The sequence below is a fragment of the Dermacentor silvarum genome, chromosome 1 (genome assembly GCF_013339745.2).
Source record: "Dermacentor silvarum isolate Dsil-2018 chromosome 1, BIME_Dsil_1.4, whole genome shotgun sequence".
Classification (NCBI taxonomy): domain Eukaryota; kingdom Metazoa; phylum Arthropoda; class Arachnida; order Ixodida; family Ixodidae; genus Dermacentor; species Dermacentor silvarum.
Window position 1 is genome coordinate 309,347,769 of NC_051154.1, and position 144,179 is coordinate 309,491,947.

At 46.4% G+C, this 144,179-nt stretch overlaps 4 protein-coding genes and 1 long non-coding RNA gene across 5 annotated transcripts; 4 read left to right on the forward strand and 1 right to left on the reverse strand.

Annotated features, from left to right (window-relative positions):
• Positions 1 to 9,380: 9,380 nt before the first annotated feature.
• LOC125942245 (uncharacterized) lies at positions 9,381 to 9,808 on the forward strand. Its single transcript, XM_049660413.1, has 2 exons — positions 9,381 to 9,628; positions 9,688 to 9,808. Exons 1-2 carry the CDS (start codon positions 9,381 to 9,383, stop codon positions 9,806 to 9,808), a joined length of 369 nt encoding a protein of 122 aa, XP_049516370.1.
• An 801-nt stretch (positions 9,809 to 10,609) lies between these two features.
• On the reverse strand, positions 10,610 to 14,375 carry LOC125942243 (uncharacterized). Its single transcript, XM_049660411.1, has 3 exons — positions 13,487 to 14,375; positions 12,730 to 12,865; positions 10,610 to 10,773 (listed from the first exon to the last, which is right to left on the reverse strand). Exons 1-3 carry the CDS (start codon positions 13,754 to 13,756, stop codon positions 10,610 to 10,612), a joined length of 570 nt encoding a protein of 189 aa, XP_049516368.1. The 5' UTR covers positions 13,757 to 14,375.
• A 22,497-nt stretch (positions 14,376 to 36,872) lies between these two features.
• On the forward strand, positions 36,873 to 64,495 carry LOC119437293 (MOB kinase activator 1B). Its single transcript, XM_037704349.2, has 3 exons — positions 36,873 to 37,050; positions 45,975 to 46,369; positions 59,837 to 64,495. Exons 1-3 carry the CDS (start codon positions 37,037 to 37,039, stop codon positions 60,094 to 60,096), a joined length of 669 nt encoding a protein of 222 aa, XP_037560277.1. The 5' UTR covers positions 36,873 to 37,036; the 3' UTR covers positions 60,097 to 64,495.
• A 2,372-nt stretch (positions 64,496 to 66,867) lies between these two features.
• Positions 66,868 to 74,194, forward strand: LOC125942246 (uncharacterized). The gene is made up of 2 exons (XR_007464931.1): positions 66,868 to 69,868; positions 69,911 to 74,194. It is a non-coding gene; the product is annotated as an uncharacterized LOC125942246 (long non-coding RNA).
• Positions 74,195 to 77,084: 2,890 nt separating this feature from the next.
• LOC119437294 (tRNA methyltransferase 10 homolog A-like) lies at positions 77,085 to 119,040 on the forward strand. Its single transcript, XM_037704351.2, has 7 exons — positions 77,085 to 77,593; positions 81,959 to 82,121; positions 84,873 to 84,944; positions 88,598 to 88,669; positions 92,266 to 92,412; positions 94,317 to 94,422; positions 118,818 to 119,040. The coding sequence occupies exons 1-7, from the start codon at positions 77,310 to 77,312 to the stop codon at positions 118,973 to 118,975; spliced, it is 1,002 nt and encodes a 333-aa protein (XP_037560279.1). The 5' UTR covers positions 77,085 to 77,309; the 3' UTR covers positions 118,976 to 119,040.
• Positions 119,041 to 144,179: the final 25,139 nt, after the last annotated feature.

Below are 144,179 nucleotides of genomic sequence, written 5' to 3' on the forward strand. Positions count from 1 at the left end.
ACAGGTCGCTGCAATCCTACAACTATCTCCAGAGCGGTTGGGTCGGCAAGTTGTTGGTCCACCGCATTGACCAGGCGAATCATCGGCACGGGGTTTAGATCGGTGCGCTTGCCGTCAACAAAATGCGCAGAACATACACGTGATGAAGGCAACGGCACAAAATCTTTTCTGTTGACTGCGGTGACCCACTGTCTTTTCAAATCGGCGTCAGCTGGAAACCGATGCAGCAAATACACGTTGCATCCGCACACCTCTTGCAACACGTTGTGCGTGCCGCAGATCTCTTTTCTTGCAGCGTTCCTCTTCTGCTGGTTATAACTGCAGCCGTAAACAACGCAGTGATGCCCTGTTGATAGACTGTTCTTGAACGACATTTCAATGTTTCACAAAAACAGCAAAACAGCGCACGCATTGAAGAGCCACCACATAACGTGAACGGGGAACACGCTCCAGCAACAGCCCAGAGGAAGGAGGCGTTGCCCACAAGCTTGCTACTCTCGTCACCAGGCGGCAAAAATCGGCTTGCGGCTCGCTGGTTCGAGAGTGCCGCTGGAAAAGTGAATAGATGTCCTCTCTGAATATTTCTAGGGGCGCAAAAGCAGACACATAAATTTTTTTGAAAAGAGCTACCGTAATTTGTGCAGCAACTTGTGCATGGCATCGTAGAATTCCTAAAGACACGCCTGTCGTCTACCTTGTTGTGTGTCTCGCGCTGTTAGTATACTTTGAACCTCCAACAAGAAGGCTATATCAATACTTATTATGCATAATGCAAGAATGTAGGCCCATGGCATGCTGGCAGGCGCACTTGCCGTAGGGTTTTCCCCCTTCCTTCACACCTCTCACGGTTAGCCTGTATGGTGCAAAGAAATATCATTAGTATATTATTATCAATGTTATTAAATTTTATAGTTCCTTCACTGTAATTTTTAGCAATCACTCAGATTTCTTAAGCTAGTCATGTGTTTAACCAGTATCAGATCAACATTTCTGAAATATGCTAATGGGAGTCCTTCCAAACTAGATTACTCGGGCAAAGTAAGAAAGTACAAAGGAAAGCCTCAATGTACAGCATCTCAAGTACAGCATCTGCGATCTAAGATAATATCTGCTTGTCCACCCCCCATGACTTTGAGATTATTCTTTTCACCAGGTGTAGAATTTGGGTCCAGGCGTGGCATAATTGTTTCACCCACATGCTGGTTCTGCCATCTTGGTCTTATATTAGCTGAGGATTTGGAGATGTTGACTTGCGGGTATATTTGTCCAGCTATGTAAAGCACAATGTGCAACCTGGGGTAGTTTTTGATTCTAGTGATATTTCCAACGTCGATGTCAGCCAACTTATCAGAAATCAAGAAAGCAAGTCTGCAATGTTGTCGAGAGCTTGTTGCATCCTTCTCCATTTCTGTGTGAGATCACTTTCCCATAGACTGTAGTACTTCTTGTAGGATGCCCGTAAGGTTGGTGTTGGCGGGCCAAATATACCTCGAACTCTCATCTGAAATTTTCTGTCTTTCAAAAAGATTACGGTTGAACGTAAGTGCTCTACCACAAATTTTCTTGCTCAGCGTTCCTCCTATTAGAGTAGCATAAGGCACTGTATTAAAAGCCATCGTGATGTTGATATCAATGGTTTGCAACGTATTTGCACGTAGCGCAGGAGCACTAGCAAATTAATGTTCACTAGCAACGTGGGACTTGTCCGTTGGTCAGGGGTGTTGGCTGGTTTCGGGATTGGTACTACTATACCTGTGTTACTACACAGCCAGATCATTCTTACAAATATAAAGCTTTGCAAGATCATTCTTGCAAACTATAATGTTGGAATGTGTCCTTTCACTCGAGTGTAGCGAGTCACTTATCATTTAATGATCACTTATTTTTGAACCAGCCTGGCTTCCGGGAGAACTTGCGAAACGCAGTTAGTCAAATGCTATATGTTGATTGTGTTAAAGGCTATGGCAAGGCAAAGCAAAAATGCTTCATCTTCGAAATGAAAGCAATTGCCATTGATTCCTCTGTGATTCTACTGGACAGCAGCGTTTCTTTGAAGCCATGTTCATTACATTGTTCGCAGCCGCAGAACATTCTCTCATGTTCCAGTGCATTAAGGAGTTCGTTAAGCAATAATGCTTATTGTTTTGCCTATATATCAATGATATGCCTGATGGATTTTCATCTACTGTGCATAAGTTTATCGATGATTGTTTGATAAACAAAGTTCATGGTGCAATGACATATCATGTAATGCACATTGCTTTTTCGATTATTGTGTGATATATTGGTAAGTTGCCATTTCACGGTACTTTGCAGCACAACGTGGACAAACTAATAAATTCTTGGTGTACTATATGGCTTATAAGTATCAATACTTCGACGAGCAAGCGCACGACTTAGCTACTAGGAAAAGCTCTCCAGGGCTAGTGTATCAATACTGTTCCTTTGATAAATATTTGGGTGTTCTTCTCACTTGCTCATTAAGCGATACTTAACAGCCTGCCAGCTCTACATCTCTACATTGGGGTGCCTTTGCCATCCTTTGTGCGCCTCTTAAAAGTGTGAGTTGCCTTGAAATTTTTAATTAGGTCAGAGCTTGAATATGCATCCATAATAAAAATTCTCATTCAGAAACCCTGACAAATTGTTTAAAACCTTTACAAAACAAAGCAGCTCGTCTTATTCTTCAATCAAAATTAATTTAAATTCTGGGGTTCTACGTGCCATATTCACGATCTGATTATGAGGCACGCCATAGTGGGGGACTCGGGATTAATTTTGTCAACTTGGTGTTCTTTGCTGTGCACTCGATGCACAGCACACAGGTGGTTTTGCAGTTTGCACCAGTTAAAATGTGGCCGCAGCGGCCGGGATTACGTCCCGAGACTTCGTGCTTAGCAGCGCAATGCCATAACCACTAAGCCTAAACGACGGGTACAATTTTATTTTTGCCTTTTACATCAGGCAAGGCAGTGTTTGCTGTAAAGGAGGCTCTGTCTACAAAGGTTTGCTGATAGATACTCTCTTCATTCTTTCGTAAGCAGTATTACACAATGCCCTCTAATAATGTTTCTGCTGCTTTCTGCCCCCTCATATATGCCAGAAGGGACAACTCTTGAAGGTTTTCTTTCTGCTGTGTGCGTGATGAAGTAATTATGTCTTTTGACTTTTATACAGAGTTTGTCCGGACGGGGTTTGTCCGGAAAGTAGTGAATTTAAAAAAAAAAGCTTTATTCACAATTTTGACACATCAACTTGATAGTTTTCAAAATATACCGCTTGTGCATCAACACAGCGTTTCCATCGACTCTGCCGATCACTGAAGGCTCCCCGGAACGCAGGAACTGGAATGCTCTTCAGCTGCCTTGTTACGCCCTCTTGAATTCGATTGGAGACCCAGATTCGAGACCCTCGAGGGTCTCGAATCTGGCAGCCTTGATGTCATTAGGTAGCATGCGAGGGTTTATTAGCCACGTGCCTGCTCTCCCAAGATCACGTGTATCGTGACGCCATCGGGCTAAAAAGGATGTTCCACATCCGCCCACCATGGTTCTGAGTGGCGCTGGCTAACACTCCTAGGGCTAGATCTAGTAAACATAAATACCCAAGTTAGTGGACGAATGGATGGCCGTCGCCGTAGCCCAATTGGTAGTGCAACGCACGCGTACTGCGGAGGTTGCGGGTTCGGCTCCCGCCGGCGACAAGTTGTCTTTTCGTCCACTTCCATTTTCCTTTTCATTATTTTCTACATTCCAATTTCAACTACACTTAATTTCCCCGATGATTTCCTTGGCTTCGTTGTCTGTTGGCTTTACGTGGTTATGACTAATAAAATTGAGACCCTCGGTTCTCAAGCGAGCGCTTGGGCGTACAAAGAACGCGCGGACGACACAAGCAACCAGAGAACAGCGTCTGCAAGCGGCGTCGCGTCGCCGTTTTTTTTTTTTTTTTTTTTGCGATAGCTTGCCTTTTCTGGGGGAATTAAGTCCAACAGGTTTCGGTGGTGGGGTTCCGAGATCCAACTACCTGCATCCGGTGGCCGACCTGGGGGTGTTCCACATCGAAGCAAGTACTTCTGCCGGAGGGCGTGTAGAGAGGGGCAAGTCCCGAGGAGGTGCCCAATGTCCACCTCGCAGACATGAGCGGGACAGAAGGGGCAGGAGTCGGTGACATCGTACTGTGCCGGCCACGACCAGGTTACCTCAGGGGTAAAGGCGACACGGAGGCGTAACCTTCGTAGCAAGACCTCTTCCCAGAGTGCTAAGCCACCAGGGAGGTCGGTGCCACACGGCGGGAGAAGTGCTCGCGTGGCGCACCGAAGGGTTTCTTTTTCTGCGCGGAGCCTTGTCTCCGGAGAGGTGGGGGCCGATTGAAGGGGACGAGGAGTTTTGTTGCGACTTGCTTCATCTACCAAGGCTTGTGTGGGATGTGCATTTCGACGTATCCAATGTACACGTACTGTAACGGAGAAGTGGTCAAGTGTGTCCTGAATCTCCTATGCTAAAACGTCGGAATTCAGAACACAAGGCAGATTAAGGATGGCGGCCGAGAAATCAGTGATGATGTCAATGTGCCTAATAGACGGCAAAAGGAGCGGACAAAGGATGGATATTGCGTCTCGAACGGCCAAGAGCTCCGCCTGTGTCGACGGCCTGGCAGGGGAGCAAGCGTACGAGCAGATTGCTATTTCTGTCAATATTTCCGGACAAGCGATAGCCGAGGTGACGTGATCCTCGCTCACACTAGCGTCGACATACGCTACATGTCTGCGGAAAGGGTTTTACTGGCAGTTGATGCGCTATTTGCCGTCACACTGGACACCGAGGTGGCCAACGGATCGTGTGTGTATGCAAGTCATAGGCCGATTGTCCGTAACTTGCTGATATAGCCACGGTGGTCTAGGCGGGCAGGAATGGCGAGGTAACACCGAACCATCTGCCGTATACTTCTCCAGGGCTTCGGCTTCGGGGATATTATGGCACTTTATGGAACTAGCTTGGCGGCGCTGCAGTGGTGAACTAGTTCATCAAGCGTATTTAACTGCGCTTCGGCCTGAAGGGTGGGAATGAGAGTAAGTTGTGGAAGGCCCGTAATAGGGAGTTTTAGTATAGCGGAAAACGCTTACGTTAGCGTTAGCGTGCGACGCAACGCTAACGTAAAGAAAGGCTGCACTGCGCGGTACAAGGTAGTGTTTTAGAATAGCGGAACGGAGCAAAACGCTAACGCTAACGCAAATACACTTGGGCGCCATCTCGAGGCGGATACAGCAAACATGAGCAAACCCTCTCGTTAAGCCTACTCCGCCGCTAATCGAGAACGTATATCGAAAACAAGGCATATTTGTCACCTGCACGCTGCTGTCGAAGCATCATCACACAAATCTAAAGCAAATACGAGCATTAGTGGGGAACGAATGAGCCAAACAGTGCAGGCCGACGACTCGATAGATCCGAAGTGGACGGCTCTCGCTTCAACAGGCGCCGCCGTCTTGCCCTACGTACGGAATCCCTTGCGTGCGTTAGCGTTGAACGCTATAGTCCGGAAATAGCGTACGTACGTAAGAGTTCTGGCTACGTTTACGTTCTGCGCATGCGCAGTTTGCAGCACGAACGCTAACGCTAAATCCTTGCGTTTGCTGTTTTCCGCTATACTAAAACTCCTTAATAACACGCATGTCTGCTCGGTTGATAGATTCCAATCGGTCCCACTTTACCTGTGTCATGTAATGAAACTGGGCTTGGTATATCAATCTTGGCTGTAACACAGTAGGTATGAGGAGATGGTGGTTGTAGCACCACCTGACTTTTGAGAAATCCGGCGGATGAGATGGAGCATTTGGGACGCCTTCTGACGTGCTATGCGAATCCAGGGGCCGGCAGAGCCGTAATCATACAGGTCAAGGCCGAGGACTCGGAGTGAGCTGACGACTGGAATTCTGCTTCCGCGCAGAAAAAAGGCGATAGGGGTGGTACGTGTTATACGCACGGCGACCGCGCGCATTCGCGACGGGAAGTAGAGCCGTCTTTTGAGGCAACAACGTGAGTCCCACGAAAGAACACCATTTATCTCTAATTATCAGAGCGAACTGTAAACTTGTGGCTTGAATTTGGAGAGACGGGTGGACGGACCAGACTGCGATGTCATCCGCATTAATGAGTGCGTGCAGGTCAGCAATGTCATCCAAGTGCCATGCCAAGGGCAGGAGGCTAATGTTGAAAAGTGTGGGAGCTAGCACTGACTCTTGCGGTACACCGTATTTGCTTCGTCAAAGTGATGCCCTCTCCCTCACGCTCTCCCCTCACCTAGGTGACCTACTTTCGCGCGTCACTCAATCATTTCGGATTTCCCGTGATGCGTTGGTTGTTATACCAACAGGAGATTAAACCGATGAACACAATTTTCTGTCCTGAAGTATAGCGTCGTACCGCCGATAGGTATCCCCTGCTGTCACCGGGCCCATCGGCGCGCACCGTTGCTATACTTTATCTGGTCGATCGTGTCTAGCAAGCAAGCCGAGAAGTGTCCCCAAATATAGAGTATATATCTTACACCGTGATCTGTAACCACCGGCTTCAAAGGGAACAGCCACATATCATCATCAGCTGAGTTCAACGCCGGCAGCGCGCCGCGCGCGTTTTATCGCTAGTGTGCATGGAGCTTTCTATGGCGATGATCGCTCCGAGATAGCGCCAGAGTAGCGCGCGTCGTCTGTTCACCCATAACGCCATCGATAAGGCATGCGGCGAGCGCGTCAACACAAAGCTCTGCATGAACGGAGGTCTGTCTGCGACGGCTGCTCTGAATCGTAAGTGTCCGTGAATTTTTAACATGACGGCTTGCGCGAATTACTTCCTGCCACAGATGTAACGAATAGGGAGCCTACATGCCACGCCGTTTTAGGGTGGTGACAACACCAACATTTTGACCGCTATTTACCGCCAAATTTCGTGGGTAGCCATTTTGGTCCCTAGTCTTTCTGCTGTTTTTTGTCACGCTCTGATGTACTCATGTTGGCACGCGATCTATTAAATTTCTTTAATTTAGTTTTGCGCCAATGCGCACAGGAAACCTGCATACATATTTGATATACTAGTTGCCTTTTCATTTTATTTTAACTCATCAAACTTACTTTTCTAGTGCACGTCATACGGCACATATGAAGCAACAAGTTATAAGGCACGATGGCGGGCTCGTGGTAGGATTATCTCACGCCAAGAATGCGAACTGCATTGAGCATTGTCGTTGCCTTCCAGTTGTACATGATATATAAAGGGTACTTTTCCAAGTGTGCTGTAATAAAGACTGTCCTTACTAGTCTGTTTAACTAAAAAACGTAGACGTGCCGTGTACGGCGCTCAGACGCACCATTTGTCTCTGGCTGCTGAGGCCAAAGTTTATTAAAATAGGTTAATTAATTTCACGTCACCAAGGATGGCGGGAAATGTGAGCCACTATTCTGGACATTCCGCCATTTTCTTCGAGGCGTGACGTAGGCGCGACGCTTACAAAATGGCGCCGATAGCCCCGTTTCGCTTTCGTAACGTGACGCAAATTTGACGTTTCGCCTAAGAAACTGTAATGTAGGCATTGAACATAGCGTGGTTGATAAAGCAAAACAGTTTTCCTCCCCAGTGAAAATAAAGCAGCTAGCTCAAAGCGTACGATTATTCGATCAAAATCGTTTCTCGCTTCCGTCGTCTGCATGCGCGCAGGCTGTCGTCTGCTTCATTAGCTAGGATGCGTGTCCTCGGGAAACGGAATGAGTCATCGTATATTGGCGCGCACGCGCTTGCTTTCTACCTTGAGACAATATACGCGACCTGCCAGTGATGAACAGCGCCCGCTCTAAGCCGCGTTATCGCTATCTCGTGATCCGCAAGTGACTCAGCCCGACTCGTCTGGCTGAGAAGCGGCCGAATATCATCGATAGCGTTGCGCGCATCACAGGTATCCGCTTGAGCGACGCAAACGCCGGCACTGCCATCTCTTGTGCACTTCGCTGCTTACTCGCACCACGAGAGGAAACTTCAAGGCGCCGTCTTGCGTACATTTCTTTTTGTAAATTAAAAAGTCACCGTTGTCATAGCCTTTGATCACGCGAAAAGTCATTAATATTGATTACAATACAAACACAATAGTGAAAAGTGCGAAATGTCGCAGAAAGTTTGCTATTTTCAACCAATATTATTTCAAATAAACGTGTTTTTAATAGAAATGATGGTTCAAAACACAAATGCCAACACCACCCGAGAGCGATGCAAATGCTATGAGCACGCGTTGTGAACAAAAGATTTTCATGGCCCCAAATGACAGGGAAAATGCGGCGATACGCATGCCTCTCGACTGACACTGCATATGGCCGCTCATTACCATAATTCGCGTGGCTCGTCGCACCACAAATTATGGCGGAAAATCTGTGCAATGGCGGCCCAGCGCAACGTCACGCAACGTCAAATTGACGTTTACGAAATGGCCCTTCCTGTGACGCTCTTCACGGGATATTCTTTCAGCCAATCAACAACTGACATGCCGGCTATCTTGAAACGCCACCACATATTCGCGAAATTGCAGATGCATTCCACGGGCTTCTGCACGCTACCGTACACTTTCTTTTTAAAGCGCTAAAGTCGCAATATAGGTGCCAAGGACCACACAAAAGTATTAGTCGATAAAATTTGCAGCTCCACGTCACGTTTCGGCATTCTGACGAAAACGCAAAATAGCATTTTGCAAAACTTCCGTTTCCCGGCACAAATTTCAAAACACGTGACCTCTGGACAGCCAATGAGACAGCCAAGATGGCGGATAATGGCGGCCGTGCAGCCGCCATGCGTGTCCAGAATAGAGCCTGTGGTCTGTCGGCTCGTGTTTCGCCATTTGGGGCGCGATCTTGTACGCGTTCCAAAATGGAACGGAGGCGGTTCGTTCTTTACGTCACGAAATAGGCGGTCCGCCATGTTCGCGAGGACGAGAGGAAGCAAAGAGCCAATGAGCGAAGTGGACGCCTGCGTCACGCTTTTGACGTCTGCTTGGGGACCGTATAACATACTTAGAAGCGTTTCTAACATGTTGAGAAATATCTGGCTATTATGAATGAGTAGCAAAATGTGTTGGTGTTGCTTTTCAAAGATTCAGTTTGGAATGCGGAACGAGTTAAACAAATTATTGCGGTTAATGTCTTGAAATGGCGCTAGGTGGTGTCGCAATTTTGCGAAACGTTTAGTGGTGGCGCTATCCACTACCCCGTTTCAAGCAATGCTTGTATGCAAGTCTCCACCACTATTAAAATTCAAACGGCGCGAGTTTTGAAGCGGTTGGTTCGGTCGAGCCGTTACGTGCGGAGAGCCATGTAGGAAAACGTGTCGGCTTCTGCACCCGTTATGGGACCGCGCGTTTCCGAGGGCCAGCGGGAGACGGTGCTCGCTTTTATGGAGCCGCATCTCCAGCTGGCTTTAAGATCCAGCGAGCTGGGGCCGGGCTTCAGCCTTGTCGACCGACGACGGCTGTGGCAGCAGCTGGCCGACGTGCTGAACGCGGAAGGGCCCGTTGTGAAAACGGTCGACCAGTGGAGGAAGCAGCAGGTCTACGAGGCCCGCCGCGATGCTACCGCTATAGCCCAAGAGCAAATGTGAGTGACCGTCGAATGGTCCGGGCGATTTGTCCTTCGACATTGGTGTGTATTTTCAGAAGCACTGGAGGGGGTCGCGCACCCGGCTTCCGGGGCCGAGTGCTCCAGCTGACGGGCGCGGTCCGCTTCCGTGGCGTCACCGACCTACCCTACCAAGAGGTAAGCACACTGCCGGCGTAATATCATGTGTTCCTGAACGGTGCCGACTTAGAGTTTGCCATTATCTGTAAGTGGTACCTTTAGCAGAACGCGACACTGTTGGTGAACAGGAAAATAGCGTCGGAAGCTTTAGGTTGGTAGATCCTTCGGTGTCATTTTACGTGAAGGACATAAATATTATTTATGCTCTGTTATCATAAGTGAATCATGAATCTGGAAAACAAGCCAACTTTTGATGTAAATAAGAAATATGCGTTGTATTAAGGACTCGGTATCCTATCTTGCCAACGATCAACAGCCGGGCAAAAGGTTGGTTGGCCCTGAAAAGGGTTGTTTGGTGGTAAGAGATGAATTTGAGTAGATGACTGAAAAGTAGTTCCAACAGGTCCTTGTCTGCCCAAACGAAGAGGGCATAGCTTGTACATGACGCGTGACACTGCCAAAGGATGCCATCAGGCCAGTGGCTCTTCAACAGAGAGAGAGAGAGAGAAATCACTTTTTTTTATTCTGCGATAAAAAATGCATCAGTGCCCTGAGTCCAGGGCGTCGCTTGCGGCATGCTTCAGCGCTAGGCCGATGAAGTCCCCAAGGAATCGTTGGTCGTGAAGGGTGGTTGCGGCGGTCAGCCACTCGGAGGAAGGGGTAGATGGGAGGGATGAAGGTTTGGGTAAGGGGGGTAGTTTTGGATGGCATTGCCTTAGGATATGTGATGTGTTAGGAGGATAGACACTACAGTGGCTACAGCGAGGGAGGTGGGCAATTGTTGTGCACGTTGCAATTCTTGACAACAACAGCTTCCAGCGATGAGCTGGTTGCGAGTAATCAGCAACTCATATGAACAATTCCACCACAATTATTCATTTCAGGTGCTGCGAAGGATCGAACCATCCACCACCCGGCTCGCCATCGCGGCAGAGAGGACGGCAGCGGCTCAGGAGGGCATACTGGAGAAGGTGCGCTCCCTGGCACTAGTCGTAGCTGGCCACCTGCAACAAGAAAGGAGGAATTAATTTATTGTTTATTTTCACCTATTCAATTTCATTTTAGTCATTTATTGTTTTATGAGTTCAATTTATCTTGTTTATTTATTGTTCTTTGAGTTTTATATCTTCACTTTCATTTTATGCACTTATTGTTGCTTCATTTTGAGTTTTACTGTTTAAGTTTCATTGTTGCCTTGTATGAGTAATGCAGGAGGATTTTTTGGACGAAAGGTGTAATGCGTGCACCCATTTTTGTATCGTAGTATTTTCCTCTTTCTATTTATACTAATCCAGCTGCAACGCCAGCGTGCTTTCTTTTATTTACACATTTCGAAGACACTGGAATCATTACAAGTAGTTGTCGATTTCTGTGTATGGGTTTTGTACTGTGATATTTATATTGCTTCACTATGTTTTGTAGCTTACTGCACTCATTATGAAGCGTTACCGCATAGTGTTTGCACTGTGATATTTTCATTTCGGCACAGTGATGCTAAGGTACAACTACAATGTGGTCTTTTTTCAGAGCACCAAACTAGTCACTCTGCAAGTTGCATAGTTTCACAAATGAAAATGGCCATCATCATTGCACCACGCCGGTGATTGGTTTCCTCTAGTTTTCGTTCCAAGTGAGCAAGAATAAGTTTTAACTGTAACACGTTCTGGCTGCTGTGAGATTGCAGAGCTAATTATTCATGTTGTATGTAATTTATGTTTCATCACAGCTGGCAAGTGCACTCACCTTTCTACAATTATGATTCACCTGTTCTTTAGCATCACACTGCAATTGCTGTCGAAAAATGAATGCTTCTGGTCAGTGACTCATAACACTGAGAAGGGAATGGACATACCTGTCAAAGTCATACTTTCTTGCAAGGTCACTTAAATGTAACTGCAAGTTTTATTTGCCGTGGTGAATACGAATTGTGTGATGCTCATGTTGCAATGTTCTCACATGCTTTGCTACGTGTAGCATGCTGTATGTACAAGGTTCATGATGTACAGAGGTCAACACTCATGTCTAGAACACACTTGCGAGGGCCAAAGCAGCCACCTAAGCTTAAGCCGACCACCAGGTCGATAAAAATCAATGGGAACTGTACATTTAGTCACGCAAGCTCACATACAGCAGATTTTGTGCCACATGTCCTCATCAGATTCGCCAGCGCAGTCCTGCAAACATGATTTGCGCGTTCTAGAGATGTGTGTTGGCTTCTGTACTTGTCGTCATAGCATGTAATAAAGTTGACCTTTGTATTTTTTGTGCTTTCACGTTAATTTACGTCTACCCATTTAGACATGATGTGACGAGTATAATGTCACAACACTCAGTGCTAGATTTTTTCTTTTGTGGTTGAATCCGCATTCATTACGCTTTACTTGCTTGCCTCGTCTGCGTATTCATGCTTGCGTGGAAGTTTTCATACACCTAGCACAAGAGGTGGCTAGCAAGCATATTGCATCGTTCCTACTAATGTACACCGAGCGCCCGAATGCACAGGATGTGGCGGTTGCAATCATTCTGGTGTGTTTTATGAAAATTATGCAAACCTGTGCAAGAGTCTCCGAGGTTTATGCAAACCTTGGAGCCTCTTGCACAGTGAAGAGGGTACAATTGTTTCCGAGTCCACGGCTGTGGCATTCTTTTTGAAGAATTTTTGTATAACTTTACTTCATTTGTGTTTAAATTATCATAATCTGTCGGATGTTTCGATTTGGAAACATTGACCATCCGTATGGAGGGGTACTTGATGTGTATACAAGTTCTTTAATGTATTTTCCACTGTACAAACACAGCCTTGTGATAGCCTAGGGGCATTGCAATTTGTATAAATAAATTATGTATGTGTTATGAAAGCTCACCATTCCTGTGACATCAATATTCCTGTGACTATCAACAAAGTTGTTACCAACTAAAGTGCTCTGCCCTAGTTAGGGGTACACATTACGAATACTTACCAAGCAGAGACTCGCCAGGCTGCAGTTGTGCGGCGAGGCGCGTACACAGTGCATTATGCTGCCACATCCAAGAGTCGTGGCCCGAATCAGGGAGCCGGAGGTCCACAACAAGGATGCAAAGTTCCGAGTTGCACACCTGCAATGAGGAGCAATACAAAATAGCGCTGCAGATATGCTCAAAATCCCTTTTTGCCATTCATATGCAGAAAACAATACATACGTTTACGCTGGTATAAGCAGCTACACTGTTTCACTCATAGGCGTGCACAGGGTTTCGCATTTGGGGCCCTTTGTGCGCACGCCTATGGTTTGCACTAAGTGATCGCTAAATCAAAACTTGGGGCACGAAATTGCGCAAGAACACCCATACACGCCAAATCCAGCCCATGCAATGGTTGTAAGTACTTCCCTGTTCAAAATGCTTCCATCGTATCTTCCCTATAGTGTATCGATTTTTGCTACGACTGCTACCCATGTTCCTAAATACCTCCAAAATGCACAACTCCATTGTGTATGCACGCCAGAACGAAAACACAATTTTGGTACGGCAAACGGCTCATGCACAGAAACACATGGCACTCATCATTACCGCTGACATGTCAGACTTCAACGAGCTCGTACACAGTTCCCCGCATGTCCTCTTTTAATCGTTACATTACTAGTTATGCCAGCTTGGGCATTAAACTGAACAATTGCTACTATGGGCGAGTAAAAATGGCGACTACAGTTTGAAGTAAAACATTCCAACGGTACTTACGACTATGACGTTGAGGGCGTAATAACCCTTCCTCGACATGAAGCTCGCCGTGTCGGCCGGGCTGAGTCCCTCTGGCTTCATAACGGCGATCAACGTGTCGTCGACGCACGCTAGCACGCCTGGAATGGCACCGCGTCGCGCAAACGCCGCCTTTGCCTCATCCTTGGCAGCCGGTGTCAATGAAAAGTCCACCAACTTTCTCCGGGCAGACACGGAAATGATGGCCTCCGTCACCTCCTGGATGGTGTTGCTCGCGGCCGGCTGCGCCATGCCTATTTACTCCTCGCGACCAACGCTCCTCCGGAAGCTTCCAGTGCCGAAAAATCGCAGCGCGCACAACACCTTCCTTTCTGTGGAAAGGCCACTGGCTCGCTGGCATCCAATGATGGAGTCAAGCTCGTCGCACAAGCGACGCACTGTTCGTTTGGACAGACGAAAATATTGCCGGAACTCTTCCTCCGTCAACTCTTTAAATGCATCATCTACCTCGGGTCATCGTCTCTGCGCGGCTGCAGCAGCCGCACAGGCGACACGAAAAGACACGGCAGAGAAAGAAAACGCCATTTTCTCCAACTGTTGGGATTCCCGATTTGGATTGAACCGGATACGAAAGAGGCTAACTGTCCCAAGCGCTTACGTTTCAATCCAATCCAAGTCGTCTGGTAGCCGTTCTAATCCGTTCTATCGAAACGGACGGACTCGGCAACCGTTCCGTTGCGTTCGTCCGTTAGCAGACGACACGGAATGATTGACAGCAGCAAGACGTCACGGTTCACGTCACAATTGACGTCATGGCGTTCGTCATGGTTCAAATTGACCAATCGTGTGCGGCTCGATGGAACGGAACGCCTCCGTTCCATTTTGGAACGCTTACAAGATCGCGCCCTTGGTGCCCCAGATTTAACCCGTCAATTTAGCTGGCGGCGGCAAGTACCCTTACAAAGGCTGTCACCACCCTAAAACGGCGTTGCATGTTGGCTCCCTAGTAACGAATGTGACGTTCCGCCATCTAGGAGCGGTGAAGCGAAGTACTGGATTGTGACACTAACGAGCGCTGACAGGGAACGCTTCGGTATAGTAACAGAGCAGGGGAGTCTCCAACACTGTGCAGCCACAGAAGATTGAACCTCTGGCTAGAGTGACCTAGGTCACTCTACTCTGGCTTCGTGACTTTGTAAACTCGTCACTTTCAACGTAGTGCTGTGTAATAAACAATAGAATAAACATTATTAGAACTGTCCGACGGCAATAGTCGAACCCAGGACCTCTAAGTACAGAAGGCCGACATTGAAACCATTACGCCACGGACGAATGCACCGACACGCGGCTTATAACGCCCTTATCAATTTCTCGCGGGCAAGTCAGCGCGTTGACACGCCTCGCGCGTTTCAACGCCGCTCGCCAACGGGACGACGCGCGTGAAGCAAGCATGCAACACGGTCGCCGTCCCGCAAGTCGTGCGCCGTTCGCTGCAGAGGACCGTGAGTTCATAAAGAAAACATGCAACAGCTTCTGTGAAGACACGTTTCACTTTCGTGTTCTACCAATTCCTATGAAAGAAGGATAAACCGTAATGTTTTTACGAATCTTGTTTAAAACAAGGACGCAGTCATGATTAAGTAAAAAGAAACATGCGCAATATTAAACTGATTAGGAATGTTACTTAAACTTAACAATCGTGGCAAGCGCGAAAGAAATAGTTGATCGAAATAGAGAATATAACTTAGAGCAGGTGATGAGGTTCCTTGTTATGGCTTGCAAGTAGTGCTGCCCACCGCCAATCGGCTCCGAAGCAATACGCAAGGGATTACGTGCAGAAAACTGAATATTAGTGCCGGCGCACAAGAACACGATGGAGACGACACCACAATGCGCTAACTTCAAAAACATTTTTTTTCCGGGAGACACCCGCATATTTAACCCATGCACAGTGGTGCCACATCAACCCAGTTCAGCCACCCAGTGTTGGGACGCGGGTTACTTCTAGGTAGCGTGGCGTTGTCGGCAGTGTTGCGCCTCGGGGTTGGGATTCATCTCAGCGCTTGCGGGTCGGAGATTATTCAGCCGCTGCTGCCAGTTTGTTGAGACTCGGGTAGCGTTTAGGCCGGTGATCCTTCAGCCAAAGGGATGAGTAAGAGCGAGAGAAAAAAAGGGTTTATTCTACATATTTACAGTGACTCCAAATATGGAAGCCCACTCCATGGGAGAGCACTTTGAAAGTCTCAGCTCACTACATGTCTGAGCACATATCAGAACAGGTCAGGACACCCCACTGCACGCAAGGTGTCTCCTTATAAAACATCGGTCTTCCCTAGTTGACCCGACTAGGGAATCAGATGACCTTGATGCGGCCAATCAGACGGGCCGTCTTGTTCGCGGAACTCCGCCTCTAATATTGCACCTTCCAGGGGCGGATCCAGGTTTTTTCTGAGGGGGGGAGGGGGGGGGGGTCAGCTTATGTCAATGATGATGATGATGATGATAGTAGCCTTTCTTATTTACCGAAATTTACCGTTTTTGCTCAAGATAAACCCGCGTTTTATACGGCTAGAGCAACACCTGTAGCCCTCTGTGGTGGCTCAGTCAGCTCAGGCGTTGAGCAAGCGATCGCGGGATCAAATCCCGGCCGCGGCGGCCGCATTTCGATGGAGGCGAAATGCAAAAACGCCTGTGTTCTTGCGTTGTAGTGCAGGTTAAAGAACCCCAGGTGGTCAAAATTAATCCGGAGCCTTCCACTATGGCGTGCCTCATAATCAGAATTCGTTTTGGCATGTAAAACCCCAGAAAGAGGAAGAAGACCTGTAGCGAAGCCAGGTATCGGTTTCTCCGAGCTTATAGGAAAAGGACGTTACCCAATACAACCATGAGCTTGGTAGCTACGCCTGATAATACAAGGTGTTCAAAACTAAGCTTTGTGGTTTTCTTAAAATTAGGCACTGGGAAGCACGCGAAGACCACCTGTGCAAATAAGTTACGTGTCTAAGGGGGCACAAAGTGAGATGATAATTATCGCTGTGAGAAGCCCAATTAACTAAAATTGAACAATTATTTTTGGTTGACTGCAGTAAGTGGGTATGTTTGTATTGAAAACTTAGAGGCAGTCGTGTTTCTAAACAGTATCAGTCGGAAGAATTATTCTAGCGTGTCCGCGTGCTCCGAGATATCCGACTCCAAATTTCAATTGTCGTACTGCGCAGAGTTATCGAGTCGACGCGAGAGCGGTTTATGCCTTGCGTTGCTGTGGAAGGGAGGCATTTTGGACATTTTTAGGGCATTGACATCTTGATGGGTGGAATGTTGTCATGAGATTTGTGCATGACAACACCAAACTTAAAGCGGCAGTATGAAATATTCGTTAGCATAGCTAAAAAGGTTTCTGCTGTTGATGGTGCAGTTGTTGCTCTTGATTTCAATAAAACTTACAATACTTGGAAATCAGCAGTCTCTTTATTTGCGTAGGCCAGACAAGGACCATGCCCGGTCGTCTAGTCACCATTACGCACGCGTACTGCCCTCCGGCTTCTCCGCTCGCGCCATTAGACAGTTTTAGTTTAGCGTGGTTACCGGAATAGCGGGCGTACCGGAATAGCGGGATCGAAATGCGCATGCGCAGAACGCTAGCCGACCCATACCGTTTACCGTGCGCACGCTATTTCTCAGAGTTAGCGTTACCGTTAGCGTGGTGTACGTAGTGTACGTAAAACATGGCGGCGGTCCCAGTCGCCCACTTCGAACTGAATTTGGCGTTGTTTTTGGAGAATTCACTTCGTTCGTAGCAAATGACTGCGTAAACGGCTTTTGCTTAGTCTCATGCCGCTTCGCCGAGAGAGTGTTATAGCTAATCTTGAGGAATTTTCGAGATCGCTTCTCGTTTCGAACGCGCCTAAGCCTAACGAGAGAAATTTTTTGAGATGCGAGCGCCATCTGTCGCTAAAGTCGGGAGATAGGCGCGACGACGGCATATGGCCTCTGAGATGGGAGAATTTCGGAGGCTATGGTAGACAGCTTGTACTGCTTGTCTGTTTCGTTGCAGATCGACGGACATGTTACGGTGGCGCACCGTAGACATGTGAAGTAAAAATACAACGCGCTCCTGGGTCCCATTGCGCTGCCTATCGCACTTTCCGGACGCACACACACATAGAATTAGGTGCCCTGTGTATGCGAAATTCAAAGCGTAATGGAATAGCGTCCCGCACGTAAACTACGCTATCACGCTATACTAAAACTCTCTTTCTGCGTGCATGACAACACCAAACTTAAAGCGGCAGTATGAAATATTCGTTAGCATAGCTAAAAAGGTTTCTGCTGTTGATGGTGCAGTTGTTGCTCTTGATTTCAAAAATGTCACAGTTTCGCCCTAAGGGCGAAGCAATGAATGCGATAGCAACACAGCAATGTCATACGAAGTAAGGTGAGCGGCTTTGGTAGCAACAACACGCAGAACTGTTGTCGACGCCATCGGCGTTTTGCCCGCGTTAGCTCAAAATGCGTGCGGCGTTGGTGACTGTTGCTGGAGCCTCTGATATAAATAGGCACTTGGTGCCGCAGCTAAACGTCGCCTCCCTTCCCTCCCCCTCCCCCACGGCCTCTCGCACGTCTGAAGAAGGCGCGTTTGCTCTACATATATGGTGATTGTAAAGGAGAAAAGAGACGCCTACTTCTGCAGCCCTTAAGCGAGCACGGCGCAGAACGCGCGTTTGTTCTCCGCCGCGCGTTCACTCCCCGTGAAAGACGCGCCCCTCGCGCCCTTTCACTCGCACATACAGCGTTCGGCGCGCGGCGACGATTTCATCTCCAAATGACGTCATACGGAACCTCACGGCGACGGCGACGCCGACGGCGACGCCGACGGCAGAAATCTGCTTTTGAGTGTCCATATAATTGCTATCGCAATAATAAAACTTACAATACTTGGAAATCAGCAGTCTCTTTATTTGCGTAGGCCAGACAAGGACCATGCCCGGTCGTCTAGTCACCATTACGCACGCGTACTGCCCTCCGGCTTCTCCGCTCGCGCCATTTATCTCGGCATGGCAGCTGCCGCCATCTTTACCGGCTGCGCGGTCGCGTGTTACGACAGCGGTTACGGGTTCTTAGATTTTTTTTTTTTTCATTTCGCCAGCCGTGAGGGGAAGGTGGACAGTTATTATCTTTGCCAATGCCTCCGCCCCGTTGTCAGACTAAACGCCACACGCAACAGCCGCGTCACATCAGGGAGGAGCTTATTGCGCCGATCCTCACTCTCTTGCATGCGTAATCATGCGAACGACAATTAAAATTTGGAGTTGGATATCTCGGACCAAAGACACGCTAGAAGAATTCTTTCAAGTGAAACTGTGTAGAAACACTACTGCCGCTAACTTTTGAATACAAACATACACACTTACTGCAGTCAATAAAAAGTTAATTATTCAATTTTGGTTAATTGGGCTGCTGACAGCGATAATTATCATCTCACTTTGTGTCCGCCTGGCCACATACCCGATTTGCGCAGGTGGTCTCCATGTGCCTCCCAGTGCATAATTTCAAGAAAGCCATAAAGCCTAATTTTGAACACCCGCTATATCTAGCCTGTATTGTTTCTTAAAATAAAATTTGGGATGATCTTTTGCAGGTTCGTTATAAATGCGTAAGCACGGGTCCGTCTTTGGAGTTCTGTTGGGACACCTGGATTTCCTTAAGGAGATTCTTTGTGTTCGGCTGAGACACCTTCGTTTGCTTTGGAGGACTAACTCCCGTATTCTCAAACAGCCCTCGACTCAAAGCTCTTACTCCACTCTACCTTGTTGAGCACAGCGCCGCTTCTCGACTGATAAATACGCGACCAGTCTCAAGAATTCCCGTGAATGATCATGAAGCTCAGTGACCACTTCTGTGGAGGGATGGCGGTGCCATCTTCTCTCTTGAGTCGTGGTGGTGTGTTGACTAGAGGAACGTTCTCGAATACGGGCGTAACGCTCCGCTCCAACGCAGCAACCACTACGCTAGTTGTTTACGATATGCGAATCACCGCGTATGAAGACTCACGACGCCACCTACAAGAATAACGATGTGGCGTAGTAGCCGAGAGCGCGAGCCAGCGTCTTCATGTTTTGTTTCCCACGCGATGTCATCCTTTTACACAAGGCGCGCATCTGCTCCCGTTTCTCTAACCACGCGACGCCATCCTAGGCCCGCGCACTGGCGTTGGCCGCTGACGTCACGCTCCCCCACTTCGCAGCCGCGGCTCTAGGCTTCGCCCCGCTCCGCGAGAACGCCCACTCAGATAAATGGATCCAGCGGGCTTGAGCCTCCTATGCTTAATGTAGGACAATAAAACTGCGAAGTTACAATGAAAAACTTGTAGCGTACGAACTGCACTGTGCTCGTACTGGATATTGTCAACGTGTAACTGTGATCACAATGAGTGCTACAGTTGAAGAAAAGTTGCATATGCGTAGTTTTTAGTTTAGCTGTTAGTTATTATTTATATATGAACACTTCAGCGAGAGATCTCTTTCATTAGGCGGGTTGGTCGCGGAACCGATGAGAGCCAATGAGGCAACCGTTGACACCCCAAGGGGAAACTAAGTTAATCAGGTGCGAAGGCGCTCGAGCGGACCTCGGCGTGCTTGGCAGAAGGGACGTCCCCTTGTTCATTCGACGCCACCGACGGGACGAGTAAGGCACGGCAGGCGCCAGGAGGTCCAAGGTGTTCATTAGAAAAAATAACTACGGCAACTTCCCGACACCACATTCCTACGGAATACAACTAAGCTTTTGAGCGAGCTAGCTTTACTTCTACATGGCTGATACCACTGGTACTCGCGAAAAATACTTTTGAAGAATGCTGGTGGTCATATATTTTTTTTTTTGCGACAGTGCCATCTCCCTGTCAGTGAGGGGGCGATGCAGAAATCTGAGGGGGGGGGGGGGGGGTCAGGACATCCGGACATCCCCCCTGCATCCGCGCCTGCCTTCGAAGCAAGGACGAGGCAATCCGGAAACAGGGGGTTGACACTCCTTCCACGAAAGTCGGTGACCTGTTTCTTGCCCTCCGACGGTCATCTTGCCAGGGTCGGGAGAATAGCCATTGCACTAATCCCCGCGTCTGACGAAGGGTGGCGGCTGTGGTCGGTCGCTTCTAAGTGAGCGTCTGGACGACGCTGATGAAAGGGGTGGCATCGGGGGAAGCACCTAAAGAATGCGCACTGCCTAGTTGGGGCGCTTGTTTGCCCGTCTCGTCGGTGTCTGGCACTGTCGCCGTCTGGACGACGCTCATGAAAGGGCCTGCCTCGATGGGAAACAATCAAAGAATGCGCCCGGCCGATTCGGGACGCAACAGCAGGCTGCAGGCGTCCGGTAGACCATGGCGACCAGGCAGGGCGAGACGATTTTTAGTGCGAAACTTGCACTGTTTATTTCATGATTGGTGAAGGATAAAAAAAAGACGGGAATAATGAGAAAATACATGGCGAGGCCACTTAAATAGGCCCGCTAAAATCGTACGCGGGATTTTGCTCACGTCAACGTCACGTGACATGTACTGAGTCCAGTCGGGGAGCGGCTGCTCCCTCTCTCCTAGGCGACGTTGCACGTGCTTGCCTCCGGTAGCGGCGACTCGAGGCTCCTGAGTTCCACAGTTCGTGGAAGGCGGCCTTCCTCACCTCCTGGGGCACACGCACACAAAGGGGCCCGTAATCACTGCGGGATGCCCGCCAGATCGAGGACCACTCGAGACACCCATAGCAAATTAGGTATCCATCCTTCGTTTCGATTAAGCATGGTCTTCCGATAATCCTTTTTGCACGGGGTGTCACACGTCAATCGTAACACCAGAAAGGCTGTCACCTTATCTAACAAGTCGACCAAAGGTCACTAACACAGGTTTCACTATACCGACCGATAGCCTGAGCCTCAAAAATCTCTTGCACATCGTTATCTTTGTGCTTTGCAAGAACAAGGCAGGAATCATACACCACTGCGTAGCCGCATTCCTGACAATGCGCAGACAAATGAGCGTAATGCTTATTCCTCGCGTTTAAGCTATGTTCTCGTAGGCAGTCATTAAGTCACCTTCCTGTCTGTCTGATATATTTTCTCCCACAGGACAGCGGAAGTTCATACACCACAGCTTCTACGCAACCCACAGGAGCGTCACGATGATTCTTAGAACATCCGACCGCTGATTTACGGTATACGGGTCCGTCAGCGGGCATATTTTCCCGAGTTTTTCTGGCCCTAAAAAGACCACTTTTGTGTCCACATGGCTAGCCATTTTCTCGCGGGCAAGTCAGCGCGTTGACACGCCTCGCGCGTTTCAACGCCGCTCGCCAACAGGTCGCCGCGCGCGAAGAAAGCATGCAACACGGTCGCCGTCCCGGAAGTCGTGCGCCGTTAGCTGCAGCGTTCTATGCAGATATGGCACTACCGCTACCTTCCTCCTGTTTTCCGTGCGTTGGATTGCCACGTCCCGAGTTTTACTGTCTAAACGGCATCTTTTTAGCAGCGCCTCTACGACCGAAACCTGCACTGACTCCGGACACCCTGCTGCTGGTAACCTTCCCGACTCATCCTTGAGACTGGTATAGATCTTATGGTGGCAGGATTTCTTTAATGCATTTACAAAACCGAAGTTCCTCTTGACGAGCTTCGAGTGTGCGGACTGACACGAATACAGGGGCTTATCATTAGCCCTGGGTTTATACTCCCAGCACGTGTGCCGTTCCGTGAACTCGAGCTGGATATCTAGAAACGCAGCACGTTATCAATTGGCTCTTCCACCGTGAGAGTAAGTGGGCTAAGGCCTGCAGAAAAAATTTGAAGAGCTTATATGCTGTTCAATGTGCGTCTGGTTCGAAAATGACAATATAGTCATCAACGTACCTGACAACTTTAACCACCCTGTGCTTCGACAAGAAACGCGATTTATTTTTTATTTTTTTTTTTACTGGGCTATAAAAATGTCACTTAGTACAAGCGCCAAACATGAACTGATGCAGATACCCTGCTTTTGAATGAATATTTCGTCATTCCATTCTGCATAGGTCGAGTGAAGATAACAGTGAAGCATATCTAAAAAGCCCTGAACGAATAATGCGGCTGAGTTTTGAAAAGCAACACCGCTCCATACTCGTCGATGCACTCTTCTACGCATGCTATTAGTTTCTTTTGAGGCAAGGAGGAGTACAAGTCCTTTGTGTCAAAGGAGCAAGCAAATGAGCTTTTGTCAGCATTTTATTTCAGAAAAATCTACGATTTCTTCGGAGCTCCTAACCAAAAATGGGTCGTCAATTCTGAGAACACTGAGTTTTTCTTGCAAGAAAAGAGCGAACTTTTTCTGCCACGACCCGGTTTCTGAAACTATTACCCTCAACGGGCACTCGGACTTGTACGTGTGTCTTGGCACTAAACATGATTTTAAGGCAACCCGACTTCGCGTTGTCAATTTCATGAAGCATCTGACTAAGACCTGCCTTCTTGCAAAGATTTTTCGTTTCTAGCTTATTCTTTCTAATATTTACATCACGACACTGATTCAGAGAAAGAGAGAAGGCAGGGGTGTTAACCGGAAATGCGTCTGGTTGGCTACCCTACTCTGGGGGACAGGAAAGAGGAAATAGAAAGATGAGATAGATAGAGGAGGGGGGAAGGAAAGACGTGGTGAGCTCGCGCACGCACGGGGAGGGCCTGAGAAGGCACAGGCGTTCACATAAGTCAGTCGCACTCAAGAAAGACAAATGCCTTCACAGCTTTGTGGCCCGACGAGCGATGGGGAATTTGTAAGTTGCAATATGGACCATAAGGCAATTAGTTAAAAACTTAATCAGTCGATTATGCATTTCAATTTTTTGTGTGCAAGTAATGACCGCCTCTTCGAGTAGACCAGCTCATTAACTACAATTGTGCTATCTGCCACCGGCAACCTTTAAAATTTTTTGAAAGTGTTCGCTGAAACGCCCTGTATATGTCAGGCAAATATAGTTAACTGAGCTATTCATATATAAGAGGGGCATGGAGCCTGAGTTTTACGTGTCAGCTTCAAAACGTGCGCCAAGCGCCGCGTGGCTTCGGACGTGAAGCACTGCTGGTACCAGACACGACTGACGCGAGCACCAGTTATACCGCCGTGCCACGGAAAGCTGAATCCACGGAGTATTCGATGGATTAAAAGGGGGAGAATAGCATGCGAGATGGACCCTTTGTATTCCCGGATCAGTGACTGCAGAGGACAAGGCTTGTCGAATACGAAGAAGCGCAAGGTAAAGGACGATGGAAGGGCCACATGTCACGGCGCGTACTCAGCTTGCACATTCTACCGGTACTAATATATGGGGTAGAAACTGGGAGGTCAGCAAAGAAGCTCGAGAAGAAGGTTAGGACTGCGCAGCGAGCGATAGCAAGAAAAATGTTAGGCGGAACATTAAGAGGCAGGAAGGCAGCGGTGTTGGTTAGAGAGCAAACGGGGGTTGCAGATATTCTAGTTGACACTGAGAAGAAGAGATGGAGCTGGGCAGGCCACGTAAGGCGTAGTGCAGACACCGGTGTTTTATTTGAGTCACAGAATGGGCAGAATGGATGCCAAGGGAAGGGAATTAAGCGCAGTTGGGGACGGTAGACAACTACTATAGGTGTAACGGCCATGCGGGGATCCAGAGTCCGGATGTCCTGACACTCCCTCCTCCTCTCTTAAAATTTGTGTGCCGCACCAGCGTACGCCACGTGTAAAAATTATCGGGTCCTTCTTCCCAGCTTTTACTGTTATTTTGCTCTGGAGAGGCAATAAATGTTTAATTATTATTGAAGAGAACCCGGCCAGCACGTGAAAAGCTCATCATCATCATCAATCACCATCTCAATGTCAGACCCCACCCCCTTGAAAAAATACCGTATCAGCGCCTGTGTAACGACTTCGGTAATTTGCAGGCATAAGATGTGTAGTCAGCTGGTGCAAGACATGGGTGGGAGAGGCTTTCGTGTTGCAGTGAACATAAATGGGCTGATAATAATGACGACCCCGTTTAAGGGCGACACGGTCGTGGTGTGACCGTAGGATGAGAAACCAGCTCGCGTGACTTCTTACCACTGCACCGGTGTGCGCAAGGGCACTTTATAGACATTCCCACCATCCCGGGAGGACTGGGAGGCAGCCCTGCTCGGCTGCTCCGACCTGGCGAGTCAGAAGGCCCTGGTCGACCGAGCACAAGCCGCGGCGGTCGCCAATGGGCTCCCGCAATGAGGAGCCACCTAGTGAGTGTGAGAGGTGGCCCCCTCCGGGTCACCTCAAGTTTCCTCCGTGTATTTTAAATAAAGTTTTTCAGACACACAGACACCATACTATAATAGTCGAACGCCATTACAAAGAGCGCATTTATTGCGAAATGATCTAAAGAAGAAAGCAACTTCGCTTGTACTTAATAGCGCATAAAAAGGGACGAGGCACAGATGGTCCGCGTCGTCCATCTGTGCCTCGTCCCTTTTTATACGCTATTAAGTACAAGACATGGAATACCAATTAGCCCAATCTTACGCTCTTTCAACTTGGCTTGCCCAGCTTTCTACCTTATACGTGTATTGTGAGCGCCGCTGTGACAGAACATTTTACAGCGAATTTTCCTATTTAATTAAATATTCTGCGCGTCCCCGTCCCAAATTAGTACTTTAGAAAGACATTACGCCAAAGCGCCCGCGCGGACTCCTTCCTAGCTGTTATAGCTTCGCGTCCAGTCAGTGCCCGAATAACAGAACCAGGCAAAGGACGTCTCCGCAGTTTTTCCTTGCAGCATGAAACTGCTGCATTCGACTCCTTGCTGCTGTTCCATGCCTCACTGGCCGGCTCTTGCAACTCATTCGCTGAATTTTAATGCGTATAGCAGTCTTTGGCTAGCTCGGTGCTCGGGATCATTTTATTTATTTATTTATTTATTTATTTATTTATTTATTTATTTATTTATTTATTTATTTATTTATTTATTTATTTATTTATTTATTTATTTATTTATTTATTTATTTATTTATTTATTTATTCATTTATTTATTTATTTATTTATTTATTTGTACATACTGCAGCCCTACAACTGGGCTCTTGCAGGAGTGGGTTAATACAGTGGTGAACAAAAAATAAGTGAAACTGAACAAAGAATCTTACAACATTAGCAAATTCAAATATTAGTACAACAGGGTAAAGCACTGGAAGATCATTTTCTTCAATAAAGAAACAGCGAAACAGTGAAATACATACGCAAAGCATAAATCAAACGTAATTAAAGCATTTACACGTGCTGGTTTTCATAAAGAGCACTTTCGAATTCGCTTATCGCGAGTGAACGAAGACAGCCAGGTAGGGAATTCCATACCTCTATAGTGCGGGGAAAGAAGCTGTACTTGAAAGTATTTGTACGGGCATAGAAAGGGAAAAGATTCAGCTCGTGGAAGTTACGTGTAGAAGAAGGTTTGGCGAAGATAAGCAAACTGTGTTCGAAGTACGATAGAACGTGTTAATTATGTTGTGCAAAATTTTTAAAGATTCCACGTCACGACGCATGGAAAGTAATGTTAAGTTCAGAGAAGGGAGGGCAGATGATGGTGACAAATGGCGGTCATACCGATGAAAAATGAAGCGGACGGCTTTCTTTTGAACTGCTTCTAGTTTGATTATGTTGTTTTGGTTATGGGGTGACCACACTGTGGCGCCATAATCGATAATGGGGCGGATAAATAAGTGCTTTATACATTAAGAGTTTAGTATCCTTTGGAGCCTTCTGCATAGCACGACGTAGATATCCAAGTTGTTTTAATGCCTTAGAACATGTTTGATCAATGTGTGTAGACCATGAGAGATTGTGAGTAAATGTTACGCCAAGGTATTTATATTGTCGAACTCTGGTTAAAGATGATTCATTCAAGGAATATGTCGCAATTACTGACGCTGCTCTTTTTGTGAAGGTCAAAACAACTGTTTTTTTAATTAATGTTCATTTTCCATTTTTCGCATCAAGCACCGAAGGAGGCAATGGAATCGTTCAGTCGCTTATGATTAGTCGCAGAATCAATCACGTCGTATAAGACGCAGTCGTCAGCATAAAGACGAATGCTGGAAGAAACATTTTTTTTGGTAGGTCATTGACATAAATTAAAAACAATAAAGGACCCAGGACTGACCCTTGAGGAACCCCAGAACCTACCTCAAGAATTGATGACCTTGCGGAACTGATGTCGACATATTGGGACCGGCTAGAAAGGGAACTAGCAATCCAGTCGACCAGACGGAAATTCTTTAGTACGGCATTTAATTTTTGCAAGAGGTGAGAATGAAGTACTGAATCGAACGCTTTAGAAAAATCAATAAAGATAGCTCAATCTGTTTACCGAGATCTAATTGGTAAGCAATGTAATGGGTGATCGAATTCGGTTAATTGCGTGACAGTGCTGAAACCACGTCTAAAGCCATGCTGAACATTATTTAGAATATTATTCGACTCAAGGAAATCGATGATGTAATTGTAGATAATATGTTCCAGCATTTTACACGAGTGAGAAGTTAAAGAAATTGGTCTGTAATTCGTTAGGTCTGTCTTGTCGCCTGTTTTATATAAGGGTATTACTCTTGCAAGCTTCCAGGATGAAGGAACGATTCCTGTTTCAAGAGACTTATTGAATATAATTTCAAGATAGCGTGATGTCTATTGTGAATAACAAAGTAAAAAGAGTTGGGAATACCATCAGAGCCATCAGATTTTTTGTGTCTAACTTTAAAATCAAATTGAGGATGCCATTAACATTAGCTGAAATGTCGGGAATGGAATAAACTGAATGATCATCAAAAGCCGGGCAGATGGGAGAATCGTTTGCGTAGACAGAATGGACATATGCATTGAATGCATTGGAGATACGCACATGATCATTTACACTTTCATCATTAATAGTAAATGAAGATGAAGAATGTGTAACAGGCATGACGGAACGCCAGAATTTCCAAGGATTATTTCTTAGTAATCCAGGCAGCTCGACATGAAAGAAAAAATCTTTGGCAAGATTCATTTTCAGATTTAGTTCCTCTTTGGCAGATGTGAATCTAGTAATGGCATCGGGGTCGTTACTGCGCTTCGAACGTCTCAGCCGTGTAACGCGGCGTGATAATTGCAAAATTTCTCTCGTCACCCAAGGGATGGCACGATTATTTTTCTTACTTTTTAACGGAACAAATCGGTTAATGCAGAGCTTTGTAATGCTTTCAAATTCTCGAACTAGTCTATTCACGTCACAATCTTTACTGAGTGTACAAAATGATTCGAAGCCTTCTGATAAAACTTCTAGAATAGAAGTGTCGTCAGAGCGATTAAAGTCGAAAAACGTTTGAATTTCGGTACGCGGTTTACAGATTGTGCAACTGAGCGATATAACACGGCCTTGTGATCTGAAATTCCATCATCAATTTCACACTCGGACAATTTATCAACAAAGTCTGAAGTAACAAACACCAGGTCAAGGTGTGCGTTCTGTCTTGTTGCGCCATCAACTACTTGTGTGAGCCCAAATGATAAAGAAAAGTTAATCAGTTCGCTACCTAAAGAACTGCGGTGCGAAAGTGAGGGCCAGTGAATATCCGGTGTATTAAAGTATCTCATTAGAATTAAACTATTTGCATTAAAATTGTGCGTGTCGATATAATCAATGAGAAGAAAAAGGTTATCGAGGGAGGAAGCAGGTGGATGATAGAAAACGGAGGCTATGATTGTTTTTTTGCTCCGTTCTATAACTTCCATTCATCCGTTCATTTCGTGTACCAAAAAAAGTCACCGACGAGTACGATACTCCCTAATGCGGAATTTGAGCGCAGCTCTATACGTTTTTTTTTTTTTTCATTTCGTGATATATTGACAGGCGCGGGCAATCTGTCCCGTGTGGCACGTTGCAAACGGAGCGAAGTGTGGCGCGACTGCCCCACTAATCGGCAGATCGCGAGAGGCAGCGTACGGGTGACGCGCGGGCGCGATTCACAGCAGCCGCCGCAGACAGACCTCCGCTCATGCAGCGCTTTGTTTCCATATATGGTTATCGGTGGCGTCATCGGTGCACAGACGACGCACGTACGTTACTCTGGCGTCATCTCGTAGCCATCGTCGCCGCAGAGCCCGTCTTGCGCGGCACTACACTTTTCTTCTCACGCCTTTGCCACACCCTCCTCGTCCGGTTTCCGCCTCATGGTTCCCCTGCACCCACCTCCTCCTCGTTCCTCCTCGCGCTCTCTTCACTATCAGCGTCTTTTATCTCCCGCTGCGCTCCGCGTTCGCTCTTTCATCCTTCGCTGTGCTCGTTCGCTCGGTTACGAGGGACGCCGACGCTCGCCACAGCAACGGGCGCGTAAGAGCTGCGCTCTACTAGGGTGCCAGCGCCGCCGTTCAGGGTGGTGCCAACCTTTGACCGCCCCCGCGCCGCCGCTTTCTCGCTGCGACGCCATATTGTGTCACAGCGAGCCGTTGCGATTGCTTGGTGCCGGTGCTGAGTTCGAGGCACAGTGCGCGCGGATGCTTCGCGGACGCTTCTACTTGCTAGACAGTGTTCAGCCGCATGACTGACAAGCTATTAAGTGCATCGTGTCGACATGACGGGCTGTTGTGTTCCCAAGTGCGCCGGATCGACGCGTAAAGGACTGCGTTGTTTTCGCTTCCCCCGAGACCCAGAGCGACGGAAGAGATGGGAAGCCCAAGTAAAGCGCGATCACTGGAAGGCAACGGATAACTCCTGCATTTCCGAGGTAAGTGTCAAGAATGTTTAGACTACCGCACCGTGTTTTTCATTTAAATAAGAAAGTATTCTCTGATCCTCGCTCACGTACCTACGTTCGCTCACGAACTAAGTAAGCACTGCACCGATGCTGTCTGAGTAGCGTATGGTTTGCGAGCGCGCGTCGCATAGGCTTTTTTCGTTTTGATGGGCGCAGTCTGTACCCTTATTTTAAGGACTGACGAAGATGCTTAGCCGCGAAATAGTCTTACATTAGCTACGAATCGTCACGTAAGCCACCTATTTTCCTTTTTCACGGGAAGCACACATCGTGTGTGTCTCTTGTTTCTTGTTTTTTTTTTCGGTACTGGTTATTTGGGACTAAAGAACGCAGTGCGTCGTCTGGGGAGAGCGGCTGTTTTGTACGTGGTAAGCGAAACATTGTGATTTTCTCTGATTTCTCAGGAGATATCTTGCGGACCTCAGGGTGTTACGTTACATAGCTGATTTTTTAGACTTGTACATATTTGTAGCGTGGTGATCGTAAGCCGATGGTCATTCGTGCTCATTCCCGATCGTAGTGGGTACTGTGATGGTCTTCAAATGCCTGTGCACGGTATGCCCAGGTGTAGTAGAGTTAAGGGGCATCATGGGACCAAAATGTTTCGGCGCTTTCTGGCATGGTGTCTGTTGTAGCCTGTGCATTTCTTCGAAACGTGTGAAGCGAGGTAATACAGCATTACTTCTGCTAAAATTTATTTTTAAGCACTGTAATGGGTTCTCTGTATTTACAAGGCAACTTTTCATATCAACAATCACTTTTGTTGTTTTACCTGTACTTAGAAACACTTTGAAGAGGACCAGTACGAGGGAAATCGACAGGATGGGCGCCGTCTGTTAAAGTCAACAGCCTTACATCATCCTGGACTATATTTTCGAAGTGAAAAACATTGCTAATCTGTATTTGACTGTCTTAGTTTCATTTACGGTTTTTGTACGTGATATGTATGCAGTGTTGTTTATTTTTTCAATGTAGTTATCCGTGTTCTAATGGTTATTTATGAAATGTTCTGTACTCGCCATCGATGTGTTTGGCTGATGCGACGTATTCGATGGTAGCTGATGTATGTATTCTGGCTGGATATCTTGATTAAGATTACCTGCGGTTGCGTTTTCTTGTTTGCATTCTTGTTTTTGATTTATATTGTGTGTAATAAGGTTGATGTACTCACTTGACCCCCCCCCCCCCCCCATGTAATGAATAAATAACAAAAAAAAACTCTCTCTATCCCGAATTGTGTGTCGAGCCTACCTTGCGAATTTCTTTTTTTATCTTGTCTTTCAACATAACCTTCAGGCGCCACACAGTACATATAATTTTTCATGTACATATCTCTTTCATGATTGATTGTACTAGACATTATAAGTAAATGTATTTTGTGCATCGTTTGATTTCTTGTGTGTACTACGCAAGATTGACAGACAAGTTACGTTACATTTTTCTCTACAGCACTAACTAAACCTTATTTTCACATCGCAGTTATTTTTACACCAGCTTAATCCTGTCAGCACACAGTTTTGTGGGCAAAAAAAGCAAAAATTGCGCGTAGATATCGTCAAATAATTGCAACGAACGCGAAGAGCACGCGCAATGCAAGGGAAACTAACCGCCGAGCGCGAGTGGCTGGCTACGGTAAAGGAGGCGTGACGTGTAAACCAAAATACAACAGCGAAAAAGAAAAACTTCCACATACAGGGGGTCGCAAACCTTATATACCAAGCATCGAAGCGCAAAAAAAAAAGTGCGTATTTTAAGCATACACACGGCATATTAAATGTGATTGAATTAGGCAACTTGGGGCATGTTCCCGGCGCCATACATTTACGTCTTCGACCTTCGACGAGTTAACGGCTATTGGTTATAAAGATATGCAGATGGGACACCGATAAAAAAATCCTCATCAAGGCAAAGCGCTTGGAAGCGCGCCGCGAGTAACACTTTATGAACGCAAGCGGGGCTGAGTCTCAGCTCGTGTGACACAATATGGCGGCGCCAGCGGGGTTGTCTCCACCCTGGACGGCGGCGCTGGGCATCGAGGCACCCTAGCGCTCTACAAACCCGCACCGCCATCTAGGCTTGAGTTTCTGCGAATACGTGAACTTCTGTACGCTTACCACCACCATATACTTGTGGGCGCACGAACCTTCGACGCGATACTTTATCAGCCAGCATGGCAGTGCTGGTTAACCCCTATATTTGTCTAAAAGCACTGTTTAATAAATATTTAAATGAACATCATTCAATTTGTCTGACGGCAGGATTCCAACGCACGACGTCTAGTACAGAAGCCCCATGTTGAAACCGTTATGCAACGGACGCACGCATCAACAAGCGGCATAGAACACACTTATGAATTCCCCGCGGGTAAGCGAGAGCTTGCGCGGGCAAGGAACACGCGGACAAGACAAGCAACCGGAGAATTGCGTCTTCAACAACGAGGAGAAGCTTCTGAAGATGACGCGTTCGAACGAAGGCGAGCGTGTGAGCGAGCTAATTATGCGAGGAAAAAAAGCTCTACGGCAACATTTCTTTCATTTACCAAACACAAGATTGGCAGTAAAAATGAGTAAATGAGTTTACTGGGGGTGTGGTATTCTTTGCAATTGCTTGTCTCTTAAAATACGGCTGTCTGGGTTTCAGGGGTGCGTACCCTATAGGCTTTATAAGTAATAATGATTACAAAGAATGCCACGCACTATATGACCATTCCCCAGTGTGGAGTTTGTACCCTAATATTTTTTAAAGCAGTCATCTGAGCATAGTCAGAATAAAGTTTGGTTCGTTTCAGAACGCTTATTTTGGCTTACTTAGTGTTCTAAGTGGCGCGACATTTATAACGAGATGACCTGTAGAACGAAGTATATTATTGGCCCCCCTCACACTGTGTATGGTAACAGGTAACGCCGCCCTGACGCAGTCTTTCTAACCATATATACCGCACAAGGGCCTCGGAAATCTGCGCCAGCCGATATCTCAGGTTCTGAAGGTATTTCATCTGTTACGAATCTCTACGCCATCTCACAAGTCGTTTGTAGCACTGCGGAAGCTGCAGGACTCCTCAGCCAATCGGAGGGCCGAATTCCTCTCGAGATGTGTCTATCTGCGCCACAGGTTTTGCTTAGCGGCTGCTCAATTGGCGTTATATACGACGTGCGTGCGCAAAGGTCATAACATATCACGTATCCCTGTAATGTATCATGTACCAAGCAAAAATAAACAAGTTTTTAGCTCGCCATTAATCAGACAGTTACGCCCGGAACTATATTCCGCTGTGCAAGGATATTGCCTGTGTACGTCTCGTACCTTCGGCAGCGTTGCAAATGACTTGTGAGATGGAGTAAAGTCGTGTCTCTTTTTTTTTTTTTCGTAGAGAAATTATTTTTTAGATTAAATATTTTTTCAACTATATATATATATATATATATATATATATATATATATATATATATATTTACAGGGTGTCCCAGCTAAAAGTGACCAATGTTTTAAAAACGACGTAGTGTGCTAGGCGACTAAAACCAACTCAGCGGTGTTGAGAATCGCGGGCCCAGTCTGCGGTATTTTTTTTGTATAGTCAATTAATTATTATAAAGTAATTGTCTAACTTTTTTTAATATTGGCTTCACCAATAAAGTGGCCATACGAAAGTTGTAGATCACATTTAAAAATGGCCGAATGAAGTGTTTGCAACTAGTGCCATTGATGGAGCTTTTCGTAAGACAAGCGCGTGACAGCGCCACTATTTCAGCGCTGCCAGACGACCGATCAAGAAACGAAATCCGCTTATCTTTATACAGCGGTTCCGGGACGGGCTTGGCGTTTCCTGTGGCCGCAAGTAAACGCGCCAGCTACTCTCGCTAGTAAGATATGATCACGAACGAATAGAAGTATATGACAATCGCATTTTCCTTCCCGATTAAACAGTTCTGCAGCCAACATTTACTCAAGCCCGAGCTTATATGTTTTTTTTTCTTTCTTTCTTTGTGCGTTCGGGCTTCATTCCACAAGTGGAGGGAATGATATGCCACGCCCCGTCGAAGCGCGACACACCCAAGGTCACACACCTTCATCACCGCCGCTCGCTCTGTCCGCCCGATCGCGACAGGGCACGCGTGTGAGTCTCGAAAAAAGGCACGCAAGCAATGTCCTTTACTGATCGGTCGTCTGTGGGCGCTGAAATTGGGGCGATATCACGCGGTTGTTTTTGAATTTCCCGGGCTTTCTTTAAGGGCAAGTACAAGAAGATCCATCAATGGTGCTTACTTCAGTCGGCCATTTTTAAATGTGGACTACAACTTTCGTATTGGTATTTTCTTGGTGAAGCCAATATTTAAAAAGTTAGGCAATTCGTTTATACTAATTGACTTTGCAAAACGAAAAAAATACACGCGACTCTCAACACTACCGAGTTGGTTTAATTGAGCCTCCTAGCACACTCCATCGTTTTTAAAACCTTGGTTACCTTTACCTGGGACACCCTGTATATATGGAAATACATGCGACACCTGTAGCCACAGGCTAGTTGAAAATGCGATGGCCTTGCGCTGCGACAAGAGAGGGAGATATATAGCGAGCACTATATAAGCGCAAATATAATTAAGCAGGCAATAGGGAGCGATTACATAACGGATAAGAAACCATCACGATGGCAAAACATTCCACAATAGCAAGCAGTCTTATAAAAAGTATAGGCAATGTGCTGGAAAAAAAATGATCTGCTACTATGATGCCCAGTACAGTCATTTGAAGAATTCGTATCATTGATTATAATTGAGAAATCAGTAAGGGTATACCGAGTCATCGCACATACGAAATGATTATTATTAGTGGTATTAACACAGTACGTGCATAATATATATATAGCTACAATTCGCTAGAGCCCAAGAAATAGAACGGAATAATTATAAGTTGTCATGTGTAGAAAAAAAAAATGACGGCATGCTGGAAGTTCGAAGAGCTATATATTAACTTCCTCTGGAAGTTCATTCCAACTTTCGGTGTCTCTAAACCATGCTGCAGTTTGCTGTTCGAACACTTGTTCCATGTGGAACAGTGCTGAAACGTGCAATCCGCGCCTGATCTGCTCAGACATCGCATACAACGGCCAGCCCGCTCTAATGATTTCTTTTCTTGCCTGTGTAAAAGAATTGTTATTGGTTAAATATGTAGTTTAACTTATATCAGCAGTATTTCTCTCCCCTTTCCCCTCTCTTTCACTTTTTATCCCCCTAACCCTTCCCTCCGTACCGGATAGCCAACCGGAACTACCTCTGACGGTAGTTCCTTGCAAAGAAAATTGTCGAGCAACATGAGAAACTCCCGATACAGCTTTCTGTTGCTCAATACGTGCTACATAAAAGTGTTTTTCCGAGCATGAAAAATGCCCACGAATACACGCAAAGTGCCTCCAGCGGCCAGTCGCGCGACAATTTTTCTTGTATTAGTGGGCTTCTTTCACACTCGGTAAAACAATTTTATGTAGCCCGTATTGAGCAACAGAAAGCTGTACCGGGAGTTTCTCATGTTGCTCGACAATTAGCTCTTTTATACTTTTAATGAAATTATAATAATTGAGAAGTAGATTAATTAAGACTAATTCTTTAATTAGGCGGAATGCAAAAAAATAATCTGAGTATCTCCAAGCGATGGCAAACAGCATTACCTTGGTTCTGTACAGCTACGTAGCCATTTGCATATTTTTAAAGTTTGGCCCAAGTTAAGTGTAACACCCTGTATGGCTGGCTCTCACGATGGCATGAACATATTCTCTGAAGCTGTGCTCAACGTCAAATTTTTCTTGTGTTATAAGAAAGCGTGTGCCTGCTGATTATCAAAATAATAATTTTAATAATCGCGTACATGGTCGTAAGTTTGCGATATTCGTTAATCGTTCTGAAATCTATTTGATGTCAATATTCAGTATGCTTTGAATCGATCAGCGAAGTCACATCGATCCTCTTTGATGGTTCGCTGAAACGATGAAGTTCGATAACACGGTGGAAACTAAGCTTGAAAAGCCAGCGTGCAACATAAACTGCATTTCACGTTTACCTTTCTTTGAATTAAATATGGCCTCAAATTTATAGGCATTTCGGGTTAACGCTTCGTAAGCTCGAGGCGTTCGTTTCCGTGTTTTTGTGCTCGTACACGTCACCATTCCCGGCCAGGTGGTGCTCATTCTTGCCGAGCCACAATACTGAGACCGAAATTTAACGAACTCGGATGTTTCTGTACGCTTCAGCTCGTGCAGGTTATTCTGCTTCTGACCCGAAGTGCTACTGCAATGTTCCAGCCAAAACCAGAGCTAGGGATGCTTATATAGCAATATATACTTAGTTAGGACGCTTATATATAGTAATGTGTAGTTTATATTAGTGTGGTATTCTTTTATAACCATACTTTTATTGATTTGGTGGGAAAAAACTTCATTTTTACTGAAGGGAATGAAGACGAAACTTTTATATTTTGAATTTCGCGCCGAAACCTCAGTGCCTCACATTTCTCAGTGCGTCACATTTCTTTCTTCTTTTTTTTTTTCTTTTCTTTTTTTTTTTAATCGTATTGGCGTCGCTTCGGCGTAGCTATAGTGTACTAGAATACACTATAGGCGTAGCCAAAGTTAAAGTTCCTATATAAGAAAAGTACCGCCATCTACTCTTTCCTCCGCCGCCTCCTCTCCTAAAGCGCTTGCTTTTTTCTTTACTTTTTGCTTGCGAAAGTCAAGTCGACGGTGGAGCACCTATATAGAAAGTCCAGGTTGAAGCTTTCAGGCCGGGCGCGCGCCGCCGCCGCCGCCGGCGACTGCGGCTGCGCAGAGGACTTTCAACATGGCACTGAGGCGGAAAAAAAGAAAATATAAAGTGAAAAGCGCGCGCTATCATCGTCCAATCGGAGATACAGGAGAGAGAGAAGCGGCGTTTATCAAAGGATGGCGGTACTTTTCTTATATAGAGATTTTAGCCAAAGTGCCCAGAACTTGTTAGGTCGACTGTTTGGTTTCTTAAGAGCTGGTTTAATCACCACCCATATTTCGCTATTGCATCTTTTCTGACTTATGAAGCCTCCTGTCGCGCTAAGATTGACTGTTTTCATACTGCAAAAATGCGATTTACTAATTCGCATTGACTTAATAATTTTCTTTACTGTTCCATGGCCTCTGAGGTTTCGTCATGTCGTGTGTCAAAGAGGCGTCACAATCACGGAGGCCATGCGAAACTGTGCACTAGCAATGCGGCACCGGAGTGTTCGGAATGTTGCGAAGTTGGCAAGCGCTTGCTGAAAGTTGAATGCTTGGGCATCAATTCATAAGTAATGCACCATAGCTTTATGTACTGCATTTGTACTCCCATGAACTTAGAGCCGTATGCCATGCCTGCACTTATCATCATCCTATTCGATCATGGTTTGATGATGCGTGTCGCAAATTTAAATTACGTGAGAAAGCCTGAAGCTCATTTGCACTTTTTTAAATATTACGTCCCTAAAGTTTTGGTTGCATAAGCAAATAACTTTAACTAAAGTTACAAAATTCTATTGGCCTTTGGCGCCCTCTTTGCGGATGGAAACTGCTGCAGCGTTGCGTACGTCACGAACGCTCCCACCGCTTTTCCGGCCGGAACTGCCGGAAGCACCTTTCGGAAACTGCACGCAGCAGCCAGCTTCTGGTGGTGTTGGTCACGGTTTCGTGCGTAACATGGTCACTTCCGGATAACGCGGACTGCTGTGACTTGGTCTGCGGCTTGGTATCTGCAGCGAAACATCAATCGGCGCGCGGCGGCGAGATGAGCTTCCTTTTGTAAGTTATTCTGCGTTCGAGCGCGGTCTTCGTCGGGCTTGAACGGCACCTTTGCACGCCTTTGTTGTCTGGAGTTGGGAAGCGCCGTTTTGTCGCCTCTCGCGAGCTACTATTTTCAGTGCGGTGATTAAACGTCGGTTGATAGGCTTAGATCAGCTGAAGTTGAGCAGACAAGTCGCGGGAAAGCCCCTCTACTTTCTGCGCCTTACATTGTGTCGTGATTTGTAACGGAACTGCACATGTACTACGAACTGTACGTACGTAGACGTCGCGCGCTAAGTAGCCAATCCATTACCTGCTGTGCTCGTTTCGGAGCGCCTTCATGTTCCGAAACGAACTGAGCGGGCTTGTGATGCTTGGTTATGACAGAACGAACATGTTTTGCTGCACACTGAACCAAAATTTTGCGTGGCTCTACCTACATTTACAGCAGGGTTTCATACATCCTGTGTTTCAGATTGCGCGTGCCAAGGAGGTTACTCGTGTCGTACACAGTATGCGTAATTCATACTTTCAGCTAACGGGTACTTTTGCGGCAACGTCTGGCGATGTTCTGGCTTGTACAGGTAACCACCGAAACAATAAAGTGTGCAAGGGAACATACTGTTATGGCCACTTTTTAAACCGTGTTGATGCGTGTGAATACGTACTACAAAGTGCGTCCTACAACGAGATGGACAGGTCCTTTATTGAACTATGGTCGTTGTGTATTATTCACTTTCTTCACTTGCTTAGCACACTGCTTTTGCATTTGAGCACTTGCTGAACCCCTTGCGAACTACCTTGCATTCATTTTCATTCTGAAAGCTTGCCTTTTGTGTTAGACACGTCTGTTGCGATGCAGTCGACGTCCGTTCTGCAACGAACTGAAAAACGATGCTTTGGCGATTGTTGAACGTTTTCACTTTCACTTCGTCAGTGGTTCTTTAAAGAAATATGAAGTACATTTGATAGCGAGGGCTAGTGTCCTCGGCCAGGTGCGTCAGCTCCTTTCCGCGCTTTTTCGCGAAACACGTTCCGTATAAGGTAAAAGAGCATCTTTTCGGGGTCTGTTGCGCGCGGTGCATGTAATCGCACCCATTCGCATCGTTTTCTTGCGACCTCGCAAGAAGTGTCGGCAGACCGTGTCCGTGAGGAGTCATGCGAACGAAGTCGGTGTGCGCGAGGTGACGTTAAGCCGTCGTTAAGCTTCACACCGACGACGTTCGGTACACAACGCGTGACTTTTGGTGGTGAAGCCCTGGGCCCTTGACCCCGCGACCATTACCACCCCCACCAGTGTGTGCGAAGACGCGGCGCTTCTCTTGATAAACTTTGCTGACCTGTGCCCGGCTAGCGGAGGACAGCCAGTTTTGTTGCCAAAAATAAGCCGGCTGAGCGTCGACTCCCGCCCGTTGTCGAAAGTGGGTGGCGCCCGTCGTGAGGCGGCGACGCCGCAACATTGTTGTCGCGAGCCGTAGGTTTCTGGAGTGACACTTGGAAATAGGCCGAAGGCAGGATGCGGTGTGGTGCTGCATTTTGGATTTAAATGCATGCAAGCGCGGCCGACGACTGCCGAAAAAATGGAGCTTGCAGCGCGGCTGCTTCCCGTTGAGCTGATAACGCGAATAATTCGTCGCTTAAATATTTGGTAAATATCTGGTCTTTCAATAGCCTACTCGTGGCGAATTCATCTGGCCGTTTCAGAGCACCCCAGCAGTGATTGAAAGGTCGTTTAAGAGTGTTTTGAACCTTTACTGTGCCTTAAAGTGGTCTTGTACAACCTTGGTGGTGCCGCTAGAGTGCTGTGAAATGACCTGTCCAGTGCCATCAGTTAGGTCATGTAGTGAGGTGTGCACATAGGCCTCGCTTGTTGAGAGTTGATGCGACAGGAAGTGGGCAAGTGCAGCATTGCATTCTGCATGTGTTGCCTCTGTTCTAAGCAGCATAAACAAATGGAAAGGCTGCAGAAACGTTTATAGTGAGGAAAAATGTAACGTAAGCATAACTAATAATAGTAATCAGAATAAAATATAAGCTTGAACAGAGCATGTGAAAATGATTGAGAATGTGGACAATTTAGGATTCCACATAGGAACTTGGTTCAGTATTTCAGGGACACTTTAACTGTACAAAATGCAAGAACCTGTGCACTATGGAACTTACTATTAATAGGTTAAAATTCATTATAGTCGAAAGTCTGATACTTGGGCTTCATTCATGTGGCTTTCAGCAAGTTGTATAAGGGAATGCAGTGACAGGAGTCTGCAGTAAAAGTGAAAGCTTGGCTAGTGAAGGTTACAGTTGAATCTAAGCATTGTACTAGCCGATGAAGACCCTTTACGGACAAGTGCACTAGAGAGTCTAGTGCTTGTTTGTGCCTTTTTCCCCGGGTACAATGTTTAGCCTCGACAGGAGTCTTTTGGATCTATCGTTCCTTGCACTCTGGTTCAGACTGAATAGCCCCACTTTCACCGGGCCTGTTATGTCTCCTCCTTATCTGTGATCCATCACGCTGCTTGATACACGCTGCACTGTGAACATGAGCCATAGTCCTGATAAGCAGAGCTCCGAATCAATAAGGCCATCTGTCCTGCTATCGTAAGGGTTGTCTGGCCACAGCCTGGCAAGTTCAGTACAGAGCAGAGATCAGCATTACATTTGTAGTGTGGCTGTAGGCAGAGACACGAGATAATGTTTTGAATTTGTTTGAGCCCACTCCTTTTGCAATGGTATATTGTTTACTGTGCTGCTGACTGGGGAGCATACTGTATTAAAACTTGCAACTACTCTGTGTTGTTTAGATGTTAAAGGAATTATTGTGGTCCAAGTAGACGTTTCATCTGCGGAATATTTTGGAGACAGGACATCGCTTTAACGTAAAAACTCGCTTCATGTATCTTGAAATATTTTAAAGGTATTAGTTGAAAAAAAAATAGTTTTAATTTCATTCAAGTATTATTGGTTTAGTAGTGTAATTGTTGTTTGTGCCTAGTGGCTTTTCCTCAATATGCAGTTGGGCAAGTATCCTCATTTTATATTCAATGAAGTTCTGTTGGCTTCTGCCAGTTCAGCATCATTTAATTTGGCATTTTGCTTGATTTAGTCATTCAAGGGTTCTGATTGGTGCCCTTACATACCTGTGCAGGGTAAAGCTCGTTATTGTAATCTCGTAAGTGCAGAGCATTGTGTCTTTTAACGAAGAAAGGAGCCATGGCCAATTGCATACTTGCCTATCGGCCACACCAAATGTGTAAGTCAGTGTATTCTGAAATCTGAAAAGCAAACATGCAGTGGCAGACTGACTGAAAGGCAGGCGTGCAAACACCAACACAAGGGTTTTGTGTCTTCCTTCTTTTTCGTCATCATCCCTTTCAGTTGATAGTTCGGACCATTATTTAAGGTGGAGGGAAACGTTGAAAAGTGGTATGGAAGAATTGAGAAGTCATGAACATGGTTAGGCTGTCTATAGAGCTCAAAAATCTTTATAAAAAAAGAACATTTTATTTTAATGCATTCGCATTCATGCACTTTCCTAGTGCTAAATTTCTATGTATCTATGTCTCTAAACATTTTCCCACCTACCTGGGTCACTGCGTAGTCCATGGCCGAATTGATAGTGCATCGGGTGCTGTGGAACAGAGTTCGCAATGAACTGCTGGACCAATTTGGATCACCAAGTATGTGGCCATGTGTACATATGTGCCACTCTTAAACGAACCTCTTTCTGCTGCAGCTGCTTTTTGTCCAATGGCGAGGACCGTTCGGGCATCCCACGACATCACATATAAGTGTTATTCTCTGCTACCTGCAGTTTGCGCGAGGTTCGCGAGCCAGAAAAACTAGCACAGCATTATGCGATAACGGAACTACTGAAACACAAAAGCACAACCGGCGCAGAGCCGAGCGAAAATAAAACCTTTTGACCGACCGCGTCGCTCTGAACGGTGTAATGTTAATGAGTTAACTTTTCTAAAAATGACATAGAGCTGGGGAAGTAGCATTTTCTTTTGTCTGATAATACTATACAACCATGTTTTTATAACGAGTGGTTGAGTACTAGTGACAGAATTTAAATAAAGAGTGCCTTCGTCATCGGGCAAGTACTTGAACGACCTGGGGAAGTCTCTAATCGTGTCCTGCATTTAGCTCACTTTCTTGATTACTAAGGCTCAGTTCGCGATGATATTGACACCTTAGAGATCCTCGAACACTAATCCATCCCTTTAGCTTGACTTGGTATTCGCCTTTAGTGTCTCTTTCAACGACACTCTTTGACGCCGACTTGGAGAGCTGCGTATGTAGGCACTCTGTCTGTGTTGGTCTTCAATGAATCTCTTTGATGCCAACTTGGGTCACTGGATATGTGCCAGAAGGTGTGTGTAGTTCTTAAATGAACGTCTGAACCCATTGACCCAAGTTGGCGTCAATGAGGTTTATTGAAGACAAGCACAGACCGAGTGTTACATACCTAGTGCTCTAAGTCGATGTCCAAGAGTTTCATTCAGCAGCGGTACCTACCCAGTCCCGCATCTACAGTGCCGAAATTCGGTGTGAAAGAGGTTCGTTAAAGAGCGCCACATATGTACACATTGCCACATACTCAATGATGCAAGTTGGTCCGACGGTTGGTTTTGAACCCTGTTCCGTCAGCACAGCAGCCCGGTGCGCTACCCATTCGACCATGAACTACCCTGTGACCAAGGTCGGGGGAAAACAGTTAGCGCCCTACATAGCACTCGGAAAGTGTGTGAAGTACCCTAAGAATTCTAACGTCATTAAAGGATCCTTCAAATTTTTTGATGCTGGACAGAATCGAACCCGCGTCACACAGGTTCCTCAAGGACAACAACCCAATGCTTTATCAGGCTGTGGGTGTGTGCAGCATTTAAATGAACGTCTTTCACATCAACGCTTTAGCGAGCTGTGCCATGAATGCACTGGGTATGTGCCGCTCTTCAATAAACCTCTCGCCAAGTTGGCTTTCCATGAGACTGTGTGGTGTAGTGCAAAACAAGACGAGGGACACTGAGAACGGAGGACGAGCGCTTACTGCCAACCGAAATGCTTCTCTGATGAAAGGTTTTATATGGGAAAGAAAAGAATGAAAAACAACATACAAACAAGATACCATCCCCGCCCACTGTTCTCGCTGGCGTTGCCCAAGAATGCCACCTCCATTGGCGATAACGCCAGGGATGGCTTACTTATACATGGGCAATCTTCGCATGCCATGTTGGCCGATTCGACAATGATGCGCGTGCGCTCATCCATATGCTTAAAGAATACTTTTATTTTCTCAAACAACGGTTTTTTTAGCCCTCCATTGCAGCGCATGCTGCAATGGAGGGCTAAAAAACCTTCCTTTCTCTTCCTAACATTATTGGCATGTTCATGCAGATGATCATTCAAACACCTGCCAGTCTGTCCCCCATAGCAGAAACAAAAAGCCCAGTGTGAAGTTCAGCATAACAACCGATACGTGGATTGTGTGCAGGGGGTCATGTACAGAATTCCCTTGAAATGCAGTGCATGCTACGTGGGACAGACTGTCAGGTGTTTGAACGATCGTCTGCGTGAACGTGCCAATAATCTTAGGAGCAGAAAGGAAGGTATTTTAGCCCTCCATTGCAGCGCATGCAGATTTAAACCGTTTGAAAACAAAAGTAATCTTTAAGCAGATGGATGAGCGCACGCGCATCATTGTCGAATCGGCCAGCATGGCACGTGAAGATTGCCCATGTATTATTTTCTTTCCCATATAAAACCTTTCATCAGAGAAGCATTTCGGTTGGCAGTAAGCGCTCGTCCTCCGTTCTCGGCGTCCCTCGTCTTGTTTCGCGCTACACCACACAGTCTGATATGAAGGTTAGGAGAAATATTCTTTATCACTATGTCTTTGCCTAACTTGTCACATTAAGCATTTACTTCCTGTGAAGTTGACGATGTATCGAAATGATGTTGGTGCCTTTAAGCGTGGACTGAACTGTGCATATAATTTTTTAGTGCAGCATTCATTGGAGGTGACTAGTCAATTTGGGTGCCTTGAGAAAAGCAGGAACTAGGCAGATGAGTGCTTGCAAATCCTTTAGGAACTTGGCCGTTTTTCATATTACTAGCTAACGATAGGTGAAAGCAGTGTGCACTCCCTGTCTAATGTTAAAATTGAGAAATATTAGAAGCAAAAACTTGACAAATATGAAAGTAATGTCATGCATTTAACCACATGTGGAAGTGGGATGGCACCCAGGTGATGTGTGCATGACAAATCCTTGTGGCTTAGTTAGCAGAACAGTGAACAGTGTTTAGCGATTGTAACAATACTCGGAGTGCATGGCTGCCGGTGACTTTTTGCACCACCACTGAGCACTGGACACTGAGCTGATGCATTGTGGTACACGATGTAAGTGAGAGCCTTTGTACTTTGTGACTGCATTGGGCCCTCCAGTAATCATCCAACACTCTCCAGTGGCACAAAAAATGGCAGCTGCCATGCGGTCCGATTATCACGTTAGAATCTCCAACACTACACTTGGAGACAAAACTCTCGATTCGGTCGTGAAGGGGGGGGGGGGGGGGGGTAGCATAGCGCATGCTCCAAGCACGCTCCAAAGAAGCTGTCCAGATACCGTGCTGCTGGGTGATGAAAGAAGCCCTGCTTTATTATTATACATATATACACATGTATTACATCACAGTGGATCAGTTATGGCAGTTGCAGCTGCCGATAGCTGTTGACAGCCACGCGTCAGACATGAGCAGGCAATTCCAGCACAGATTCTGTGGGTGCTTCAGAAAAGCTACATTTATGCATGTCTAATGCATACACCCTGAATTTAACAGGCATGCTACAGTGTTTTGACATGAATGTTTAGGGTGCATGCTCAGCCTGCAAGGAATATGCAACACCTATAGCAATTGGATCAGGTATGGTCGACATAATGTCCCTTTAAATGCTTGGTTGGGGTCAATTCCTTTCTGTGCAGATAAACTGAACTTGGCAATTCAGTTTGGTTGAATTATGTGAGCTAGTGCAGCTCATTGAGGTATTTGCTGCTGTCTGTGCAGTTTGTGGCTCTAGGCTTGTTTAAATGTACAGGGTCTTCTAATTTATGGGGTGTATGGGCCTTATATGTTGCCTAATGTGGATATCTATTAATGAAGTATTACTCTGCTACATTTTATGCCAAAATGTCGACTGGTATGAGCGCTTGAATACTCATTAGGTGTTTCCCTTAAAAGTGTACTACCCTGTAGATTAGAAGGTGCAGCAAGGCTTATAGATCCTAAGATACACAAATCCTAAGAAGGTAGTAAGTCCTGGTTGTGAAAAAAGTCAAATTTGCAGATTTTGCACGATGTGTTGTGTATATAATCGCTTTGTCTTGTGACAAATATTACGTTGGACAAACAGGGCGCTGTCTTAATGAGAGGTTGCACGAGCATAGCAACAATGTTAAGAAATGAGATCGCAGTGGGTGGTTTTCTTGCTTCTCTCTGCAAGAGCTACATGCCTGACTTCAACAGGACCAGTATAACGTAAAACTATTCCAATCTGTTTTTATTCCAAAGTGGCCATTAGCCCTCCGTGATAGGTCAAAACAGCTGCAGCTCTGCCAACATGGGCGTGGTCGGTTTGGAATAAAAACAGATTGAAATAGCTTTACGTTATACCGGCCAGATGTGCAGTTATAGAACGTCATCATAATGAGCTGACACATGAAATAAAAAAAGCTGAGGCTATAGCAAGATTTAGACGGATGTGTATAATCCTGCAGTCTGTAGCTTTATCATCTAAAGAATTGATATTTCTTGGCTTGCCGGCATGTGTACAGTCTGTTTCACACTTGGGGGAAAACTCGGAAGGCGCTCCGAGATTTCCCTTGAGTTTGAAACAGACTGTACAATGAGTTGTGTGTGTTCGCTATGTATATAAGCTTTCACGAGCAGCGTTTACATGAATACGACAGAAGCGTATCGTATGAACTTTCAAGCGTATCGCATCTCATGCAAACGAGGTAATTCGCTAGGAAGGCGTATCGCACCCAATGCGCCAAACAAGGGCAGTTTGAGATGGAGAATGCGCATTTCAGCGGCGCATGTAAATAGAAGCGTATTGCATCAGGAATTATGGGAAAGCATTCGCTGTGGGATTACAACTGGCCAACCAACCAGCGGCGCGGCCGCTGCCGCACTGCGAGACATCAAAACAAACATGGCGGCTGAAAAAGTAGGTGCGTCGCACGGTCCTGTTGCTCGCAAGCATGGAGGAAGGATAAAATTTTTTCCTTCCTCCATGCTCGTGAGTGTCAACTCGCGTTTCCTTTACGCACTCGGCCCACTACCTGAAACCAGTTACGCCGGAAGTGGGCTGCACTTACCTCATACAATACCATGTGGCGCTACGTTCTCGCGAGAGTTTATGCGTTACATGTAAATGGCGTCGCATCGCCTTTCCCAAATGCGCTTGGAAATGCGATGCGCCACTGTCGCATTCATGTTAAACGCGGCTACAGGGTCAGGAAATGAATCGAAAGTTTAGCATGGCGCCCCTGTCTCCTGTTTCGACGTGCTCATCTTGTAACCTTCACTCTTTATGAGATGTGCTAATTCAGGAAAACATAGAGAGCATTTGAATTAATGATTATAGCTGTGGGAAGTGCTTTAATGTGGTAATTTTGTGTATAGATGGCCATTTAGAAGTCTATGAAAATATGTCATATCCAGAAAAATATGACGATATTCATAGATAAAAAATTCAGGTATTTTTGTGGAGCTTCTTTTATTTGTTTTTAGACTTTATAGATCAGCATTGAATGTAAAGAACAAGAGGGAGAGAAAAAATATCCTCTTTATGTCAATAGACATTTTTGCAATAATTTTTCAGTATTGTTGCCCACTCACCAGAGATTTAATGAGAGGCATGGAATTCCCTGTGCATGCAGCGGGGGTCGCTCCTCAAAGACCTTCAAGCCAAAGAAGAACATCCCGGAGGGCACGCATCAGTATGACCTGATGAAGCAGGCGGCGGCCACGCTAGGCTCAGGCAACTTGCGGCTTGCTGTCATGCTGCCCGAGGGGGAGGACCTCAATGAGTGGGTGGCTGTCAACACAGTGGACTTCTTCAACCAGATCAACATGCTGTATGGCACGGTGACCGAGTTCTGCACTGAAGGCAGCTGTGCAGTCATGTCGGCAGGCCCCAAGTACGAGTACCACTGGGCCGACGGACAGACAGTCAAGAAGCCCATCAAGTGCTCAGCCCCCAAGTACATCGACTACCTCATGACATGGGTGCAGGACCAGCTCGACGACGAGGCCCTGTTCCCTTCCAAAATAGGTGTGTTTACACTCTCGCCATGTTTTAATTTTTTTTGCATGTGCCCACAACACTAGGAACAGGAAGGATAAACACTGTTTTCTGCCCTGTCAAACGTGCTAACACTAGGGAAGTTATGACTGGTACTGTGGGGTTGCTACCTTCTTATACCAACGCACAATACCACGAATGGTTGGCAAAAGTAGAGCGAAACGTTGGCATGGACCTTCAAGTTGGAACTTGAGGCACCATATCACTATCAGGGAAAGCAGTAAGAATGCTAGCCTGCATAATGACAAGTGCAGCCCTAACCACACTTGTCAAATTATTCTTTTGTTTATCAAGCCAATACTCATGCGGTTCATGCTTCCTGAACTGTAGAATATAATTGCTATGTGCTTTCATGGATTCTTGTAAACTGCTTTGGTCGTACTATACAACTCAAGCCAAGTTCTCTTTAGCCATGTCAAACTGAGTTTCGAAAACAAAACTACATGCTATGCACAATTCAGCATGTTTCCATAGCCATGTACGCACTTTTGATTTCGAAAGAATGTCTCTAATGTTCTTCGACAAACGCACAATGTGCAGCGCAAATGTGAGCACTATGCAGCAGGGAGCAACCGACAGCCTATTCCCATTACCTTTTTGTGTTCGCCTCAACGGGTTGCAAGTTGGCAGTACATACCTGCCAACTCTCCCGAATTGTCCGGGAGCCTCCCAAATTCTTATCACATCTCTCTCTTGTACGGACGTGACCTCAAATCTCCCAGAAAGTGGCCGCCACAGCACAGCATCTGGATTTTTTTTTTACGCCCTATCGCTATAATTCTATTACGCTCTATAATATAACCATGCGGGAAAGCAGTGCAGGAGCAGTTAGTCACCACCATGCACCTTGAATCAAAGTAGCGGTCGCCGGCACCACCACGAATGAGAGCAACCGACGGGCGGTGCCATATTGGATTTTCCGGATTGGCTCGTCTCGGGGTGGTTCACGCATTTTTAGCAATCCAGTTGTTAGGTGACCGTGGGTGCCTAGGCTTCAGTTGGCTTTGTCAGATTGTCGAGTTAAGTGCGCAACGCCGAACTACTCCTTGTGTTTCCCCGAGTTTAGTTGGAATGATCGATGGCGCCAAGAAGTACTTGCAAGCATTTCTTAGATCCTACATGACTGAGTTTCCATGCTTTATCACTTTGTGGAATCATGACAAGTATGGATTCTTTACTACGTGCGCCTGTGATGTGAGCGTTTCGCATGGTGGCAAAAATATTTGGGGGGGGGGGGGTTAAATAATTTTAACCCCCTCCCCGCGCGGCGGTCTTCCGAATCTTCATGGTGCTAGGTTGGCAGGTATGGCAGTAGTGCTCTTATGGTAATGCTGGCACCAGTTTATGCTCAGTGACTCGGCGGCATTTTGTATCTCACAGAGACACCACGGAACTCGGGTTACTCACTCGCGAACTCGCGCACGCAAAAAAGCACTTATGTGCACCACCATGCAATGAGGGATACGTCAGTTCTGCCGTTCTACTTATTGCCGCGAAGACAGCGCCGCTTGTAAGCATGAACTTTTCTTACATCGTAACATGTGTAGAAAAAGGCTCGAACAGTAATCATATATATGAAATGTGATTTTAAACAATAATTATGGTTCACTTAACACCTCCTCACAAGCTGGCTTGCATGGGTCAATGTGTAGTCTCGTGGTGGGACCACAATTCTCAGTACAAAAGTTTCAGAGTAGAATGTTGCAACATACTTTTTTCGCAACTTTTTGTGCCTACTTGAAATGAGACTGCCTATTTAATCCGCAAACAGCATGTTCAATTCTATCACTATAAATTATGGTTGCATTTCCACCAAAATCTCATGACACGTTCTTTGCGGTTGTCAGAAAGGGTAGCAGAGTTCCTGGATGGGGCGAGTTTGTAGATACTTGTGAAGTAATAGGAAACCAGTCTCATAAATTTCTTCCCTCTTGTAAGCATCTGTTCACTGGTTTCCTGTTTGTTCACAAGTATAAAAGGGCACCTCCTCACAATTATTTTGTAGCCAAAAAATTTTAATGTGCCTTTTATCAATGAAGTAATCTGTAATCAACTGGCTGCTGCTTCCTCTTTTTCGGCATCCAGCAAACTGTTCAAGTCTGTGTCTATCTGCAATGACATTTGCCCCGCTCCACCTATCATCACATATGTCCATTGTAAAAGCACTATTTTGAAATTGTGTAGCACAGCAAGATTTGTACGTAACAAATTACATGCAATTAAGTACTAGTAATCAATTACATTATTTTGTAGTTTTGTAATTGACCGATTACTTCTCTGGCTTATTAACACTCACTATAATTTAATTACTTTTTTTCAGCAACCAGATTACATGTACTGAGTTAGGTACTTTATTGATGAGACTAGCGGGGACACAGCGTAACAGGTGACACAGCTTTGAGAACTCTAATAGGTGGGAACTACAGCAGAACGCCTGTGGTTGTGCCATGCAGCAGCCTCACGAAGGCTCAGGTTCGGACTTGTAAACCCAGGTGCTGAGTATTAGTTTCCTCATTTTAACTCGCCACCAGATTTTCGGCAACAAAAATAAACCAGTGCTGCTGGACGGCTCGAAATGATGGCCACTTCTGACGTTGACACCAGCAGGTCACCTACGGATTATTTTTCCAATTTTATATTGGCCCTACTAGGAGCGCCTTCTCAGAGTCCTAGCAACACTAAATAGCTGCACTTCATACACGTCCTAGACCCGAGCATCGCGGCATTGATTAACCACAGTCTCGTGCGCAAGGTGTTCGTATGTTACAACACGGCCCTTCTCTCCAGCGTGCACATCGAGCAAGTTTTTAGTGTCGCTGCAGATGTCTTCACATAAAAATGAGAAGATGAGTGAACAAAATTTTGGAATAGCTATTGTTAGTGAAGATAAACATTGTGTGAAGTGCTGCAGAGGTTGCATTGGAAGAGCCTGGCATAGCTCGTTCTATGTTTACTGAGTGTAATTGTGCAAGGTTAATAAAAGTTAGGAAGAAAGTACTGTAAAAGTAATCAATTATTTTTTAGTAACTGCCCAGTTACTTGCATGGTCCAGTAATTGCTAACTGTAATCAATTACATTTTTGAATGAAGCAATTGTAACTGTAGTCGGTTTCCTTTGCTGTAACATGTACAAGTCCGAGCGCAACCCTCCGTCCCATCACCTGATCTCGGAGAACTGAGTATTGGTGCATTGATGTAGTTCTCCACCACTGGATGCTGCCATTGCCCATTCGGTGATCATCTTAGCTTTTGGGAGAGGCACTGATTAGCTGTGACATCTAAAATAAATCTACCCTTTTAGTCAACATGTTTACTCCTGCATAAGAGCAAGGAAACAAAATAATAATGTGACGGAGTGATGTTCGCGGGCCCCTTTCTCCAGTCCTGACTGCTACTGAGAAAGCCGGCTCTTGTGTGTGTCGCGGATCAGAGGAGACTCAGACTGGAGTAAATGCGGTTGGTTTATTCACGATGCACACTCGGCGTGTTCCGAACTCGGTCTCCCCAGACCCCCCTCCCCTAAGGTCTGCCTAAAACTGCTGCTGCACGGGGTCCTCTCCAGTTCATCCATGGGTGACCCGAGCGAGGGTCGTGGTCCCACGGTTGAGGCACGGCACAGGAACGCCTCAAGCCGTCGTGATGCAGGACCACCGCAGTTGTCGGGCCATGGCGCTCAGCAGAGTCACAGTCCATGGTGCGCACTCGAGTCATAAATCGGCGCCCCGCCGCTCGTTGAGTAAACGATCGCTGCCGCCGCTGCCTGTGGCCCCCGCAGTGGGGACACAGGCATCCTGTGTCCCCCGGAACACCTCGCCGGAGCAAGCCGCGACCCGCGCTAACCAGGGCATTCCTCCTGCAGGCCACGGTTTCGGTTACTGAAGTCGCCAACATCGACGTCTGTGGCGCTGTCTTCGCATATTATCACAGGCGTCGCGTCGCTCAGCCCGACACCTCCGCTGCCACTGTGGCACATAAATGTCTCGTGATGCAACACACCAATGTCCAGAGCAAGAGTCCGTTGCTGCATGGGGAGGCCAAACGATACAGATAAATCACGGAAGGAGTACAAAGCAGTGATGCCCCACTCCGCCAAAAAGCCCACAGTGTTAAGACCAGTATATTTCCTATACATGCATTCATATCTTACCCCAGTGAGTGTAGGCTTGCCAGCCGGGACAATGCTTCATCATTTGCATTAAGTTTGCCCCTTTTGTGTACGATTGTAGCGTTAAACTTCTGTACTGCCAGAGCCCAATGCATCAGCCTAGCACTCTGAGGGAACGTCAAAGTAAGGAACTTTAGAGTACAGTCGAATCTCGTTAATTCGAACACGCAAAAGCACTTGCGACGTTTAATTCGAATATACCGCGGACCGACAATGCTCTCAGCAGCGCGCCAAATAACGCAGCGCCGCCTCCGACCAGCATTGCTCTGACACCGCCATAAAGCAAAAGCTTATGAGAGACCTCTGAATGCAGCGGCGGAGGCCCAGTCCGGCCAACGAAACTGCCCACGCCGGCAAACGCTCGCTTCCCGATAACGACAGACAACGAAACTTCAGGGAGCGGGCTAATCTGCGCCGGCCGGCTGTACCGGCGACAGGCGCGCATGGACAGTCGAAGGGGAGGGAGCTGAGAGAGGGCGAGGGGAGCCACCGAAGCGGCGCAGTTGCCGAGGCCAAATCCGCTTCCCTGCGGCCCTCTTCCTCACCTTCAACGGTCTCCGCGCACGCGCGCCCGTCGCTATCCGGCGCCGTCTGCTCCCTGAAGTTTCGTTTGCTGCCGTTATCGGGAACCGAGCGTTGGCCGACATGGGCGGTTGCGCGCCGCAATATTTCACGACTCGCACCGTTCATGCATCGTGCTATGGTGCTCGAATACCTCAAAAATGCGTCCTTTCTTTAATTCGAACTTCTTTTAATTCGAACAAATTTCCGGGCCCCTTCGAGTTCGAATTATCGAGATTCGACTGTATTATGGTCCGTGACCACCGTGACATTTGCACCAAAAAGCCACGTCTCAACCCGCTGTAAAGCCCATATAACAGCATAAGCCTGTCATTCAATTGTTGCCCAATGGGTTTGGGCTGGTGTTTGCTTCTTGCTGAGAAAAGCCACAGGCACTTCCCGGCCATTCTCATCGATCTTCTTAGCAAGGCATGCTCTTAAAGCTACATCAGATGCATCTGTGGAGTGTCGGCGCCCTTGATAGCTGTTCCTTAATGGCCTCAAATGCTTTCTCCGCGACGTCGCTCCATGGTATGTGCTGCGGAACACAGCGTCCTGTCAAATCGGTTAGAGGTAACACTAACGTAGTCACGGTAATAATTACATAGCCCAAGAAAGCTCCGCAGCTCACGTGTGTTCTGAGGCCGTGAAATGTTATGAACTGTAGCAACCCCTTCAGGGTCGAGCGCGTGTTTGCCCGACCCTATAACATGACCGAGGTACTTGACTTCTTGCTGTGCAAACCTGCATTTTTCAGCATTTGCAGTTAGTCCCGCCTGAGCTATCGTCCGTAGCACCTGCCTTAAATGGTCCATGTGGTCTTCCAATGTGTTTGAGTACACTGCCACATCATCTATGTATGAGCAAGCATATTCCCTATGTGGCTCCAGAATTTGATTCATGATGCGCCGAAAAGTGGCAGCTGAATTTCGCAGACCATAAGGCATCACCTGCCATGCGTACTGCCCCTCGTGTGTGACGAAGGCTGTGTACTTCTTCGCCTCCTCGTCTAGAGGTACCTGCCAATACCCACGTAGCATATCGATTACCGTGATGTAATTGGCTGCTGCTACCTCGTAAAGCAGCTCTGCTCTGCCCATGGGAAATGTGTCGGGCTCAGTGATTGCGTTCAGCTGTATGTAATCAACGCAGTCATATGCCTACATCCTTTTTTGCCACGCATACCACAGGGCGCACGAAGTTACTCCCTGTGTTGTTAGGCGCCTACACGGGTACTTGGTCCCCCCCCCCCTTGGAACTCATTCGTTTGGTGTACCTCATCGACGCATACGGCCTCAATTTGAGTGGTAACCTCTATCGGATCACCCTGCTCTTTTGTCTTTGGCAGTACCTCCTCCACGACAGGGAATTCATGAACAACGGTACTTTCTTCTAATAACTGCCTGTAGTCGTCTGGTGTTATGAGCGCGTCTACTCCATTTGCAAGTTTATCAGTGACAGTGCACATTATCCTAAGATTGCATTCTTCACACTGTGGGAACGCCGACATTATTAGCGGCATCAGAGCCAACTGTGGATGAAGAGGAGGGACATGCAAGGTGCGGCTGGGTGCCCTTGGGGCGCGGCCAGCGGAGACTGGAGTCTGTTGGCGGGGACAGCGGGATCGAGCCGTTTCCCACAACACCCAATATATCCGGGTTTTCCTAGTAATCTGAGCGGAACATAGGCTAACTCTGCCGCTGCCTGCTCACCAAATGCCCCAGCCAATTTTATGGTATTTCCTGTCAGTTCATATCCCAGAACTACTGACTTCCTGACGACACTAATCTCTGCCCCAGAATCAATGCTGCCTTGAAAGTGTGACTTGCCGCACATGAGGTTTATTGTCTCTACAGCGTGGAATATAGGAGTGTTTCTGAGCCACCATCCCCACACCAAGCACTTTCTTTGAGTTATCCGTCCGTACCAGATTTGCTCTACTTGCCAGCGCTGTTGGGCAGTCTCGCACAAAATGCACCATGGAATTACAGACGTAGCAACCCCTGCTTTTTTTTATTGGCTGTCTTGTTTGCCCCTAGTGAAGTCTTGCGTACATCAGGAATAGGCTTCGGCTTTTCACCTCCCGCTACCTCGCCTGGGTTGGACATCCCCCTCTTGCTTTCTTCGAAGCTCTCCGCCAGTTCAGTGATCACCACCGGAAGCATTAGTTTACTCGGTGTTTCGTTCTGGATGACAAATGAACGGGCTTCCGAACCCAGAGTGTCGCGAAGCCTGTCTTACCATCAAATTTCTAAATTGCTCAACGCTACAAACTTTGAAGCCATTAAGGTAATAAATCAGGCATTTCAAGTCTTACTGCACATTGTGACTATGTCTCACCGCTGCATCTCTTTGATTGAGTAAACAGGCGGCGATACTCAGCGGAAGATAATCGAAGTCCTTTAAACACTGTCTCTTTCACAATGTTATAATCCTTTCTTTCGTCTGCACTCAGACGGACGAGAAAGCCCCTGGCTCTCTCTCAATCGAGGCAAAACCAGCCCTGCCCTCCACTCGCGTGGCACTTCATAACAATCAAGAGTCACCTCAACATAATGTGGCGGCCCTGGCACTGTTCTCATTTCTAAGCCATTCCATGGCTAGTTCTATTTCTGTAATTCGGAGCTGCATTTGCAACATTGCCATTAGGTTAGAGCCTGACACTCCCGCGGACTCTTCTATGACCCTAGTCGTCTCGGCGTTCAAACCCACATCCACCTGCCCCCCACTCTAGTCGGGTTCCATTCCACTAACCCCGCCACTATGCAAGTTATACTCACTGGTCATAATACGCTACAAGCCAATAGCCGAATGAGACACCCATCTGCACTCCTCGTGGTTCCAGAAGTAGTGGCTTGGCCTCTTGGATTCACGCCCTAGATGAGTTCATCACCAGTCGGTCCTTGTCTACTCTTCTATCGGGATGGCTGTTTCCTCCTGCCTTCTCAACAGGACATCCTGTCGACTGCGCCAGTGATGTTCGCCGGCCCCTTTCTCTAGTCCTGACTGCTACTGAGAAAGCTGGCTCTTGTTTGTGTCGCTGATAAGAGGAGACTCGGACTGGAGTAAATGTGGTTGGTTTACTCACGATGCACACTCGCCGCGTTCCGAACTCGGTCTCCCCAGACCCACCCTTAATGTTTGCCTAAAACCCCTGCTGCACGGAGTCCTCTCCAGTTCACCATGGGTAACCCGAGCGACAGTCACGGTCCCACGCTCAAGGCACGGCACAGGAACGCCTCAAGCCGTAGCGATGCAGGACCATCGCAGTCGTCGGGCCATGGCACTCAGCAGAGTCGCAGTCCGTGGTGCGCACTCGAGTCAAAAATCGGTGCCCCACCGCTCGTTGGATAAACGATTGCTGCCGCCACTGCCCGTGTCCCCCACAGTGGTTTGCACCCGCCGCACGGATGTACGAGGCGCTGACTGAGACGTTCCGGCCGACACTGCTACGTGCGTTTGAAGGCGCGCTAACCAGGGCATTTCTCCCGCAGTCCGCTGTTTCGGTTACTGAAGTCGCCAACATAAATGTCTGTGCTGCTGTCTTCGCATATTATCACAGGCGTCGCGGCGCTCAGCCCGACAGACATGGTTTTAAAAGATGAAAGGGCAGGCAGCCTGTTGAGTGAAGTTGTGGGCTTCCAACTGCATCTGCAGAGATAACATTGTGCTGAAGTGTTCATGACTGTGCTATTGTCTAGTTACTAATCAAGTTCATCTATGATGTTCAAGAGTTGTTGCAGAGTTCCTTGCAAGGGCATGATTACTAGGTATCAAAGAGGAGATAATGTACAAGATACATTCAAGATGGGATGTGCATCTACAGTGGGAATTGTAGACCTTCCCAACGAGTGCTGTCTGGGCGTTGCCATTATGTATTGCCTTCTTTTACTGCGGTGAGCCCACATTAAGACACATAAGCTCAGAAACACTAGGGACAGTGGCAGCACGTGTGCTCATGTATCCATGCAACAGTTCAGAGAGGGCATGTTTTCACATCATGATGGCAAGTGCTGTAAATTGGTTCAGGGAACCTTATTTGTCTGCTGGATACTGCCTTCAACAAATTTCAATAGGCTCTTCTGTGCTTTGTCAACATCTAAACTAAGAACTTAACACTTGGCACCGTAGTCACACTAAAGTGGATATAGGTATAGTACTCATGGCTCCAGTGGCCACCATCCAGTCTACAAAGAAAGACAAGCATGCACATGGCATTTATTGCAGCTGTATGAAACTGATAGAAATACCTCCCTAAGCACATCACCGTGGCAATTAATCGGCTCCGTGACTCAAGAGGCTCCATGACTCAAGAACTGTGAACAGGGGCTTGATCACAACACACATATTTCGAGAATGCCAGTTTGGTTTTGCTGATATGAACAGGTTTCTTATTTAGGTCCCAATAACAGCTTGCCATAGCTGTTCTGTATGCTTATCAGGCAAGGCATCTGCAGGTTTGGTTAATGCAAGCAGCTTGTTATTGTAACTTTAATCACAATCTAAATGTTGAATGTATACAGTTGACTTCCAGTAATTCGACCGTGATGGTACCGACGAAATAAATTCAATTATCTGGCGGGTCAAATTAACCAAGATGCAGAAAAAAAACACCAGGAACACACCGCCGATTCATTTGGCAGTATTTGCCGGAGTCTAACGCGCCCCCAAATCAAACTAACGTAGAAGTGACACTAAAGCTGCTAAACAAAGTAGAAATGTAACACGCACTTGATTTTTTTTTTTTTTTTCGAGAAAAATGGGCAAGGGTCTAATGGCAGCTGGTTTCCTAAAATCAGGTTTGCCGCACGGTTTTTTAAAGTCTGCCTCGTTGCTGTGCATTCGTGTTATGCTGTACAGTGTACAGCATAAAAACGCTATGAAGGCAGTCTTAGTTTCATATGTGATTTCACCGCACAGGAAATTTTTGAGCAAATTGTCTTGAGAAAAAAAAAGGTGCACAATAGAATCGGCTGAATACCGTAATCAGACATTGTGAGCTACAGTTATTGTTTGAAAATCTACCTAGGGCAAGCCAAATTTAGGCATTTTTGATGGGATATTTGAAGTGTTTTCAACGCGTTCTCCCCTAAGCTCTGCTGAGACAGACGCTGCCACTAAAGGGGCCATTACTGGGGGTCGCCATAGGGGTGAAGTTCGAATTATCTAGGGAAGGCCAATTGTAGGATCAAAATAACAAAAGTTTGGGCCCATAGAAATGCATGGGCACCGACTAGGACCTTTGGTCGAGAATGAATTACTAACCGAAAAATTGAATTAGCCAGGGCCAAATTAATGTAAGTCCACAGTATTGATAAACTAATTATAAGTTATATACCTTGGACAATCATAAATGGGACAGCATGATGAAAAAGTTCTTCTCTGTTGCTGTTTGTAGGATCTGACTATGGAACTTTGTTCCTCTTGGGCCAAGGATGCAGTATTCTGCTGTTAAACATTATGTGCATTTTCCACTTACGCTGGTTTGGTGGTTGAAACTGGAAGTGATCTACTCTAGAGCATTTGCCCATTCTCTTTTTAGTTTGACCTATTCGATCAAGTTTGCTTGAGCAACTTGTCTAGAACAGGCCTTGTGTTTGCACTCGGCAAAAAGTTGTGGACTTGTCTAGTGAAACACTGTAACATATAATTCACTTGCAATGGCTCCTATTTTACTGCACTTTTGGCTCGTTCTATGTGCTGTGTAAATGAGCTAACAATTGAAAGCCTCAGCGCTCCTTCAAGATGTTTAAAGAGACTTCATTGTATTGCTTTCTGAAATTTTATGTTGCTGGAGTACGGCGTATTAGCATTACAAATGTTACACAAGCGACTTCTGCAATAGCTGTGATCCCAACCTTAGTCGAAATTTCGTGAAGTATTTTTTCATTTTACTATTGTATAAGCCAAACCCCGAATTTTAGAAGTGAAAAGAGCTGTTGTCCTTTGAAAAAAAGCGGCAAAACTATTTTTTTCGTCTGCAGACATAGTATTCCATTTTATATGGTAGTTTCACTTTGTGAAGGCTAACAGGCTACATTCTGCAAAAAAGAAAATATTTCAGTATAATTTTTTTTTTTTTTTGTCTATATAAAAACTATGGTAGGCTGCATAAGGAACACAGCCACAGAGGGGTACGTAAAACATCTTGTGCATGCTGCTGACGGCGTATGGGCACTACGGCACAGAAATGGCGTAACCAATTACACTGCTTACATTTATTCAGGCATTAAAAAATTTACATGATTAACTTATGTTACAGCTAGTGGAGGTCTTGCAGTCAAATTTTTGCAATCGTGCTCGCTCCCTGTTCGTAGTGGACCTGTTTGTTTTGCAGAGGGTGTTTGGGCACTACGGTAAAGTAATGATCCCCTCTACTAGAGGCACCTGCGACTGCCCTGCGCCGCTTGAGCCCATCGCACTCCTGCACTTGCTCCTGCGCTTGCCTCAATCTCCTCATGGAGATGAGCACGTGGTCAGAGGGGTTGGATATCTCTCGTGTGTTGCTGTGCGGGTCTCTTTACGCCGTTTATGGACCATATGTGTCAAATGCAGGGGGGCCATAGCTGAGCAAGCATGAAATTTCTGTAACAAATTGCACACTTGTAGGCCTTATAACCCCTGATGAAGATTAGTTGAGTTTGATAAATTATACCTTCTGTTGGCATAGTGAGCTCTCTCAAGTGCGATTGTTTCTTCATGCTTAGATGGACAAATGTACTGACGAGCTATGCCTTTGTGAACGCTGCACGTGAGGCTAAATTTAGCTGCGATTGCATCGTGCGTGATGTGACAACAGTGTCATATGCGCACACGACTTATGGATGATCGAGTAATGGCTTCTTTCCTCTACACAACTATACCAAAGCGAAGCGCATGACATCTGTTCATGCATTAGAAAGTTTACATACGCAACTTATGCAGCTAGTGGGCCCCGCCATGGTCATAAATCGTTTACACGAATTGGCATCCCTTTGTCTTGCTGCATGAGTCTCTCATTTCTGGACCTTGCATGTCAAACGTGGGGGTGCCATAACCATGCAAGCTTGAAATTCCGGCAAAAAACATTTCACACTTGTATATCCAACTCCTGACGAAAACAGGTTTGAGTTTGATGGATTATACCTACTATGGCTGAGCAAGCTCTCTCAAAGCAACCACCACTCCTGCTCAGATCGACAAATAAACTGCCAAGCTATGTCTCTCGGAACACCGAGCAAGAGGCTAAATTTAGCTGCGATTGCGTCATCTGCACACGCAACACATGCATGATTTAGTAATTACTTTTTTTCCTCTACAGAGTGATACCAAAGCGAGATGTGTGGGTATTACAGTTGCAAATACATAAGCGATAATGCTATAACATGTTCTCCTTACATGCGGTTTTAGCAAGTGAACCCCCTGTGACCGATTTTAGACTTGTGACATGAATAGCTGCATCACTACATTTGAAATACATATCAAAGAAAATGTTACAGATTTTAGCTGAGTAGTATGTATGATGATTTCACTTTTTTATTTAACTATGACGAGTACCCTCCTAATGTATAGAAAGACAGTACTTGTATGCTTATCACCTGAGCCATTTGAAAAGAACTGCATTCGGAGCAGTAATGCACTGCACTGTTATTCATATTCAAAGTGTGTTGCCAGAGCTTGAATTTTTCATAATTTTCTCCTAATGCATACTTTTGATAAAAAAAGAAAACCTTATAGCAATGTTTTTGTGGCTCTCAAAAACATGTATTGGGGGCTTTACTGTGATTCACAGAATTTTCTTGTTTTGTTTTGTATCATCATGTTGGCTAGTAGTATAGAGGTAACCTTGCCAAACCACTTGGGTACAGTGCAGTCTATTTGTGAACATTGCACTATAGATATGAATGGCCTCTCTCTACCACATCAGATGCACCTATTGTACATCTTCGATATTAAAGGTATCTAAAACTAGCCCAGGTGCAAATGTGTGTGCATGTGTGGTTATTAGAGCCACAGTTTTTTTTTTTTTTTTTTTTTTTGCTTGCCAACATTATTATCAATGGACTTCACTGTATGTAGAGTTCTGTCATCATTGGTAATGAATAGGGGTGTGCAAATAGTGATCTTTGAGACCAAATTGAATCGAATAGTGTCAGAATCGAATCGAATATCAAATACTTTTCTAGTAGTTTTCGAATAATGAATAGCCGTTATCACGAGTAATATAAAACAATGTTCACATCCCAGTATTCTTAAAGTTAGCAAGTTTCTGTCACTACATAGTACGTTAGGAAGTGTTTATTAAAAGCACAAATGGAGCATTAGGTGCAAACAATTAGTTACTTCGCATGCGCAGGGCTCTTCAGTGAGTGCGAATGATCGCTGTGCAGCCTGTAAAAGTATAGCTACCTAAGTGATGTAGCCTGCTCTACTCCGCAAGTTGTCATGTTTTATATCTATACTGTGCTCGTGGGGGTGAAAATTTACCGTACTCTTGCTCCAGTTTTATGTTCATTTGGGTGCAGTTGATGTTCGAAAAGTATTCACATTTACGAATAGTGACCATTCGATTCGACGACCGAATCAATTAGGACACTATTCGATATATTGTTCGAAAGTTTTGAATATTTGCACACCCCTAGCAATTAACCTTGAATTTGAGGTCTGTCGTTGAGGTCTGCCTTTGAGTCTGTCACTGGCTGTGTGCTAACTTGTGTCCTTGTGGCATGCAGGTGTGCCCTTCCCCAAGAATTTCTTCTCAATCGCCAAGACAATCCTGAAGCGACTGTTTCGGGTCTATGCTCACATCTACCACCAGCACTTCTCAGAGGTGGTGCAGTTGGGTGAGGAGGCGCACCTCAACACCAGCTTCAAGCACTTCATCTTCTTCGTCCAGGAGTTTGGGCTCATCGATCGGCGGGAGTTGGTGCCCTTGCAGGAGCTCATCGAGAAGCTTACCAGCAAGGACAGGGACAGCAACCCGTCGCGCTAGGACATATGCCGTCTCCCTACTGCTCTTCCTATCGGAAACACACGCCACCGCTACTTTTGCCCACCCCCGTGTTGTTATTCTGCATCTGCAAAGACTTTCTCTTAGGCTTGCTGCAAGCCAATGTTCTGCCTTGTGTTGTCCTTGAACACTGCTGGAACACCCAGGTGCTTGCCTGGAATGCTTGTCGTCGGGGAGAGGGAAAGCAAGGACCCTTGATGGCACCTAGATTCACTGTACCACTGTTGCCACGCTGACACTTTTCACCTTATCTTAATTTCCGAGCACTCTGCCCATGATGCATGTTTCCGCGAGGCTAGAAGCACGCTATGCGATTTTTAGGAACGTTGCTTTGAGACTCTGATTATGTCGAACGCGGTGCCATCAGCTGCTGGAGGTGCTGCAGGCCACCTTAGTTCAGGGAAGCCTTCATGTTCTTTCAGCAAATTTCCCCATGCCACAGTCGCGGCCACAGTTGCTTTGCTTCCATCTGCTGTGCGTTGGTCCACACTGCTCGTGCTTCTGTGCAAACGACCAGTTTCGTTGTCATGTGCTAGCCTGTTGCACCACTTTCAACTGTGATGCTAAATCGTCCTTTTATACTTGCTAGGCTGAATCTGCAAGGGTACAGATGCCTGTTATACCCTGCTCAGATGGGCAAATTTAAGGCGAGATGCTACTTGAAAAACTCGAGTTTTTTCAAAAATTATAGATTTCTTGTTTTCACTTGTTTTGTTAAGTTTAGTATTTCTACTGTTATGAAAATAAACACCAATGCCGAGACAACTGGAAATGGGTTAAAATTGCGTTTAAAGAACACAGGGTGGCTGTTAAAAGCCCAAAAGTCTGCAGTATTCTAGTGTCTCACAGCCGACAATGTGCAGCCACTCGCGATTGTGGAACGCATGTGGAGTTCGGCCAAGCCTCATCCTCCCTATAACCATGGTTGCCCGGCCTATGCCTCTGTTTACATAGGCATAGGCCTATGTTCTACATTTTGTCATGGTGCAGAACAAGAAGTATGCAACTTGCAAAAAGACTAATTTGAAATCAGCATAAAGAACTCCATAAACAGCCCAAGTTTCGTTGCTCTAAGGTGAATAGTTAAAAAAATGTCTTCGAGTAGCATCTCCCCTTAATGACTCTTTGAGTGAGTGCAAATTGCCGCAGGGTGTCACTTTGTCAATGCACTGGCAGATGTGAAAGGAAAGTGTAATTTGGAATTGATGGCAGTGTCTATCAGTAAATTAACTGGCAGGTTGGACCTTTGTTATTTTAGGCACTAATTGCAAAATAACATTCACGTGATCAGTCATGAGCAAAGAAAAGATGACAGTGCATTCAACACCCAAACGACGCGCTGCGCGTTTGGAAGATTTGAAAATGCCGAAGCAATAGGGCCTAAAAAAGACTCCTTTCGTTGGCGGAGGAAGAATGGCTCTTTCCAAAAGCAGCAACGTTTAGGTCATTTGAAATCGCAAAAAGGTGGTTTCAGAAACAGAGCCGACCCTGCATTGTTTCATTTTTGAAACACTGCTATGGAGGCTTCACACATGAACACAGCTAAGCAAGTTCAATAAACATACTAACCTCAGAGTGATTTCTTCAGCGAGCATCACTAAACCTTTCCACGTGACAGCCTTCAAGTGACGCTAACAACATAGTGCACTCCCTCAAAGGGACACTTACCCCCGTATTCTGAAACACTCCTTGACTCGAAGCTCTTCTTCCACTCCACCAATACGGTGGCTAGAAGGGGGAGGTGGGAGCAACGCAGCTGTCGGAGAGCGCGGCGCATGTTGCAGTGATTCATGATGCCGAGTGGTGGCGTGCGCGTCGACACTAAGATGCCTCCGCTGTAGTTTGGCTGCTGCCGGAGCTAGCGAGTGCGCTCGGTTTGCATGGTTCTGTTCGGTTCTTTTAGCTCCACGGCTCATTTCTGTTTGCATTCACGCTGTGCAGTTGTACCTCCTTGCGGTGACAATAGTTTTACACGTTGCCATGCCGTAAGAAGCCATGGCAAGTCGCATGAAACGACAGACGCACTGTTTTGCGCCGTGCTGCACAACAGGCTATATTTCTGCTAGAAAAGCAGAAGAAAAAAAAACATCCCTTTTCTCAGTGCCTGACGACGATGAGGCACTTAAAGCGTGGCAGCGGCCCGGGCCCCATGCTTATAAGGCCTTAAACAAGACTTGGAAGATCTTCGAGCTGCACTTCGAACCCCAGTTGAATCATCTACAGGGTGTCCCAACTCTCATGAAACAAGATTTAAAAATATCCTAATGCCCCGTAGCCGGACAGAACCAAGGCAATGTTGTTTGCCGTCGCTTGTAGATACTCCGATTATTTTTTGCACTCTGCCTAATTACATAATTAGTCTTAATTAATCATCTTCTCGAATATTACACTTAGATGGAAAGTGTCAATGTGAAAATTGTAGAACAACTTAATAAACTACCGATACAATTTTCTTTTGCTCAATACGTGCTACATAAGTGTTTTTCCGAGCGTGAGAGAAGCCAGCGAATACACGTTAAGTGCCTCGAGCTCGCGCAGCAATTTTGCGTGTATTCGCGGGCTTCTTTCATGCTTGGAAAAATACTTTTATGTAGCACGTATTGAGCTACAGAAAGCTGTATCGGTAGTTTTTCAAGTTGCTCTACAATTTTCACATTGACACTTTTCATCTAATTATAATATTTGAGAAGTTGATTAATTAATGAAGACTAATTATGTTATTAGGCGGAATGCAAAAATAATCTGAGTATCTACAAGCGACGGCAAACAACATTGCCTTGGTTCTGTACAGCTACGGGGCATTTGCATATTTTTAAATCTTGTTGCATCATAGTTGGGACACCCTGTATAATGGATCATATAATCAAGTGCTCTATGTCGTTCTTTTGAGTATTCTTCATGTCCCCGCCGTTCTAATTCATCAGCGACTAAAATAAGTTTATTTACTTAACTCCTATGTGGAATGATTTCTAAAGCATCATATATTGGTATTAACCAATTTGACGAGCAGGATGTAGTGCGTCGCAGTAATATGGCCTAAGGAGCTCTTCACTGCGAGCCTAGAAATCGGTGCAGCTTTTTTTACCCACACCACTTGCATAATCTTCTTCGCATTAGCTGAAATCATTCTTTTTTTCACTCCCGACGATTCGGAAAAGCACGTAGAACGCGTGCGACCGAGACGAGCGAAAAATACTTGTGCCGGCTGTGACGTGCCCGAATCTAATGCATTTTAACACTTAACCGCTCATCAGAGGATAGCGGCTATTCATTTATTGTCTCCTCTACTAACAAGGCACAATATGCATTAGCTTAACGCTAGTCATGTCAAATATGCGACCGCTAATTACGAACAGAAACGCCCGCTTCAAAACCCGCGGCACCAATCGCAGTGCTTCCGCGCCCGGGGAGCAATCTTGCTGTCAACTGCAGCACCGCCACTGCTGTCATGATTGCTTGCAACACTCCGCCGCCGCCGTAGCTCTCACCTCCCCCTTCTAGACACCGTACCACCAAGTTGAGCACCGCGCCGCCCCTCGGCTGAAAAACATGCTACGCTTCTTGATAATTGTGTTGGAGTGCCAATGAAGCGCAATGACAACTTTTGTTGTGAGTTGGCGCTGCCATCAGCCATCAACAGGCTAGGTGACGATTTGTCCCCGATCCATAACTCCTCCTCGTCATCATCATTGAGTCAAGGTGGAGTTTTGAGTGCAGGGACGTTTTAGAATACAAGAATACAGGGGTAAATGTGCCTGTATGACAGGGGTATAACACTGGGCTGCACACACTGACTCAAGGTTTTCTCCAACATGGCATTGCCACTTCAAAAACTATCTTAAATACAGCCACCTGCCCAAAGGTTTTTTGTTTGATTTACTATGGATGACCTTATCTTAACTCACAGAAAGCATAACCAGTCATGCTGACAGCAATCAAGGACTGCAGCACACAGTCCTCATCTGTGATGTAGTTGACTGGCCTTGATCTTGCACTGTTTTGCCTAAATGATTTGTTTCAGAGCAGAATTTCTAATGGGATAGCCTTTGTGCATTGTGTAGTTGGCACGTTTGAACCTGTGACTACTAAGTACTTCTTCATTGGTTTCTACTCGTGGTACTTGCAAGCATTTCATTCTATGCACCCTCTGCTCCCTACTGATGTTTATGGCAGTCTCATTGAGAATAAAGCCCCTCCATCAGCTCACCTGCAGTGTGGAGGGGCTTTAATTCAGAATATGCTCATGGAGTTTCCTGTGGATTGTTGCCATTATGATTGATCATACAGGAAGGTCTGCTCAATGATGGAACTGAATGAAACTTGTGCTTAGTGAATTGTGTTCCCTGCTGCACGAATAGCAGTTTAAAAATGTTTAATTTTTTAAGAATCCACACAGCAGACAAAAAAAAAAAAAAAAGCTCATGGTCCTGTCCAAGGAATCTGCAGGTCATCAACTGCAACACCAGAGCATATGTAGAGTGGAGGGCTTAACTGCTTGAGGAAGGCCTCTCTGCTGTCTGACAATTGAGCAGTGCCTCAGCATGATGCACACTCCTTTTGGCTTGCTTCCAATGTTTGGACTTGTCGCACTTCCGGGATCTCTGAACTTTCTTCCTCCAGCCTCCTTTGCAAGAGTTGCGCTCAATCTTTGTTGTGCACACTGAACCTTACTGTCTCTGTGCCACGATATTGTGCAATTTGAGCATCCTCACATGCCCTTGTGATGTCCTCACAGTGAGGTAGCTGCAGCAGGTAGCCTGCCTGTAATGTGACAGACATGGCCAAAACAATGGCCACATCTGTGCCTGACTGCTGTGTCATTGGCTTGCCACTTCAGCTTCCACAGGTTGCCAAGTTTATGGGAGTGCATTTGTTGAATGCTGCATGCCTGCTGCCTTGTTCACTCACCCTGGCAGGCCTGCCACTGTCTGACGCTGACACTGATGTTGGGCAGTACACGGTGTGTACATGCTATTAAGTTTTTCAACTCCACATACAGTCGAACATCATTATATCGAGCAGTCTGGTGATCACGAAATAGTTTGATATATAAAATTATAAGTGAAATGGGCGAATATGCATGGTGGTTTAAAAGCAAGCGTCTAAGCATTGCATAATGCTGGTTTGTTAAAGTCAGCTACACCGCAATATAGTTGTGTGTGTTGCAGTGAAGGATATCAAAAGTGGAAAGGGGCCACTACGTTGCAATGGTGATTTAAGCCTCTTCTTTTGGGGCCATGGCTCTGCCACTTTAGAGGTTGCGAACAGAGAGGAATCGTGGTCGGAGAGCATGGCATCAAACCTGCCAATGCGTCACTTGGGTGGCTTTAAAGGCCGTCTACCGCTCATTGGGTGCACGTTAAAGAACCCCAGGTGGTTGAAATAATTCTGGGGTCCCTCAACACAGCGTGCCTCAAATAAAATCGTGGTTTTGGGCACGTAAAACCCAGAGACTTTTTTAGCTTTAAGGAGGCCATTTCAAAAAACAATGAAATTGCAGTGGTGACTCCAAAATGATTGCCTTGATTTGGATATGAGCAAAGCAGTTGAACAGGACACCATGAAAGGTTGTAGCTGTTGTTATAGAAATAATTCAACACCAAGAAACATGAACTGCTAAAACATCGACTTGATAAACTAATTAAGAATTACTTACAGCTAGAGCTGCACTTGTTGCCCCAAAACAAGGGGCTTAAATTGCCACGGCAACATCAGAAACAGTTCTGAATGGCTGCCAGTACAGTTAACCATCTGTGTTTGACAGTGACCGGAAACTGCGTGGGCATACATGTATAAGGAATGCATATTAGATCCTGTTACGGTTTTGTATATGGGGCACACAAGGTGTGCGAAAGAAGGGCTGAAATTCGCATAGCCACATCGGAAATAGCTCTGAAGACTAGCTAGTACACTTATTGGGGCATCTCAGTGCACGTCCTGTGACAGGAGACAGTGGGTTCGCGCATTTATAATTAAGGAACACCTACTATGTCCTGTGATAGTGGTCCCTCTGCACTCGATGTGCTTCACTGCAACACATGTACATTTGACCGTGTAACAACTGTATTGAGGCGAAGCCGTCTTTGGGGAACCGGCTGCTGAATTATCTATTGTGTGTCCGAGCAAGTTCGATGTAAAAAGTTTAAAATATATGCAATTCTCCGGGTGATTCGCCACCTTTTCGATGTAAGCAATAATTCGATTTATCCGTGTTTGATATGGCGAGGTTCGACTCTATACTGCTGTTGCCGTCAGAAACCAGCGGTGAGGATGGAATGTTGGCATTTCTATCCTGCAAGCTCTCTTGTCTATCTTCGCAGCATTCGTTTGGTGGAATAAGTTTTATACACTTTTACATTGCTATGCCTTGAGATGCTTTCACCTGTTCTAGAAGCTGATAAGATTGAAGAGATGCGATTGAGTACTTGCCCATGTGAAAGTAGCATACGCATGTTACCATGATCTGTCATTACCAAACATAACACAGTATCCCATGTGAAGACATGATGGCGAGTGCAAAACAACCATGTAGAATGCAAGACATTGGGTACAGGCACTAGTGTGCTGTTTCCATGTTTGTGGATTGTCTATTTTGTACTTTTCATCATATCTCTTAGATAAGCTCGGACTCCAGCCAGCAAGTTAGTTTACGTTTTCCGACAGCTTAGTGTGTCACACCTAAATGCTGTCCTACTGTTACTCCATGTTGTACTTAGTTCTGGCTTAATCCCTAAACTTTGGGCCTGCTTGGGTGCTGAAAGCCTGTACAAGAATTCACATTATGCATTTCAAGCGTTCCAGTATAGCCTTATGCATTATGATTAAGTACCGCTACACTTCAGTAGCTTCATTGCACAGTTCTTGTACATATGTGCATAAGTGTGTGCACGTGTAGATGCTGAAAAAAGAAGTGTTCCAGAAATTTGCTTCTTGCTCTCCTTGAAGCCTTTGGTATGCGGAAAGTTGTTAAACGGTCTGTGTGCTTGACATGGCTTGGCCCATTGCCTTGCAGATTGGTCTCAAAGATGTGGTGCTTACAGTATTTTTTGTTGGTTGCTTTCATGTTTACCAGAGAGACCTTTGGCTTATCCTTCTTTGAGTTTTCTCTAAAGTATGCTGTATTTACGCAAACATGACGTGAGCTTTTTTTTTTTTTTTCTAGAATAATGCTTCAAAAAAGCATGGTTCTTCTCCCTCTAGTCCTCGATAAACTTCATTCCCTGACTTTTAACATATGGCAGGCTGAACCTCCAGGTGACTAATCTTAACGGAAAATCCAGCCTCACATTGGCAGGAGCACTTGCCTCAAAATCGCAGGAGTGTAAGTCTGCAGTGAAGAGTGTAATTGTGGCAATGTTTTAAAGGAGTCAAGTTTATTGCTTTTTTTTTATAGAATACGTGGTGCAAAATATCCAAGAAATGTGTGGACCCATAGCCAAAGGCTAGTAACGGGTCCAATGAAAGAAAAATATATCACTGAATACTACACAGGCACTTTCAGTAAATATCATGCAATTTTTTGTAAGCTCATGGTTTAGGTGTAGAAAAAGTACATTACAATTGAAGGGCTTAACTAAGTTTGAGGTTTCCACACAAATATTAAGTCAAGAGATATAAAAAAATGGTGTAAACAGCAAGTTTTTTCTCGATTAACAAAAAGAATAACTGATAAACCCGGCATCGTGCGAGCAATGTAACTTGGCACAATATGTCAATTGGGGACAAAGTAACAATTTTTACAGGTGTGCGAGACATATTTGGATGCAGTGCAAGTAATCATAGCATTGAAAGAAAAAACTTGAATTTGGCCAGTAGGTGCCCCTAATTGTTTTAATTCTAATGGTAAGCTATTCCATATTTTAACTCCTGTAAATTGTACCTGCCACTCTCCTTAAATATTATTTACCTAGGTTCGGTTGAAGTTACCTTGCGTAAGGTTTCTTGTGGGACGGCAAGACGTTAAAAAATGCACGAGTGAAATGGGCGATTATTATTCACTATGTTGCTGAAGAAAACTGTAATCAAAAATCAAATGTAATCAAATGGGAGGATTTGCAAGGCACGAAACAATGGCTTGGTTGTTTCGTAGTGTTTACTATGAGTAATAATTCGAAGTGCACGTTCTTGAAGTCGTCGGATTGGGTCAAGATAGCTATTGTACGTCCAGTACAGTATATTACATGAGTGGGAAAAGTACAAGATAACGCAAAATGTCACGGTCGAAATGCTCACGCGCCTGTAGTACACAACATCCAGATGCGAACAGCAGATAGTTGATATGGTAGCTCCAGTGTAAATTGTTGTCTAAAACAACACCGAGGTATTTAAATGAGCTTGTGTGTTCAAGCGCAATGTTGCTAGTGACAAGTGTGACATTATCATAGCTGATTCTTTTTTCTATGAATGGAATATAGTATATTTGGTCTTTTTCGTGTTAATAGCTAGTTTGTTAGCTGTAAACTAGGCATTAATCTTATCCAATTCAGAATTTGCTATATGTTCCATTTCTGAGATGCAGTCAGCAGTAAAAACAACTGCCGTGTTGTCAGCGTACATCACCGTTTCTGAGCTACTTAAATTCTGCGGCAAGTCGTTGACGTATAAAGAGAAAAGGAGTGGCCCAAGGACAGATCCCTGTGGTACTCGTGTGGTTGTAAATTGTAGTGAGGACACAGTATTGTTGATTGCTACCACTTGGTGACGGCCGTTAAGGTAACTTGATAACAGTTCATAGGTCTGGGCCCGGAATCCAGAATGCTGTAGTTTCTGGAGAAGGATACTGCGATCGACCGTGTCGAACACCTTTTTTAAATCTACGAACACAACTGTTACAATTTGGTTTCTATCTAAGGCTGAGTTTATTAATTATGTTAGTGACAGCATTGCCGATGTCGTCAAATGTTTAGGCCGAAATCCATGCTGTTGTGGACAAAGTATGTCATATTTATTAAGAAATTTATACATTCGACCTACTATAATTTTTTCAAATATGTTGTTGATGGCTGAGAGCACTGAAATTGGCCGATAGCTAGATGGATCTGAGCGATCACATCCTTTATACATGGGAACAGCTTTGGCGGTTTTCAAATGTGATGGGTACATTGTGACGCGCAAGAAGTCGTTGAAAATATTCCACAAAATAGGAGATAAGATATCTTAATTTACTTTTATCAGGCGCATTGTAATTTTATCCATACCAGTAGATTTATTAATTGAATAAGAATAGTTGATATAACTTCATATAATTCGATGTCATAAATTACAAAAGTGTTAGAAACCCGATTTGGGCCAATTAAAGTGGTCTCCATCTCCGGAATGTCGGCAGCCAACGAAGGACCAATAGCATTATAAAAGGAGTTAAAAGTTGCGGGTGTGTTCATGTTTAAGTTGTCAGGAAGGATGTCATACAGATGACCTTCCGATAACTTCCTTTTTGGTCACTTTGGTGTCGCCAGATGTCCGTTGAATGAGCCATGTATAATAGTTTTTTTTTTTTTTTCGTGTTCGCATCATTGAAACGGATTTGTTACGATAAAATTTAAATTGACCCCAATAATATGTTATTTTTGTTATGCTTCCATTTGCGGTAGTAATAATCCTTAGTTTTTAGTATGTCAAGAATTTCTTGCATCATCCACGGATAAACGGGGACTTCAAGTGTGTAAGAACGCATCTTGCGGGTTGACTCGGCTAGCATTTAAGTAAGTGCAGCAAAGAGGTTAGTAAATTTGGTATTAACGTCGTCATCGTACACGTCGTTAGGACTTAGTCAAGTCATCAAAAAGTAGGAGACCAGGTCCCCATTTCCCTTCGTCAGTGAGCCTGTTACACTCTGAGGTGTTTGCAAATGATAGCACTGGTGTCGCACACGGCGCAGCACCAAGGCAGGGACAGTCGGCATGCTAGCGTTTACACGTAGCAGCACTAGCATTGACACCGAATGGGGTGTTCTTCAACTCGCACACCCGTGCCTGGAGGTGGCAGTACAGTGGCGATGCTGTGAGGCGGAAGTTGGTGGGTTTCGATGAAACCAGAGTAGGTGTTTACATTGGCTTGCCCATGCTGAGAAAGCCAAGGAATGCCGTGTCGCTGCAGGGAAATGGCTGAGAGCGCATCGAAAGCATCACATGAACTTGCACACCATCAATGCATTGCCAGAGTGTTGGGTTGAATGATGCTTTGAGGTCTATGGGATGTAGGCAAGGTATGAATAGTTAGTCGAAAGGGTGTGATAGCTGAGCTACTACATAGTGCATGAAGGAGGGGAGATGGAGGTGGTCAAGTGGTCGTCCAAGGTGTGTGCTTGAGGTGTGGCATAGAAACGCAAGTTGCTTAACACTGAATTCTGGCTGCCTTGAGCCAGTGACCTTTTGTATTTCCAAGTTGTCTAAAGTGCCCCATGAGGTAGCATTCATAGCCGCATCATATTTGTGCAAATGTGGTAAACATGTGAAATGCTTTTATATTTAGTGATAACATGCATGGCACTAGATCAGGAGCACATGATCGTTCGGACGCATGCATCATTCTTAAGGTCGGTCTGAATTAGATTTTTTGGTGGTTCACGTTTTTCTTTTTTTCTCCATGTACAGTCCACTTCCAAATTCGACCCCGGCAGGACCTATAAAATTTATTGAATTATCCGGCGGGTCAAATTAAACAAGATGCATCAAAAATGCCAAAACACCTCTGGTTCATTAGGCAGTATTTTCCAGTCTAACACACACCTGCGAATCAAATGCGTGTCCACTTGAAAGAAAGGCACGCATTAGAATTGGGTAAATACCGTAATTGGACATTGTGAGCTACGGTTACTGCTTGAAAATGTTTCTAGTGCTGGCTGAAAATGGCTGTTTTCAACGGGTGATGACGTATGACGCGGTGACACCCTTACTGTCTCCTAAGCTCCGTTGAGACACCGCCACTAAAGGGGTTGCTATGGAAATCACATGGGGGTTGGGCACGTGCATGCTGACTGGCAAAGTTGGATTTATTCGACGAAGGCCAATTTTAGGATTGAAATAATGAAAGTTTGGGCCCATAGAAATGTATAGGTGCTGGCCAGGACCTTCGGTTGGGATCGAATTAACGGTAGTCTACTGTAGTGCTGTTCAATATTGATGATTGTGGCAGCAAAGTATTCTAATTAATCATGGTGCTCTTTGGTCAAACTTGGCCCTTGTGCCAGAAAGACCTACAAATCGGCAATATTTATGATGATGATTGCACACAGTGTATAAGTTTTTTAAATTGCTGTAAACTGCCACCATACAAAGGAAAATAACTTGCAATGAAGCTGTTCTGTCGTGCGATCATCGCGGTGTACGGAAATCAAGTCGGCTATGCAGCGATGTTACAACTCCTGTGTGTATTTCGCGAGGCTTATTTATGTGGTATGCACATATTTCCCTTCCCCACCCACTCACACTTTTTTACGCTTCAAAAAGTTTATCTAGGAAACAGCATTTTATCAACGTCACTGCACTCAAAAAGTGATTAAAATTGTGGTTAACTGAGATAGGGCCAGTGCTAAGAGTGCTTGAAAAGCAGTGTGCCAAAGTTGGCACATAATCTATGCTAGTTCTGTGCATATCTGTGCACAAAACTCTTTGGAAGATAGAAGTTGCCCAGATACTTAAATTTTCTTGTGAAGTGATTGCACGCCCCTGAATTGGGAGTGTAATGCCTGGGTTGGGGACAGAAGTATAGAGTACACACCTCAGAATTCTTGCTGCTTGCATGGGCCATGAGGAAAGCTAAATTTTTGACAGCTTCCACGTTCCAAAACCTTTTGTTTAGCAACTGTACAAGCATGTGTACAAAGCTGTGCATTTCTTTTGGTGCTTTCATTTTTCAAGCTATTTTCGTGTGGAACGGTGCTTGTTTTGTACCCATAGCAACAGGTTGGATCGCTATATTTCTTCTAATGCAGTTACTGCGCTTTTTTTTTTTTTCACATCTTTAGCTTCGGATTTCTGCTGCTTGAAAGCGATGTTTGCTTTTTTGCCTTTTTGTTCTCATTTTATTGGGAGGCAATTGGGGTAGTGAATGTGGGCAGCCGTTGTGTGAATCTGGCTATCCGATAAAAGAAATTTTGCTGTTTGCAGCTGTTGACTCTACAAGGAGCTGTTGCATGCATGTTTCTTTGTGGGAAGGCCATAGCGGAAACTGGCGGTTGTGTTTAAGGATCTTTGTAATGGTTCTCAGTGAGTGGCCCAGGAACTTGTGTAGCATTCTTGCCAATCCTTTGCTCTCGCTATCCACCATTGTGGCTGTGATTTGGTTGGGCGGAATCCCAGTTTTCTTACTTTGTGATGACCCTGGTGTCCCCAATTCTCACACTGTGCATAACGCTTCTCATCTTGAGGGCCTTATGAAAGCTTTAAGCATGGGTTTCTCTGTTCCTCAGTGAATAGTCGGTGGCCACCTGGAGCATACATTGAACGAAAAGATGACTGCTTTTCTTGCCACGTTCAGAGGTTGGCATACTGTGCAACATTCTTAATTATGCAGTGTTGTGCTGTGTAAAGTCCAAGATTTTTTTTTTTTTTTTTGATGACACCATGATAATGTGATGTCTTTTTCGTTGTTCTTTTTCTGGTGGATACTTGCAGACCACCATTGTCATGTGGTCATTGTGTTTTGACTCATTGTTGTGTATTGTCATTGCAAAGTCTGTATTCTACATTGTTTTTGTTTGTTGCGTATCTTGTTTTAGAAAGTTGTTCCTTGCGTGGTTTTTAATCAATGCAATTCTGTTTGGGCATGGCAGTGGCTGATGACTGGGACGCTGAGGAGCTTGTGCCCTTTATGTGCATAGACTGCTTGCTGTCATAGTTAAGCACAAAATGTTTGTTGTTCTTCCTGGTGTAGTACTCTGTGCTACTCATGTGCACGCAAGTGTATTGATCTACTGGCTGCTGTTGCAGTTAGGGGTGCACGTGTAGCTGCAATTTTGGAGCTGTTTCGATCAGTCGTGACTGTTCCTCAGAGAGCCCTGTTCTTTATTGTAGTCAGCTTTCGCAAGTAATGCATGTTTTGAATTTAAATTGCAGTGGTTGTATATGTGCACCAATTATACTAATTGCTTGTTTTCATGTTCTCAGGTCCACACACACCCCTTCCCTCCAGCCCCCTTTCCCACACACACACATTGAGGCTTTTTCATGAAAACTGAGGAACATTAATGGTAACTTGACTTTTACCAATGTACAGGAAGAACCTACGTAAAAATAAGCAACTTTCCCCACAGGTTGCACCCATCTAGCTGGCTTCAACACTTTCCAACATTAATGCCGATGTGTGCCTGACGGAAAATTGCATGTCAGGTGCATCAGATTAGTGGAGTTTCTCTTAATTTACTGCCCCACTATTGTTGGTGCTTGCTGTGAAAGCTAGAAACCATTGTTTACTTGTGGTGTATGGTGTAAAATGCACGAAATTGTGTGAAGAAAAAAAGAAACGGGAATGGAAGAGCTGTTTCCAGTTCTGTCATTTTTTTTTCTTCACTTAGTTTCACATTTTAGACCACAAGAAAGTATGAACCAAATAGCTCAGCAACAAGTAGTAGTAGCAAGTCTATTGTATGACTGCAGCTACATAGGACTCTTCCTTGGATTTGGGCTCAAGTACAGTGAACTAGGGTAAAGTGCAGAAGCAGTGTATAGTAAAGTACCGAATGTGATGACAATTCTATGTAGACTTGCGACTGTATTAGCTCCCATGCCTCACATTTTTGGGGGTTTTACCACATACTGCACGAAGTGACCTTACGTGACATGTCTGCCGTCGGAAACGGTCAGCCCTGTGAACCGATATTTCTTCCATGATCTGCCAGCAACCTTCAAACCCTGAATGAACAGTGTATTTTCCTTTTTTGTAAGTCTGTAACACAGAGGCAAAGATTTTTTTACAGAACTCAATTTTGTATGAGGCAACGATGCAGCTGCCTTTGTGGCCAGTGTTGAGCTGTGCACCTTGACAGTGCATGCTTTCCTTTTGTATGCTGCACAGTATGGGACGTCACATTCGCATGTGTTTGATAAGCACCTAGGATGTAAATAAATTATTTGATATATGACTACATTGTCCAGCTTGTTTGACTGTTTCCGAACTGCAATTCAGCCTTGGCTGTGGAAGATCACCAAAGTGCCATGGAGAGACAGAAAACAGCACAAAGCAGTGAGGACAAACTAAGGAATATGAATACTGAATACACAGTGCAGATGGTGCAGTTTTGTATTTTTGGCCTTATGCAGTTTCACTTGCATGAGCTCGGGTTTTTCAGTAATGGGAACCTGGTGAATCCATCCTTGGAAGGTTGCTGCCATGTGTACAAATAGCCGCAGGTTTGGCTCCAAAACAAAGACGTCTGTCCAATATTTTTGCACACATCAAAGAACTACATGGAGTCAATACACAGCATGCCACCTTGGTGTGCCTTGCAAACCCGGGTTGTAAACTCATTTATGGAGAGTTGACTGTAAGCCCCAGCAACTGATTAATGAACCAGTGTTTGTACGCCTATTGCCACTGAGAAGCTGGAGTTCAGCAGCTTTTAATGGTGCATACGGCTGAAAATTTGCAATGTTGATCGTCATTTCGTGCACTTGTAAATTTATTATTCTTGCACCAATGAGACTAATTTCGCAAGTCTATAAAGTCAAAACCTTTATGGGGGCTTGTGTAACAGAATAAGGTGGAGAAACAGGTGTACGGGCCCGGGCAAGCAGGGCTTTCAACTTAATTGGACATTTTTTTATTGCTTGTGCATTGTTATCCCAATAAAGTCATGAAGGTTGAGAGAGTTCAAGCTGGTTACTCCCATTAGCATGCCTCCAAGCGCGACGTTTTGGTTGCATATACCTCTTAGTGTACGTATATCCCCTCCTATAAACAAGCAAATCCCTGGACTGACCGTGGTATGATGCGAATTCTAGAACCAGTATTGAATTTGGCGCTCGATCGTCAGCCTACAAAGCAGCCGTGATTAGCAGCGCTGGTTGGTTGGTTGGTTGATTTATATATGCGGTTTAACGTCCCAAGGCAACACTGCTATGAGAGTCCGTAGTGGAGGGCTCCGGACTAATCTTGACATTTTGTAGTTCTTTAATGTGCACCCAAAGTACGGTACACGAACGTTTTTGCATTTCGCCCCGTTGAAATACGGCCAGGAATCGAACCCGCGACCTAGCGGCGGGTGCAGCGTTATTTGCGTTTGTGTATTAACATGCACTGCTTATTGAATTTAAATGACTGAAAAAAAAGAAAAGTTATTACAATGACAACCGCAAGATATGCGTAACTCTATATCGTGCTGAAATCGGCAAAAAAATCGTGCTGCAAGCCAAGGCAGGGCGGAGATTGATGCAATGTACTTCTTTCGGTTTCGGAACTAATTTATTTAGTTTTCCCTGAGCTACCGTCTGTTTGCCATACAGCAACCTCGCTTGAAACGAAATGTATCGTGTGCAGCAGCACCGATAAAATGTTTGCCAATCTGGCTGGTTCTGGTGTAATCGAAACTAGGCATATCCCTTATTATTTGTCTAGGCACTTGGCGACAAGGCTGTCATTAGCTTGCTAAGCTTCACCTGCTTTTTTACTGGCGCTTTGACATGCGACCTGAGATAAATTCATAGCCAAAGAAGAAGAAAACCGCCGCCGGAGTTTACACTCACTTTCAAATAACCCGCTATAATGAGCTGGTGGCGCTCTCAAGCGCAACTCTCGCTCCTTCGCGAGGAAAACGAGAGTGCACGAAGTTTTTTGTACTACAGTGTTTTGTGCTTTTCGCAACCGCGCTTCGCGGCAGCGTTGCCGGCCGAGTTCTCCTTAAAATCCCTACTCAAGCCAAAAAGTACCTACGAATCCCTACTGCTTTTATGATTGTCCCTATTGCTTGAATCAGATGTGTGGAGCATGTCACTGTTCTTTTTTTAAAGAAAAAAATGTACCTGAGAGCATTTTATGCTTAAAACACATGTCTGTAGCATTGGCAGCATTCGACGTCACAAGATAACTATTGACCTAGCAACGAACACGCGATTCTTAACTACTCAGAAACTTTATTACCACGTATGGACAAACGCTCGATGTGAAATTTTATTCATGACACTGAAGGGGCTAAAGTTTGTGTGCAAAAGCGGTGTAAACTTTGTGGGCTAAAGGCGTTTTGGTTTCGTTGTTTTCTAAACGCGCGTGGGCTCTTGTCTCGTTTTGTTTATCTCTCTTTTGCAGCCTTCCAAGAAAGAAAGAAAAACTAGATGGACGCCGTCATGCTCGCTACTGAACTGAGACTTTGGCGAGCAGCTGCAGTAAATAATCTATGGAAAACAGGGTGAAGAGGCTAGCGCGCCCGGCTACCACAGTACAAAAACAGGGTGTTTCTGTTGCCGCATGTCGGTGGCAGTGAATGAAAAGTGCCGTGCAATGTCTTCGTAGCCTGTTTCAGCCGATCGTTCAGAGCGCTGTACCTTCAGTATTATTCTAGCAGGGCGTGTCGTGCGTCTTTCCGGTCTTTCCTCCTGTTCGAGCCTTGTTTGTTTGCCTCCTCGGTTACCTCGGTGCGCTACCGGCGCTAGGACGAGGCGAGGAAGCGTAGCGGACACCGCCTTTTTTCTTTTTGAAATCTCCTTGGCGGACACCCTATCTAGGGACCATACGACCATACTCGGATGCCAACCACTACCCGCCCTAACCGTACAGTACGCGATTTCCCTATGTGAAACGCTGGCGCTGACCCAGCTCGGTGTTGCAGTAAAAACTCCACGATTTCAACAATACGGTACATTTGGCATGACATCCTGCGCTGTGGCACATAGACGTGACTACAAAAAACGCAGAAATGTTAGGCTGCCAATCCGTTTATTCCATGGAGAAGGAGAAAAAAGTATTTTTCCTTTCTCCATAGTTTGCTCTGTTTCACTTATTTTTCTTGCAAACAAAAATGATAAAGTGCTACAAGCTTAGAAACAAACAGCAATAAAAAGTAGCGCTTGTGATGGCGCTAGTTAAACACCCACTGCTGTGGAACGGGTACTTGTGTGCATCTGCCAGGCTGCCTGCAAACGAAAAACGAAACTGCGGATTGTGTACGAGCAACTGATGGTTAGGGAACCCACGTGTTGAATGTCTGCCTCATTTACTTCACTCTGTGGGTTATCTGTGAATGTCTTCGCGCGTTAAACGCTGACATGATCGGGACAAATCCGCTGCATGTGCACAGCAGCAGTAAAGCGATGGAGACTGAATGTGGCCAACCGGACACAACTTTCGAAAACAACTCCGACAGCTGTGAAGTCGAGCAGGCTGTCGTTGCGAATGGTGCAAGCGACGAACCGGTGAAAAAGGAGTTCAACTCGATGAGCATCTCCGAACTCGAGGCTGTGTTGAGTGACCCAAACTCCACGGTGTCGAAACGCTACCGGAAAAGGGTCTTGCGAAGAATAGAGTGGCTCAAGCGGAGACCGGAGCGAAGGTATACATACGACGTGACGCGAACACAATAATTAAGCAGTTTTTTTGGGGGTTCAGTACCTTCTTACAGAATCGGCTTACCTGTCTCGTATCATTCAGCGTGGGGTAAGGTTAAGCGGATTCGAGGTATGCGTTGTGCTTATTCACGTTTGGCCGCCTGCGGGAGCGTCTCCCTCTTTTCACGAACCACGACCTCCTGTTATAAACACGGCCTCCCCTGTTCCACTAGAGAATGCACCGCGTGTTTCAGCGCAATGTGACGGAATTTTGTACTGTAATACAGTAAAATGTGTTGAGGCGGAGAACTTGAGGTAGTACATATGGTGCGCTCAAATTAATAGAGTAGGATGCACAAGTCAGGACTGCGAAATTGGGGCGAGTCATTTCGAAGTACGATCAAATATTTGTTAGGAATCTTCCATTTGGCACATGCTATCAGTCACCAAAAGGCACTATTTTAGGCTTCCTATAATGGATCCTAATCACTCTAATAATGACTAGCTCTGTTTGTGCAGTTCATGTGTTCAAAAGTCGCGCATTCAAAGTGAAACGGTGCATTCCATATAAATGCTGTGCATCATTCAGTATCTGACACCTGCCATGTTTTGCGGGGAAAAAAAACGAATTTTTTACCTGACTGCACTAGCGAAAGGAATTTGTCAGTGTATTTTCACTGTAAATATCCACAGCATGTACCGCGTAAATTGGCCATGGTTTTAAGAATTGGCGGTGCATCCACCCTGTAGATTGGTGGTTATAATGCTATTAGCAATCGATCTGATGGGTAGTGCATAGTTATGTTTTATATAATGATTATTATGTACCCAGTGGCTCATGCCTACTGAGCAAAGTTGACATCAAAGAAGTTCATTGAAGAGTGGCACATACCCAGTGTAGAAAAAGAAAAATAATAAATGTGGCCAGCCAGTGTATGCAAAGAAAAGAAAGGACATTGGAATACATGGGTGCTACGTCATGGCTCCTGTCCGAGTTTATCTAACCTGTTGCCATCTAAGCATCTATATGTGGTGCTGAAAACCCATGTGCGCACCCCTTACTGACTTAATGTAAAAAAAAAAAATTATGGGGTTTTACGTGCCAAAACCAGTTCTAATTATGAGGCACGCCGTAGTGGGGGACTCCGGAAATTTGGACCACCTGGGGTTCTTTAACGTGCACCTAAATCTAAGTACACGGGTGTTTTCGCATTTCGCCCCCATCGAAATGCGGCCGCCGTGGCTGGGATTCAATCCCGCGACCTCGTGCTCAGCAGCCCAACACCATAGCCACTGAGCAACCACGGCGGGTTACTGACTTAATGTCACTTCGCATTGCAGGCAGCGAGGAATCGACCGATGGTGGACTTTGGTGATCTTCGAAGGTTATATGATGCCACAAGAGGCTAAACGTCTGATGTCTGGGTGCACTCAGCGTGCCATCTCTAACATTCTCAGCAATGCTTATCCACATCCTTCAGTGGGCTCTACCTCACGACGTCGTTGTCAGTTTTACATGAGAAAAACGAAGCCATGCTTTGGTGGACATGATCATCTGACAGTTCCTCTGCACAAGCCTCCTTGAGTCAGTTTCACCAGCAGCTATGTCAGACGCTGAACTCAACAATCTGCTACAGCTTATGCGAGTGGAACTGGAAAGCAGAGAGCAATGCGTGTCACCATCTCAACAACCCACAGTAGATGAGTACTGACAGGCAACTTAGCGGTACACCTATGGCATCCGTTTTGCAATATACATCTGTCGCAAGGTTGGAATGTTTCTTCCGTTGCACTCAGCAACATGGAACACAGCTGCAATGCTGATATACCTATTGCTATCAAGAAAGAGCAGTTGACAATGCAAAAAAGGTAAGGCGTGCAGACACGGACACACGAGAAGTGGACAACACAAACGCCGACTATCAAGAGTCGGCGTTCATGTTGTGCACTTCTCTTGTGTCCGTGTCTGCATGCCTTACCCTTTTGCATTATGAATCCTTACCAACTAGCTCAGCTTTCTGTCATTCTAAGCAGTTGACAAGATGCTTCCACTACATGCAAAAGACGATCAAGCGAAAGATTGCCAAGTCAAGCTCACCTGCTGTTCTTGCCACAGAAGACACGCATCAAGTATGTGTGACCCCAATTACAAGAGGACAATGATGACGACAACAGGACCATCAGGAAGCAGTACGGTGTGTGTTTCTTCTTGCGCTCTTTCCTCCTGTGAAGTTGCATCACCCACCAACCAATGCACTACAGACAACACGGTGTATCTCCAGACATTCTGCACATAGATCGTCAACAACTACAAAAGCAGACACGTCCGTGGGATTCTGGATGGAAGTAGCCAAAGGACTGTTATACAAGAAGACGTGGCCCTGAAGCTCAAACTCAAGGTGGTTAGAGAGACACTACTAGCACTGAACACTTTTGGAAGCACTTGCGTATCAGTAACAGAAAAGCACAAGGAGGTAGAAGTACTGCTTCGCAATCGGTACAGCAAAGCTATTTTCAGCATAGAAGCTGTGGTCATCCCTGCCATCTGCCATGATGTAGATGTGCTGACGGTGGACAACACATTTGTGCAAGCATTGAGAACTCAAGGCAAGCTACTGGCAAACAATTACTTAGCTTTTGAAGATACCCCGGTCTCTGGATTATCTTGGTAATAGGTTCTGACTACCTATGGCAAGTCGTCACAGGTGAAGTCATCCACTGCGCAGACATTCGAGGCTTTGTCGTGATTGACACCATATTTGGTTGGACAATCCAAGGACCGGTCTGTCAAAAGGCTCTTTTGGATTATGGCACTCATCTGATCAGCGTCTTACGAGTGGATACTACAGAAGAAGAATCCACAGCAGGAATCCTGCAGTCTTTCTGGAAAATAGAGTCTGTGGGCATCGCTGACTTTGCGAATTTCCCTCTGATAAGAAACTCCTACAGCTCAAGAAGAAGGTTTACCTAACCTGCTGCCGTCTAAGCGTCTATACCCACTGTTGCATAACCAGTAACCCACATTTTTTCAACTCGGTTCCCTCAGCACAGCAATCTGACGCTCTACCCATTTGACCATAGACTACCCATTGAACCAAGTAGGCAGATAAGAGATTATGCGCAACACACACACGCACCGCAAGCAGTGGGGAAGTTCTCAAAGAATGCTAATAGCATTAAAAACCCAGGATTTGTGCTAGTTGTACATTGCATACGAGTATGTTTTAAATTAAATTGGCCTTTCAATAGCCTGGTACGCAGAAATGTTTTCAGTCACAAGGATGGGATGTTGCTCGTAATTTGATTTCCTTACTGGTGGAGTATGTGAAGCCATGAGACTGCAGTAGGAGGACATAGCTGCTCGGACACAGTAAACCAAAGGAAGTTGCATTAGCAGCTAGGTAAACATCAATGATACTGAGACCTTGGACTGTTTTACAGTCCGTTACAAAGCACACTGCATTGCAGGTCATCTAAACGTGCTCCATCTCTCTTCTTTATTGGTGAAAAAAAGAAAGTTGTTTCTTGTCGAACTGACAGCCTTGTGCACAGCCACAGAATGCCATAGCCACTAAATCACCTTGGTGGGTATGCCAGGGTCTGTTTCACTTCTTGCTAGAAATATGGTATGTGGCATAACTTGTGACAGCAGTAAGTAGTATGTGAGAGCCTAGCTTAGGGAGGACAACAAGTGGTGTATGAGACAATGGACATCAAGGGACGAGAAACGCAGTTGTGGGAGTGATGAGGTTAGGTAATTTGCAGATGTAAGGTGGAGTAGGCTGATGCAAGGCAGGGAGAGACCTTTGTTCTGCAGTGGTCATAAATAGGCTGATGATGATGATTACAAAAGCCAAGCTATCAGAGCTGTGGCATGCCCCCTGAATTTTCTGCATAAGCTGATGCCAGAGCATATACTCTTCCACTGTGTGCCAGAGGCTGGCACAGATGTCGAGCTTACCTCAAAGAGAACACGATGTGTCACATTTGTGGCAGGTTTTCTTCTGAATGTGGCGACTTGTCAGACTGGCTTTCTATGAAATTGTACCAGCGCATTATACTACTTAGTAATACAGAGCCAGTGCCATCGTCGGTTCGAAGTACTTGGTGTAACAACTATTAGTGCAGCACTCAATTGTACACGGTACGCAAACCAAGGGCCTACTTGAGACATGGCTCATTTCACTCTACATAGATGCTTAATTTTAATCCCTGCAACAGATTTGAAAGGAAATAAATGGGCTGTTTGACAAAACTCACTGACCAGTACCCATTTTAGTAAATGGCACAAAGCTACCTTTGCATGCACAAGTGCAGTGTTTTTCCATTGCATTGTTATGCAATTCCACTGCTTTCTGGTTTTGATGCAGGGCTTTGGAGAAAGAGAAGAAGAAACGCAAGCGTGAGGAGTCTAAGGCTGCAAATGGGGATGTAGTAGTGCACAAGAAGCCCAAGTTCACCAAGATGGACGAATCCTCGTGCAAGATTCGGGTGGCCATCGACCTCTCTTTGGATAGCCACATGACCGACAAGGTACAGTAAGATCATCATAGGTATGCAAACTATAAGGGTGTGCAGAAAGAGATTTATTGGGGGAACTTGTAAATTGGGCAGCTCACTAATTTGTGCAGAATAGTTTCCTTGACAGATGTTCTTAGGAGGTACTTTAATCCTTTCAGACGTTATGTACACAATTGTGTACACCAAGATGGTGCGTCAACAGCAAAAGCATTGGTTCAAGTGAGGATATGTAAAATGTGTCCCGTACATCCTGAAACGCTTCTGATTGAAATAGTGCTGCAAGTTTGAATTACACAGGCAAATTTGTTTTAGTAAAGCGAGTATGAAGGTAGATGGTTGGGTATTTTGCTTGGTGTATGTCATTACGTATATGTATGTCACTTCTTTCATTGTTTTTCACAGTGTGTTGCACCAGTCATAATTTTCGAGTGACTGGATAGGTGCCTTTCAAGCCTGGTAGACATGAAATAGTTGATGTTCGTGTATCTGGTGTTCCTGCAGTGAGTTATTGCATGGAGTCCACATTCTGTAAACTTGACAGAACTCACTAAAGAATGGAAAACTCTTAATCTATTCTGCAACTGTAAGCTTTTTATGATTCTGAAGATGTAAGAAATGTGGTGAAAGTAATATTTCAATCAACACAACTAATTGGCATCTGAAAGGGTTAAGGCTACGTATAACACATGACACACACACCACTACACAACACAGCACATTAACGTAATGTTTCTGAACTGCTGGCTGCCAATGAACAGAGCAGTTGATTGTGCCATGAAATGGTGAATGCTTTAGAACTGCTGTGTAGAATTTTACACATATGCTCATAGTGGAATGCTTGGTTTTTTGGTTAGCGTTAATGTCATTTCTTTTTCGTTACCCTCTCCTCTAGTCTATTACATGCATCAATGTGCTAAATTCTACACCAGGAGTGTTATATCGCCAGTAGCAAACCTTCATTAGAATACTGTTTGTTAGGAGCTACAGTAACAGCAACTTGTGATTTTGACTGCAGACCTAACGGCAGTGCATTTAAAACTGAGAAAGATAAGGATGCTGGTACAAGCAAGTTGCACAGTCTGTCCACATGTGTACCCTGTAAAGCTGCATGTGGACCACATGACCTGGTTACTTGCTGGGGTGGCTCAGTGGCTATGGTGTTCTGCTGCTAAGCATGAGGTTGCAGTTCGGTTACCAGCCATGATGGCCATATTGCAGTGGCGGTGAAATGCAAAAGTGCTCGTCATTTCAGGAAACTACAGACTTATTTAAGAATAAGCACATGCTCTTACTAGATTCATAATTGAGGCTTATATTATCAAAGAAGGTGATTAGTGCGTAAGCCAGGTTTCGATCATGTTGTCAAAGGAGCTGGCTTTGCTGTATAAGACATGGTTTATTGTCTTCTGCTTGTTTGTGTTTTTTTTTGTGATAATGGGGATGTCCTGCCTATGTATTTGTGCATGTGCCAACAAATTTTCATTGAAAGTCAATGCCTTGTCGTGTCCCTTCTTCCCAATGATCGTGTTTCCTTGCGCTCTTTAGCCACAATGAATTCATACTAACTCATCTTTCGTTGCGTGTATTTAGGTGCATGTTAAAGAACCTCGGCTAATAGAAATTAATCCAGAGTACCCGACTACGGGTGTCCCTCATAACCCACTGTGTGGTTTCTAGATATTGAAACGCGCAATTTGATTGGACTTTTTAAGGCATGATCTGGTAACTAAGAGAAGTGGGCCATCTTCTTCAGCCAGCACCAGGCTGAGAAGCGCTTAAGTGCAAAAAAGGCGTTTGAATTACCTTTAAGCATGTGGCGCAAACCAGATTTCAGCCATGCTATTGCAGGGTGCTGTTGATCCCACAGCCTTTCCCATCTTGTCAAAAACTATCACTGGTTGTCGGAAACCAGAGAAAATATTTCATGCACTGGTTGTGCTGCGGTTGAACCTCAACCAGTCATCAATCAGGTGGTCAGAAAAGGAAAGCGAGAACTGCACCACCAGTTGAGCTAGGAGTTTAACCTTTAAGCTCTCTGAAACTGGCAGTCTACTGGCTAACAAATTGTTTCATGATTTCATGAGCACTAGTATGCGCCTGGAGGGGTCGCTGCTGCTTGTGAAGCATGTGGCACATGTATGAAGGCAGTCAACACCAAAACAGGACGCATAGTAGGCGATTTAGTAATCGATGAATTCACTACTGATACGACAATTGCGATGATGACAAAATGAGCAGAAAGGTGATCCACTAGATGTAACAAAAAGGCTATGAGAGCAGTTTAGTGCATGCATTGCTATAAAGAGAGGCATTTCATGCTTGACTCTTCGCCCGGTATGGGTAGGACGCCCTTACTCTCTCTCTCTCTCATTTTTTTTTTTTCCATGTGACCTACCATGCTTGGTTGCGAGGCAGCTGTGCTACCAACATAAATTCAAATACAAACAATTGCGAAGCTGCTCTAATGCGTTGTTTTGTTTCCAGGTTCAGCTGCATTTGTAACAATGGCTTGATTCATGCTTCAATACGTACAGTTTGGTCTACTCTATGCTTGGAAACGGGCTACAGAGTGATTACACATGCTTCCGTGTAATGATCGATGTGTAACAGGCATCCTGATCAGTTATTTCTTGCTCACGTTTCAATACCTTCTGATGGTACAACACTAACTCTATAATTTCGTGGTGTGCAAGTTTTTCGTGTTGGAGAGAGACTGAATTTCATTGAGGAAAACTGAACAGCAGCTCTGTACATTGATTTCAGGAGAAGGTGAAGTGTCGCAAACAGATTCAGCGTTGCTATTCACTCAACCGCAGGTCTCCAGCCCCTGTCCAGGTGAGGTGGACGGCTTGTTAGGATGCTCATTTAAGTTTTACATTTTCTTGAGAAAGATGACAGTTGCACTGTTGCCACAGAGGCTTTAGGTTAGGTTGGCGTGATACTGTGCCGCAACTTGCTCAAGAAAACGCCACATATGTACTATATATTGTGTAGCCACAAAATAAGAATGTTGTGATAAACATCTGAATAAATATATGTGGGCTCTTTGTAAAAGCTGATGAACTAACAATGTTCTATTGTCTTTTGGCTTTTTGAACTGTTACTGTTTCAAATTTTGTGCATGAATTAATGAGATCCAAAGTGTTATTAATAGAACAACTCACTGACCAATGTCAAAAAACAAAACTTGATGTTTGTTTGTATAAACAAGATCAAAGTATAAACCAATTTTATTTAGTATATTTTTTTATCTTGAAGTTCGTGTATTTTTTATTCTGCATTTTTTGCCATGAAGAATAAAGTAACTTGCAACCTTCATTTTATTTATGGCTGCACTTCATTATGATCTAAGATGCAGTTTGATGTAGCATTAATCTTGTTCTGGCCTGTACAGAGTGTCCCAACATACGCCAAGTATATAGCACTAAGAAATCTATTTTAATGAAAGCTGCATAATGAATGATCTCCTGTGGTAGATATTGCAGTTCTGTTACATCAGCTAGATTACTTGAAAAGTTACACACTACTTGCTAGACAAATTGCGGAGTGGTGTTAGCTAGTTAATGCATTTTCACTAATTAACTTTGTAATGAATCATTTTAGAGCACATGTCCATTGCATCCCAATTCCTGTGCTAAGTACAGGAGTTTTGGAGGCAATGAAATTGTGTGCTAAGCACAGCACTTTCTGCTATAAATGCTTCAATACTGCTCAACTTTAAATCTCCAGTTTGAATGTGTGCTCTGAAGTGATTGATTACAAAGGAAATAAGTGAAACTGTGTTGGCTGACATCACTCCGCAGTTTGTCTTGCAAGTAGTGTATGTCTCTTCAAATAATTCAGCTTATGTGACAAAATTGTGATATCTACCACAGGAGATCTTTAATAAGGCTGTTTCTATTAAAATGGATAAATTCGTATAGAAGTAAAAGATCTCTCTGCTGTGTGGTGGAAACAACCTGTGTGTGCTATTAGCAGATATATTGTGAAAGCTCAGCTTCTTTTAATGTTCTGCTCCATTATAAACTTAGTCATTTCTAAAAATAATTTATCTGCCCACATTTCAGTGCAAGAAATTAAAATTGCTGTTAAAAACAGCTTATTCCAGAGCACCATATTTTTCTCGCAGTTCTTTTTTATTCACCTCACGTTGAAGAGAAAGCCTTTGATGTTTTAAAAACACCTACAGCTTTCCTGCGTGTTTCAGCAGATCTGCACCCAAACTGGGCACAAATTAGCTAAATCTGGGCTCTGATAAGGCAACAGTACCAAAGCTATTCCTTTGAGCATTTTGTCAGTGGTCCAAGTGGTGCTCCACACACATTCTTACTGGGATTGGCCAGTCCTCAACAATGGGATGATAAGAACGGAATAATATTGAGCGAAACGAATCCTTACATTATGCCGACATTGCCTCGTGCTTGAACTGGCATCTGTATACATATGACAGACATTTCGCTAGCGTGGGCACAGCTGTTAAATCTGTGCATGTGACCAGCTTCATGTGACACTGCGAATTTATTGCGCACTACAGTTTGTGTCAGCGATGTGGCACTACGTAGAAAAATGAGTTGCCACAGAATGCAATGTAGGCTCTCTTAATTTGCCACGCCGTGTGAAACTAATCTCTAGCATGGATGCATGAGCCACACCGATGCAAACATCTTGTCCCATCTGTGCAGTCACTGGTTCAAGTTCAAAGCAGATTCAGTTCACTTCAAGCCCCTTTGAGAGCAGCACTGCTGAGGCACGCAGGTGAGCTGTCACACAGGCTTTTACAGTGAAGCTCTTAATGCAATGGACGTAGCAAAAGGGCCCTGTCCTGCCCCACCCAACAGCAAACTGTCCCACGAGAAAGCATGGCCACCGAGTGTCCGCACTGATTGCCGGAGAACTTAAAAGTTGTGGCAGGCTGATAGTTTGGGAGAAATGTTGGGCACAGTGTGGGTGATGTGGAGGTAATGTTGCCCGTAATGTGGGTTGTGTGAATTGTGGAAATTATCAAAGCTTCATCAATTGCTTGTGAGAGCCACTTCTAAGTTTCAAAGAAGTACCATGAAAGAAATACTGAGTGGATCGGGTTGAAACGTTGCACGTCACATCTTGTGGGTATATTGTGGGCATATTGTATACACATGTATAAAAAATTGAAATATAATGTAAAAAACATGCTGGTAAAGTTTTGAAGCTGTAGAGTTATTGGATGAGTTGCAAGAATCTCATTTGCATTAATTGAAGCGTGTCAGAGGTTATTGGGAGACTAAAAGGGGCGCTGTCACAGAACTTTTGGGTGGATAAGGTTGAAAATTTGTAAGAATAGAGTATGTAGGCTGAGAAACATGCTGGTGCAGTTTCAAAGTCATTGAAGCAATCAGGGAAGTCACAAGAAATGAACATATTGCCACGGTAGCTGCGAGAATGCCTTCTTGGAATTGAAATAAATTTAGAAATTGTCGCTGTAAGCAAAGTAATAGGCCGAAACTTTGTGCACATATAAGAGGGACTTTCTGCACACTGATGCATGCGATAAAAGTGCGTTTGGGAGCTCAAACATTAACTTGAGCACGTTAATTAGAATGGGTGCACTCTTTGGAACCTCTGAAATCAGATAAATGCCTCCACCACACTGAAAAGTTACCGTGATCCACCTACAGCCAGTAGTAGCAAAGGTGATGGAGGGAGTCGTCTGAGCAGTCAAAGGCATTGCAGCAATGGGAGGAGGTCTGGTGTGACAGCTTAGCTGGAAATTAGGTTGTTGTAATTATGCAAGGTCGCACAAGTCCTCCAGGTTTTCCTTCTTTCTCTCTTTTTTTTTAATATATATTATAGGCTTGGCCGTCTTAGCACCCCAAACATCCCGTGGCTGTGCCACTTCACATTACCTAAGTTTCAAACATCCACCTCCCTGCAATCCCAACCACTGAATGGCTGACCATGGAAAAAGAAAGTCTGAAAAAAAAAAAGTAATAATTGTTTGCAGTTTCCATTCCTTGACCAGTAACTTATTCCTTGCAGTTTTCATTGACTGAGCATTCAAACATGCTGCAAGCAGCACCCTGGACTGAGGGCACTGACTTATGATGACACCCCTTGCGCATGAGTATGAGTAAAGCATTTTTTTTCTCTCCCTCTCTTCAGCGTGAAAAAAAACAGGCATGTAAAAGATACTATGCCGCAGACAGCGGAGTGAATTTGAATCTTCAGGACAGTGAAAGGTGGCCATGTAAAACATGCATCCATTAGCTTATGGGGCAGAACACAAAAGATACTGGTGCTTTCTCAGCACTGCTGCTAACAGTGCACATTCATTCCATTCAACATACATTCAGCTCCATACATTTGCTGGCTGTTATATAGTATCACTTAAAAACTGAGGTGCATGCTAGCTGAGACAGCCTGTAAATTGTTAATTTCTGTGCCACCACCAAATCGTATGGAAGCACCACAAGGCCTAAATGTGTTTCCTCATTTTTTTCCTCCCCTTCAAGTTCTACCTGACTGGCATGGCCGGATCATTCAAGGACAGTTCCTCCAATATGCATGGTTTTGAGAGGTGGGATGTAAGTCACTGTAGGTTTTTTGTTTCTTCTATATTCGGCCCAGCCATGTTTAATTGAACTTGGATATCTGAAATTATTCATAAAATCGAACAATTTTTGCAATTTGACTATGCTGTGAGCGCGAAAAAGGGAGAGCACAGTACTTCTTGCTAACAGTGGCATATTCATGCTCAAGGCAGCATGACCGATGGACAATCTTAAACTTGAAATGCTCAAGTTGTTTGTTTCCTCTGTATATGCACGAACATCCTAATGGCAGGTGTTGCCTGGAACATACTTGCAATAAGTTTGAGTTGAGAAATTGTGCCAGTGACTTTAAAAGGCTCCACACCACGCCCCATTGAAAGTTTTGGTTGTACATTGGAAGCTTTAAAGCACTGTTTAAGAAGCATTGCGCTGAAAGAATTTTTGAAATCGGTTCATTATTGGTGGAGATAGAAGAAATTAACTGGTCCTGTCATCATGCCGCCAGGAGGCAAGCGTCACTTCCAACACTCTCTCCCTCTACCTCTGGTTGCGTTCCCAAGAGGTGTTCCTTCCCTGTCTTCTCCCATACCGGTCCAGAAGGACGTACCATGGCATAAGCCCCGTCTCCTTTCTGCATTGGTTGATTAGTCTTGGTCAGTGACGAAACACGCACAGTGAAGAGGAATGTGTGCGTGTGACCCCCGGCTCTCTGGCCAGGAATGCGCTGTATCGAGAGTGAAGGAGCGTAGTGTTTTCTTTGAAATTTCGGCTGTTTTCGCAGCGCGCAGTGCAGTAATACTTGCAGACACGATTGCCAGCACGTCATGTATACGCTACGCTTGTTTGCTAAAAAATGGCCAAACCTGGTGAGGGACCCTTTAACACTGCCGTGACTTGCAACATAAACGTTAACAGGACATGCTTGAGGCTCAGCAAACCTCTGCGATGTTAGTGAGCACTGCTGACATCATCAACAGGGATACTTGAGGTCATCTTGCCTTGATTGTTCTCTACCCCTCTGCTTGCTTGTTACTCCCTGCTAGCTGTGTGATAGTCCTTGCGGATGACTGTCATATTGTGTGCACTGCGAGTTAGTATCAAGAGAAAGCATAGCTCATGGAGTTATAAAGGTGTACAGCATGTGAAGACTAAGCATCACAAGACTAAGGGCCAGAAGTATTTTAGTATAGTGTACATATATAGTATTGAAAGACATATTAGGTCAAGAAGGGTCACTGGTTTCATCTTGTGTTACTGATCACCAGTTACAGTGTAGACTGCTTATAATGTAAGTCGCCAGAGTCACGAATATCCGCACTATAAGCGGTACTGCACTATAACCAAAACAACTATTTTATTGCGATAATACACACTCCAGGCGCATTTCTGCCACCGCTCTCACCGTGCTGTAGGTTCCGTGTTCGCTTACTAAATAAATTAACAAGCACGGTGTCACACGCGCACAAGCAAATATGAGCACATCTTGCTCGTTGACCGCGGAAACGAACAGTCAAAACGCTCGAGCGACGAAGCGCGGCGAGCGAATTGACCTTCGTGCTATCATGCATCTCGCTTCAACGCGACCTATAAGCGGGGAAAACACGGCGCGCGGCGGACTTTCCCCGTCGCAGATTGCTTTCAAGATAGGGCCAAGGCGATCGTATCACCGAAGTGGATCGTTGCAGATTACGTCCTGCTTCGGTCCACTGAAACCGTTCTGCATTGCTTTGCTGGCGAAAATCCTCTCCTTCTGTTTGCGCCAGCCTGAACGCAAGTTTCGGATTCTTCGAATGCCCGTGATGTGGCCCGATTTCCGTCTGTCTGCGCAGACATGATCACTTTCCTTTTGAATGCGGCATCATGATGAACTCAGTACTTCATGCTGATAGAGCAGACGCAGAGAACGTGAAGACAGACGGTAGACTATTGCCTAAGCATGTGTACTGCAGCACATGGAGGAAGCTACGGTAGCTAGGCTCGAGAGCAGCTAGGCTCGACGCGCATGCGAGGCGGCCATTCGGAAATGCCGACGGTAATATGTGGTAACACAGATTTAGGGCCGTACTCGATTCTAACGCGCACTTAATTTTTGGACCTGTTTTATCGGAAAAAAAGTGCGCGTTAGATTCGAGTAAATACGGTATTTGTGGCTTGAGGGGAGCGCTTGCCGTCTAGGTTGACTGCCGAACTTCCAGGCAGCCGCACTGTAACCGGTATTTCGTGTCCCGCAACTGCATTATAAGTGATACACGTATACATAGAGTGCTATGGGAAAATTATCGGGAGTCTGAAAAGACCGTATTATATCCGGTCCTGCACTATAAGTGGTTACGTTATAAGTGGTCTATACTGTATACATTAAAAGTGTTCTTGCACTCTATTATTGTGCTCTTTTTTATTTAAAAAAGTTACAAAAATACCTTGTTAATGATTGTTGCTGCCAACATGTTTATCCAGATGGCTCGCTTCATTCCTGCAATTGACGCAGCTGCCACATGTGAGCACCGCCAGAAGAAACACTGGCAACACTCTTGTTTGCCTTTTTATGAGCAACCTTATCATACCTAGCCAGATTGCTTCACGTCAGCAAATTTAGCTCTGTGTCATGACGTCATAATGTTGGATGACATTGGCGGGGTATTCTGTAAGTGTTCACTAACTGGACATGTCCATTTTGCCTGCTGCTGAAGTGCTGATTGGCTGGGGGCGCCTGTCTCTTTCTCATGCGTACCCCAGCCCAGCCAATCAGAACTTCAGTAGCAGGTGAAATGGACATGTCCACTAGGTGGAATCTTACAGAATACCTCACAGGTCTGGCATTTCGAAACCAACTTTAGTATTAAATTAATATATCTTATAAGTGTTTCCCAACTTTCATATATGCTAGGTGTCGTCCTTGTATGTGTGAGGGGTATGTAGTAGAGTTTCTGTAAAACATACGTTTCAGTATTCCATTAACAAATTAAGAGTACCAATAAAAGAAAGCATGGCAGAACAAGTGCTGTTGCCTGTGATGTCTCTATTTTATTTGCAGTCTTTTAATTTCTTTCAAGTACAACATGTTTATGCTAGCAGACAAGTGGAACACAGTCGGGGCATTGCTGTAAAAGTATTTTGTGCTTTGTTTGAACGTGTCATCACAGGACGTCAATACCAGTGCTGGTGCTTGAGTCTAAGTCTTTCAATACTATAGTTTAGTCTGATGGATGAAAAATGACGAAAAAAACACCCAATAGTTGAATGTTCTCGGTGTGAGATATTTCGTACGATTCACTTATATGCCCTTTGGAGTGTGCGGATCTTCTCCATTGCAGTTTCACACAACATAAAGTAAGAATTGTACAAGTTATACAAAAAAAAAAAACACATTTTGGCCATCCTTCAGGCACTGGCATCCCCAGGGTCAGTGTATGTGTTCGACAGTGCGTGGGGCCATGTAGCTGTCATGGCCATGTAGGCCTTGACTTTGACCATAGTTTACAGGCTGGACTTCGCACATCATGGGACATGTTTGCCAACAATGGGTGACGCTAGCACCAAACTTACAGCCCAAACATATTCTATGTAGTTGTTGCTTAACTTGTAAGGCTGCATGCTTCATTATGATTGGGCATTTTCATTTTTTACAGGTGCACGCATCGGACGACGACCACATAAGTTGCTTTGGCAAAGAGAATGTTGTCTACCTGTCCAGTGAGTCTGAGAACGAGCTGCACGAGCTGGAAGAGGGCAAGGCGTACATCATCGGGGGTCTTGTTGACCACAACCGCAGCAAGGTTTGTGAGTTGCTGATAATGCTTTGCCTACATCATTGTGCCTGTTGTTATCTTGTTCCTCTTGAAAATCTAAAATCACAGGTGTCCTGCTGTTTCACATACTTTACAGAGAACATGTTAGTGCATATTCCTGTTTTGTGCGACTGTTTTGCTGGGTTCCCATCCTGAAATTTGCAGAATTAAAGGTTTTCTCAGTCCGGGTTTTTTTTTTTTTTCTTGCGAGCTCCTAAATCTGTGCACCACCTTCCAGACATCTTTTTTTTTTTTTCACCATTGGAAGATTACAGTGCCCTTTGTACTGCTGTGTGTTATTTCTATTTTTTTTTTCTTTTTTTCATTTGTATGTAACAAACTTCTGTGTAAGCGTTCACTTCATTAATAATGGAGCTCAATTGAGAGCCATGCATCTACAGATGTTATTGCTTACATGTCATGTGGGGTAAATCCACAATGGTTTCTCAACACTTCTTGAAATCTGGTGGGGTTCCTTGGAACCAAAATATTAGGGAAGACCTGTACAGTGGCAATGATGCGTGTTGTACACGCAACGGATACTTGTGAGAAAAGAGAGATAACATCTATAGTATTGACCCTTTTTCCGGCGCTCCCATGGGCGCTGCCATGCTTGATCACGTGGTGACGCGTCCATTGCTTGCCTCCGCTGCCACTGTTGCCTCCTTGTTTACAATGCAAGCGCGTGACGCCTGTGCGGCGCAGCAAACCTCAGTTTCCACGCATATCGTAGATTGTGACTGTGTGGACGACACGAAGCTTTGCCCACAGCTTTAGAGGACATGTAAGTGCTTTCAGAGCTCATGACGCCTTGTCCAAACGGCGCGAGCAGCGTATGCGTGCTTGCACTAAAAGCAGGGCTAGAAATGTATTCCAAGCTTTCCCAACTTTCCGCTTATGAATTATATCAGGATCACTGTGCTTGTTCTTTATTTTTCAAACATTTTGAGGCAACGGATTGTCATGTTTGTGACTCATTAAAGTTCCTCGGTGCGGCCACTATTTGATTTTTTTTTTAAGCTTAATCGCTCGCATGTGTGTTCTGCTGCGATAGATTTGTTCTTGCGGCGCCTGAAGCTTGGAATGTAAATATTCCGTACTTTGTGGTAGCTTGTAACAAAGACGTGTTGTCGCTAGTCCCTCGCTTACTCTGTGGACCGTCACGAAACGTTCAGCTTCCAACATTCGTGTCTTGTCGGTGTAGTCGCCGTCACTCATGCTTCGGCACATTGATTCATGTGTGCGCCCATTTACTTATTATTGATATGTTGGCGATAGGGTGTGTGTAAGTTTGCGTGCAAGTAGGGGTAGATATTTGTAGATAACGTGCGAGAAGCTTACTATGCCAGTAAGTGCCGTTACTTCATTTTGTAACGAGCGGTACTCACTCTTAAGTGCCGACGTTGTGGAGAAGTCCTTTCGTTCGAGGTTAGCTATACAGCGCTGGCGGATGAATTATCTTTTTTTATCCTCGAGGAAAGCCGTGCATCGCGAAGGGCCGGCAACACAGGCAGTCCTTATGTAGCAGCATAGGTTGATCAATTCCTTAATATGCAAATCACTATTTTTGCGTCTAACTACTGCACACGTCTTCCCCTTTATCGTTACACATCTTGCAGCATGCATTGGGCACAGTGCATTAGCGACCACCCACTTGCATTTCCGACAGCTGATTGAACAGTAACAGGCCAGAAGCCGTAGTCGTTTCGTATTCAGGCCCATTCGCTGAGGCAACGTATGGCGCACCGCCGAAAGCGCCATCTCGTTCCTCTAGCTCAAACTGCTCCCCGAAAAGGGTCAATACCTGTGACAAGTTGAGCTTGAAATCGCCATTGCATAGGATTTTTGTTCCAAAATACTAAAAGTTAATGATTTAATTCTTGGTTGTTCAGGGCTTGTGCCACAGGCTGGCTGAGGAACAGGGTGTGGAACATGCTCGGCTGCCCATAGGCAACTGTCTCATCATGAAGACACGCCAAGTGCTCACAATTGACCAGGGTGAGTTGAACACGTACAAATCATGTCTGTCTTCTGAACCCCAGAAGAACAGTGCTTATGCTGGCCCTTGTATTGCAAAGCCTACTTAGTGATTCTTCCTGTGTGTACGTAAAGCTACTTGTGTTCATTAGGCTACTGTTGCAATGGAGCAACACGTATGACATTGTGCTACTGCAACTCGATGTGTGTGTTCTGATGCTGTCCTTCCTCATTAGGCATAAGCACAGTGCACTTTAGATGCAGATTAATGAACAGGTGGACACCGCAATGCGATGGCTTCAACTGATCTTTTCATGAAAAATATAATAGGAACATTATGCAGGTACAAAGCACGAAAACAAACATGTAGATTACACAAGCTCTGTGGATTCCGTATGTCATATTCTGCTTGCCTTGTCAGAAAAGGAAACAGAGGGCTGCTACTTAATTTCTATTGACCCTTCTGGCGGAGCAGTTTGTTCTAGAGAAACGAGGGTGGCGCTTTCGGCGGCACGCCGCACATGGCCTCAGCGACAGCACATACATATATACACACATACATATTTTATTCCAAGAAAATACAAAGTACAGTGTAGACCGCTTATAACGTAAGTCGACGGAGTCGCGAATGTCCGCACTATAAGCGGTACCGCACTATAACCAAAGCAACAATTTTCAAGGCCCCTACATATGCAAAACGTGTGCACCGAGCAGCCACGCGTATGCGACAGTCGAGGAATGCGGCTAGAACGTTTGCATTCAATTTACAGTTTAATCTCGTTAATTCGAAATAATTCACGCCGCGGCGCCTCCGACCGGCATTGCTCCGGCACCGCCACTGGGTAAAAGCTTAGGAAAGACCCCTCAATGTCACACGCGAACAAAACAAAAAAAAAAAACAAAGAAAATAAAACGCGGCGGAAATTTCACCCTCTCTCAAATGGCAAGGTCGCCGATTCTGCGTTGCGCCGGAAGATGCGTGTACGTGCCGACGTCTCAGCCACGCTACCGTAGCCACGCGTAGAAAATGGCAGTGAACCCTTCTTTCTCCTTTATGCTTTCTCTACTTTCTAGTCACGTGTTGACCTTGCACGTGACGGAGAAGGGCACCACGTGCCCTTCTCCTCCACTTCGTCTCTCTTTCTTGCTCGCACTCCTTGGCGCGCCCGTTTGAGGGGCGCGTTCGCCGTCTCCGCTGACTTCCGTACTCCCAGGCAGCCGCACTGTAACCGGTATTTCGTTTCCCGCAACTGCACTATAAGCGATACGTGTATACATGGAGTGCTATGGGAAAATTAACGGGAGTCTGAAAAGACCGCACTATATCCGGTCCTGCACTATAAGCGGTTACGTTATAAGTGGTCTATACTGTAGTATTCGTGCCCACGGAAGCGTAATCGCTTGTGGGCGGGACACGGCAGTTGCTATAGTGTCTACTCAGCACATACACATACCCGAAAAAAGAAAGTAAAAGAGTATGGTACAGCATATGAACAGCACACGTGACTCCAATAACACAAGGATGATGTCAGAAATTATCAAAGATAACCTAAATTAAATGAATAAATCAAATAAAACACAAGAAGCAATAATACTCAAGAAGCGGAGTTACGGGACAAAGTAGTAGAGCACAAATATTATACACTGATAGGCAACCAAGATTTCAGAGCAGATTTCAATTGTTTTACCCAATGAAAGCACAACATTTCCTGAGGCAACTGATTAAAGTGAAATGGGACGTAAAAATCCCGGCATCTTTTTCCATAATGTGTATATATTTTAGGAAGTTTATAACGGTACACACTCTTTAAGAGTCGTGGTTTGCTTTCTAATTGTTTGAATTTACAGGAGAAGTAATTTCTGATGACCAGTACTTGCATAAATAAATTATGTAAAGAAGTAACTTCAGCCGCCCTCATTTTTGAAATGGTGTCTAAGTCATGACAGTTTGTGCCATACAATATGTTTGCTGGCAGCCGATGTAAAACTTTGTCAATTTGTTTAGCTTGTGAGTGCGAACAAGAACCATACACCGTAATACCGTACCGCAGGATCAATTCGCCCATCGCTTTGAATACAGTTTTACGCAACTGAACAGAACTACTGTGTTTAATTCGATATAATTGGAGAGAAAGCAGTCGAAGGCACTTAACTATGTGTTCTACATGATCACACCAGGACATTTTTTCGTCTAAGTACATTTCTAAATATTTAACACACAAATACGAAACCTTTACCGATTCTACCTTGCTTCTGTGTGATCAGCTTTCGGAAATGCAACTTAGTTTTCGCTAACGCACTGTGCTCCAATCATGCTGGATTGAATCATGTGGGTTGAAGGTGTGTGCAGTGGTTGACTGCAAAAATAGTAACTGGCATATGTGGGTACTTGGTGTCTCACAGGAGACCAACCACCGCGGGTTCGAGCTTAGCGAGCCACAGGGCCGCGTCAGCCGTCGCTTCCAGCACCGCTCGCGCGCAAGCTCAGAGGCCGCAAGGGGCTACCAAGCGACGCACGCAAAAACACAGTAAAACCCTGAGTTGACGGAAACCGTTTACTGAAACCGTCGGCACCAGCACTGCACAAACGCCTGCGCGGCAGGGAGCCAAAGGGTTCCCGCACCAGGGCGAAAATACAATAACAGGCGCCTATAGCACGTCGCGGCAAGAGCACAGGCTCAAGCTGGGACACGCCGCTAGGAAAAGTCCCGGCGGCTATGCCACTTGCTCTGGCGATAACCAATGGGTCAACTTGCGAGAGCACGGGCAATATCCTTTGGCTTAGGCTTTTGGCAAGTGCGGCTCGACAGGGTACGACCTCGCGTGAGTACTAATGGCACCGCTCGTCGGCTTAGCATCGGGAAAAGGATTAGCACAAAGTACGCGCTCCCTGCACGGGTAAAGGCACCGTGCGCGAGCCCTAGTCCTAGTCACAAAGGTGTCGGCGGACGAGAGGAAAGCATGAACGTACCGTGCGCTGGTTCCGGAGAGAAGAGAGACCCACACTCCGCCGCTAGCAGCCGAAACGCGGCCGCCTCGTGACGTCAGCGCCCCGCCCTCATTGCAACCCACCGCGTGCGCAGCGCCACCGCGGGAACCGGGTACGCGGAGGACAGGGAAAAACCGGGGGACGGCAGAACAGGTGAAGCCCTCCGCGTGCAATGGCGCCGGCGCAACCCTCAATCCCCACATCCTCCTCTCCTTAAATGCCCCCCTACCAGCCTGGCGAAACAGCTAGTAGGGGCTTATGCACCAAAGACAATTGAGTCTTTCATGCACAAGCTAAATGCTAACCTCAGCCCAGCAAGTACTCTTAACACACTGCGTTCTGACATATAAAACACTTTCATGCACTATAATAAAAAAAGAATTAACTACGTTCTATAATATAAAAAAATAATAAACGCCGCGAGAGGGGGAAGAAATATTAACAAAAATAGTCGGCCGCTGGCGTGGGACAGTGTCCAAGGTGCGAAGGGGAAACGGCGCGTAAAGTTCTGTGGCTAGGGGCGGTGGCCGAAGACGTAGGAGTCTCGAGGGCAGTCTTGATTGCAGGAACGGGCTCACCGTTGGTAGATCGGAGTCGTTGCTTTCGTGGTGGTGGCAGTCCCGAACTCCAGCCGGATGGGGCAGGACACTGCCAGGTCAGCTGGCCACGCCGCCATAGCCAAGATGAAAGGGGCAGCCACAACCGTGGCTGCAAGGCGTTTGCACGGCGGCAGCGACTGCAGAGAGCCGCGCTCTCGATCTGTCGTCAGAGGGTCAGTGACCCTGTCCACGGTGATCCGATGCAGCTGTTGGTGCGACTTCTGGTTGCTTCGAAGAGCAACAGGCACCACACACGCACGCGCACACACACACTTCTTGCGTTTTTTTTCAAGCTGCGCAACACTCCCAAACACCGCCATGCTCATCGCCGTACGCAACGCGCCGCGCCATAGAAGGCGCAAAGCGTTGGCCCCCCTCACACCGACGACTCAATGGGACCATTGTCCCCCCCCCGCGCCTGACGACCGCGCAAATCAACAACCCCCTTCTTGGCAAAGAAAAAAGGAAAAAGAAAAGAACAAGAAAAACAAAAATCTTCTATGTCTACGTACAAGAAAAAAAAAAACACGTAATGAATTAAACTATAAGGCTGCACACGCGAAAATTAAACATACTTTCAAATAAAAAAAACATAACTACACTCAGCATGCGTACTTGAAAAAAAAATGCACACTGTTAAAACACTACATAAACAACACTTGCAATAAGCTGGGCTGGGACCAGCTTCTTTTCATGCACTGGCCATAAAGAAGCTAGCCCACTGAGGCTACGCATTTTACTGAGGGCCTTCGGTTGCGGAAAAGTCCGTCGTCCAGCGCGAAATCACACAGGTGACCGCTTCCTCAGATTGTACCGGTGCGTGGTCCGAATGCAGTCAGTTGCCCCGGGTGTGCCCCGTTGCTTGCGCGCAATGCCACTGGGCACTGGCGCGAGCTCGTCGGACCGTGATGCAAAGGCCTTCAGGTCAGCGATATGGGCACGGCTGAGTTTTCCCGAAGGGGGATCCTTCAGCAAGTACGCGAGCGGAGACCACACTTTCTCTACTCGGTACGGACCAAGCGAGCGAGGCTGAGAACCCCTTGGTCGCATCGCTAAGAGCGTGGTTGCGCTTCAGGACAAGGTCACCTACCTTAAATGAAAGATGGTGATGCTTCTGGTCGTATTGAGCCTTCTGCTGGGCCCTGGCCGACGCCAAACTCTGCCTTGCTCTACAAAGAGCCCGATAAAGCCTGTCCCGAAGTGCTGAAGCGTAAGCAGAACAGTCTGCCGGCGCTTCCTCGTCCCCGAGCTGGCATTGCATGACACTGGTCACCAGATTAGCCAACTCCCTTCCAAAATTGAGGAATGCGGGAGAGAAACCAGTTGAGCGGTTCTCGGAGGTTCGGACTGCGAACGCGAGCTCACTCAAGTGGTCTGCCCAATCCTTTTGACGATCGGCAAAGGCCGCTAACATTGGTTTGAGAGTTCTATTGAGTCTCTCCGTCAAATTGGCATGGCGATGGTAGGGCGAAGTGGTGCAGTGATTAATTCCCAGGGCACGGCCCATAGCACCAAACACCCGAGCGGTGAAATAGGACGCATTGTCCGTAATCAGTCTTTTTGGAAAGCCGAACCGACAAAACACTTCCTGTAGCCTTTCCAGCACCGCTCGCGCTGTCACTTTACAAAGCGGAAACAGTTCCACCCATTTAGAAAAATTATCAACGGCTACCATCAGGTGTGTGAACCCCTGCTTACTCCTGGGGAAAGGCCCCTTAAGATCGCAGGTGGCCACTTGCCACGGACGCTCACTGTCGATTGGTTTCATGAGCCCGGGCAGCTTGCCACCCCTTGATTTCACCATTTGACAGACGTGGCAGGAACATCAATAGCGAAAAATGTCACGCTTTATGCCAGGCCTGCTGAAATACATAGCCACCGATGATGACACTGTGGACCCGTTTAAGGTGGTTATCCCCAAAAGTCTGAGCAGCGCACTGTTGCGATGTACTCATGACGAACCCTTAGCCAGGTCACAGTTTGGCTTAGTTTCGTAAGAACTTTAGAGCCACTCAAATGACCGGCCAAGGGTTCGTCATGAGAACATCGCAACAGTGCGCTTCTCAGACTTTTGGGGATAACCACCTTAAACGGGTCCACAGTGTCATCATCGGTGGCTAATGTATTTCAGCAGGAGCCCATCATGGTCCAGCAAATATAAATCCGCGGGGGACTCAGCGACACGCTGTTTCCGGCCCCCCTGCGCCTGCCACACTACCAGCAGCGTCTCGGCGCTTCATTTCCCTGAGACCGTCGCTCACTCCGCGACAAAACAGATCAATTTGCTGGGCCTTCAGTAGCTCTTGCCTCCTGAAAGCGATTCCAGCTCTCCCAAAGGGGAGGCTGGTCTCGTCCCCACTCAGGACTACAGCCATCGGCGTCATGGGTTCGCTTTCGAGAAGCGCCCCCGCTCGCACACTTTGCAGCGCGCTGCTTGCCTGGAGAGCAGAATAACAGGTTTGCCCGCTTGCGGACTCGCCTCTCTCTCCGCTCGTTTCACCCCCGGCGCAAACTGGCGCAAAGGCACCGGCAGCGGCTGTCGCACCTGGAGAAAAGCTCTGGGTGGGCAATGGGGCACGAGATAGCACATCAGCTACCACCTTGGCACTCAGATGTAGTGCCTCTTCGTGCCGTGTCGCTCTATCCCAATGGGGATTTTGAGTCGACAAGCACATAGCGCAGGGGCATGCCCCCGAATTCTGCGCGCGACACGGTTCGTGCCGTGCCTCTCGATCCCAAAGGGGACCATGAGCGGGCGAGCGCGGAGCTCGGGGGCTTGCCCCCGAACTCGGCGCGCGACACGATTCCGACGCCTCATCTGCACAGGCAAAATCGGATGCCGGCGGGCTGATGAACCGCTTTAGCAACGAGAACTGACCGTCGCGATAGCCGCCATTCGCAATGTCCACAACAATACCAGTTTTAAGGACAAAGTCTCTGCCGAGAATCACAGGAACACTGTGCCCTGGGAGATGAACGAAACTCATGCGTCTCATTCGCTCTCCCCACCTGACCGTCAACCTTGCGGCGCCAGCCGAATGGGCCACGCCTTTCGCAAGATTGAATGTCGTTCGGCAGTCCCGCAAGCGCACTGCGTGCTTTCGCAAGTGGGACAAAACCTGTTCGCCGAACAACGAAGCGTTTGCGTCCGTGTCCAGCAGCGGAGAAAATTCGCGGCCGGCAATGGTCACTGGAATAAACGGCGCGTGCACACCAGCAACACAACCTGCTCGGTACGCCGAGGGAACAAGCAAAGGTTCGGTCACTCGTGCCTTCACGAGCGACCTGCTATCCCGTTTCCAGGCCTCACAGGAGACCTGGGCACGGTGCGATTCCTTGCGATGTGCCCTCGTTGTTGGCAGCGAAAACAGCATACTGCGCCGCGGTATCTTTCCCGAGGCGGAGCAGCTTCAGCTCCCTGCCGGGGTCGGTTCGCCGCTTGGCCAATAAGCCAATAACGAGCGACTCCCTCCGCGATGCACTGGGTCGAAAAGCGTCCCTGCGCATGCGTTTCAGGCGGTGGCGCAGCACAGGCTGTGCCCGCCTCCCGTGCGTGTAGGGATCGAGAGCGCGCGCGCTCAGCTCCCAAACACACCCGCTTGCAGCCGCAAAGGCAGCTTGGCCGGGTTGTTGCCGTTAGGGAAAGAGCTCAGGCCCTCTCCACGCGCAGCTCGGCTCAAGGGCCTCGCTGGCGGGCGGCGGTGGGCGATAGGCGCGTGCGGCGATAATGTCACCTTGAATGCGCTTTGCCTCGGCGGCCAATTCCTCCAGATTTCGGAAGCGGCCGCCACGCAGGTACGCCGAAAAGGTCGGATGTGCCTGCCTGATCACCCATTCGACGCGTTCCTCGTTCGACGCATTGGGCTCGGCGACTAAGAAAAGGTCTTCCATCGCCCATACGTACTCTTGAAGCAACTCATCAGGAGCCTGTGTACGTAGCCCAAGCTCTCGCCGCATCCTACTCTCGTAGTCAGCGGGTAGGAATTCACGCAGAAATGCCGTGCGGAACTCCTCGAGGGTTGTTACATGGTGTCCGGAAAGCCGATACCACCTAGCCACCGTATCAGTGAGTGCAACAGGGACGACGCGTCCGAGTACATCCTGATCATTCAAACCCAGAGCTCTCTGGTAGCGTGCGAGGGAGTAACAGTAGTCCCTGGCACTGAGCAGGTCATCATATCCGCTGTAGGTCGGGACTGCCAACCGTACAGCGGGGTGAGCGCATTTCGGAACAGCCGACAGCGTTTTAACTGCCCCAGAGAGCGCCTGGATCATTTCGGCGGCGTTATGCAACAGCGTCTGTGCGCCTGCTCCAAAGGGAGCCGTTGGCACGTTAGTGGCGCGATCGAGCAAGGACGAACTGACGTCCAGCTCGATCAGTGGCGCGGTTTCCACAGGGATACCGGCCGGCGCGCCGCCATCCCCAGAGCAAAAAGGGCTCCTAGCGGGGTGCGCCTGCTGTCGTTCACAGCCGCCACTTGAGGCAGCTATACGTGAATTGCTTAGGCCGCTTGCAGCCAGCATTGACAAAATAGGCGCGTGCTCGATCGGTGTGCCACTGGGCGCCACCGAATGTACTCCAAAGGGAGACGGATGAGCGGTATTCGTGGTCGCCGTGATGTAATCCCCACAGGGGGCCGCGGCATTCCACTGGTTTTGGCTGTTCAATTGAGAAGCAGCCAACGGGCAAAAGTCAGAGAGGGCTAAGCCCCGTTTCCGCGCTGCGCTCCGTGTACTCCCGAAGGAGTCAATGATCGGGAGCGCTGCGACATCGCACTGCTTGGCATTCCAAAGGGAGCCGTGGCAGACGAATGTGCCCGTGTGCACTGTTCGGAGAGGGCTCTGGCCCCGTTTTCAAACAACGCTACTGCTCCAAAGGGAGCTGGTACGTAGCGCCTCGCGTTGCCGTCCCCACAGGGGGTCGTTACAAGCGAGGATGTAGGAGTGCGCTGATCAGAGGAGGGCCTGGCCCCGTTCTCGAGCAACGCGGCGTCTGCTAGCACTAACAAAGGACAAAGGTCACTACGCCTAGCAGACATAACACGGCGAGTCCAATTTGCTAAGGCGTATTGACTCGGCTAAGCACAGACAAAGGCTTAATGAGCCTTTGAATCCGCGTTGGGCGCCAGTGTTGGTTCTTGGTATCTCACAGAAGACCAACCACCGCGGGTTCGAGCTTAGCGAGCCACAGGGCCGCGTCAGCCGTCGCCTCCAGCACCGCTCGCGCGTGAGCTCAGAGGCCGCAAGGGGCTACCGAGCGAGGCACGCAAAAACACAGTAAAGCCCTGAGTTGACGGAAACCGTTTACTGAAACCGTCGGCACCAGCACTGCACAAACGCCCGCCCGGCGGGGAGCCAAAGGGTTCCCGCACCAGGGCGAAAATACAATAACAGGCGCCTATAGCACGTCGCGGCAAGAGCACAGGCTCAAGCTGGGACACGCCGCTAGGAAAAGTCCCGGCAGCTATGCTACTTGCTCTGGCGATAACCAATGGGTCAACTCGCGAGAGCAAGGGCAATATCCTTCGGCTTAGGCTTTCGGCAAGTGCGGCTCGACAGGGTACGACCTCGCGCGATTACTAATGTCACCGCTCGTCGGCTTAGCGTCGGGAAAAGGATCAGCACAAAGTACGTGCTCCCCGCACGGGCAAAGGCACCGTGCGCGAGCCCCAGTCCTAGTCACAAAGTGTCGGCGGACGAGAGGAAAGCATGAACGTACCGTGCGCTGGTCCCGGAGAGAAGAGAGACCCACGCTCCGCCGCTAGCAGCCGAAACGCGGCCGCCTCGTGACGTCAGCGCCCCGCCCTCATTGCAACCCACCGCGTGCGCAGGGGGGACCCCTTCACGCTAGCGTAGCTCTCCGGCATGAACGGAGGAACGGAGCGAGACGCAGCTGGCATCGGCAGTGCGCATAGCTAGCGTGAGCTGCACACCAACATAGCCCATCGTCATTAACAGCTCTTGCCACCTACCATATCAGCAGCATCACCGCATCATCCATCCAAGAAAGCACCGAAACCTCCACCATTGCCTGCCAACGACTACAGTATCGTTTTCAGGATCCGGGGCTGTCTCGCCTGCACCAAAATTCACTCCTGCGTTCTACGCCAGATCATCCTCAAGGCCTACCAATCAACGAGCACACTGCTCAAGACCAACTTTGCATCAACGACATCAGCCATACCATCCTGGTGAGCACTCCAAATATGGACCGTGCCGACTTCTACAACACCATCCGCACACTCAACTTCAACGGAACCACCTACGAGGTGGCTGCCCACGTAGCTGACCCCTCGGACAACTGTCGCGACGTCATCCTCCTACCTATCGACTTACCTGAGCAAGGCATCCTCCTCACCCTCATCAGCAACAATCCTGACCTCACAGTAGGATCTGCCAGGCGACTGGGCAACACCGAGTCCATCCTCATCACCTTCCAAGGGAAGCGTATCCCCTACTACACCAACTACGAGGGTTGCGCCCTCCACTGTATCCCTTACCGGCAGACGATCAAGGCTTGCACTCGCTGCCACAAAGTCAGCCGTCACCAGGACATGTGCCCGTTCTCCACAGACACACGCTGCCCGAATTGTAGAACCTTCGACCCCCTCCATGGACCACGACTGCAAACCGGTGTGCATCGTCTGTAACGATGCACACCCTACGGGCTCCTAGCTGTGCAAGCAGTGCTAAAAGTCCCAACCGACTCCCTTCAAGGCAAGGAGCCAACAAGTACCCTCATTCCCGGCCCTAGATCCTGCCCAAGCCTGCACCAGGAGCAGCAGCAAGACCCCAGGGTGACACTCCACCTCCCAGGGCGAAGCCTGGCCCCATAGAGTTAATATACTGACACTGAAGGACAAGCTGCCCATAGGGCCCATGCATTGAAATCGGTCACCGCAAGCGCGCCGCCATTATGATACGCTGATGTTGCCAGCTCCTGAAACGCTTGCTAGACTTGGCGATAGTGATTAATCTGGCAACTTATAGCTTGTAGCGTGTGTGCAGCTTTGTGCGCGTGGGTGTGGGAGGTGTTGGCTGTGCAGCTGGCATTTACACAACCCAAGGATAACCCTGTTAAAATTTCCGGCGGTATGTGGTTTTCAACGGTCATGCACTAGTGAAAATACCGTGTAGCTGTTAAGGCTTCCCTGTTTGCTGTCGCAAGTGTCACTTGATGAGCAATACGTGAAAAAAAATGCTGTACTGTGACGCTTCTCGAACGATTGCGATGAATCACGAAAGCTGTCTACTCGCGTGATGTTCTGAACAAGTCAGGCATGTTTACTTACGTGTGAAGGGAAATGCCAGAGCCCTTTGGAGCTTTAGTCTTGCACAAAAGGCACGAAGGTGCCATCGCGTCAACCAATGTCGTCGTGCAATCACATGTCAGAGCTAAACTATTCCAAACGAAACTACCATGCATCCGAATGCACAAAAAATATCCGAAACCGAAACTTGCGTTATGCATTATTGAATGAATGAGTACATCGTGAATTGCATAAATTATGTTAGCAAGCGCTTCCTGTAAGCTTAGTATTCACACATAACCTTCATAAAGCCATCAGGTATTCATTTTTTATGACACAGCATAAGGCGACCTATACTTGTTTTCATCTCTCAAAAATAATTGCGCAGGCCACATTGACCGCCCTCTCCCATGGATGTTGCTCCTGAATCTCCGCCACCTACGCTACCCTCTCCCCCCAACAAACGCAAAACCCCCGATACGCCGCTCACGGAAGATCGCCTAGACGATACCCTCCTTGGATTTAACGATAGAATTACCACTCTTGAAACTAAAGCCCACCAACTACAACAAGACTTGATGACCTTCCAACAAAGCTGCACCGCGCAATTCGTTGCCCTTAATGACAAACTCGTCCACGTTCTTGAGTCCATCATGGCGCAACTAGCCCAAGACCCTTGCCATCACTCCACCCACAACTAACTCCCCACCCACCCTCCTGAGCGTAGGCGAGTAGTCCTGCCCGCTCCGAACTCGTAGTCTGGCAATGGCAGGGGGTTTGGCCATAAGAAAGCCAGCATTCAGCAGTACATTGCCAGCTGCAACAATCCGCCTGCCATCATCGTCTTACAGGAAAGCCACGGAACCGTGCGATTCCCTAGTTACAATATCATGCAAGCCAAATACAACACCAAACCTAATACACAATATCATGCAAGCCAAATGCAACACAAAACCTAATACAGCCGTACTCATACTTAAACACTAGCCACCACCCACTCTAAATTCGAGGACATTGACATAGAGCACAACTTTGTCGAAATTCTTCCTCACAAAATTTGCACTCCGGCGTTATACATTCTGAATGTTTACAGTTGCCCTAAAGACAAATATCATAAATTAGACAAACTATTCGCTCATGCCCTCTTCACTGCCGGTAAACACCCCCTCCTAATTCTAGGAGACTTTAATGCCCCTAACCAATTATGGGGTCACTCCAGCAGTACACCCGAGGGCAGAGCCCTCGTGGCACACATACAAAACCACCGCCTTACACTCCATAACGGCACTGACATACCCACACGACTTGGTAACAGCATTTCCAGGATACCTCCCCCAACCTAACACTCACACACAGAATCCAGCACACCAACTGGACTAACTTACAAATCAACCTCGGCAGCGATCATTACATCATCCAAACAACCTTACGCTTCCGCCACAAACCCCTTACATCAAAGCCCCTCAATCTCACTAAATGGGACCATTTCCGCGCTGCAAGGCAAGTGTCTGCCCCTGCCGACATTGCCGACATCATGGAATGGGTCCAACAACTCCAAGTCGATACACTGGCACACACCACAACCCTCCCTCTTGACACACCGCTCCCCACAGTCGATGCCCGGCTCCTACACATGTGGGAAGCCAAGGCACTTCTCTTGAAACGCTGGAACAAGCGCCGCCACAATCAAAGGCAGAGACTTAGAATTGCTCAGCTCGATCTCCAAATTGAAACATATGCCACCCATCTGACTAACCAACAGTGCGGCTAAATATGCAACAGCATGCATGGTCAGCTTGGCAGTAAGCGGACGTGGCGACTATTACGACACCTCATAGATCCCACCGCCTCACGCACACATCACAACCATCACATAAGCAAACTCTTACACGCTCACAAAGACAACTTAAAGGGACTCTTTGCTGAGATTCGAGAAAAACACCTTCCCCTAGCATGCTGTTTCTCCACTCCCCACTACATCGGCATACCTAATCGGGACCTTACTACACCGATCACAGAAGCTGAGGTGCGCCACGTGTGGCTAACCTCCGCACGACCTCCGCTCCTGGCCCCAACCAGATTAATAACAAAATTCTCCGCAACCTGGACAACAATTCTATCAGGCACTCACAACATACTTCAACCACTGTCTCGACACTGGCACCCTTCCATCCTCGTGGATGAGATGCCAAAGTTATCTTTATTCCCAAACCCCACAAACTTGTCAGCACATCAAACTTCAGACCAGTCTCACTCGCCTCATGCATTGGAAAAACTTTCGAACACATTATCCTCAACCGCCTCAATAAATATATTGAGGACAACAACCTCTTTCCACTAGAGATGGTGGGATTCCGCCGCTCCCTATCGTGCCAGGACGTTATGCTTAGCTTGAAGCACGACATCTTGACACACAACCCTACTCACAACACACAAGCAATTCTGGGTCTCGACCATCACGGCACTAATGACGTGGATCATTGCATCATATTTCGGGAGTTAAACTTTCTGGGGGTAGGCAAAAGGATCCACAATTACATTGCTGCATTCCTCTCCAACCGCACCGCGACAATATTTATTGGTGCGGAGCAATCCCCTACATATCATCTTAGGAGCTTTGGCACGCCCCAGGGGTCCGTGCTATCTCCCCTGCTCTTCAATCTTGCCATGCTCCACCTTGCACGCTCCCTTAAGACCATCCCAGGGCTGAATTTCTCCCTATACGTGGACAACATCTCCCTCTGGGTCACAGGTGGCTGAGACGGTGAGATTCAAGACATCCTGCAGACCGCCGCCGATAAAGTGGAGGCCATTGCGGGACGCGTGAGTCTCGTCTGTTCCCCCGAGAAATTGGAAATTCTTCTCCTTCCCGCCCACACCGGCAACCATAGACACACTCCCGGCATCCACATCCTCGTCAGCAACAAGCATGTCCCCAGGATAGACAAGCTCAGCGTTCTCGGTCTGCTTATTCAGAGCAATCGACACAACACGCACACACTTCAGACACTCCAATCCACAGTCGATAACACTCTCGAACTGCTCGGCCGCGTGTCCAACCGACACGACAGTCTGCGGGAAAATGATCTTCTCAGACTAATACACGCCTTTGTCATCACGAAGGTAACTTACCCACTCCCATACTTACACCTTCTCAGAAAGGAGACTGACCAGGTCAACACCCTCCTTCGTAAAATCTGTAAATTCACCCTAGGCCTCCCACTACGCACGTCCACAGAACGGCTCATGCAGACCGGCACCTTCAACACCCTCGACAAGCTCGTGAAAGCCCATCTCACCTCCCAACACCTCGCCTTCCAAATCAAAAACCGGACGACACATTTTTAACTCCTTAGGCCGCCGTCTCTCACTCACCCCAAACACACCATTCCACACCACATACACGCGAATTTACGCATACCACCACTCCGTAAAAACATGCACCCTATACATCAGATCCCACGCAGGAGGCAAAGGGCCAAGGCCCTGCAAATAAAATTCTCCAATTCAAGCGACCTGCTCTATGTCGACGCCGCCAAATATAGCACTGGTTCCAAATATGCCCTCTCAGTAATAAATTCACAGGGCCAGTTAGCTACGGCCGTCTCTGTCCATGCTTCTTCTCCGAAGGAGGCAGCCATAGCCCTGGCTATCGCTATTCCAAATTCCTCCGTCATTGTCAGTGACTCAAAAACAGCCATCAGCAATTTCGGAGCGGGCAGGGTGTCAAGGCAAACCCTTTCCCTAACCCTCTCTCACCCTCCCACATAAGACATAGGCCTGATTTGGACCTCAGCACACGTGGGTCTCGCCGGCAACGAGGTGGCTCATGCCAGCGCCTGAGGATTAACAGACCGGGCGCAGGCATTAAGTGAGTCGCAAATCGTTGCTTTCGAGAGGCCATTTTCTGCGCGAGATCGCCTTCTCACATTCCATGACATCTGTGCACATTATATACACTTAATCGTCTAACATGAGCGTTGGCGCATAATTCTCCACGCAAATGCGAGATCCTGTGGCGGCAGCTACAGATTGCACCTTTCCCTCCCCTCACTTTCTACACGTCATTCACCCTTCTCTCTACCCTTCCCCGGCCTGCTGCTTCTGCTCAGTGGCCAAGGCCAGTCTCGACCACATAATGTGGGGATGCCCTCAACACTCATTACCCCCTCCCCTTAATAATTTAATTACTAGTGAGGCGCAGTGGGGGGCTGCCTTGCGCAGCTACAGGCCCTACGTTCAGGAGGCCATCCTGGGGTGGGCTGAGAGGGTGACGGAGGACTACCTCGAATAGACCCCTTCCCCCCTCCAGCCCGCTGCCCCTTTCCTTGTAAAAAGGATAAATAAAGTTGTTACTACTATACAGCTAGGATCCAGACAACCACTGAGCTGTTGTACAAATTTTGCTCTGTGCACATATCTTGGAGGCCACAGCAGAGACTATGGTCATGCAACATAGCTGGTGCACGGTGCAGCCATTTACAGTTCAGCTTCTAACGCAGAAGTCGTTTTCAGTGTTCCTCTTGCAAAGATGGCTCATAACAGTCTTGGATGTGAGTCAATGAAGTGCCATAATCATCCCATCGCTCTTGTCATGCTTCCATCACCAGTGCCGTCATTGTGGAATGGGGGCTTCGCACAGGATTGCAGGAGATTTGCGCAAAGTTGGGGTGTTTTAGGAAGTTGGGAGAGTACCTGCTGTCATAAGTGAGCTCAAAGTTGGAGGAATCACCGAAGTCTGCTGACTTTTTTGTTAAGTAGTAGTAGTAATAATTTTGTTCAATAATGTATTTTTTAAGGCACGAGCCAATTTTTTAGTATATACAGTCGACTTCCGTTAATTCGGCCCTGATGGTGTGGACGAAATTGATAGAATTATACGGCGGGTTGAATTAAACATGATGCTAAAGAACATCATGACACACCACTCACTCATTTGGCAGTACTTGCCAGATTCTAACATGCCCACGAATCAAACCTGCGTGCGCTCTCTGTGTGTCTGAAGTAGAACACTAACGTAGAAATGACATCAAAGCTCCTAAACAAAGTATAAATTAAACACACACTTGATTTTTCAGTAAGAAAAATGGGCAAGGGTCCAATACGCGTTACACAATAATGGCCAGTTACCTAAAGTCAGCTTCGCCGCAATACAGCCGTGTTACGCGGCAAAGCTATGAACGTCGCTAATGTTGTTTTTGGCTCGACTTTTGTGGGGGGAAAAATTATGCAGATCCAACGCACGTGTTGGAATGTATGTGAAACGAAGCTTTCGTTAAGCGGTTATTGAAATGCTATAAATTTGCCCATGTCATTCCTGCGTTTTTGGCATAAAGGGAACTGGAGCGCGCATATTCTCGCACACCCGTGCTGTGCGATGTGACAAATCTTATATTGGCTTGTATGTCTTCATTTCTTTTTATTTGAAATGTACTGGCCACTTCTTGGCCGATCACGCATTGTGGGTATGTGCCATAGTAGGTAAATTATAATCATCAGCACGAGGCGCTCATATCGAAGAGCTAGTTCGCGACGGCACGATATGTACCGCCCATTGTGGGTATGTGCCATTGTACCACCCGCTTCTTGGGTATGCGCCATTGTATGAATATGATGATTGTCGTCGTCATTATCAACACATGGACACGCTTCTTGGCCAATCCCCCGTTGTGGATAATTGCCATAGTGTGGGAATCATAATCATCAGCACACAGCGCTCATATCCAAGAACTAGTTGGCAATAGTACGATATGTGCCACCCGTTTTGTAGTAACCGGCTGCGACAGGCAGCAGCCCAACAAGATGCTAGCTGGTGGTGGAACAACATTTATTGAAGGCACCGCTGCAATATATATATTGCAGTGGTGAAAGGGTTTAGGAAAGGGAACGCAGACGATATCTCGGCACAGGAGCCAGGGGGTGGAAAGGGATACACAAACGACAGGGTGCAAAAAACGTGCGTGCGCACAGCTGGCTTGGCTGGTCCGCAGCAACGTCAACACAGACAATATAACATGCCTTCCCACTTAATTTAGAACCGCTGTATCGGCTTTCAAGTTCTTGTCGATCGCCGTAGTGGAGGCTCTGCAGGGGCAGTCGTTTCCTCAGTCACGTCGACGTCAGGAACTTGCTGCGTCGGTCGAGTTGGTTCGTCAATGTGGCCCGTCAGTGGCTGTTCAGCCGCGGTTGTTTCCATGTCTACTGCGCGATACTCTGGTGCTGTCGGGACCGTGCTTGTCACGCGAGTCAAAGAGGCAGTGCCAGTTGTGTCAAGTCGCCCATCCAACTGTTCGCTTGCAATGGTGTCATAACCATTCCCTCCAGTTGTACCTTCATGACGGTGGCGGACTTGGTCGACATGGCGCCGCACTACTCCGGCTGGAGTTTCCACCTTTACTATCCTGGCCCCCGACGTAGACTGCACGTGCCCTGGCACCCACTTTGGGCCGGTGCCATAATTCTGCACATACACTCTGCTGCCTGGCGAGACAGCCCAGTCGTCCGTACCTGTTGCTGAACCTGTGGCCCTGGGCAGCAAACACATGTCCAGGCGCGAACGTAGTTGGTAGCCCAGGAGCAACTCCGCAGGAGACTTTCCTTCCCTCTGGGGGGTTCGCCTGTAATTGGAACAACAGTCGCATGAGGTTATCTTCCAGCGCCCCTTGTGTCATCTGCGCAACCCAACCTTCACGGTTCGAACCGCTCTTTCGGCAGCTCCGTTCGACTGCGGGTGGAATGGCGCTGTGCGCAGATGCACAATATTATTCCTTGCTACGAACGTGGCGAACTTCTGACTTGTGAATTAAGTGCCATTATCAGACACGATTGTGTGCGGTACTCCGAACCGACAAAACATGCTTCGCAAACAGCGAACAGTACAAGCTGTGTTCGTGTGCCTCATGGGAACCGCTTCAATCCATTTAGTATGCGCATCAACCACCACAAGAATCATCCGGCCTGCTATCGGCCCTGCAAAATCAATGTGGATCCGAGACCACTTGTCATATGTCTTGGGCCAACTTACTAGCAGGGCTGCTGCCGGCATGGGTAGATTCTGTACGCAGTTTTCACACTGTGCCGACACGTCCTCTATGTCCCTGTCAACACCCAGCCACCAGAATAACGACCGTGCGACCGATTTCATGGCCGATGAGCCCTGGTGCGTTTCATGTAGCAGCTGTAACATCCTTTTTTGGGCTGTAGACGGTATCACAACCCGACTTCCCCAGTAGACTAGCTTGTGGGCCCACGACAGCTCCAACTTGCGGTCGAAGAATGGCAGCAGCGACTTCTCCATTCCTTTAGCCGTTCGCGGCCACCCATGCAGTATATAGCGTGCGACACGGACTAACACTGGGTCCTTGGCGGTTAGCTCTTGTAATTCGTGGGTCGTTACAATACCTTCATCCAGGGCCTCCAATGACAAGACATACTCGGGTGGGTCGCCATCCAACGTTGGCCTAGTCGCCTCTACTGGAAGTCTGCTGACGGCATCTGCTGTCAGCAGTTGCTTCCCAGGCACGTACTACAGCTTGTACTGGTAGCCGCCCAGGAATAGTACCCACAGTTGAATGCGAGCTGCCGCCATAGTTGGTGTCTGGCGATCAGGCCTCAGTAGCCCGAGCAGGGGTTGATGGTCGGTGACCAGGGTGAACTGCCGACCTAGAAGATAATCCCGGAAACGAGATGCGCCAAAAATAAGTGCCAATGCTTCTCTCTCCAACTGCGAATAATTCTGTTCCGCCTTCATTAGCGTTCGGGAGCAGAATCCAATTGGCCTATGCTTATTTCCTTCTGGATGAAGCAGCACTGCTCCTACGCCGTAGGGAGATGCGTTGCATTCTAGCTTCAGCTCTTTGTTGGGGTCGAAATGGACCAACAGTTGTGCGTTCTTCAGGCTTTCCTTGCCTTTTTCGAATGCAGCCTGATGCGGTGGCAGCCACTCCCAGCGCGCTTTCTTTTCCATTAGCCGGTACAACGGAGAGAGAAGCGAGGATATATTTGGCAAGAATCGTGCATAATACGTGATCATGCCCAAGAATGAATGCAACTCCATGACATTACGGGGTCGTGGCGCTTGCATGATAGCATCTACGTTCTTCTCAATGGGATGCAGTCCTTCACGATCTATTCGATGCCCAAGATACGTAACTGACGGTTGTCTGAACTTGCATTTGTCGGGCCTAAGTTTCACGCCGTGGTCTCGGAATCGGTCTAATACTTCCTTAAGCCTCCCTCCGCTGTCACCGCTACGCTCGGTAACCCGCTAAGTATCGCATCCATCTTCCTTTGAAAGATAGCCGGCGCTGAAGCTATGCCGAACGGGAGTCTGTTGTAACAATACAAACCGCAATGGGTGTTAATGACACACAACTTGCGGGACGCGTCGTCTAGTGGTACTTGGTTGTACGCATGCTTCAAATCCAACGTGCTGAAAGCCTCACCCCCATTTAAGCTAGCAAACATGTCCTCGACTACGGGAAGTGGGTAATGCTCCACATCGCAAGCTGGGTTGAGGGTGACCTTAAAGTCTCCGCAAATTCGAACAGTACCGTCCTTTTTCAAGACTACTACGATAGGCATAGCCCATTCCGCATGCTGTACCGGCGACAAGACTCCCAGGGCCACCAACCGATCAATTTCACTTGAAACCTTGTCACACAGTGCGTAAGGAATGGATCTAGCATTACAGAATTATTTGGCGTTGCTGTCGACTTGAGCTTCAGGCTGGCAGGAGGACCTTTGATGAGTTCACCCTGTGAGCGGATGAACTTGTAGCGGCAGGTAATTCCGGCGCCATCAGCTGTCCAATCGTCACGCCCATATTGCCGAGCGCCGTTATCAGGTCGCGTTCACACAGGCTCGGTCCTGCACAGTCAAGCACAATTAGTGTGCACATGACGGACACATTTTTGTACTGCACCGACAGTTCGAGTTCACCCAGCGTGGGCAGCTCTCCTGCGTAACACGATAACTTCATTTGGGGTGCCTTCAAGCGTGGCCACTGTGCGCCGTGTCGCTCGTAGATATGGCGCGAGATGACGCACACCGGAGACCCTGTGTTGATTTCCATCTATAGTTCAACACCTCCCCAACAAAATGTGCGTCGTATCGGTGGTTCCAATCCGTTTTTCTTTTCAGAGATTACGGTCCAAACATGTGCCACGCTGGCTTCATCGCTGCCGTCAGAGTTCAACGTGGTTTGCATGACCGTCAATGCTTTTACACCCTGTGCCCGTTTCGCACTCTGCCCATCTGATATTGGCGCGTCATAGCACATCCTAGCCAAGTGCCCGCGCCACCCACAACGAAAACAGCATGCCTTCGTCCACCGGCAGGCGTTATCGTCATGCCTCGTGCTTCCGCATCTTCCGCACGTTAGCGCTGCATTTCTGTTGTGGTTATCTTGAGATGAGCGATGACGGGCTTGCACTTTGAGCAACGTTGGCGATTCTACGCTCATATCTCTAGCATCGTTGTCCGCAGCTCCAGCTGAAATGGCTATAGCTTCGGCGTCTTCTAGCGTCAACCCTTCTTTCATCAGTAGCTGCTTTCGCAGGCTATTTGAGTGTACGCCGAAAATAATCCGATCCCTTAACATTCGGTCTAATGCACTGCCAAAGTTGCAGTTGTCCGCTATGCGCCGTATGTCGACGAGAAACGCTTGCATCGACTCCCCTTCCAGTTGACAACGGGTAAAAAACTTGTAGCTCTCTGCGGTCTCGTGACGCTTGGGGTCGTAGTAGCTATTTAGCACTGCAACTGCTTCGGCATACGTGAGCAAATTCGGAGTCTTGGGCGCGATTCGACCGGCTAGCACTTGAACTGTCTGCGTGCTGAGGGCAGCCACCAGCAGCGCCCGTTGCTTATTTGAGTCGGTAATGTCATTTGCTTCAAAATATGCTTCTGCCCTTAAGAGATATGGTTTCCACTTATCTCTGGTATCGTCGAACAGCGGTAGCTGAAAACTGGCCATGGTTCTCTTTGGTGTTTCACGTCGCAGTAGTCCGGTTTCACTGCCGTGTTGGGCCGCTTTCACCGCATGGTCGGTATCCGTGGTCCTCGTCGCCACAGTAATCGGCTGCGACAGGCAGCAGCAAAACAAGACGCTAGCTGGTGGTGGAACAACATTTATTGAAGGCACTGCTGCAATATATATATTGCAGTGGTGAAAGGGTTTAGGAAAGGGAACGCAGACGATAACTCTGCACAGGAGCCGGGGGGTGGGAAGGGATACACGAACGACAGGGTGCAAAAAGCGTGCGCGCGCACAGCTGGCTTGGCTGGTCCGCAGCAACGTCAACACAGACAATATAACACGTTTCTTGGCCAGTCTCCCATTGTGGATATGTACCATATGGATATAATCGTCATAATCAACACGTGGCGACCATCTGTTGGTGTTACACGAGATAAGTTTACGTGCGTTTGTGGCCTATGTAAATGCTGTACACATGTATGCTTTTTGATTGTAATAAATACCATGAAAGGATGAAAAAAGTGTTTGTGGCGTAATGGTTAGAGCATCGGGCTGCTATGCTGGTGGGTCGAGGTTTGAATCCTGCTGCCAGGCGTGCTTCATTTTTTTTTTTTTTTTTTTGAGAATAAGATTGAATCTACTCGGAGAGAACCCGACCAGCAACCAACCGACCCAGGCGATACTGTGGTATGGTATGCAAAGAAGGCTTCACTTCCTTGTATACCAGAATTGGGTAAATACCGTAATCATACATTGTGAGCTACTGTTATTGCTTGAAAATCTTCCTAGGGCAGACCAAAAATAGGCATTTTCGATGGGAGATGACTTGTGTTCAACGCACTCACTGTCCCTGAACCTCTGCTTAGACAGACGTTGCCACTAAAGGGGTCTGTTGGGGTCACCATGGAGGTCAGGCACTTGCATGCTGACTGGAATTTTCCGGCAAAACACAATTTTAATGTTGAAATAATGAAATCTTGGCCCCATAGAAATGTACGGGCACCAGCCGGGACCTTTGGTCGGGATCTAATTAACCAAAAAATCAAATTACAAGGAGTCAACTTAGCGCATGTCTAATGTATTATGTTACAGTATGACGGATTGGCATAACTCATCTGCTCTGTGCAAGGCACATGGTGATTCTAGTGCTGCAGTGAAGAAGCCCTGCAATTGTGTTGCGGATTACCGAAATTTGTTGCCAATAACATACTACGCCAAGAAGTCAGGTTGCCCTCAGTATTGTGTAGATTTCGTTTGCTGACGGTGCAAACATTCTTAAAATTGTATGACTCCCCTGTTACAAGATTGGAAAACATTCATTTCCCAGCCTGCATTATTCTTCAGAGTACACTGGCCTCGTTTTCATACACCACAGGTGGTCTTTATACAAACTTTGATAAATCCCTTAAATGTATGTATCTGGGTGGTGCCGCCTATTTGTGATATGCAAGAGAACCTACAAATCATATATGACGACATCTACCCAAACAACGCAAAACTTCTCTCTCATAATATATTAAATGGCCTATTACAAGACCATTTATTGAGTTTATCTATAAATACAGCTATTGCACAGACGCCGCACAGTGTTAAGAAAAATATGGAATTTGCATTTTCTCACCTGCTCTAGACTGGTCATTCACAATCATGATTCCGGACTTTTCCATATTTCTGGCTCAATTTCTAGCTGTAGTTTTAGCCTTACGCAAACTAAATTCATCAATATCGGCGATAGTAATAATAACGGATTCTTTATCTTTATGTTCTTCACTCACAGCAAATAGTGCCACTAACCTTTTAGTACATTTCATTTTCTAGTGCCTGCCCACATAAATTTAATTAGATTGCTTTGGGTGCCTGGACATAAGGGATTAGTTAGGAACGAAATGGCTGACAGTCTTGCAAGAGCGGCCCTCAGTAGCCCTGTACTACCATTACTTTCCACATTAGCTTACCTAACGACTACTAGATTCAGGAGATATACAATTATTCAAGACTTTTTTAACCCAGCTGTAGCTAATTTTTCAGAATATCGACACCTCCTATTCCCGTGGCCCAAAACTTCCTTTCACACCAGAAAAACTGAAGTCATCTTTACCCGATTACATTGTCGAATACCAATATTGAACTTCTATTGTCACAGGGCAACCTCCCCTTTGTGCCCAGTCTGTGGAAAGGATGAAACCATAGATTTTTTTTTTTTTTCATATTCTGCCGCTGGTTTATTCTTTAAGGAAAAACATTTTAGAATCAAGGTTTACACAGCTTAGTTAAAAGCTTTTCAATTCTAAATATCCTTTCTCTGGGAGCATCCTCTCTTGGAAAGTGCCACAGGGTTATTTGCTCAGCCGTGGAGGAATTTATAGTTGATTAAAATATATTTTTTTGAATTCTTCAAATTTTACTTTTGTTCATTTCCTCCAGTTAACTTTACCAATTTTAGTATTAACAAAGATTGCCTAATACCATCCAAATCTTGTCTGGCATACCATACCATTGTAGGAATTTCTGCATGTCTTGCACAGAGTATGTAGCTTACTGCATTCTGCTATCCTGCATTTTAACATCTGCTTACTTCAGTCATTTTTCTCAGTGTGATCTTTTAAAACAAGTCACTCTTAAAATTTTTTTTCACTTATATAATGGTAAATGATATATCATACTTTTTGTTATTATACAGTATTTAATGGACAAAAATAAAACAGGACTTTTGAGTATAGGGTGTCCCAGCTAACATGGAGCAAGTTTAGAAGATAAAAGAGCAATGCCTCCTGTGCAGATGCAACTAACTGTTTGGTGTTAGCAGCCTCCTGGAGAGGCCTCCAGTGTTCTTTGTGTTTGCATTAGTAAACTAATTAGTTCTTATTAATCAAGAATTTATTTATTTATTAACTTTATGGACATAAGGTTTATAGAGCACATTTGAAAACATCACATTCAGTTGTTTGCGACACATTACCATTTGCATATCGCATTTTACGAGCTTTTCCTGGCGGTTGCCAACAACATGCAGTTAGTTTTAACGACACAGAAGGCTACGCCTTCTTAGAAAACTTGCTCCATGTTAGCTTGGACACCTGGTATAGTTCATTGGAAACCATTCAGCAGGGAGAGGGATAAGCACTACTAGTTTATAGATGTTTTTAAATTTTGCTTTGGTGTATCCAGCTTATCACTCTAGCATTTTAGTAGCACTTAGAGAAAATGCAAGGCATCCATACATTTTTCATTATAAAAGTCACAGTAGAGCAGGAATTCGGTCCAGGTGTTGTACTCGGCCTAGGTGTGGCTGTACTGTGCACTGTGAACATCTCGTGTGGCTCTGTGTACATGATGGTCGTGCTCTTGTACTGTAGTACTGGGACATGATTTTCACTGCACATTTATTTTTTAGAGTTTATAGGTTGAAGATCCAGGATTGCCTGCTCCAAAAGCAGAAACCTGCTAAGAATGGTATTACTCCTGCAGTAAGAATACATGCGATTCACTGTTTGTTCCACCACATTGTACAACAGAAAGTGCAGCCATCATTTCATTCCATTCCCTACTGTACTATCATCATTTTAAAGCTAACGCATTTGTGTGCTGTGTCTTTTCAGTGTTTGCTATCTTGCTCAACAAGACCCAGGGAATGTCTTGGACGGATGCTTTGTTGGCGGCCATTCCTCAGCGAAAGGGTGCTAAGGCATTGGATCAAGAATCTGGTTCTTCATCTTCTTCACACAACAGTGACAATGATGAGCAGCAGGACTTATGAGAAAAGTTTCGGCAAACGAAATGAGACAGTTGTAATAAAGACATAAATTACCATCCGATGACAAAGGGCTTCAGAATACCAAGCTCAGTAGATGTCGTCAGGCTGTGGCTACTGCAGGTTCACAACTTTTCCTTGGCTCCACTCATGAAGTTCTGCACTGCGAGGCCATTTTATGCCTGTTACGGCAGAACTGGGTCAGTTCACTTTATGATGGAATAGACCATTTTTGATAGTTTGTTTGTTGTTTGTTTGAACCAAGGTGAAGGAATGCACTTTGAATGGAGTTATTCATAACAGACTGTTAGCTACAACAAGCAATATTTAACTAGGGAACCCCCAGTGGAACTCTTCAATTTGCACTTTATTAAGGATAAGAAACAGTTGTACCTTGAAGCATCAAGATTATAGGTTCAACCACAGACTTACTAATCTGAGGCTTCTATTCTGATCGCTTTGCTTTTCTTTTTTTCCTCTCTCGTGCTCATGGATTCAACTAGCTGAACACAGCTTACAATACAAAATAGAAATGTAGGCTAAACAGTCTGCAGCTTTGTTCTGAGGGGGCCCGAAAATATGTTACCCTAGAATTCTTTCCATGCAAAGGCAAATGAGGTTGTTATAATGCTGATTCCTACTATAATGCTTCTGAGAGAAGAAATCAAAATGTAATGGCCACAGCAGAAGTGTAGGATGGAGGCACCAAGTTTCTGTGTGGTGCACGACCACATACTGCAGGTAGCAGCAGACGTTTTTTACTTCTTGACCCTTACACTCACTGCTACTCCCGAGTATGTTCATCTTGCATTTTAAACACACGCCCTGCCTCTCCTGAATCAACTCGGCAAAAAATATATAGTCGAACCTCGTCGATAAGATCCTGTTTCATTCTATTTCTTGGCAGTAATGTTTGTGATTGAGAACACAAAAACTGATGTAATACAGTTGCGCTTCTCTTTTACCGTTTAATACATTCCCTGACATCACGATCTTTCAGCACCAGCATTCAGTACACCGCCAAACTGCGATCATATGATACGTTTTCCAGCTGCTAGATCCCATGTGAACAAGAAAAGGCACGATGCACATGCAGTCGAGAGCAGTAGGTGCCCGCCACGGCAGCTTCCCTGCAGTACATGCACTAAGTTTCCTCTTCCAGCACCAGCAAACCTCCTCGCGGGTCGTCGCTTGTCGCATTCACAGCTTTCCCCGCCAACCCTATTGCAATAAGCATCTTCACGCATCTGCTTCACAGTGCATGTGGCGTAGTGCCATTGGAAGCAATCTGCACGCTCTTAATAGGCAATAACCCAAACGTGCCGCCGTTCCCTGCTGCTGGCGGCGCAATCTGAGCGTCAGGTTTCACTCTGGCAGCATCATATTCTGCCGCTGCCCCCCCTGCTAAATTTTGTTTCCATTTCCTGTCGCCATCTTAAATACTATGCAAGAGGAAAATGACAACGCACGGATTGGGCCACTCGGGCCCCACTTGCTCGACGCGAGTTGGCGTATTGTGCCGCAATTATTCTTGCTGAGTGGGCACGTCAAAGTTCCTCTCCAATACGCCCTGCCTGAATATGCTGCTGTCCCTGGTAGAATTCAAGGAGCACAAACATAAGCATGCCAAAGCAGCAAAAACGACAAAACGTGTCTTGGCCTGCTCGAGCCCCACCAGCTCGTCGCGCGTCTGCACCTCGTGCTGCAACAATTCGCTCAGCACTTCGCATTACGTAGATTTCAACTGCAATTGAGTCCGCAAAATTTTTTAGCGACTTTGGAATGTACATTTTCCCAGTTAGTACATTTTTTCTTACGTTTTCTTCCAAAATGTATGAACGAGGTTCTACTGGATATATTACAGACCCGTTGTGCTATCCATGGAGAGGTCAGCTAAACACACAGATTTTACCTCTTCTTGTGCCTTAGCTTTTGTCCTAGTAGTTTGTGCTCCGAATTAGCCATGCTTTCATTCCAAGTCGTCCATTTTTCGCTTCTGATAAACACACATAGTTTGTAGATGAAATTTGTGGCCGCACAGCCTTGGCAAGCCAGCTTGGCAGGTCCATCCATGGTACGACAGTTGGTGAAATTTATGAACTGTTAATGAATTTGGACTTAGACAAAAGCAATGATAAGGTACCAGCTTCTATGTAGCATCAAGTGTCTGCTAAACCAACTCATGAAAAAAAAACCCTGGCACAGTCTGTAAAGGGTTAGAAGGTAGGCTTCAAGTTTTCCAGGGTTTAATTTTGCCAAGAAACAGGCTGACGTTTTTTTTTGTGTGTGTGTTCGCTTATTTTTCAGAGATCAATGTAGTCCTATTGTGCAGCCCACTGAAAATATAAAAAATAGGCAGTTCATTTATTGGTGGAGAATATAGCTTCAGAAGACTGCCATTGAGAGTTTGGCCTGGGCCGCGATTTTGTAGCGATGCCTTATGACTTATTCTATACTAGTCTTATCATCCACCGCTCACGGCCGGCTGATCCTGTTGATAATGCGAGCGGACCGTCGCTCCGACCACTGACAAAGCGCAATAAGTGCGAAAAGGCAATATTACCGGAAAGGCATCGCTCCAAATCACCGGCCCTGCAAAGCACATGCTTGGTCACATCACTTTCTGCGGCCTTTTATTGCATGGAGAAGCAGTGTACCACAAGACACACACAATAGGACATGAACAGGATGCACACCACCAGAAAAAAAGTTTTGTTAAAATATGCAGCCATTCTACTAACAGGTCCAAAAACACACATCAGTAGCTGCAAAAGGGAGAATAATGAGGCAAAATTTCTGAGACCATAACCTGAGCAAGGACATGTGCATTATGTCCTTCCTCAGGTTATGGTGCATGGCATACCTTGAGCTGTGCGCGACAAAATGTATTGTGCTGTTTGGGCAAAATCCCTGCCAAAAGCTGATTTTTGCACCGGCTAAATGGGTCACCAATGCTTCAGCAATGGGGACACTGTTTAAGTGCCCTTTGGCTTTTCACTTATGGGTGCATTCAGCTGGTCAAAATCGAGTGCTGGGAACACATTTGGCGAGTTCTTTCGGAGTGCTCAGAGGCACTCCCACCTTTGACTGCCAGTGTGACAGAATTCTGGCAGAGTTCTGCTCCTATTTGTTGGTGTGACGTCCCTAGTGGCAGCAGTAACTCAACGCCTGCTTACCTTGTTTGCTTACAGCAGAAGCACTGACGTGTTTCCTCTTTCGGCCTCCAATATACGATATGCAAAACCTGAAAGTGCACTTCTCCGTACACCTTCTTTGAAGCAACCAAGATGGTGGACCTCGGGCTAGAATCGTAATTGAATTAAAAATTAAAATTAAATTCTGGGAAAATTAAATTCTGAGGTTTTGCGTGCCAAAACCACAATTTGATTATGAGGCATGCTGTAGTGAGGGACTGCAGATTAATTTTGATCACCTGGGGTTTTTTTAATGTGCACCCCATGCATGGTACATGGGAATCATAACTGAAGTATCAACATGCAGGTCAGCGACACCATTCCTGCCACTGTCCGTTCCCTGCACCGTCCAAGGTTTCAAAATGCGTGTCTCAACTTTAACAGTGCTACTAGCAGGAACGCAGCCATCTTAGTTAGGGAAAGTTAGCTGTGGGAAAGTCTGCTTACAGACTTTTGCATATTGTCTAGTGCTCTGGCAAGTGGCTGCACATTCGGCTCGCCTCGCTTTCTCTGGCTCCGATCAAGAGTCGGCTCTGTATTGTTGCACTTTAAGTAGGAGCGCAGTAGGATGAGGGTGCGCATATAGTGAGTAGATTGTGTGTGTGGTTGCCCTTTCCACAAACAAACGTGTACATACACCACTAACTAAAAACAAGTAGCCAGACATTCTACGGAGAGTGCCTGTACAGCATACGATAGTTCAGTGCAATTATGATGTGATGCGCATGATATACACGTCTCCTAGAATTGCTGCGGGAATCCATCCTGGTGCACTGATGGTACTGAAAACCATTTGCTTCCTACAAGCTAAAAGCCATGGGATCTGCGCTCCGACGGGGACTTAATGCAGAAACGCTGGCATCCATGCTTTGGGTGCAGAACAGGCGGTTAGAATTAATCTAGAGCCACCCGCTGCCAAGTCTTTCATAGCCAGGTTGTGGTCCTGAGTAGTAAGACCTCTTACTTCTAATGAAGTAGTAATAAAAACTATTATTATTATTAGCTTGCCTACAGCTATAAGTGATAGGTTATGTCACCACATTAATGCATTCTCATTCTTTACATGAATATAATTATTATTATATTCGATTAAATAATGAGCATTTATTAATGTGGCAAGGTAACTTTTTGCTTAAAGGGGTCCTGACTCAATTTTTATTGAAGTAGAGAAATGCATTTCACGTTAAAACAGTCTATTTCAGAAATAGTTTGCCCCAATAATACTTCGATGCGTTCAGTAGAAGCCGGCAATGAAAGGTCACCTGTGCACCCCTTTGCAGTGCTCCCGCTCCTTCTTCAACGCCTTGCACTGCGAAGGCAGAGCGGGGTGGTGCCAACAACGCTCCACCTACTGAACGTCACCGTGGCGCGCAGTTCAGATTTGATCTTGGATGTTCGCATAGATGCCACTACCAATTTTGGCAATACGACGCACCAGACTCTGAGGCTATCTATCCCTCAGCTTACGGTTGAGTTCATGGTGTCTCTTTCCTTTGCTGTGCTACCGTGTATTAGATAGCTACGCACAACTATTCTCGAACCAAGTGACATGATTAGCACATTTCCTTTCGTACTACGACAATCACACAATTTCTGAGGGCCGAACAAACCATCTTCAAGTTCACTCGTGCGTAGGCAGCCATCGGCTAAGCGATGGATGCCGCACTCCGGACTCGCGTTGAAAGGATTCCTAACATAACGAGCTTCGACCATGATGGCGACACACCTCTAGGGTGGGCAACTTCAGAAGCAGGCGACATGCTGGTCAAATGTTGGTGCTCGGGCCTTGAGTCAGGTCACTCACAGATGCCAATAAGAACACGCTGTTCCAGGGATGTGATTGGTCGAGGCCGTTTTGGAGCAGCTTCTTGGAGCAACCAAAAGTGAGCTTTGGAGCAGAAGAGCGAGCTTTTGGAGCATCTAAATGCATATTTCCAAGTGGAAAAATTGTCTTTGAGAGAAGCAAGTGAGTTTACAGAAGGAGGAAGCCCAATTTAACGGGAAACGTGCACATTTTTACCAAGAATCATTTAGCTCAACATAAAGTTGTGGCCCTAAAACATGCGAATCCCATGCATGATGACAAAGTAATGACGATGGCATTATGGCATTGGGATGACAACTATATGAAGACAATGGTGTGACGAAAATTAGGTGAAGCTGGGATGACGATAATATGACCACTGCAGCATCACGATAGTAGTACGACTACAAACCTCTCTTAGCTTTCCAGTTTGCAGGAGGCTGGGCGCTAAAATGGCGGGAACTGTAGAAGTGCACATGGAGATGGAAATTTGGGGAACTTGACTAGGAAGAGCTTTAGGAGTATACAATGCTCGCTTGCTAAGTTACACCAGCCGAAAACAGCAAGATAGCAGCAGGTCATCGAAGAGAAACAAGCTCAGTAGCACGTGCAACGAGTTGCCCCCATTTAACAAAATTTTCAGCCGTCATGTACCCACTTGACCAAACCACAGGATAGTCACATCGCAAAAAGGCTTTGCTGCACCAGCAGTACGCTTTTCCATAGATTATTAAGAAAGTTGTCTGCTTTCACCTCTCAAAGCACCATTTCAGCAATGACCGGAGCCACTACATTCCAAGCGCGTGGCAGCCCAACTATTGCACCCACGTTTTACTTCCTCCATGTGCCCACACGACTTGTGCGTGTGATGAATGATGTCGCTTGTTAGATTAGTGTGTTTTTTAAAGTAGCAAAAAACACCTTTTGGAGCATCTTTGGAGCACATTATCGAAAATGTAGCAGGATGTAGCAGGATTGGCCCTTTGGAGCAATTGGAGCAGCAATTACATCACTGCTGTTCTCAGACAGCCGCAGCGAGCTCTGCGAGCGCACTCGTTGCGGCACCCCGCGGTATCCACGCTACACTGCAGACGCAGCTACATGCAACTGTAATGGCTATATATGTGCACGACAGGGCTGGAGTGTTCACTCGCGCTCATGTGCTCCAGTCTGGCCGTGCTAATTGGCGCAGACCAGCTTTGTCCTGCACGAGCTTGACCGACGGAGAGTAGCCACATCCAAAAAGCACATCTTGCACAATAGCTCAATATGAAGCGACATCTGCCAAGGCCAGGAGCGGCTAGGAGTGAGCATACTGGCAAGCTAGTTGAGGGTACAAAATTAATAGAAGTTAGTGAGACCCAGCGGCTATGACACTGATAAGCAGTGTGGCGAAAGTTTTATTCCTACGCGGGAGGGTGCAGCCGAGCATTAGCAAACGATTGTCGGCAATATAGTATGATAGTCGTACTTTCAGAAGTACGTAATCCCTATCGAAATTCGAGACACAGATTTTTGCTTACTTCAGTCTGTTTATTAAGCTGCGTCAATTAATACACGCAGTAACAGTAGGAAGAAGCGCACTGATCCAAACACCTGTGATTGATGGCTATTGGCCAATAACAGCCACGTATGGGCAGCGCCTCCTTGTAGCACTCAGCTTTATTACATCATGCTACTTGCACTGAATCCATTGCCAAGCCCAGCGTGACGAAAGCTGTGACGTCAAAATCACCGTGGCTTACTTGGGCGCATCCCGATTAGTTTCTATGGCTGTCGGGCAAGGTAGCATGGCGTCACGGATCGAAGTGCACCAGCCTTGTGCTATCTAGAAGGTGTTGGTATGGGTATCTGCTATTTAACGAAATGAGTTCGCGTTTTGGCGTCTCGTTCTCTAGCTCGGCCGTGGGTGCACATGGCTATCTACGCGGCTAAGCGCATATGCGGTCCATGAGCCGTACCTTATAATCTGCGGCAGCGGGTGCAAAAGTTGGGTGATCGGACATGGCTGGTCACTTCATGGGCGCTGTCTTCTCGTGACTGAGGTCGCGTAATCTCAAGTTTCAGAGACTCGTTCAAGTGAGAAGCAACATGAAGTGTTCACAGAAAGCATTTGTCGTGGAAATTGGCGTAGGAAGTATATTTATGACGTATTTAGAGATGTACAGAGGGAACTGCAGGGATACCTTTGACAAACAGTTTAGTTTGGCGTTGAAACAGGCGTAGGAAATGTATTTATGGTGTATGTAGGGACATGCAGAGGGAACTGCAGGGATATGTACGATGAACTGTTAAAAAGAACACGGCACACAGGGCCTGGCCCAGCGACATCCGGCGTAATAGAACAGCAAACCACTTTGCAAAGGTCACTCGTGGCTTGAGAGCCATATGCCAAACTCGTGGTTTGGTCTGCAATTAAATTTGAAATGCCGGATGTATACTTAACGGAAAATTTTGTTTGTGCGCAGATCAGCCCTTTCCTGCAGTTCTTCCTGTCCATATGTGCCTTTTAAACACCGTGGCAGTCGGAGGCTAACCGACCGCAGGTGCAATTAGCGCCGGTGACTTGCTTTTTTTTTTTTTTTTCGTACGTGATGATCTCGCGCACCTGCGGAAGGTGACTTTAACATATTGGAAAACCTCATACTGGACGAGACGATGTCATGATTGAAGACACTATTATGGATACAGCGGTGGATGAAAGGGGTCATGAGAAGAAATGACCCCCAGAATTGAGTCTGGTTGCTCATGTTTGTTTTTCATGTGTTTTGTGGAACAGAAGAACGCAAGAAATCCAAATGCAGAACTGTACGTAAGTAACCAAGAACTAGTCCTGACGGATGATTGACGGATGACGGAGTTGTTAAAAATAATGCTGTACGATATCGTAGAATTACGAGGACGTGAAATTACGAGGAAAGACGGAGTTTGTGAAATGACTAGATTCTATGAACACATCAGACACTCGGACATTGCAGTAGGTGGTGTCACAGAGAATTGCAGGTTGATTCGGCGGCGTAATTGAAAGACGGGAGCTATATCGGAAGGAAGAAAAAAATTCTAGCGACACGAGTAGTTACGGTGGCGAGACCGAGGAATGGTAAAGCATGCACGAAAAACGTGGACGAAATTAAGGAAGACATAAGATATACACAGGCGTCATGTATTTCGCGCTGCTATTGTTTCTAATGAACAATTAGCCTAAGCATCCATCCGAGACAGATGAATACGTTAAAAGCTAGGCGACTCTCAACAAAGGCGCTGCATCTCTCTCTCTCTCACGTTAAACCCAATTAACAGTAACATTCAAGAAGTTGTGGAAGTACGACTCATCAAAAGCGACGACCCAACGTCTAAACGTCCGTGGTTTTATTAGAGAATGACAGAAGAAGGTTAGCTAAACTATTGTTTCAGTGTAAGACGGTTGCGCGCGAAGTATGATCGAGTAAACAACGCAGCGCGCACTCGGACCCCTGAATTCACTTTGACAGCTCTAGCATTCTTCCCGCATACTAAGCCACCTTTCACAGTCATTCAGCAATAACGCGCATAGCGTACCGATTTTTTTTATTTCTTTTTTCCTATGCAGCATGTGAAGCAAGTCGAGGGTCAAGGGCGCAATCAGCACCATGGTCAAGGACACAGGGCAAGGGTCGCTTGCATGGTCGCGTGGATGCAGATAGTCGAGCATTTAGTGAATCAACTTCCCGCCACTATCGCCACTATTCTACTACGTCCTGCCTGCTAGGATGCGACTCCAGCGGAGGGCGCTACCGATTAACCCGGCGTCAGCACCTTAAAATGTCCCAGTTTCGGTTCGACAGGCGACGAGCGAAAAAAGACAGAAACTAAATGCGAGCTCGGTGTTTCTGACTGAGGCTAGAGTGCAGAACGTTGCCGAATTTTGGTATAATGTGCTCCAATTTTGCGCCAACAACCGCAGGTCTGCAAGTGTATTCAGAAGTACCGAGGCAGACGCGCAATAAATACTGCAGAAAATAACAATAATAAAAGAAACAGGCGTGCAAAAATAAAAAGATCGTTTACCAAATTGCATTTATTCGTTAGATTAGTCCAGCCAACTCTAAAAGCTACGCTCCTACCTTCGTAGTCGTTACCTGATTTCTCAGCTTTGCGTCACCATTGTAACGGTGGCAGGTGGCCCAAGCAAACACAAATCACCGCAGCCGACCTGCTCAATTGTTCTATCAAAGAGCAGTGTATTCACTACGTGCACCTCCTGCTGTTCGCACTCGCACATGTCAAAGCACCTCGATCTTGTTTTGGTTATCAGCTTGTTTTTAGTTCGTCCAGTCGCCGATTCGCTAAAAAACGCTAGTTGTAATCCTAACGGTGACGATGGCGATTGACTTCCATGTTTCGCCCAATGCAGGAACGTCAAAAGCGCTGTTGTAAATCGGGTGAAACACACTCTGACAACGACAGATCCACTTGGTGCAGTTTCATCACCTGTTCATAATGCAACGAAAGTTAGCTATGCTATAGCTATGCCAAATATCCAAATGCCACTTGAAGGAATTGCAAAGCAGGCATATGTCGCCAGGTGAGTTTCGCAGTAATTCTACCTCAAAACGCGAAACCTTTATTTGTAATTTTTACTAATCATTGATGAGCAAAAAATAATAATAATAAACGTCGTTTCGCACTAGAGCGTTTTGAACAATGTTTTGTTCATTTTGACGGGTTTTGTTTTGGTGCGCCAGGTGCGCCTGCCGGCTAGGTACTGCGCGCGAAATTCGTCTGCCAGCCGGGCTTCATGCGGAATGACGTCGTTTAGCGTTGCATATATTTGCTTTACGATAACGTTTCTTTCTTATAAGGTCATTATTGTGAGAAACAGTTTTAGACAGTTTGGGAAAAAAATTTCCCAAACTGCATAACTTCTACAGAATGTCTTTTGTACGCGGACGACACCACTGTTTACGCTTCCCATAACGACATATGTTCGCTAACTGAGCGTTTAAATGATGAAATAATATCTGTAGTGGGTGCAAAAAAAATGCTAATTAACCCTCAGAAAACGAAGCTTATGGTTTTTAGTTCACACAATAAACCTCGCCTTAACCTTCCACCACTGTACATAGCTTCTCACCCAATATTGCCACCTAATGAGTGCTTATTTTTAGGTGTTCAGTTAGACTCCTTTTTAAAGTTTAATTTGCATGTCAGCTTCATAAAAAAGAAAGCCACTTATGGTATCAGGGTGCTTTTAAAGGTCAGACACTACTTTCAAAAGCACACTCTCCTGACATTGTATTATGTCTTTATTTATAGGCATTTAAACTACTGTATCAGTTCTTAGGGTCTCGCATATCGCTGTCATGCAGCATATCCACAATAACGCTGTCCGCTACATATAACGCTCGTGTTACCCCCATATTAACTGAGTTAAATCTCCTCACAATAAATAAAATTATCTGGTACAACTACAGCATCGTTATTTACCGCCTGCTTAAAAACCCACAATTACATTATATCATTGGCCGGAATAGCCTTGCTAATCCTAACACTACCAGGTTCTCTTTACAAAATAACCTTTTACTTCCAAAATCACGCAGCAACTATGGCCAACTAACTGTCGGTTTTGCTAGTGTGAAAATGTGGAATAACTTACCTGCTCACGTGAAATCCTCACCTACATTATCGTCATACCAACGTTCACTGAGAGCTTATATTAGTACCTTGTAAACTGCATCTCTTCTTTGATGTATTTTTTATGTTGCTTATTATGTACATTTTTTATGTTCTAATGTGTTGCCATAGGTTGTATTGCTTTAACACTGTAGAAATTGTTTATTTTTTATTTATATTTGTTTAGCTTTTTATTTATATATTATTATGTAACTAAGAACAAGAGGTCCCGCTGCAGTTTCTAACTGTGGGACCTCTTTTTGTATAACTGCATATACAGGGTGTTTCAGCGAACACTTTCAAAAATTCTTAAAGGTTGCCTGTGGCAGATAGCGCAATTCGAGTTCATGAGCTGGTCTACTCGAAGAGGTGGACATTACTTGCACAAGAAATTGCAATGCATAATGGAATAGTGAACAAAAATGCACTAATTAAGTTTTCAACTAATTACCTGATGGCCCATATTGTAATTTACAAATTGTAGCCGTGGAGTTGGCAAGGCGCATCCACTTGGAAATAATTCTCAAGATGACACACAGTTTTGAGATATCAATTCCCGAACTTTCCGGGGAAATGCATTGGCGTTCTAGTTAATCTTGTGCTTCAATGCATAAAGCGACGTTTTGTTAAGAAACTAACTGGAACGCCAATGCATTTCTCCGGAAAGTTCGGGAATTTATATTTCAAAACTGGTGTCATCCTGAGAATTATTTCCAAGTGGATCCGCCTTGCCAACTCCACGGCTACAATTTGTAAATTACAATATGGGCCATCAGGTAATTAGTTGAAAACTTAATTAGTACATTTTGGTTAATTATTCAATTATGCATAGCAATTTCTTGTGTAGACCAGCTCTTCGAGTAGACCAGCTCATCAACTGGAATTGCCCTATCTGCCACAGGCAACCTTAAATACATTTGGAAAGTGTTCGCTGAAACACCCTGTATGTACCACTAATGAAGCAATAAACTTGAATCTGAACTCCATGTCGTGGGGGATCCCGATCGATACTAGTGCCCTGGCACCAAGGACACTTGATACGATAAACCTCAAACTATATACAGTATAGTTCGCAGATTCGCTTCACGATGCCCGTAGCGACATCGCTTGCGGTATCAGCGGTCGTCTGTTATATTTCATGCGTGTGGTTGAGTAGTCTTTAGCGATCTGAAAGGGCCGACGGCGGAATTGATGGTAGGCCCAGTATTAAAAGGCCCCGTCGCAAAGTGCCTCAAGCGGTCAGTCGCGCGGCAATGTTGCGTGTATTCGCGGGCGTCTTTCACGCTTGGAAAAAAGAAAAAAAAAAAACACAAAAACACACAAAAACATGTAGCTCGTATTGAGCAACAGAAAGCTGTATCGGGAGTTTTTCATGTTGCTCTTCAATTTGCTCATACACACTTTTCATCTAATTATAATATTTGAGAAGTTGAGTAATTAATTCAGACTAATTATGTAATTAGGCGGAATGCAAAAAATAACCTGAGTATCTCCATGCGACGGCAAACAACATTACCTTGGTTCGGTCTAGCTATGTGGCATTTGCATATTTTTAAATTTTGGTGCATGATAGTTGGGACACCCTGTATACGTACAGGGTGATCATTTTTAAGTTTTGTGGAATTCGTAAAAGGAGCCTGTTGCAGATAACATAATTCTAGTCCTTGACCTGGGTTATTCAGAGAGGCGGACATTACTTACACGACAAATCGAAACACATATTCAACTAATTAACAAAAATTCACTAATTATATTTTGAATTAATTGCTTTACGGCAACCGCCGTGGTTGCTTAGTGGCTATGGTATATGGCTGCTAAGCACGAGGTCGCGGGATCAAATCCCGGCCACGGCGGCCGCATTTCGATGGGGACGAAATGCGAAAACACCCGTGTACTCAGATTTAGGTGCACGCTAAAGAACCCCAGGAGGTCCCAATTATTCCGGAGTTCCCCACTACGGCGTGCCTCATAATCAGATCGTGGTTTTGGCACGTAAAACCCCATAATCTAAATTACCTTTCGGCACATATTGCAATTTACGAATTGTAGCCGGCGAGCTTACAAGGCGTATCCACTTGGAATTAATTTCCAGAATGACGTCAGTTTGGAGATTTGCGCCATCAAACTAGCCGTAGAAATCCACTGTTTGTTCCACTCACTTTTTGCCAAAACACTTTTTTGCGCATTGAAGTACAACAGCAAATGCAACGCCCATATGTATTTCGTTATTTCGTTCCACACTTTGGGAAATAATATCTCGAAACTAGCGTCATCCTGCAAGTTCATTTCAAGTGATACGTCTTGCAAGCTGACCGTCTACAATTCGTAAATTGCAATATGTGCCGTGAAGTAATTAACAAGTTAATTAGTGAATTTTTGTCAATGTCCGTCTCTTCGAATAATCCACCTCAAGGACAATAATTATGCTATCTGCCACAGATGATGTTTAAAAATTCCATGTACTAAAACAAAAAATGGTAATAGTGTTTCTATTTCACAATTTATTAGTTCGTTCTTGGCAATCGCCGTCAATAACAGCCTAATTATGATGACATTAAGACATACGCCACTCCTATAGTTTAATGACACGCTGGCGCTTCAGCTGATGTGAGTCGCAAGCTCGCCTCAGCCTTTTCAAAAGAAAAATAACTGCTGGCGTAGCGGTCGAAATGCCGGACGCTGAAGAAATTCGAACATTCGCGCCAAGCAGCCCAAGATGTTGACGTCACTGCCATTTCCGGTTGTGACGTCACTTTTTTTTTTTTATTTAGTCGTCTGTTATAACGCAATCGATAAAGGCTGATGCACACTACGCCGACATGAGAACGATTGTGGTCTGCCGACTGATGACGCGACGCATCCGACGTGCGGCGCCGCATGCTCCGGCATGCGGCATACGACGATTCGGGGCACACGGGACGGGCATCCGAACGAGCGAGCGGCGCCTAAGCTCCGCCCAGATCTTGCGCCCCAGCTTGTACTACTTGTACGCTCGTAAGACTTCATATCCTCGTCGAGAAATACAAAATAAACAACGTTGCGCAATGCGGCTTCGCTTTACGCGAACACTGTCACTAAAATTACGTCTTTGCGAGCGACAAAACACTTCGCAGCGGTGTTTTCTATTGAAGGCCCCGCCGACAGCCAGCGATGGGGCAGGTAGGCCTAGCTCGGCGGACGCCACGGCCGACGGCTCTTGCGATCCAGTCCGAGCTCGTCGAAGTGCACTTATTTTTGCCAACACGATTAACACTGTACACGTAGGTTACCCGCAATTAAATACACTTGGATTACTCGGCGCCGTCGATGCGAAGGCAAGCGTGCAAGCTAAGCGAGTAGCCTCGCTCAGACAGTCAGTGTGTGCTGTCTACCTGCGAAATGCGGTCGCATCGCGGCTCCCGGCCGATCTCTCAAGTAGCTGAGTGCTAGCACTAGGCGCTGCTTTGCAGAACAGGCACAGGTTCGAGGTAATTTTACCGAACTGGTAACTATTTCGTGTCAGCAATGCTGTTGCAGCCGCCATGAGGGAGAAAAAAAAAAAGGCGGCGAGAAACCGGCCCGCCGGCGCCGCCTCTCTGGAGGGAACGTCAGAGAACGTCATATGCCAGGCGCGCTGTCATTGGCTGCGGCCAAACGACGGTGAGGTTGTCGGACGCGTCGGACGATGAAAATCTGTCCAGTTTGTCGCACGCCGGGCATCCGATCCGGCGCCTCAGCACGGCACAGTTCCGGCTGCCGTACCGGCGCGTCGGACGCCGGATCGGACACGGAATCGGACCGTGTGTCTCCCGCACACTTCGCTCCGTCTGCAACGTGCCGCACGAGACAGATTGTCTGCGCCAGCCAATATATCGCCAAATGAAGCGCTCACATATCGCATTAGGGAGTATCGTAATCGTCGGTATTTTTTAACACGAAAGTGTTTTATGCCGGGGTCCACCAAGACTTCACTGACGTATTTCCGTCACGGAAATACGTCAGTGAAGCTGACGTATTTCCGTCATATTTCATAATTCGTATTTCCGTATTGTAAGCTGACGTATTTCCGTCACGGAAATACGCCAGCTTACAATGTACACGAACATAATACAAAGAAAGAAACCAGAAGAAAAAGTTCCACAAACATGCAAAATTTGGAAATCGAACCCACGACCTCTCGGTCCGCGACGATAGATCGCCGAGCGTTTAACCCATTGCGCCACAAACGCATTTGCAGAGAGCTACACAGACGCGCCTTATATATCTAACACTCCTCCGTGTACCCGCGCTCTTGCTCGGGGCGGTGCCGCCGCCTACGAGCAGAAAAGAGAAGTACTGCATTATGACACTAACGCGCACCGACAGTGAACGCTTCGGTGGTCTCAGCACTACGACGCCTCGATGCCAGCATTCGAAGGGACGCTGGCATCAAGAAGCACTACCAACAAAGGTGGTGGCGTTCACCGTACTAGGTGGCGTTCACCGTACTCAGCACAGCGGAGCGTGGCCTCCGCAATTAGCTCTGAAAATGTTTCTGAAGTTGATCGCGGAGGCTGCAATTACGACGCGCTGTACGCGCTGATTTGACTCGGTAACGATTCAGTTACGTGCTTTGTCTTGCGCGTTGTATTAGTGTGTCAGTTACGTGCTTCGTCTTTCGCGTTGTGCTAGCGTGTGCAGCGTAGTGCAGCTTCCATATGCACGACGGTTGCTCATGGTCATCGACGTTGGTAGTCGTGATGGAGGAGACGTGCCACCAGGCGTCAGCGTGGGTGCATCAACGCCTAAGGGCGCTTTAGCCACAAAACACCAATAGACATTATATATCAATGTGCAATAAACATTACACTACTTTTACACGTTTCACTTTCGTGTTCTATACCGATTCCTATATAAGAGGGATCAACCACATTTTTTTTTAATCCGAGCTTTCTATATATGTCTCACTGATTCATCCGTGAGCGCCGAAAACGCACTGCAGGGAAGCCAACTTACACAATGGAACTATCTGCGCACACAATAGAACAACGGCACACGACATACGTATCGTAGAACACTGCAGTTTACATTCGCAGTTGTACCGATAAGAACAATGGGAAGTGCAACGCCACGCTACCCAGACGAACTGTATACGAGGGGCGTTCATAAAGTTCGTATTATCAGTGCGACACATTTAGAAAAGGCGTGCACAATATACATCAAAATGAGTGTGCGTCTGTGTAGTTTTAGGGTAATATAAAATTAATGTTCTTTATAATACCGCGCACCGCCGCTAGGGGGCCAAAACAAAAATGGCAGCACCCATCAGGAAAGTCGAAGCACGTGCAGTGATCCGCTTTCTGTATTTGAAGGAACAAGATGCCAAGACGATTCACGCCGAGCTGGTGGCGGTGTACGGTGACAATGCCCCAGCCTATGACACTGTTGTCAAATAGCGCAGACGATTTCAGTGCGGTCAAACAAGCCTGGACGACGCCAAACGGAGTGGCCACCCTTCGCTCGATGGTGAACCACAAGTTGCTGCTCAAGTAGAGGCTCTCGTACTCGCTGACCGGTGGATAACTGTTGAAAAATTAGTAGCACAGGTTAACATGAGGGCAGGCTGTGTGCACAACATACTTCACAACAACCTGCATATGACGAAAGTTGCCGCGCGCTGGGTTCCGTGTTTCCTGACGCCAGTGCAAAAAGACTTGCGGAAGGAAGCAGCCGCAAAAATGTTGAAGCTTTGTGAGAGTGACCCTGACGACTTTTTTGAACGCCTGATAACCATGGATGAGTCTTGGGTGCACAGTTATGACCCTGAAACTAAACTTCAAAGCAAACAATGGAAGCACGGAAACTCACCCGCGCCAAAAAATGCCAAGGTTGTGCCGTCATCAGGCAAGGTCATACTGAGCCTCTTCTGGAACTACCGTGGTGCTCTTCTCACAGATTATGCCAGCAAAGGCGAAACTATTACAGCAAAGTACTATTGCGAGCTTCTCACCTAATTGCGAGGTGCTATCAAGGAGAAGCGCTAGAGGAAAGCTCGCGAAAGGCGTGCGTCTGCTTCAAGACAATGCACCTGCTCACTCAGCGCATGTGACGGCGACGCATTCAGCCTCCTTAGGCTACGAAATTTTGCCTCACCCGCCATATTCACCTGACCTCGCACTAAGTGACTTCTTCCTCTTCCCTCGCATGAAGAGCACACTGCGCGGGAAACATTTTCGGGACGATGAAGAAGTCATCGTTCAAGTCGAGCTCTTCCATACCACTGGACTGCGGCAGCTCATGCATCGTTGGCAGAAGTGCGTGACTTTGGGAGGAGATTTAAGTAGAGAAAGAACAAACTTCTAATAAAATTTCGTGTCTTTGTCTCTCTTTTTTCATGCCAATAATACGAACTTTATGAACGCCCCTCGTATATCTGCATTGCATTACGTGCGTCACGCAATGCATTCCCGGCCGTCACCATGGGGAGGCCGCGGGTGCAGCGCACTGCAGAAGAGGATGCCTTACGCGAGCGCGATCGTGCCCGTAATGCCGATCCCGTGTATCAGCAACGGCAGAGCCTCCGACCGCCTACCACAGTGATCACAGGGCAATACTGTGCAAGTGTAGAGTCGTCTGTGAAAGTGTGAATGTGTGCGTGTAATCAACGGCTACGTGATCTAAGATAAAGGCTATGCAACTTAGCGAAATGGGTCTTCATTCAACTTCGAAGTCAAAAACATACAATCCTGAACAAGCAATCAAATCACATATGCATCGCATCGGGTCGCTGAGAATTTCTTGGGCTCGTTGCGTAGTCCGTTGGCTTTGGACTTTGATTGAGTTTGCATGGGAGAAAGCTGGGAGAAAGTTCTAGTACACTCAAGAGTAGAGTGTACTAGACCGTATTCTAGAGAAAGCATCACGGCCGTCATCTTGCATGTAGTTCAGATTCTCCCACCAGGCGACGCCACTCAGTCATGTTTGGATTAAAGTCCCTCCATACGCGGCGGTGGCGCGTGGATGGAGGGGCTTCAGTTTGGATCATGGAGGAAGTCCTCCATGGTTTGGATGGATGACTACGGGAGGCGATCGACGAACGAAAGAAAGCATCACGAGAACACAGGCAGGCAAAAAATGCACAGTTGCCGGAGGATGAAATGGACAGAAAATGGGAAATCTACCGCGGGCAAAAAAAAAAAAAAAAATGGTTCAAATATTAATAGAAGCAAAGATTAAGGTGAAAGTGAACGTTGGTTGTCAGAAATACAGGGGCGTAGCCAGTGGGGGGGGGGGGGGTTCAACCCCCCCCCCCACTTACCCAACCTTGGTTTTCGTCGCTTCGCGCTGACATAATTCAGGAAACCGGTGCTACTACCACAATTTCATTCCTGGGCGCTTTCGTTTGGGTTGGTAATTTACAGCGAATCATGTCTGCATGTGGAAAAAACTGTCACGGTGTTTGTCAAGGCTTTGACACTCTGTGAAGTTTTGGGCGAGAATGTGGTGGCCGCATTCTGAAGCAACAAATGCGCAACAAATGAAGCAACAAATGCGGCAGCCGCATTTTAGATGATTTTTTCGCCATGGCAAAGCGGAAACGCGGCAGAAAGTCGTTCTGCTTCACTGGAAGCTACACTAGCATGTAAACAACCGGTCGTAAAATTGAACATGGCACCAGAAGTGTAGGCTGTAATGCTGATCGACGCGATCAAGAACCAGCCCTTGCTCTACGACAAGAGTGGCACTAAAACGTACTGTCTGCAACACTCGCGATAGTATTCAACGTCGCGCGACCGGAGGGGCGGCAACGAAGCCTTGGCGTGACCCAACTTCTCGCGCTTTTGCAAGGCCAGGCGAACCCACCACACCGTTTCCGAGGTGTTCGCGTCTTCCGTTTATTCATTGTCCATTTCTAGAAAACAAGTAGGTAGAAGTATAAAAGCCATTTCTTCTTCCACTTCTATGGCAGACAATAGTTAGGCAGATTCTTCGTTGGCGCTCCATAATTCTCCTCGCACGTGTACGGTATGTTGCAGAAGTCGCGGGGTGCTTTTATCGTCGCGACGATAGATTGGGAGCGTAGGTCTCACGTAGGACGCGCAGGCTTTGGCGAGCCCCAACACAAGGGCCAGCCCGGGTTTTAACTGTGGTGTTCCCGTTGCCCCTTTGGTGTCCTGGAGGCGCCGACAATACGAAATGATGAAATGTTATTACAACTTGTAAATAAAAGCTATTAAAGAAATATTATCACGCCTAGGCACCAACCTGTGACTCAGCGCTACCGCGCCCGTGTGCGGAGAATTACGGAACGCCAACGAGGAAATTACCGAAGGTCGCAGATGACACGCGAAGTTGCGTAAAATGATCACTTTTGATGACGGTACGTGGGTCAAAGAATGAACATACCGCTCGAAATAATGCAATAATGAGCGCCACCACGCCGACAAACGTACGCAGACTAGATGGATCTGGACGAAAACGGCAGCGGCGGCCGCGGCGGTAGCAAAACAAATGTGAACAACTTGGACAGGCGCGGAAAAAATTTTCCGGCCGCTTTGGCCTTTCCGGCCGCTTTGGCCTTTCCGGCCGCTTTGGCCTTTCCGCCCGCTTGCCGCTACCCAAGTGTGAACGTAGGCTTAGTCTGCGCGAGAAACGTCTCTTGTTTGCGATTGCGCCCCTACGGAAGGCTGGTTGTGTTGTTGAATCCCAAACCAGCAATTACGGAAGGCTGGTAGTTGCTATTTTGTTGTGGAATCCCAAACCAGCAATGTACACACGAAGGGGTTGATGACAGCAGTGAAATTCCACCGACTCGCAATAGAATGCACGAAACAACAGCCGACAAGCATGGATTACTGCTGTGCGCAGTACAGCGTAAGTAAACTCTTGTTGCAGGCGCTGACAGTTCTCGTCGGAGTTCACGCGTCCTGATAAATTGATTATGTGCACTATGCACTGAACAAGACCGGAGTTCATTCCTGCATCACTAGTACACCAATCAGTCGAGATTCTGTGAGGTACAAGGCCGCTTCCTGTTAGCACCGACGTAAGTGAAGCCGAAATGAGTTGCACGCACTACTTAAAATGTGTACACATGCCCTATCTATGCTGTGCGGGGAAATATTCTATACAATTCTGAATCTGTTGACGTAAAGGCAAATGACGGCTGCACGCTTGCACACAGCGCGGAAGACACAGCGGCCCAGGCATTTGCCGCAAGAAATGCAACCCTCTCGTATGAGGGAGCAGGGCGACGAAAGCTTCGAAAAAAAAAAAAATCCTTACGCGTTTTTGCGCGTATTTAAGTTTTCTAGCGCAAAGACGCAGCGAACAAGCTATTGCCATGGGAGTAGGTATAGCCTGGTCACACGTGCATTTTCACGCGTATAGCCGTCCTTGACTTGTGAAACGCACTTCGCCCCGACGAGGACGACGCCATCTACGCTTAACTGAAATTAACAATTAATGATGTCTTCTCCGATCGCACGGGTCGTCTCAATGATGCGTTTTCGAAGACTGGTCCATTCAGTGGCGCGATGAGAGACCGTTGCTCCAAACGCCCATTGCACCTGTCGTACTTACTGTATTTAATGAGCTTACTTTTTACTTCATTTCTTCACAAGGACACGCACACGCGAGGGGGGGGGGGGGGGGGGGCGGTTCCATCCCTATTGCAAAAATCAGCGTCTTCCAGTGCCTTCCAGTGTGAAACCAGCGCGTTTTTTAACACTGGGTGGCACTGGGGACGCTGGCGCACGCTGGGAGTCACTGGGAGTCACTGTGACACTGGTGATATCGCTGGAGAAGTGTTGGGTCACACTGGGCGAGACGCTGGTTTCACTGCTATGACGCTGGGGCGCACTGGTGTGCGCTGTACACGCGTTGGAGTTCGCTGGCTCGCACTGGAGACTGCGCTGGTTTCGTTTGTGCCGCACTGCCGGAGTATAGGCGCTGTTGAATATTAAATGCTTGATACAATTTTATGGCCATCTCCTGTCCAAAAAACAGACTCCTGTACTAAATATAGCGCTATAAGTTGGGATCATAAATGTCTATTTCGTGTCGGCGGAGCTGCAGCTTGGAATAAAGGTGCATGCATATGCGACACTTGAGATCACTTTCGCTTTTTACATTTCCCTTTTGACTGTGCGGATAGCTGTATTCGTGAACGAAATTACGCAAACGCAGATAACGCCTCGTTTTCTAGTAGTTTGCACGCAATCGATGACTGCGAGTTGTCGCAGTGTTGTACAGTCGACACGAAACCGAGCAGCCGTTCAGCCGCGTTCGAACGGAGCTCAGAAAGCCTGCCGCTGATTGATATTATCGCACCGACAACAAAGCTGCGATGATTCGTGCGCTTCCACTTTCCCTGCTGTACTAAAAATAATAGTTAAAAGGTTCTGAATCACAAACATTGTCGCATCCACCCGGTACCCACACCGAGATCGTTCGCTTCAACCGAAGGTTAAGCCTACCGTACGTGCCCGCCGAGTTCGTCTACAATCTATCGGCCCGTCTGGGCTGAGGAATCAAGAAGTCTAACCAGGATAAATCACTCTGTAATTCAGCATTCCCATCGGTGTTTTTAAACAGACCATTCTTTCGTGTGTACAGTGTCAGCATAACAAGCGATGAGCGCCGATATGACGTTATATTATAAACATACCTATATGTGCTGTCGCCGAAGGCTGTCAGGCGCATTAACCGAACGTTTCTCTTACGGAGATATGTGCCTAAACATACGTGTTGATTGAAAAGCATTGTCGAGCTATGGAAATGTTGCATTACCTTTGCGCGAAGAATAAGAAACGGCTGTCAAAATTGGCAGTAACGGCCCGTACATTCCGGGTCGGCGGTTCATTTAAGGCTTTTTTCGTTAATATACCAATCGCAAAAGCAAATCAGTGTTGCAGCACTTCCAGGCACACTATGCAATACGGACAACTTTTTAGTTCTGATAGCGGTGTAAGTTTTAGTTGAAGGCGATATCGCATCTGCTATGTCTGTGCGAGACGTCTGCGCAAAGCGACAAATGTGCCTGCGCGTTGACATGGCAAAATATGAAGAGGTAATCATGGATCGGCGTAGCGTAGTGGTAAGATACCGGGATTGGGATCTGTAGTGCGGAGGTTCGAATCCTGTCGGATGTTTTTTTTTTTTGTTTTACTTTTTCTTTCTTTTTTTATTGCATTACAACGTTCTCTGTTTCTTTCTGTATTCGAAAAAATATATAAGGTAGCCAGGCACCGCGTATTTCTCGCTTAGAGCTGCATTTCGCACCAGTACCCCGCTCCCAGCGCCTCCCAGTATGCCGCGCCTTGCCAGCGTCCCAGTATCCAGCGCGCGACACTGGGCCCATAATCAGGCATGGTACTGGGCACTGGATACTGGGTTTTGCAATAGGGATATGTCTTTGATATACATGTATAGAGTCTGCTTAAACTACCGATATTTGTTATCGATCACGTGACCAAGAGGAAAGCGGAAGCTTGCCCCCCCCCCCCCCCCCCTCCGAAAAAAATTTCTGGCTACGCCCCTGCAGAAATACGTGAGAAAAAAAGAAGGCCACACCTAGAATATTGTTACGGAAGGATAGGAGGAAAGAAAAGAAGAAGATCGAGAGACACTGGCTGCTTCGTGTTGTTGCTGGTCAGCTATCTTGACCGCACTGACTCTACTTGTGTATATATTGTAAATACATCCAGTCTATACTACCAACATCAGCGTAACATATTGGTGGAGGTGCACCTCGACAGTTACTAACCGACCGCGGCCGCTCGTTCTTGTCCCGAGTTGTTGACGACCTCCTCCGCTCTTGTGCCACAGAGCCAGGCGCGTAGACAGGGGGGGGGGGGGGGGGGGGGGGGGGGGCTGATGGGGCTTCAGCCACCCCCCGAAATTTTTTCGTGCTGGCATGCACCGCCGACCAAAACTACCACCGACGACGGCAATCATGCTGGATTTTGTCTACAATGTCCTTTTCACGCTCGAAAAGACATTTCGGCACGAACATTGCGAACTCGGGCTGGATTTCATGACAACGCCCTTGCACCTGGAGTCACGTAACGCAAGGAGCCCCATCCAAGCACAAACTTTCAACGGCTTTTCGATAGCGAGCGGGCGCGTTGCGGCATCTCGCAGCGGCCGCGGAATCAACGAAGCGCATGGATTTCAATTACGAAAGTTTATGGGTATAAAGTTCTCATAAACGTTTGACGCGAAAGGTGCGCTGACATTTCCAAAGGCATGCTTTAAAAGATTTTCAATTCTAGAACTTTATGGGGTTAATGTTCTTATAAACTTGGGCCAACATGCGCGCACTGGAACGCTCGTGTCCAAGCCGTTCCATAAATGGAAGCGCACGCTCGCAATCTCCCACACACACGAAAATACTAAATATCACCGTGACTGTCAGCTAGCAGCTGATAATTTTCTCCAACCATTTTCAGGAAGCGTGCCCAATGTGATTGATCAGCTGGACCAGGGCAGGCAAAGTAAAATATGAGAAAACAGAAGAAAGTGAACGGCCTATTATTGAGGATTTTTTTTTTCTTTTTTTTCTTTTTTTTTTGCGGGCGACAAGGTTTGACTCTCCGTGGCCACAGGGATGCCCCTGCTGAAAATACAGGCATTTTCAGAGTGCTTCTTCGCATGCGAGCTGATTGTGGAGATACATATCTGAAGAACCATTTGGAAAGTTGCCCCAGTATTGCCTCGTATTTAAGCCCAGACGCACAAAACCAAATTATAGAAATTTGTGGTGACATTATCAAAGAAAACTTACATTCAAAAGCAGGCTGCTTCTCCATACATCCTGACAAAACGACGGACATCGCTGGAATCGAACAGCGTACTGTTTCTGCAAGGTACCTAAACAAGTATGCCAACGACATCAAGGGAGTGTTTTAGGTTTTAGCACCGGAATAGATGCCCATCTCTCACTGCGACAGCAGGTTCTATGTAAATGTGTAAATACTGCTGCAGCTTCTAGTCACCCTTCCAGTGACCATTGCCAGCAAAGAGAGAATATTTTGTTAACAATAGTTTACTAAAAAACTACTGTGGAAAAATGTGTGTGGAACGCATGGTTAGGCTGGCGCTTCTATACACCGACAGAGACGTCGGCATCAGCGTGTCCGAAGTCATTGACCGCTTCGCTCAACTTTCCCGCCGTGAGAAGTTTTTCCTTTAGATAGCGAAGCAGCAAAAATCAATGCAAGTAAAAAGCACTGTTCCTTCAGGTCCATAACTTCTTAATTATGAAAACGTATGACCGTTCATTAGCTTTTAAAACCGCAGAAATTTTCGCGATTTATTCTAGCAGTTAACATCATGATCGCAATTATCACGCGAATACAAAATTACGAGGATACCAATAACCAATTTTGACCGACCTTGCTCATTGAAAGCCCGGCCCACGCGCCGTTCGCCAAAAACACACTCGGATATTGGGTAGTTCAACTTACCGCATCATCTGTGGCCTTCGCTTGTCCTTTTATTTCATTTTCAGCTACCTGCTTTTATTTCTTTTTTGAAACGAAGGAATACCCACCTTTATTTTGGGTGCAGAATAATTGCTGGCGTTGTGCAGGCAGTTAAATTACACATTTTCGTACTGATTTATGCATTATTCCTTTATTATTCTACCCACATGGCACTGTCGCGACCGCTGCATGGCCCAAGTACATATCACGATTTCTGCGATCATAGTTATGTTCTTGCCTAGATCATCTGTCTTTCTGTGCGCAAAGTTTACTATCTGTGACTGAGCAACATGTTTATGTGTCTTATTTGACGCATTATATACACTGAACGTTTGCTTAAATACGTAGATTTATTGGAGACTCGATCATACGTATTCTTAAATATCTTATTGCGAGGTTTTGTGTATACAAGCAGTGAACTTGTAGCGCCCACCGACGCTGCTAAGCGGGGACGCTTAGGTCGGCGTTCTTGGCCAGCGCTTTGGGGCTGGCTGCGAATGACGACGACAATGAAGTTGGGCGGCGCGTGCTAACGGCGCAAGCACCGCACGCGCCAGTCGGTTCTAAACGCCTGCCGAGCTGGTCTCCTTGTTCTGGCGCTCCGCTGCGACCCCTCGGTTCTCGACAGTGGTGACTCCGGCCTAAGAGATGACCGACCCCAGCAACCTCCCGCCCTGAGGCAACCTCCCGCCTGACGCTACCTCGCGCCCACGGGACGTCGCAGCTCTACAGCTCCACCTGCCCACGTTCTGCCGCAAGAACCCGCAGGTTTGGTTCGCCCAGGTCGAAGCCATCTTTGATCTGCAACACATCACCTCGGAGATTTCGCGGTTTCGCCACTTACTTTGCAACCTGTCTCCTGAGGTAGCTCAAGAAGTGGCAGACGTTATCGCTGCACCTTTGAGTGATGCCCCGTACCAGCAACTGAAGCAGAGCATTTTAGAACGCACCACGGCGTCCGAGAGCGCGCGCCTCCAGCACCTGCTCACATCCGAGGATCTTGGAGATCGCCGCCCTTCCCAGCTGCTCAACAGCATGCGACAGCTCTTGGGCACAAGCAAGGTCGACCCGAACGGTGCGCTGTTGAGGGAGCTCTTCTTGCAGCGCTTACCACA

Excerpts from the sequence above, each read along its gene's own strand:
- LOC125942243 (XM_049660411.1), bottom strand. The coding sequence starts at position 13,756 with ATGGCGCAGCCGGCCGCGAGCAACACCATCCAGGAGGTGACGGAGGCC. Across the intron at positions 12,866-13,486 it reads ACGCCCTCAACGTCATAGTC|GTGTGCAACTCGGAACTTTG; the intron begins GTAAGTACCGTT and ends TCCTCATTGCAG. Across the intron at positions 10,774-12,729 it reads GCCTGGCGAGTCTCTGCTTG|GTGGCCAGCTACGACTAGTG; the intron begins GTAAGTATTCGT and ends TTCTTGTTGCAG.
- LOC119437294 (XM_037704351.2), top strand. The coding sequence starts at position 77,310 with ATGATCGGGACAAATCCGCTGCATGTGCACAGCAGCAGTAAAGCGATG. Across the intron at positions 77,594-81,958 it reads AAGCGGAGACCGGAGCGAAG|GGCTTTGGAGAAAGAGAAGA; the intron begins GTATACATACGA and ends GTTTTGATGCAG. Across the intron at positions 94,423-118,817 it reads AGTGCTCACAATTGACCAGG|TGTTTGCTATCTTGCTCAAC; the intron begins GTGAGTTGAACA and ends GTGTCTTTTCAG.
- LOC125942245 (XM_049660413.1), top strand. The coding sequence starts at position 9,381 with ATGGGACCGCGCGTTTCCGAGGGCCAGCGGGAGACGGTGCTCGCTTTT. Across the intron at positions 9,629-9,687 it reads GCTATAGCCCAAGAGCAAAT|AAGCACTGGAGGGGGTCGCG; the intron begins GTGAGTGACCGT and ends GTGTATTTTCAG.
- LOC119437293 (XM_037704349.2), top strand. Across the intron at positions 46,370-59,836 it reads CCTGTTCCCTTCCAAAATAG|GTGTGCCCTTCCCCAAGAAT; the intron begins GTGTGTTTACAC and ends TGTGGCATGCAG.